The sequence below is a fragment of the Arvicanthis niloticus genome, chromosome 9 (assembly GCF_011762505.2).
Source record: "Arvicanthis niloticus isolate mArvNil1 chromosome 9, mArvNil1.pat.X, whole genome shotgun sequence".
Classification (NCBI taxonomy): domain Eukaryota; kingdom Metazoa; phylum Chordata; class Mammalia; order Rodentia; family Muridae; genus Arvicanthis; species Arvicanthis niloticus.
The window spans coordinates 23072847-23203243 of record NC_047666.1 but is presented as its reverse complement, the minus strand read 5'-3'; the positions used below and the strand labels follow the sequence as shown (position 1 = coordinate 23203243).

The 130397-nt window shown below is 45.8% G+C and overlaps 3 protein-coding genes and 1 long non-coding RNA gene across 13 annotated transcripts; 3 read left to right on the top strand and 1 right to left on the bottom strand.

The window, feature by feature from the left end:
- Nucleotides 1–19734: 19734 nt before the first annotated feature.
- On the bottom strand, nt 19735–34045 carry LOC143443462 (uncharacterized). 4 transcript variants are annotated; one of them, XR_013112468.1, is made up of 6 exons: nt 33947–34042; nt 33606–33869; nt 28454–28532; nt 27995–28072; nt 20334–25394; nt 19735–20252 (listed from the first exon to the last, which is right to left on the bottom strand). It is a non-coding gene; the product is annotated as an uncharacterized LOC143443462 (long non-coding RNA). The 4 variants fall into 4 exon arrangements; XR_013112466.1 differs by having other exon boundaries at nt 19735–25394; nt 33947–34045; XR_013112467.1 differs by having other exon boundaries at nt 19735–25394; nt 33618–33869; nt 33947–34045.
- On the top strand, nt 34045–59258 carry Stambp (STAM binding protein). 4 transcript variants are annotated; one of them, XM_034512524.2, is made up of 10 exons: nt 34045–34178; nt 35948–36164; nt 42273–42348; nt 42659–42754; nt 44380–44746; nt 47355–47479; nt 48531–48668; nt 53076–53188; nt 54925–55024; nt 58459–59258. In XM_034512524.2, exons 2-10 carry the CDS (start codon nt 35962–35964, stop codon nt 58513–58515), a joined length of 1275 nt encoding a protein of 424 aa, XP_034368415.1. In that variant the 5' UTR covers nt 34045–34178; nt 35948–35961; the 3' UTR covers nt 58516–59258. The 4 variants fall into 4 exon arrangements, with proteins under 4 accessions (XP_034368415.1, XP_076796084.1, XP_034368416.1 ...); XM_076939969.1 differs by lacking the exon at nt 34045–34178 and adding an exon at nt 34227–34247; XM_034512525.2 differs by lacking the exon at nt 34045–34178 and adding an exon at nt 34623–34774.
- A 6500-nt stretch (nt 59259–65758) lies between these two features.
- Nucleotides 65759–90010, top strand: Actg2 (actin gamma 2, smooth muscle). Its single transcript, XM_034511199.2, has 9 exons — nt 65759–65900; nt 75298–75459; nt 75886–76014; nt 79693–79803; nt 80085–80169; nt 81770–81931; nt 82718–82909; nt 86003–86184; nt 89791–90010. The coding sequence occupies exons 2-9, from the start codon at nt 75334–75336 to the stop codon at nt 89932–89934; spliced, it is 1131 nt and encodes a 376-aa protein (XP_034367090.1). The 5' UTR covers nt 65759–65900; nt 75298–75333; the 3' UTR covers nt 89935–90010.
- A 7101-nt stretch (nt 90011–97111) lies between these two features.
- On the top strand, nt 97112–125755 carry Dguok (deoxyguanosine kinase). 4 transcript variants are annotated; one of them, XM_034512543.2, is made up of 7 exons: nt 97116–97323; nt 108732–108844; nt 115145–115332; nt 118593–118740; nt 124352–124467; nt 124930–125029; nt 125521–125755. In XM_034512543.2, exons 1-7 carry the CDS (start codon nt 97182–97184, stop codon nt 125545–125547), a joined length of 834 nt encoding a protein of 277 aa, XP_034368434.1. In that variant the 5' UTR covers nt 97116–97181; the 3' UTR covers nt 125548–125755. The 4 variants fall into 4 exon arrangements, with proteins under 4 accessions (XP_076796082.1, XP_076796083.1, XP_034368434.1 ...); XM_076939967.1 differs by lacking the exon at nt 125521–125755 and having other exon boundaries at nt 97112–97323; nt 124930–125502; XM_076939968.1 differs by lacking the exons at nt 124930–125029; nt 125521–125755 and adding an exon at nt 124667–124910 and having other exon boundaries at nt 97112–97323.
- Nucleotides 125756–130397: the final 4642 nt, after the last annotated feature.

Here is a 130397-nt window from a genome sequence, read left to right as displayed (position 1 = left end):
CTCAGCAAGCTCACAGGTCACATCATTCTTTGTCCCGAGCATCAGCATGTCTCACCATCACATCTGGCATCCACCCTGCCTCCTTCAGCTCTGCAGAAAAAAACAACGAACATGCCCTCTTGCCCCAATTTAATACCTGATTGGGATCATGCCTTATATCCAGTAAGTGGATCCTTCCCTTTCACTTATGCTAAGTATGCCTAGTTGTAGAGTGCCATAGACACTCAGCAGAAAGTTTCCTTGGCTCCAACTTTTAAAAAATAAAAATAAGATATAATAAAATTAGTCCCAGCAATAAGAAGACAGTCAGGGGTGTCCCTGAGGTTCATGGCCAGCCAACTGTATGAGTTTTCCAGATCCATTACAGACCACTTTTCAGAAAAATTAGGTAGACCACACTGAAGTGCACACTGAGAATCTTCTGTTCTCCCACTCATTTTCACACACATGCACTTGCACACATACACCCTCCCATACACACACACTAAGTACGAAGGGTCCTGAGAAGACTAAGACTTAGCATGTTACTGAGACAGACACTAGCAACTGAGTAAGAGGGTGGGGCTCCCAGCGCCCCAGGTTTACAAGGGAGCACAGACTCTATGCTGACATGTTGGCCTAACAGAACTACACTTGGTCTTCTCTGTGCTGACTAGGCTTTTCTTCTGGGATTTGAAGTGTTAGCCTAAATCCTTTTTCTCTCTCTATAGAAGAAAAAGATGAGTGTGGCTCAGAGAGCTGCCTTCTTAGGAAGAAGATATAAAAACATTCTATAGAAATCCTTGGAAAGACTTGCAAGGGGCTCTCATCCAGCTGGGCCAGTGGATGGGTGGTGACGAAATTACAGTGGGGAGATGGCCCTGGTGCAGCATGGTCTCTACAAAGCTGAAGCCCTCTTCAGTAGAACACACCTTTCAAGCCACCACTGAGTGTGCCCAGGGAAGCCTCTGAGGACTTAGCCCCCAGCACATCAGCATCAGCCCTCACCGGGAAAGTGTGATGGCAAACAAGTCCGGTAAGTCACCACGACGGATCCTGACTTGAAAAAGACTTGTGTAGAAGGTGCCTCCCCATTGCATCTGGGTCAGCCACACAGAGTGAGACTGGAGCTCACAGGTAAGCTCACTGGTGACCACAGTCCTGGTGGACAGGCATCTGAAGTCGGAGCCCCGAGCACCACAGAGAAGGCCGTGTCCCCTTGTCTATGTCCTCAGTCTCACGTCTGCTTCCATGGTCCCACTTATTCTACTGTAGTACAGAACCTCATATAATGAGTGCTGTCCTTTTGTGTCCCTGCCCCTGACTGTCTTGTAAAATGACCTTTGACTTGAGTCAGTCAAACCTCCTCGGATGAGGACGGTCCTCAAATTAGGGGTGGGCTCTGTCTCAGTAACACAGCGAGACAGTCAGCCTTGCCCCTGTAACCACCAGGCTTCCCGATGCTGAGTCAGCTTCTGCAGCTATGTATCTGTGCAGTCAGCAATCCACACGCTTCCAGATCAGGCGAGAGAGAGAGGCCTTCTCCAGCTGTGGGCCTGTGCAGTCAACAATCTGCACACTTGGAAAAGTGTTAAGGAGCAGGAGTGAACTGTTCAGCTCCTGTTCATCTGAAGAAATAATCGGGAAAGGGGTGACTAGTGGCCAGCTAAGTTGAGGAACCTGCCGCTGTGTCTCTGCTGGGCTCGTAGCTTTCACATTGGAATCTGGAGCTGCAGCTTTTCCAGGCTGCATGTGCACACAGATTTCCCTGCAGTTTCAGAGCCTCAAGGGGCTTCCCTAGCCCTACAGCATTGCTCTACTGGAGACACTCCATGGCTATATGCCTGAGCATCCCCACAGCAGGCGTCTTGAATACTGGTAGTTTGATATACGGTCCATGTCTGAAAGGCTCAGACCAGGAAGCCACTTTTGTGAGTCTCAGTCTAAGAATCCCTAACAGCCCAGTGAAACACAGTTCACTCCTCAGAGTGAGTAGAATTGGATACTTGATGGATGAAGAATCTGATGGACTTAGCTTTGTACAAGAGATAAGAATGGATCGATTTGCATTCTTCTACATGCTGACAAGCACCATTTGTTGAAATGCTGTCCTTTTTCCCACCGTGGTTTTCTAACTCCTTTGTCAAAGATCAAGTGACCATAGGTGTGTGGGTTCATTTCTGGATCTTCAATTCTTTTTTTTTAAATTTTTTTTATTGTTTTAATTTATTTTATTTTTTAAATTTTTAAAATTTATTTTTTTTATTATTATAGATTATGGTGGTTTTGTCGAGAAAGGGTTTCTCTGTGTAGCCTTGGCTGTCCTGGAACTCACTCTGTAGACAGCTGGCCTCGAATCAGAAATCCACCTGCCTTTGCCTCCCAAGTCTTGGATTAAAGGCGTGCACCACCACTGCATGGCTGGATCTTCAATTCTATTCCATTGATCTTCCTGCCTGTCTCTTAAACCAATACCATGCCGTTTTTATATATCACTATTGCTCTGTAGTACAACTTGAGGTCAGGGATGGTGATTCCCAGAAGTTCTTTTATTGTTGGAAGAGTTCTATCCTGGGTTTTTTGTTATTCCAAATGAATTTGCAAATTGCTCTTTCTATCTCTATGAAAATTGAGTTGGAATTTTGATGGGATTGCATGAATCTGTAGTTTGCTTTTATCGAGATGGCCATTTTTACTATAATCAATCCTGCCAATCCATGAGCATGGGAGATCTTTCCATCTTTCTGAGATCTTCAATTTTCTTTCTTCAGAACTTGAAGTTCTGTCATACAGATCTTTCACTTGCTTGGTTAGATTCACACCAAGGTATTTTATATTATTTTGTGGCTATTGTGAAGGGTGTCATTTCCCTAATTTCTTTCTCAGTCTGTTTATCCTTTGAGTAAGGAAGGCTACTGATTGTTTGAGTGATTTTATATCCCCCACTTTGCTAAGTTTGTATCAGATTTAGGAGTTCTCTGGTGGAAGTTTTGGATCACTTAAGTGTACTATCATACCATCTGCAAATAGTGAATTTGAACTTCTTCCTTTCATATTTGTATCCCTTGGACCTTCTTTGGTTGTCTAATCGCTCTGGCTAGGACTTCACTACTTATTGAATAGGTAGGGACTACTCAGCTATTAAAAACAATGAATTCATGAAATTTTTAGGCAAATGGATGGACTGGAAAATATCATCCTGAGTGAGTAACCCAATCACAAAGAACCACACATGGTGTGCACTCACTGATAAGTAATATTAGCCCAAAGCTCATAATACCCAAGATAAACTCACAGACCACATGAAGCTCAAGAATAAGGAAGACCAAAAGTGTGGTCTTCCAAATGTGGTGCTTTGGTCCTTCTTAGAAGGAATAACAAAATACTCACTGGAGCAGTAACAGGGACAAAGTATGGAGCAGAGACTGGAGGAGGAACTGTCTGGAAACTACCCCACCTGGGGATCCATTCCACATGCAGTCACCAAATGCAACTACACTGTTGTGAATGCCAGGGAGTGCATGGTGACAGAGCCTGATATACCTCTCTCGCCGAGAGGCTCTGCTAGAACCTGACATATACAGAGGCAGATGCTCGCTGCTAACCATTGAACTGATCATAGGTCCCCATGGAGGAGTGAGAGAGAAGACTGAAGGAGCTGAAAGGTTTGAAGCACCATGGGGAAAACAACAATACTAATAACCAGAGCTCCCAGGGTCTAAACATCCAGCCTGGGAGCACACATGGAGGGAACCTTGGCTCCAGCTGTACATGTAGTTTGAGGATGGTGGGAGAAGAGGGCCTTGTCCCTGGAAGGTGGTTGCCCCAGTGTGGGGGAATTTGAGGACAGAGAGGCAGGAATGGAGATGGGTGTGGGGGCACACCCTCATAGAAGTAGAAGGAGGGGGATTGGGGAAAGGAGATAACATCTGAAAGATAATAAATAAAAATATCAAAAAGAAAAGAAAATGGAAATGGCACTGCAGTCACGTATTTTTGAGACTTTTGTCACAGTTTATTAATGGATTCCTTATAATCCTCAAAGACAAGGTATTGTGGACGTGCCCATGGAACTTTAAAACAATATCTTCATTAAAAAATGGGGAGGTGTATCCCTGTATACCACAAATTTATTTAATCATGCTTTTTTAATTTTTTAAAAAAAATTTGATGCCAAGGAACTTTCTGCTGAGTGTCTATGACACCCTTCAACTAGGCATAAGGATCTACTTACTGACCATATGGTCATGATACCAACCAGGTATCTAATATGGGGAAAGGCATGTTTGTGTTTTTTTCTGCAGAATGGCTGAAGGACAGGGTGGATGCCAGAGTGATTGTGAGACCATGCTGATGCTGGGACAAGAAAATGATGCTGACTCTGTAGCTTGCTGAGTGCCCTGACAATGGTGACTGGGAAGCTGTTGTTGGACATTGTTCCTGAACAACTTTGCTTTCCTATATCCCAGATGAAACAGCTGCCTTGCCTCAAGTTCTTAGACCTGTGGAAAGAGAAATCAAAAAGAGAAGTTATGATGACTCTTGTATTTTTCTTAAAGATGACCAGTTATTGGGACTCAATCATGTACTGGTCTAGAAATCAATCCAATATTGGAAATAACAGTCTTCATTTGGAGGCTGGATCTGGACATTTTCAGAGACATATATGGAAATTAGCTACAGTTCTCTATGATGTATTATTAGCAAGAGATAAAGTTGGAACAGGTTCTGGATTAAGTGTTAGTGCATGTCAAGTTAAAGTTACTTTTGTCTCTTTTACAGTATTATTGTAAGTTGCATTGATTATATACTTTCTAACTGTGTTTGTGTGTTGAAACCTGGGCATGTCTGTTACCGGGGTCTATCAACCATCTTTTGTCTTACTGCCCTGAGTATCACAGAGCCTTGGTATTCTGAAAAAAAGCTTGCAAGTACTGAAGAGTGAGTCAGGCTTTAAGCAGAAGGAAGAGGTAGGGGCTTGGGTTATTGCTGGTATAACAGATTTAATTACATTAATGCTAGCACCACTGCTTCTGCAATTGCTTTGACATAAAAAGTTAAGACAGCTACTTCTGTTAATCAGTTAGCAAAAATTACTAAGTATTGAGTATACAAGAGATTTAGATAGGCATTTGGAACAATGGATTGATTCTCTTTATCCCATTCAAATTATTGGAAGGAGGTTCAGAGTTTAAGAGTAAGGAGCTATCTCGAGTGTCATGCCAAATCCAATGAATTTGTGTTACTTCTAAAATTTACATGATAGTCGTTACAAAGTATAAAAATTTAAAGACACTTGTAGGTATTGGCATAATTCTAAAAACCTCTCAGGATGTTTTAACTTTGCACAGTAGATTATAAATTTAAAGAATGTACTCTGCGTCAGCTTTGATGCTACAGATAATGCTGATAAAGTTATCCATGGCTTGAGGTCAGTATTTCCATTTTTGGTCAAGCTTCAAGAATGGCATAGATAGCTTAATCATGCTAGTCCTTTTTGTCCTGGGAAACTTACATTCCTGGCCATTGTGTTAAATCTTGTCTTTAACAACATCACTTACTGGCAGCCAGTACATGGCTTGAACCTGAAAATGGATCCCCAGACAGAGTTATTAATTTTAACAGGCTGGCAAGCCAAGGCAGGTAAGATTCTACACAGAGCCTTACCAACCTAAGACAGAAATGCATTGCTTTTGATAATGCATATTCCACAATGGATAAGGAAGATGTTCTTGTCAGACGCCTAAGACAGGCTCAGTCTTGTTTATGCAATAAAAGGGGGGAAGATGTGGAGAGTTTGGGGGCTGCTTGGCAGGAATCTGACATTGGCCAAGACAAGAAATGGCGCAGGCAGGAATCTGACATTAGTTAGAAACACAAGAAGTAATTTCAGCCAGGCTGCTCACCTTAGTCTGGATCCATGAAGCAAATATGACCTCCCTGAGGGTGGCTCCTCTCTCTCTTAGAAGGCACACTGCCAAGTCTTTCTCTCTGCAGAGTCAAGCCATTCCATCTCTTGGTCTCTGAGCACATGTGAGTGTGCATGTTCCAGTGCTGAGGGCTTTAAAAACATTTTCAAACTTGTTATTAAAAGCGATTCTTCAAACTTGCAATTCCTTTTAACTGTGGCTGGTAAGAGTCAGCTGCCATAGGTCATATGTGACATGCTATGCGACCAACCTAAAAGCTGTACATATAAACATTTACATAAGCCAAGGAGGTCATTCTAAAGACTGCAGTTTTTCTCTATGAGCAGACTTGCCTTTGTGCACACCCAAGAGCTCCCACATGCTACTTTCATGTTTGCACATGCCATGAATGCTTCTGATGATCTTCAAGAAACACGTTCCTTCCCTAGACAGTGCTTCTGAATGTTCTTGTTTCAACATCGAAACTCACAAGACAGCTGCTTTCTTGGGATCTCAGGTGTAAGCCACAACCAGAAGCTTATTTCTGGATTTGGAGAGATCCCAGACACTCGACACTCAGGTCTCGGGAAGTGCTGACCTGTGTGGCATTCTCCTGGATTCATTCTTTTCTGTTCAGTTGTGTAAATCATTACTGGGTTGCTTGATGTAACCTGGGGGCCAAATGGGAGATACAGAAAATGAGTGCTGTTCTCAGGAGCAGAAGCAGGACATTGTGTTCTCAGGAGGCAGAGTGCACTGTTTCCCAGGAGGTACAGCAAGGCACTGTGGGGTTCAGTAGGAAGAGGTCACACCTGAGGTGACTTTCGATGACTTATGAAAGAGGAGCCAAAGAGTTTCATGGGAGGGTCAGCGACATGACCCCTCAGAGCCATGCTCTCCTTGTTCCCCTGTGGGCAGAAGAACATGTGGCTTTTGTAGAGGGAGAACTCTGCAGTACCTCAGGCAGAGATGCTGTGACAAAGCCACACTGCAGATGTTTGGAATGTAGGAGCTGCAAGGCTGGGGAGGTGAGGATCAGTGAAGGTTGGGAGCTGCTAATGTGGAAAGATGATGGGAGGGTGATGGGGAGTCTGGGGGATTGCGGGATTTCTGAGAGCCGGAAAGAGGATATAAGTGACAGTCTGAGATAGGACGGTATTGCTGGGATGGCAGTGATCCTCTCAGCAGCATGAGCAGGCATCAGAGGACTGCCTTTGAAATGTGCTTCAGGCCTGGTTGTGGAACTTAAAGCACTTGTACATCTGAGGAGGAGGTCTCCTGAGGGGAGTAGGAACAGAGGGACAGGTGGGGACGAGCAGGGGAGAGAAGAGTACCAAGGCTGCAGAGATCTAGTTGTGAGCCTCACAGAAGGCCACCACAGGGACAGTGGGAAGGAACTCAGATGGGACCCAGGGCCAGGCTCCAGCAGGAAGACCATTCAATCTCTGCTGGAGTTGGGCTCACTGAGGATGTTGCTTTCATGAGTTTAGTCCATGGTTGGCAGAGGCTGCACGTTTAAAGAAGTCATAGGATGCTGGGTGCCTGGCACTCGCCTGGATCCCAGCTCGAGATGGTGAGACTTCTGATGGTGACTTGGTTACCAACCTGTGCTACACGGAAGACCCACCCCTCAAGAGAAAGTCATTGGATGAGAGTTATGGTATGGTGGAGTCTGTCCCAACTGTCATGCTGAGGCTGCAATCTAGAGTTGGTGAGTGACAAGCTGCCATGGACAGAGCTGAGCTAACCGTGCTGACATGTTGGCAACTGTGAATGGTTTGATCTGGCATGAGTTGTTTTCTTTCTTGCTCTTTGTTTTTTCTTTGAATGACTTTAGTTATCCAAAAGCGTACTATTTTTAAATATAGCTTATGTTGAGTGTACACAGGCTAGCAATGTAGTTAGGTGACTGAGCAACCATGTGCATACACCACTTAGGGAGGGAAACAGGCCCCTGCCAGGAACCTGGTCTACCTTTCCCATTTCCTCCTCTGAGACTGATCCCCCCGTGCTCCCAGCATCCCTTCCTCACTTTCTTTTAGAGCTCACTCCCTATGTGCCTCCCGCCAGGATGTACATCAGCACTCTTGGGGCTCACCTTCTTGAAATGCAGTGGTTAGGTATGGTACTTGACAACTGGCTTCCTTGACTTAACCTCTTCAATTTTCTTCCCCACTCAGGCCTGCAGCTGTCTGATGGGTTGTTACACCGTGGGAGCTGGAGGAGGTGGGGAGAAAGGCAAGAGGGGTGAGATATATGACAGCAGTACAGTACCACACCAGAAGGGCAGAGGGGCTTCCTCTTCACATAGGGTAAATCACACATCCCATTGGGTGAGACTGAGGCAGGCAGCTGAGGACCCAGAGAGACTGTGGATCTCATGTTTGAAGTAGCCATGGTAACTCATGGTGGGGATGGAATCAGTCAGCTGTTGGAGGAGGGAAGCAGTGGGCATTAGAGGCTGGAGAACAAAAGCTCGGATGGTCTAGACATCATAAAACATGGAGGAATCCTCAGTGATAGCCCACTAGGAAGAAATCAAGAGAAACTCGGCTTATTTTGACCCCCATAGTCAGGAGGACAAGCAGATTCTCCCTCTCTCTCTCTCCCCTGGCAGACCAGAGTGTTTCCCTGGCTGGTTTGGGGAATCATGTGGGAGCTGGTTCTGAAGCAGCCCTTCTACCTTCCTTGTGGATCAGTCATGGATGGCTGGGCTCACTTGGAATCCTTGCTTCCTTTTCTTCTCAACTCATCCATCCAGACAGCCTTCCTGTCCAGGTTGATTTACACATCCATTTTAGGCATCAAAGGATGATGCTGGAGTCTGTCCCATTGTTGTGCATCCAAATACAAACACGAGTATGTTGGATTCGGGTCTGGCAAGCACAAGAACAATGGTCTATGGTTCGAACTATTTAAAAGCTCAGTAATTTCAGTGTCTTAACTTGCTGCTATAAACAGCCTTCATATAAGTTGCCATAGTCTAACACCAGCTGCTCTGAAAGATGTGGTGACATCACTGCTGATTTTCTAAGCCCCTCAAATCCAACTATTTGTGCAAATGGAGGGACTTTGAGTACCAGAAGTTATAACACCAGACACAGTATGAGTGCCATTTTTCTTTATATTATAATACCAGATGATTCTAGAAGGGCTTTCCAATAGGCCAAGCATTGCAAATATGTGCCAACAGATCTTCCCTCCCCCACTTCCACTTGGCTAGCCACAAAGACCATTCCCTTATTTGGCCACTTCCTTGGCCTAGCTCATTCCCTGAGGCTTATCATCACCAAGGTCCCAGGATCAAAATTTTTATTAGACTGGCTAACATGTCCAGTCAGCACTTACCAACTCACTAGCCCAGACTTCCCCTTTACTCCTTACAACTGTCCTGCAGAGCCACCTGCTGCTTCCTTGTCCAATCCAGAGGCAGCCTCTCCCCTACCTCTTGCTGTCAATAAATCTCCTTTGTGATGAGAAAATTGTGTCTGGGGTGTTTTCTGTACCAACTCCCAGACCTCTAATACTGGTGCTATGACTCAGATGAGGTCTCCAGGATACCTAGCCCCGTTCTCACACTTCACATCGCCCCACACCACTCCTTCCATCCAACAGTGGCTAACAGTGTTTTCCCTGACTGATCATCCTAAACATTTTGCAAGACATCGGGTGATGACAGTTGATCATCATTTTTGTTGTTTTTAACTGTCAGGTGTTTCATCATAAACATGATGGCCTTATTTTCATTTTCACATTCACTAGAGATGCCAATCAGCAGGTGCAAACGCTTACTGTCAGCCATGCCTGGGATACAGGATCTACAGGTCAGCAAAGCTACAGAGTACAACTGAGGATGGTGGATTATCAGGTGCAGTGAAGGTGCGCAAGACTTCAGGAAAGAATAAAGTGCAGGCTGATAGATTTTAGTTCATAAATAGATGAAACTATTCATAGGCTAGTCCAGTTGGGCAGGAAGATACAGGCCAATCCCTGTACTTGATGGCCAGCAGATTACCAATGTGAGTTTTCAATACCAGGAATGACTCTCCCCACCCCCCCCCCACAAAACCAGGTAGACCACAAAATGGAGCCACCACCTAAAGCTACTGTGCACTCCCACTCAAATCATGCACATGCACCCACACCATAAACACATGACATACACCAACACCCAAAAGTGCAGTGAGCCCCCTCTTCATAGGGAAATGGAGACTTCACTGTAATTCATAAGGGTGTGCTGACTGTGCTCCGTGGCTCTTGGGATACACAGGAGAACACGGAGTCTGTGCTGGCAAATCAGACCTAACAAAAGTAACTTTGGACATTTCCATGCTGAGAAGAATTTTTCGAGATATGAAACTATTAACATCTTTATTGTGACCAAGTCCACCTTGGCATTCCTTTCTCTCTGCTCTGCCTTTTGCTGCTCAACCTTTACACCTCTTCTAAGAACGTTCTCTATTTTCCTTCTCCCCGTTTCCATAACCTAAGTCGACACAAGTGGCAGTCTCCACCAATAAACAATGCCTCGAACGGGGATGGACGGAACTTCTGTATCCCTGATAAAACTCAGCCTGGCTTCAAACACTAAGTGACATGCCAGCAAGAAAGCAGAACCTGGATTATATCCGAGGAAGAAAGGGTCTACTAGCTGGAACAGGTACAAGAGATGTAGTACTGTGGCAGAAGAAACTCAATGCTATCTACATTTAAATGTATCATGCACACATATATCTAGATGCGCACACACATACATATGCATGAACACATAAGATGGAGAATTTGGGGGAAAGAAACCGAAGCCTGGGAAAGGAGTTTTTAGGTATTCTTGTGTTTAGACATAAAAGACTTGGATCCTGGGACAGGAGAGTCCAGTCTGGCCACACCAGCTTCAGCGGACTCCTATTGTGGAGATAAAACTACGGACTTTTAAATCTGGGGAACGAGAGCAGACATTGCAAGAAGTAAAGCGGATCACCAACACCTGTAAGCAAATAGCAAATCATCCGGTGCAAGGACAGCAGAAAACCTCAATGACTCCCTCCGCCTCCTGCCTGGAAGTGACAGAACATTTCCAGCTGGTTCTATCGCAGGGGTTCTCAATTTCATACCGTTCACTCCCTCCCTTCAGCCCCAACAACCCTCAGGGACTGTTGGGCTCGAGCCTTTCTAGTGCGCTGTGCGCACTGTCCTGCCCTGAGGATTGAAAAACCGGCGGAAAGCTTCACTTCCCAACTGGAGTTTGTATCTGCCGCCCCTCTGCAGCCCGACGCAGGTAGTGCGGATGTGCTAGTGATGCTCCCACTTCAGAACTTCAATTTCTCTGACCAGGAGCAACAAACAGTTCAATTCTCCTCCCGCCGCTGCCCCATGCATCTGTGTTCTTTATGTACATTTTGTCATTGGTCATAATATTTACTTTCACCACATTATATCTTCATTCTTACTATTCAAAAATAACAAAACACACATGTGCAGCATGTCCCCAAATGATGTGCCATGTATATACACATATGTATATATGCACATATTTCATATTCATTCTTGTTATAAAAGTCTCAGAGAAGTTCACCGATTATAGTCAGTGTAACTAAAAGTGACGCCATTTATTTAACTATCCAATATTGCAGGTATAATCCTGTATGGGAGGTGTTTGTGTTTGGTTCGGTTGGGGTTTCATCTTCTCTTACAGAAAATGACTTGCCTGAGCATCATGAGACGTGAACAGTTAATGTTTTTTAGCAAACCCATCAAATTGCCAAAAATGTATCAAACCACCCTTCTATTAGAGCTAGTTTCACTGTTATTACAGACCAGGTGCCTGATAGCTATGCACTGTAAGGTAAAAAGCCAGGGAAACTTTTCCTGTCACCTCGCCACCAAGCAGAGCTGTTAGATTTGCATTCGGGAAACCTTCCCCACTGGAACAGCTGTAACGCACGCTGTTGCTGTGACTCGATAGAACCTCCTCCTGGTGACTTGCTCCCCCTAGTGGTCAAGCCGCACTGGACCCTACCCGGCATCTCCAGTCCACAACAGACTCACCAGCTCACTTATCGCTCAGCACCCATCCACCAGCTGCAGTCAGGTAAGCTTTCCCTTTATTTGGTGTAACATTTCCCTGAGTCCGACGAATGTACCACTGGGTGTTCTGCACCCCTCTAGTACTCTTGGAGGCAGAGGTTGACCTCCAGCCACGGTCTTTAAGCTGTGGCTGGTCCCCTGCACACTCCGCCATCCCACCAACCTTAGGGGCTCAAAAAAAAGCAATCCCCTTCTTTAGGCCCCACTGGCCTGTTGCACCCCTTCCTGCTCTCTGCTCCCACCCTGACGTCAGAGCTGCGCGTAAATCCCACAGCTCCTCTAGGTCCTCGTGGCTTTTGCGACTCCATTCTCCAGTCTTTTCCCATGGGTGAGACCCCACTACTAGAACTCAGTTTTAGTCCTTGCCTTCTGGCCTCCAAGAAGCCCTGGTACCAGCACTGAGTCTCTCCTCTGGCTTAGGGCAGGCTAAGCTCCTGACCCGTTGAATGTGGTGATGACCCACAGAACGGCTTGGTCCTTTTACTTCTCCCTGAGTCTGGGGACCCCCGAGACCGGCAGACTGCAATGACATTTCCCTCCTCTCTCTCATCCACGGGGATGTTATCTTCCATACTTCTCTTTCATTCCCCCTTGGGTGTCCTCTAGAAAACCTCCAGCCTCTACTCCTGCACCTGACCTGAATTTATTCACTTTTGCAATCGAATTTGACCTTAATATCTCAGATAATCAATCCAAATGCGTGCCTAATGGCACCCTAAATCCTATATTATTCAGGACCTTTACTATACTGTAAGCCCCAGGGAAATGGAACGAGATTCCCATTCCCTATGCCAGCTTCGCCTTATCCCCGTTCTAAAAACCCTTTCTCTCTTGTCTTCTGCACCTAATTCCTCCTGGCTGTGAAGCCAAAACCATTACTTTTTATCCGGCTAGTGAGCTCCACCCTATTGCCTCCACCCACACTCGTGTTCTCCTTGGCCTCTCCTTCTTCCTTCCCAGTGGCAGGCCACCCTTCAAATCAAATCTCCCCCAAAAACTCATTTTCACCCCTAGGTCTCCTCTAGAATCTCATTCCTCTCCACTACAGACTCCCTCTAACACCCCCGATCCCCGCCCAGCCTAACCTTGCCGCAGTTCTACCTTTGTGAAGTGGGGTTGCTGGAGTGGATGGCATGGTCAGGGCACATGTCCTTTCTTATTAAGTGATCTCTCTCAGGTAGAGGAGAGGTTGGGTCTCACATCACTAATCCCTGCACTTTCGTAAAGTCCCAGTGTTATCACCCAACCATAGTTCACCTTCCATGACATCTACACAATTCTCACCAGCAACCCTGCGTCCCCAGAGCACAGACAAGTCAGGACCAGGCTACACACATCAGACAAAATCCACCACCAATAATCTGCCCATCCAGTCTGGACTGACACAGTACTGGACAGGGATTCTGAATGGAACACAAGACTCGGGGGAGGGGGGCATTCTAGCTAGAGACCAACTTATAAATTGCCTCCTGGCCAGTCTCCACAAGGCCACCCTTAAAAAGTGGTAAATAATGAACCAAAAATACCACAGGCCACTCTTAAAAAGTTGTAAATTATAGACCAAAAACACAAAAGAAAACCAAAGTCATCCAGACAAACATGAAAAACCTGTCTCAATTTTTAGGACCACCTTACAAAGGCCCTCTTACAAATATACCTATCTGGATCCTGAACCCCCAGATGGAAACAACTCCTTCTTCCAGAGTTTCTCTGATATTAGGGCCAAACTTAACAGGGGGGGATCTAGAAAGGACATCATCTTTGACCTCACCCATTGTCTTACTAGATTTTCTCTCACTTCATGCTTGTTAATTGCTCTAAGCCAAATATCTCTACCACAACATTCATCAATGACAGGCCACACTGAAATCTCTGTCCCCTTCCCCCACAAAAAACCCTGTAAAAAACCCCTCCTTCTGCTTCAGTCCCCTGCTGTTTACCCCTCCCAATAAATAATTTCTTGTGTGAGGTTTGCTGTGCTGAGACTTTGTGGTTTCCTCGCCTCCATTGCCAGCTGCACCACTTTCACTAGGAAAACCTTCCCCTGCTGGAACAGAGCTGGAACATGTTCGATGGGAAACCTTTCCTTCCTGGAGCAGAGATGTAATGTTTACATTTACAGCATGGTTTTGTTCTAGTAACCCAGAAAAAACAGAACACAAGAGGGACTCGGGCAAGATTCCCACGGCACTGAGAAGAGGATCTTGGTCTCTGAATTTATCTATTTGGTACTAAAGGACAGGACATCTGAAGTCAGAGTATGGACTAAGTCCCAGGGTAAAACTGTAGAAAACCATGGTAACCACTAATAAAGACCTTTCACTTAGTTTGTAATTTCTGAACCACTTGTAATATTCACTGCATAACTGAAAGGAAACGCTAGAATTATTTTTAAAACTAATGAATAATGGGCAGATGGCGTTAGTTAAACTTTGGGTGACAGTCTATTTCAATCCACATGTGTTTATAATCATTAAAATCTTCCCATAATGAAAAACAGATCAATATATATTGCTAATTGGAAAGGTAAAAGCTATAAGTGAACAGAAAAAAAGTTTGTTTACAATTGAAGAGACTGTAAATACAAATTCAGAACATTCCAAATTGACACTAACTTACAAAATAGTTCTTTGGAAAATATAGAAAACAGTACATGGCCCCAAGAAGAAATAGGTGCAGTAATATGCAAATGTGGCCTAAGTCTATCAGTAATGGAAAAACCCAAGCTGATCTTCAAGTCTCCAGAACACACAAAGTCAACTTGAGAACATGCTTGTGCTACACTGACCCAAGAAATGCGTGGCATTTGATGGGCTGATGAGCAAAAATTGATCAGAGAACACTGTCAAATGGATTTGAAGGAAACATCGAAACAGTAATTCCATACGCTGAGGATGGGTTCATTCCAGAGACGCAGTTTCAGTTTACCCAAGTCAACAAACAGAAAACATCAGAGAAATGAGCTCAAGGGCAGAAATCAGAGCCAAAACTTTGGTAAAAGCCAGTGTCCCTTTCTTACGGAGTTTGAGACCACTGGGGAAAACCATAGACTCAGTCCAATTATAACTGAAGGATTATTGATCAGCTGCTAGTCCGACAACAATCTCTGAGCCAAGCTTGAGACTGCTGTGGGAATGGGGTTAGGGGTGAGGGATGAGGGAAGGAAATTTAAAGGTGAAAACCATAAGATGATGTTCAATATCCACACAAGCAAGCAAAAAACAAAAAACAAAAACAAAACAACAAAAACACCCACAACCACAACAAACCTGGTTTGTTCTGCCATGTAAAATGGTCAAGGCAACCCAAAATAATTCTTGGATGTCTGCCTAAGCAAGCCACAGGGGCCAAGAAAAGCAGTTAGTAATATCACAAGTAGATGATCAAGGATGTACTTTTCCAAGTTGTGTGTGTGTGTGTGGGGGGTTACTGAGTGAGGGTTACTGGGAACTTATCTTCCAGCAACTGGAGTCAGAGACAAATGACTAGTGGGGACCAAGATGGGTGCCTAGCATAAAACAAAGTTCCTTTAGCCATTACACCTTCATGATAAAAGCCTGGGAGACGCTTGGAATAGAAGAAACATATCTCAATATGGTAACAGCTTTATACGATAAACCAATAACCAATGTTACACTAACTGGAGAAAATAATCAAACCATCATTATTAAAACTGGAATAAAGTAAGGATGCCGACTTTATCCAGTCCCATCCGGTATTCTACCCGAAGCCTCAGCTAGAGCAATAAGAGAAATGAAGGAAATGAAAAAGAGATACAAATAAGAAAGGAAGAATTCAGTGTTCTTGTTGACCCAGTATGTGCTTCTACCTGTGACAATGAGGACTGTACCAGATGATTCCTAGGATGGTCAACACTTTCAGTACGCACCAGAACACCAGACTGACGTAGACATTAGATGCAGAAGTGCAGCTAGAATTTAGTGCTTGAACTTTGGACTCACATACTTATTGAAGCCGATGGAAGAAGCTGAGGACCAGGGCAGGCTACACAGCATTTGCTTAAACAGAACCAGGCACAGGGACTGGATACTTACACATTGAACATTAAGCTTCCAGACAAAGACCAATCCATATGGAATGCTCACGCAACTCCAGATATTTCAGGTTTAGTCCTCAACTGAGTTCTATTACAAGATGATGGACTGTTTAAGAATGTGCCTAGCTTTTGGGTTCTTGGGGCATGACCTTGAAGGGACCAAGCCTATCTTCTCTGTCCCCTCTCATTCTCTATCCTTAGGCAAGATCTTTGCCACTGACCCTGAGGATGTCTCTGACCCTCTGACCATCCTGCCTCTACTTCCAGAACACTGGGATTATGGGTTGTATCAACACACCAAGTTTAATGAGATGCTGGAGATGGACCCAAAGGCTTTGTGGACACAAGACAAGCACATTGCCACCTGAATTGTGTCCCCCTCTTCTTGTTTGTCCAGGCCACGAAGAACCAAATGGCTCCACTCAGTGTTCCTCAAGTCTGACCCCTCTCTGACAACAAGGCAAAAATCTACAGGATCAAGTGTCTGTAGGCCTTTTCTCTTTATAAGCTAGCTATCTCAGGCGTTTTCATAAAAGAAAACTGACTACCATACCACATTGTGCTCAATGTCATTATAACGCCAACCATTACTGAGAGAACTGTGGATTTTCTTGACTCACATGAGAACAAAGAGAGACTAGTTACTGGTCTGACTTACAGAACTTAGAGAGGAGGAAGAGGTGGCATGTGCCTTTAATGCCAGCATTCAAAATGCAGAGGCAGGTTGATCTGTGTTTGAATCCAGCTTTGTCTACATAGACATTCTGTGGGGTTTGCCTCAGGTGTCTGAAATAGAGAACTTAGCTTTAAAAAAAAAAAGGCCACTTTTGAAATTTTCTATACTGCCAAATCCTCTACAGATAAACACAAAAAGAATTCATGTATCGTTATAAGTCCTGGAAACTTTATTGGTAAGAGGATTAGGAGTCTATTCACGCTATAATTATTTTTAGAAATCCTTCCACATATGTGAAGAATGCAAAATCAAGAATGTCCATGGAACAGCTTGTACAGTTAAGAAGAAAAGAAATAAGTAGAGAGAGTTGTGGGATGACCTGACACGCTCACCTCAAGGAAGATAGGGCTCAGGGGAAGAAATAAGGAAAATCCCGAGGAGGAGGCTTGGACAGCAGACAGCTGCACGCCGGGAACTTAAAGGAGCTCCTCCCACTCCCTCTCTCTCCCACTCTTCCCTCAGTACTTCTTTCTTTGTTTGCAAGTGTTTTCCACGCACCGTGTGCATGCCTGGAGCCTGAAGAAGGTAGAAGTGATATCAGACCCTTTGGAGCCAGAGTTACATGTGGCTGTGGTTAGTCTGGCGTGGTGGACCCTGAGTGGCCTGGAAGAGCAACCAGTGCTCTTACCTGCCTAGCTATCCCCAAAGGAACCTTTTGTAAAAGTATTTTTAAAATTGTTTTCATTGTTTTCTCTTTCATTGAAAATAGATTATTTTCTCATAGAACATATTCTAATTAGTTTCCCCTCCTCCTCCTGGTGTGTGTAGACCCATGTATGTCTCGTGCTGCTGCTTCAGTCCTGTGAGTTCATATGCACCTTGATTAGTTGATTCAGAAGGCCTTGCTCTCCTTGTCTCCCCTAACCCCTCTGGCTTGACATGATTTGTGCCTCCTCTTACACAGTGTTCCCTGAGCTCGGAGGTGAGCAATTTGATGAGGACATCCCATCTAGAGCTGTGTGTTCTCTCTCTGCATAATGTCTGGCTGTGGGTCTCTGCTTCTCTTCCCATTTGCTGCAGGAGGAAGCTTCTCTGAAGATGATTGAGTAAGGCACTGATCTATGAGGATAGCACAGTACCATTAGGAGTCATTTTATTGATACTCTGTTAGACCAGTCATGTTTGATTTTACCTTAGGTCCTGGGCTATCTAGTCTCTGGATCTTGGTCACCCAAGCAGTGGAGTGGGCCTTAAGTCAAACCAGACATTGCTTTACCACTCCCACAAGTTCCGTGCCACTTTTGTCCTAACATGTCTTGCAGGGAGGACAGATTGTAGGTCAAAGATTTTGTAGCTGGGTTGATGTATGTTTCTCTTTTGGTAGTTGTGATGGTTTGTATATGCTCAGCCCAGGGAATGGCACTGTTAGTAGGTGTGGCCTTTTTGGAGTAGGTGTGTCACTGTGGGCTTTAAGACCCTCATCCTAACTGCCTGGAAGCCAGTATTCTTCTAGCAGCCTTCACATGAAGATGTAGAACTCTCAGCTCCCCCTTCACCATGTCTACCTGGATGCTGCCAAATTCCTGCCTTGATGATAATGGGCTGAACCTCTGAACCTGTAAGCCAGCTTCAATTAAATGCTGTTCTTACAGAAGTTGACTTGGTCATGGTGCCTGTTCACAGCAGTAAAACCCTAAGACAGTAGCCTTCAGATTACCTTCCCACACCAAACACATTAGAACACTGGTGAAGGCCCCATGTAGGTGCCTCTATAGCTAACTTTTCTGGGTGTGGATGTTGTTCTCAGCAATGGGTCTCCTGTCAGTTGGCAGAGAGCAACCCATTGCCTTAGCAACAGCCTGGGTTGTTTGTGGATTTTCTGCTCCTTTTACTCTTGCAATCTTAGAATCTGCCACAGAGGAGTGGCTGACTCCTGGAGATTGGAATACTTTAGTGAGAGCAGTTCTTAGCGGTGGTGACCATCTTATTTGGAAATCAGAGTATCATGAGAATTATAAAGAGACAGCTAGGAGAAACATTCAGGCAGGCAATAGTTGGTCCTTTGATGCCTTAGTAGGAGAAGGAGCAGTGGCACCATATTGTGATACTGCATTTTTTAATTCTTTAATGATTTGAACATTAAACCCTGTATGATGTCTCCAAGCAACCCCTTGAGCGTCTCTGGTCTGGGATATAGGGAAAGCCTCAGCCTCCGGCTGATCTGTGACTGAACTAAAGCTAGAGGAGAAGGGCTGCCTTTGGACTCCGGGTTGAGGAATGCGAGGACCTGGGGGATTTTCCTTGCCCTCTCAAGACCTCTTCCCTGTCTTTAATTTTTGTACATGATTAAGTCCTGATACTCTTCCTCTAACTCTATTTGTTGTCTAAGAGGAGAAATTTGTTGTTTAAGGAGAGAACTGTTGTCTTGTAACTCCTGTGATCTACAACCACCATCCCCATAGTGGGAGCATCTGGAGGCGGAGGCGCACAGGGAGGGGGTCTTCAGTAAGAGGACCATTCAGGGTCAGAATATTTGGCTGCCTCTTCCTCTAGGTCAGCACAATCTGGCTCTGACAAATCATCATCAACCTTTGGTCATATTTTGGATTCTAATTTTGGATATATGCATTTTCCTTTTGAACATGAAACACAGCATTCAAGCAATGAAACAAAAGCAGACAAGACGCACATGAACAACAAACAACAAAACAAAAACAGAGCCGAGTTCAGGCTGACTTATTTCTGGCCCCGTTTTCATTACTATGACTTACTGGTCTCGACCTAGCAGGTTCCTGCTGCAATCACCTTTGTTTCACTTCTGAATTTCAGTCGACCCTTCTTCCAGTAACGTCCCTCACTGGGTCTCTCGTTCTCGCTGCCTCACCTTGTGCGACATAGTGACCTGGTCCATGCTGCCCCACATTAGGTGCCAGAGTGATCTGGTCCGTTCAGATCAGTCAACGGGGTCTAGCAAGACAGAGAGTGGGGATAGAGGGGCAAGAGACTTGAAGAATGAAGACAAGACAAAGTCTGATCAAGCCCTGTTTATTGAAAGGAAATCCTGGGTATTTATAGGCACAAGCAAGGGAACACAGCTGAAGACACTTTGCCACATGCCTTGCAGCCGTGGGCACTATACAACAAAACAGGATTTGTGAGAAAAACAAAATGTTTATCAGAGTGTGCTCAGCTATTGTAGGCTGTTGAAAAAAAAGTCTCTTGTCAGGGTATATGGCCTGAGATGGCTGCAAAGATGATAGCCGCTTTCTTCGAGGAGTTGGCTCCCAACAACCAGGGACCCATGTGTCTTCCCAGACACCAGATTGTCACACTGAGTTTCTGGTCATGCCCTACTCTCAAGCAGTTTCTGACACAGTGAGAAGGTCGTCAGTCTTTCTTGGTTCTTGAGCTGACTCGAGGGTTGAAGCTGGTTAGCAGGATCCCTGGGTGCAGCATTCCACAGGCGCCCACAGCACACTTCCTCCCGGCACCGAGCACCCCAGTGTCTCCAGTGATTACCTCATCCTCTCTGAGACGATGTTGCTCCCTGCTGAGAAACAATACACTGAGAAGCTGTACGAGCAAAGATCCACGTTGTTATTGGGAGTGAAAGAGAGGGACCACTCACGGTCTCTATGATCCGCTTTGAAGTTCAGCAGCATGGCCTCATGTTTCCTCAAGGGTCTGAAGGTCCAATAATTCTATCCTTAGCCTTCCCAGTGCTGGGATGACAAGATGCACCACGTCAGCTTAGCCATGCCTCTTGACAGCTGGTGTTTGCTGAATGTGCCCATTGACAGAAGAGTGTGGACCTTCCTCTCTCCAGGCACCAGGATGGAAGGGATGAGCAGTTCAGGCTGTGCCTCTTCTCACTCTGGCATCTCTGGAACCCTGCATGCAGAGACCCCATTTCCCCGGGGGCCTCATTCAGACATTTGGAAACTTTCTGTACATCTCAGTCACTCTGCTCTATTTCCTTAGACTCTGGGAAAACAGACAAAAGGCGGAAAATATGGAAACACTGTTGCCACTGGGACTACAAAGACGGAGGTCCTCACTGTCTCTGTGGCTGACAAAAGCTACAGAGCAGCGCATCACTGCTCAGACAGAGGCTTCAGCTCCTCAGTCCTGGGCGGGACAGGAGCTGGTGCAGCCCCTGCAGAGCAGCAGAGAGGAGTGGGATGGCAGGGCAGGGGTGAGGTCCATGAGACATTGCTGCCTCTCCCAGCCTGTCCTCTTTCTCTCTTTTCTGACATTAGAACTGCTCTAATTTTCCATTTCAGTTTCTATCACAGTCAATGTCATTTTTTTAAGGACTGAGAACCTGAAGAGCCATCTACTATAGAGGACGGGCTATAGGGAACAGACGGTGAAGGTCACAGAGACAAGTAGTATGTGTAAGCAGAGTAGTGTGTGTCGGCTACTCAGTGCTGCCTTCGGACTGTGCTGTGCTGCGCCAATGGACTTGTGACTTTAATGGGCTAGTTCACTTTCGGGGCATAAAGGCCAGTGACTCAATAAAGTCAACCGACAGTGGTGATAAGGAAAATTCTCACTTTAAGATATGTGCCCAAGAGGGTGACTTGAAGACACACATCTGTGAACTTTCTGCCATAGCTACAGCAAGAAACCAGACCACAGCAAGCCTTCTCACCAGAACAAAAGGCGTTTCAGATCACAGGTGTGGGAAGTTTGGATCCTATGCTTTTCCATAAAGCTTTTTGTAGCCACTGATCTTCCCAGTGGTATTCAGTGGTCTTGTTGGGTATCTATAGTTTCAGCTCCTGGAGGTGATCCCAGCACTCTGCAGTGCTCCAGTGTTGGGTAGGAGTGTACACCGGAGACATCTATCACTGCCATGTCTGCTGGACATGGTGCTGGAACACCATGTGCTCGTGTTGATGGTCGGCAGGGGTGAGCTGGTCTCATCCTACCATGTCTAAAGGAACAAGTGAAAGGAGTCTACCACTTGACATTTAGTGTTTTTTACGTGTCACTGAACTCAAGTGATATTCAAGAGCAAAATTGGAATCTTTACTTCCAATTGGAACTCAGCTGAGACCACTGAGATAGCAGGTATAACTGTAGAGCTGGTTTGGTCGATCAGGATACAAAATACACAGATCGACATAAGTACAGAACAGAACTATAAATGGCAGATTACAGGGGACAGACAGTGAAGGTGGACTCGAGATTATAGCAAAGATTAAAATGAAGACTTGAGACCTTCAGTCCTAAAGCGTTTGCAGGGCAAGAATAAGGACCTGAGCCCAGCCCAAGAACCCAAGCATTCATAATGATAATAAAAAATGCATAGGAGGTTATGAATGCCTGCAACCTCAACACTAAGCAGCAGTTACAGGTCAACCCCTGGGTCTCACTGGCAAGACAGCCTGGCCTGACCAACTATGTGAGTTTCTGGACCAATTAAAGACCCTTTCTCATAAAACTAAGGTAGACCATACCTGAAGAGGACATCAAAAATCCATGGCTAACCTCCAATTTCATGCACATACACACATACAAGCAAACATATATACAGATATACACAAACACCACACAAGAGACAGACAAATAGACAGACATGCACATGCATGCACACACACACACACACACATACACACACACACTGAAGTAGGGTCCTGAGAAGATTGAGACTTAGCAACTACTGAAGACAGCCATATAGCCATCGAGTAAGGGGGTAGCACCGTGCTCCATGGCTCCAGGAGTATCCAGGCAAGCATGGATCCTGTGCTAGCAGGTCAGACCTAAACAGAATTACACTTTGAACACTCCATTCTGACAAGGTCTTGTCTTCTGAGATGTGAAATATCAGCCTAAATACATTTCTCATTAATAGAAATAAAAAGAAGAGCAAGTGGTATGGAATGCTGCCTTCTGGCAAAAAAGCAAAAACCTACAAACGCCATCTAAAGAATTTACCAAGGGGGACTCTGGTCCTCCTGAGCCAATTATTGGTGTAGAAAATCAGCTTGGGAGAGGGGCCTGGTACAGCGTGGTCATCTACAAAGGCTGAAGCCTCTTCAGTAGGAACCACACCTTTCAAGCCACCACTGGGGTGTGGCCCAGAGGAAGCCTCTGAGGACTTAGCCCCCAGCACATCAGCATCAGCCACTCAGCCTGGGGAAAGTGTGATGGCAACAAGGCCAGGTAAGTCACCATGGGATCCTGACTTGGAAAAGACTTGTGTAGAAGTGGTCCCCATTGCATCTGGGTCAGCCACACAGGAGTGAGGCTGGAGCTCACGGGTAAGGTGAGGCAGTGCTGACAGGCATCTGAAGGCTGGAGCACCGAGCACCACAGAGAAGGCCGTGTCCCCTTGTCCATGTCCTCAGTCTCGTCTGCTTCCATGGTCCCACTTACTCTGCTGTGGTACAGAGCCTCATGTGATGAGTGCTGTCCTTTTGTGTCCTGCCACCCTGACTGTCTTGTAAAAATGAGCTTTGACTTAGGTTAAGCCAAGTCCATTTCCTCAAAACTTGTTGAAAGTCAGACCCTCGTCTTCTAAGAGCTCTGTGGAAATGTAAAGAATCACATTCAGCACATTAAGGAAACACTGAACCCTCTCCCGTCATAAGGAAGGTGTTGTGCTGTTGTTCTCTGGAAGCCGGACTCTTGGATAATCTTCTGAGGTAACAGAGATGAGAGTCAAGAGAATCCCAGTCAAATAAGACCATGTTTTCAGCACTTGGCAGACCCTCACAGGAAGATCTCACATAGGGCCAGGGAGGTGAAGACCCCGTGGGTAAAGCACTGGCAGCGACCTTGTTAGGAGCTGAGGTGGAACCTCCAGAAAGCACATGAAACCCGGGTGTGGTTGGCCACCTGTACATTCCAAGTTCTGTTACGTGAGACGGGCTGTGGAGACAGGAGAAGCCCCAGCTTCTCACAGCACAGCTGGCTGGGCAGACACAGCAGCACAGAAGAGACTCTGTTGGACCAAAGGGCCAGGGAAGGACAGCAGTCCAGGTGGTGTGCTCCCATCTGCAGGTGTGCTCAAGCACCTGTGTGTCCTTGCTCACACAGGAACACACACATCCTCACGATGCATACAGATCACAGACTTACACAAATACACACTCAGATCTTATGTAAAGGATTTAAAAGAGAAATCCTGCAACTGCGTCTGAAAAAAGAAAGTTCTCAAATATCTCAGTGAATCCGTTTTCCATTGGTTTTCTCTGACTTGGTGAACTTGAGATCCTGCTGTCTCGTGTGCTGTACCGGGCTTTGCTGTTTGAAAGCATCTAGAATACTGACCAATCCTTGTCTTATCTTGCATGAGTCAAGACTTCTCCTTGAATAAGGAAGAGCTGCAAACCAAACGGCAACCCTCTCTCGCAATTAGACACGAGTGAGGCAGTCGGCCTTGCCCAGCTGTGGGCCTGTGCAGTTGGCAATCCACACACTCGCTAATATGATGAAGGAGCAGGGATAGCTGCTCAGTTCCATATTCATCTGGGAGAACTAACCAGGACAGGGATGACAAGTCCCAGCTAAGCTGAGAATCCTGCTACTGTGGCTTTGCTGGGCTCAGTGCACCATCTTCCCCCACAGTTGGAGTCTTGGGTCTGCAGCTTTTCCAGGCTGCGTAAGAACAAGGATCTCCCTGCAGTTCCAGGGCCTCAAGAGAATCCCCCATTCATACGCCATAGCCCTCAGCACTTGGGGATTTATACAGTACCCCATAAAAGCACAGGAAAGCCAACATGTGATACTGTCAGAGGAGGAAGAAGGAATGAAAGTCAGTCACTGTCACTCACTGGGGTGGGGCGGGGGCTTCATTTACTTGTGTTAAGGTTGAGCAGGACTTGGAGCCCTCCAGTGAGTTCTGAGGACTTGTTTTCTCTTGGCCCATGAGACGCGTACCTCATGAAACACGTGATTATCCCCAGGCAGAACAGAGGCCTTGGTTACTGTCACACTAGTGAGAATTGCTAATTTTTTATTCAAATAGAACTGGGGCTGCTCACCGTAGGCTGGATCCATGTAAGCAAATATGGCCTCCCTGAGGGTGGAGCTCCTCTCTCTCTTAGAAGCACACTGGCCAAGTCTTTCTCTCTGCAGAGTCAAGCCATTCCATCTCTTTGGTCTCTGAGCACATGTGAGTGTGCATGTTCCAGTGCTGAGGGCTTTAAAAACATTTGCAAACTTTGATATTAAAAGCGATTCTTCAAACTTGCAATTCCTTTTAACTGTGGCTGGTAAGAGTCAGCTGCCATAGGTCATATGTGAACATGCTATAGCGACCATACCTAAAAGCTGTACATATAAACATTTACATAAGCCAAGGGAGGTCATTCTAATGACTGCAGTTTTCCTCTATGGAGCAGCACTTGCCTTTGTGCACACCCAAGAGCTCCCACATGCGTACTTTCAAGTGTTTGCACATGCCATGAATGCTTCTGATGATCTTCAAGGAAACACAGTTCCTTCCCTAGACAGTGCTTCTGAATGTTCTTGTTTCAAGATCGGAAACTCACAGAGCAAGCTGCTTTTCTTGGGATCTGACAGGTGTAAGCCACAACCAGGAGGCTTATTTCTGGATTTGGAGAGATCCCAGACACTCGAACTCAGGTCTCCGGAAGTGCTGACCTGTGCGGCATTCTCCTGGGATTCATTCTTTTCTGTTCAGTTGTGTAAATCATTACTGGGTTGCTTGATGTACCTGGGGGCACAAATGGGAGATAACAGAAAATGAGTGCCTGTTCTCAGGAGGCAGAAGCAGGACATTGTGTTCTCAGGAGTCAGAGTGCATGGTGTTCTCAGGAGGTAACAGCAGGGCACTGTGGGGTTCAGAGTAAGAGGGTCACACCTGAGGTGACTTTTGATGACTTGTGAAAGAGGAGCAAAGAAGAGTTTCATGGGGAGGGGTCACCGACATGACCCCTCAGAGCCATGCTCTCCCTTGTCTCTGTGGGCAGGAAGAACAGTGGTGCTTTTGAGTAGAGGGAGAACTCTGCAGGTACCTCAGGCAGAGCAGTGCTGTGACCAAAGCCACACTGCAGATGTTGAGATGTAGGAGCTGCAAGGCTGGGGAGGTGGGGAGGTCAGTGAAGGTTTGGGAGCTGCTAATGTGGAAAGATGATGGGAGGGTGATGGGGAGTCTGGGGGATTGTGGGATTTCTGAGAGCCAGGGAAAGAGGATAGAAGGTGACAGGTCTGAGATAGGACTGGACTTCTGGGGATGGCAGTGATCCTCTCAGCAGTGTCTGCGTCCCAGCTGCTCCTCGCCTCACTCCTCTGTGTGCCCCAAGCAGCTGTGTCATCACCGTTTGGAGGTGTGCATTGTTGTGGGCATGGGTGCACGTGTGCCCAGCACGCGGCCGTGGAGGTCAGAGGCACCTTCTGGTTTCCAAGACAAGGTCTCTCAATGGCCAGAAATTTTGCCACATGGGCCAGGTTAGACATAGAGTCTGGCTTTTCTGTGGAACTCAGATCCAGACTCAGGCCTTCAGGCTCCTGAGGCTGAGCACTTTACTGACTGAGCCTTCTCCCCTGCCCCCGATTCCCTTCTGAGCCTCCCCAGAGTCCTGCCTTTCTTGCAGTTTTCCCTCTCAGGTCTTCTGCAGGTCTCAGGTGGCAGTCTAGGTTCTCCTCACGCAGTCTCTATGCACCTTTCATTGCACCTCTGGAAAAGTCACCTGAACAGTCTGCCCCTCAGCCATGGCTCTCCCAGCTCTCAGAGCCTTCTGCTCAGGTGCTCTGGCCATCTTCTGCCCGGGCCCCGGCCATCTGTCTGGACAACAGCACAGCTCCTATATTATCTGCTTCAGAAACAGTCTTTGCTATCAGAGACTCAATTTACCTCATGGGGCTGTGCCAGGCAAGAAGGATGGGTGCAGCTCCACCCTAGTCTCTGTAGCTGGGAGAGCCAGCTTCTCATGTCTGTGTCCTCCTCTGTGGAATGGCAGTAGCTAGAGAAGACCCTCATGGGGCTGCTGTGGGAATTGGAGCCACAGCATAGAACCCGGCCTGGGGTACATGAATGTGATTCCCACTTGGGAGTTGGAGGTAGAAGAATTGGAAGTTCAAAGTCATCCTTCAGGGCAGCAAGTTCAAGGCCAGCCTGGACTACATGAGACTCTCTCTCTCTAAAGACAAGTTACTATACAGGATGGATTTAGAGTCATACTATCCCATAGATCCCACCATGCACCTGTCCTGTGCTCACTGTGTTGAAGATGGCTTTCTGACTCCCTACTCACTCCACAGAGAGTTCTCTCTAGCCTGGCCCTCAGCAGATGGGGAGACGATGCTTCAGAGATTTAGAATGTGCACACAGTTTAGTCCAGGCTTCCCTGGTCCTCGTCCTATGCTGTGTCTCCCAGCCCTGCCTGAGTGACAGCTCCTCTGTGGTCAAAGCACACACAGGGCTATGCACTGGTAAATTCTTGTGACTCGTGGCTCTGAAGGCCCACGTGGAGAACAAGAAGGGTTTGACCTAAGGGTCCTTGTAGGGAAATGATCTCTGGCTGTTTCCTGGGGAGAAAGGACCAGCGCCTGCCTGTCTGTTCCCTTCTCTGTTCCTTCAGAGATGCACTTTTGACCCACTGTGAAGCTGCTGGTGTGACCAAGACAGTCACCCCAGCTTGCATCTGGTGAAGGTGCAGGAAGGGCCGCCAGGGAGAGAAGGTTGACTTTACCGAATGCTCTCCAACTTCCCAAGTGAACAAGCAGCTCCCCTATTTTATCTCATTTTTTAATTTCTTTCCCTACTCCCTAAAGGTGTAGGTCAACCTTCATGTGACTCCAGTACACTAGGGCCTGAGGCAGGAGGATGATTTGAGCCCAGAATTTCAGACGAGGCAGCATAGGATAGAGTCTTAAATAAGGAAAGTGGGATGGTAAGTCAGGAAAAGAAACATTGTAGCAATCTTTGCTGTTATGCTGGCGACTTTGTAGCCTAGTAGTAATGGCTGGGAACAGAAGCCAGGACTTCACCAGTGCTGGACACGTGGTCTATATCTGAGCTACATTTTGTCAGCTTCATTTGCTTCATTTTAAATGTTTACAAAGTGTGTAAATGTGTTTGTGTCTATGTGTGTACAGTTGAATGCATCCAGGGACTCAGACCCCCAAAGTCAGAACTTTGGACACAGATATCTCACTGCATAGGTGAGAAAAGAAAAGAAAAGCTCCCCAGTGAGTCCAGCTTGTGCCCAAGACTTCAAACTTATGCTGTGACCCAGTGTTCACCACCAGCACCTGGCAGCTATTGGAATGCCCACAGAGAAGGCACGGGTTGGTAGCATTGAGGCACAATACCTGCAGCTAGTGGGTCCTCCTGGCCCTTTCCTCCTCCTGGTACCCACAGTCTCAACCTCTGGACTGTCTTTTGCAGACCTAGAAAGCAAGACAAGTATAATGCTCTTTGATCAATAACTTCACAGTGTCCCCCTCTCTACACACGTGGCTCCTTTTGGGGACCTTGGCTAGATCTCCTGAGTGTTGAAGGTAGGTATAAGACCTTGAACCATGGGTTTCCTTGTGTGCCATCCTGAACCTAGATCTCCTTCCTCCCTACAGCATGTCCTGACACCCGGTGAGTCCTGCCCTGGCCTTCTGAGCTCAAGAAGAAAGTAGGAGGGTCTAAGACCCTTTGGCCCTGCCCTGTGACCCTGTCAGCCCGGAGCTCATGAGTGCAGCAGCCCTGCCGTGTCCAGCATGGCAGTCACAGCTCTCCTCCCACCCTCAGCCCTCGCTGTGTGCCTGTCACCTCCTCACCAGAGCGCCTGGAGCGATGCACTCTTGACACAGATGCTCTTGTAGGGCCGGGCACTCAGCTGCCACGTATTCTCTGCACCTTGACAAGATAGGATTATGTATCATGAGGGGATTCTGAGACAGCACTTCACCACACACCCAGGCTGGCCTGCAACTCAGAAACTGTGACACCAAGACTGAATTTAAAAACAAACAAAAAAAAAATGTGGGTTCTAGGAATTGAACTCAAATCCTCGGGAACATATCTCAATGTAATAATGTCTATAATGATAAACCAATAGCCAATAGTATAGTAAATGAGAAAACCTCAAAACCATTTCTGCTAAAATTGGGAACAAGGCAAGTGTGTCCTCTTTCTCCACTCATTCAAAATGTGAGGTCTTAGTCGTATCACCAAGACAAGAGAAAGAAATAATAGGATACAAATAAGAAAAAAAAGTCCACATGTCCTTATTTGCAGAGGATGTGGTTCAATACATGAGATCCAAAGACCCCTCCAGAAAACCGAAAAACATTTTCAGCAGAACTGCAGGATGCAAAATTAACGTCAAAACCGGCAGGTTCTCATGATGCAGAGAGTGCCGCTGGAACTAAGTGCTGAACTGTGGAGAGAAAATCACCATGGGAGCGGAGGTCCAGGGCAGTCCCAGGACTTGCCTAAATGGAGCTGAACACTTTAATGTGTGAAAACAGAATTTCTACAAAAACGATCCCAGAAGCTGTTGTGTTAAATATTTAGTCCTTAGTTTAGTCCCAGTGGAATATGGTGGGACTGGCATAGCACCTAGGTCTTATCGCTGCGTGCAGTGATGTTTGAGCATGATCATGTCTTTTTATGAGATAGGACACTGAACTAAAAAGAAAGCAAGGTCTTGAAAACAGCTCGTGTGTGGAGCCATATTCCAGAGCTCCACGTCTTCCACACATGATCATGGGAAGAATGAACACTTTTGAAAGGACTATATACGCAATATTTCTTCTTAGAGCTCTGTGCTGTGGTCCCGTCTCTTGTAGCCCTTGGAAGCTTACGTCAATTGCTCACCTCTATTGTATTACTTACATTACTTACCTAATATCTTTATGATATAAGAATATAATCTTATATTAACTCACTCATTCACACTAAAGAAGTTCCCACATAGATTTGCCTAGGCAGCCCTAAAAACTGAACAGCCCAACAAAGATTGTATCCATAGATTTCCTACCTCACAGCCAACTCACTCAAGTAAGTCATCAGCACCTCAGCCTTGACTCATCCTATCACTGACACAAGAAGCTAGTGAGACTTGCTCACAAGTTACAGCGGACACACTAATCGGGGGCTTAAAGGCAAAGGGAGTTCATGGCAAGCTGGGCTGCAAATACCTGACCTTGCACTGGAGACAGGGTGTAACATAGTTGCGTTTCTCACGTGCCTTTCTTTATTGCTTCCCATAAAGTCCATCAGGTCAAGCTGGTCTGTGCAGTTATAAAACAGTTCTCATGAGAAAGCACACAGTATGCCTCATGAGAAAGCACGCAGTTTGCCTCACTGTGTTGCTCTCCCTAAAGACAGTGATAGCATATGAATAGAAAACTATGCATGTGGTCAACTACAAGTAGAAACAATCTCTAAAAGCCAAGTACAAGGGTTTTTGAAGTCCTGCAATGACCCTTCGGCAGGCTCATCATGCAATGGCATTACTGGGAAGTGAAGAAACTAGCAAGGGGGCCTTATAAAAGGCAGTGTGCTGCAAGGGGTGTGCTTTGAAGCGTGGATCTTAATCCTGCCCCCTTCTGTCTCTCTATGTTTGTCTCCTTCCCAGACTCCTGCTGATGCTCTGCCTCTGCCTCACCGCTGGTCCACAGTGATGAGGTCAGTGATGCTCTGAAGATCTGCAACTATGGAGTACAGTAAACATCTCTTCCTTTGGCTCTCTCTCTCTCTCTCTCTCTGTCTCTCTGGTACTGTGTCACAATCGTGGGAATGACCAACACAGTACCATCCTTCATGAACAGATTTACCTTGGGCCATGATGGAATCTGGCCTAAGTAGAAGGATAAAGGCAATCCAGGCCTTCGGTGATGCAGAACGCTCCCGTTGCAGCGTTTTGGCCAGCACTATTCAAGACCCAGTACTCAGGAGGCAGAGGCTGGCAAACCTCTAAGATGGAGGCCAGCCTGGCCTACAGAGTGAGTTTCAGGACAGCCAGGGCTACACAGAAAAACTGTCTTAAAAATAACTAAATAAATAAATAAGAAAAAATTTGTTGGGCTAAGAATCACCTCAGTGGTACAGCACTTGCCTAGTGTGTTTGAGGCCCTGGGTTTAACATTTAGCACCTCAAAAATTTAAGGATACAATTAAATGGGTTAGGATAATTAAGTGGATATAGTCAAAATAAAGCAGTATCTTTGTTGTTAATTTTTTTAGGCCACTAAATATGAACTGTGTATAAATGCCTTTGTGAACCATGAAAAGTGACCTACCACCTGCATGCATACTATTGGGAGACATGAGAAAACATGTTTAAGATTCCCTCTTTGGTGTGCAGATTTCATGGCCATTTTGGGGGCTCTCTTGCTATATAAAGAACATCAAATGGCCAGCTCTGAAAATATGAAAGGAGCCAGTTCTCATGGCCATTTCTGGGCTCTCTTGCTATGTAAAGAACATTAAATAGCCAGCTCTAAAAATACGAAAGGAGCCAAGGTGAACTGGTTCATTTCCCAAGTAAAACAAAACAAATGCACACAAATCCCTTTTTTCTGGGCCTGTACTTTACCTGGCCTTCACTAACCTCCTCTTTCTCTAACTCTTCAGTTTTTGCCTGATCCTGTACCCAAGGGTGGTACAGAATGCTGGAGGGTCAAGATTCCATACTGGCAGTTTGCAAGCTGAAGTAAGTCAGTTATAACTGCCATGCCAGCTGCAGCCAGGAGCTGTAGCTGGGCAGGTGGCTCATGCCTGTGATGCTAGCACTTATGAGGCTGATGCAGGAGAATCGCCTATGTGTTTGATGCCTGCTCGAGCTACCTGGTGAGTTCCAAACCACACTGGGCTGCAGCCAATGCAAGATTCTGTGTCAAAGAGGGGAGAAGGAGGAGAAGAAGCATATTTAATGTTTTTCAAGACTGAAAGCTCCAAACGATGGGATGTCCACGTGGCCTAAGGAATGAAGGCATCAGACAGTGTACGGGCAGAATTCAACCCTGGAGGCAGGTTTGCATTAAGCTGCTTCGCTTCTGACTCTCTGCTGTATGTTTCTGGTGAATAGAGTTTTTCAAAGCATCTGGATATGGAGACGAGCCCTGCTTCTGGGAGTTGACAGGAAGTAACATTTATGAGTTTAAGAATGTAAAAGAGGGCTGGGGAGATGGTTCAGAAGTTAAGACCTCTGAGGCTGCTTTTCCAGAGGTCCTGAGTTCAATTCCCAGCAACCACATAGTGGCTTATAACCATCAATAATAGGAACTGATGCCCTCTTCTGGCATTCAGGTGTGTATGCAAATAGAACACTCATACATTAAAAAAAAAATAAACAAAGGTTTTTCCAGCAAACATTTCCCACAATAAAGGAAGGGGGTGGAGAGAGTGGAAGAGAAATAGATGCATGCCCAACCCTTCTAGCTCAGCACAAGGAAGGTAGCTATCATGAAGAAAGCAGAAGATAAGAACATTGGACCACACTGTTCCCTGAGAGGTGCACCCTACTCCTGATATAAAAATATCTTTCATCTCCTTGTTTGGTCCCTGAAAAACGCCAGCAGTTCATCAATCAGACTAATGCACTGTAGCGGTCTACTTTGATATATACTAATGTCATTGGTTAGAATGGGGGGAAGTTGATGCAGGTGATAAACACCTTTATTAATGAACAATTAAAAGAAACATTACAAAGCTCTCCCTAACCTGAGAGCCAGGGAAAGAGGGACTGCCATGTCTGTCTTGCAGGCTTGCACCTGTCTGGCTTAAGCATTTTTTTTTAATAAAAAAAATAAGACAAATGTACACTGAAGATCTTTCCCCTAAGTGTAAGAACTTACGTCCCTAACTAATTTGTTCTTGGTGACAGGAAAGACTTGTCTTCAGGCAAAATGAGACTTAGAACCACAAGCCCATCCCAACGTTGCTATGAGTTTTGTACTTGGAGACTGGAGCCAGTTAATTGAGGTGTGTACTATAGCTGGAGATAAGTATCAGGTATGAAATGTGCCTGCAATAATTGTGCACAAATCTAAAGCCTTGGTGCCTTTTCCTGTGTTTGAACCAGTAAAAAAAAAAAAAAAAAAAAAACAATGTCTTCCCCTCCCCTGAGTGGTGATATCGATCTACCTTTTCATCTTTTTTTCAGTCCCAGTGAGCCCACAGCAAAGAGGTCAATAGTGTGACCAGTTTTCTTTAGAAAGCACCGCACCAACACGCTCCTCCTCAAACTCCCTCACTCCTCAGCGGAGTTTAAGACAAGCTTGTGCCCTGCTGTGGTGCGGGAAGCTCACAGCCCAGCCTGGTGGGTTTCCTTCTGCTGCATCTCACACCTGCAGCCTTTCAGAGCAGAAACTGAGGTTTCCTTCCTCCTCACTGTCTCCCGAGCACCCCTGCAGTATGATAGACACCTGCTAAATTCATGAGTGCACCCCATCTCAATGCCTTCTGCTCCTGGCTCTGATTGCCTCGTAGAGACGATTTGGTCCCAAGAACAAAATGATCAGCCTCTCATCTCCATTTTCACAGTTGATTAGTCCATCCCTGTCATCTTGGGGACCGTAAGACAGGCACCCTTTATCTCAATAACACCTGCACATCCAAGAATATGTGTTGAGTTTGGAGCCACAAGTCATGGTAGGCATTGGGGAGACAGATGTAAGTCAGAAAATCTCCCTTCTTTTGAGAAATCACATTTTAGGAGAATCCTACAAAAGTCCGCACGCGATAAAGATTAATGTAAGTTTAAAAAAACAAAGACAAGATTCACTGACAGAGGGTGGCTACTTAGGTAGTCAGTGACTTTTTGTTTGAAGTGGTGATGTCAGCTCGGCTGTGAATGACAAGCTAGATAGCGATCCCCCCTTGAAATATTAAATTGCTATTATTCCAATGGAGGAGCCATTGGCAGGAAACTCCTGCTTCGGCATGGGACCCTTGGAGACTCTCAGAGACTGAACTACCAACCAAAGAACATACGCAGGCTGGATTAGGCCTCCACACATATGTAGCAGATGTGCAGCTCAAGTCTTCATGTGGGTCCTCCAACAACTGGAGTGGGGGTTGTCTCTAAAGCTGTTCCCTGTCTGTGGATGCCGTTCCCATAATTGGGCTGCCTTCTCCGGCCTCAGTGGGAGACGATGCGCCTAGCCCTACAGAGACTCGCTGTGCCACGGTCAGGGAATATCCAGAGGCAGGAGGGGGAGGAACTGTAGGGGGTGCGGCGTGGACCTGGAAGAGAGAGGAGTGCAACGATATCGGTATGTAAAGAGAATAAAAAAAATAAATTAATGGGGGAAAAAACATACTGGTTTGCGCTGCAGTTCCCTCTTTCATTAGATTCCCTTTTCTTCCTGGTTCGTTTTTTTACCAAAAGGACTGCTGCAGTGCTCGCTCTCATTGGTGGAAGATTTCAGCCCCACCCACCTGTTCTCCATGCCAAGTCCTAAATCCTTGGAGCGTAATTGAAGGAGTGGCGAGAGTGGGCGTGTCATCGGAGGTGACGTTTCCGGAAGCTCCGACTGTCATCCTTCACGAAAGGTGGGAAGGGTCCCGGGAATGCTGCGGGACTGGGGATCCTGGCGCGGTGGGACCCCGCGGGGAGAGGCTGTGAGTGTGGGGTCCGTGTCCCTAGCCCCCGCCGGCCGCGCGCGATCTCTGGGATGGCCCTGTCTTCAGGGCTGGCTGCTGACCAGGCAGGCCCGGTTTCAACACTCCTTGCATTTTCGGAAACCTGACTGAGTGCCTTCTAGATGGGCGCTGCCAGCAGTTACTGCTGGATCCCTCTCCGATGCACACACTCTGCAGGGTTGCTGAACCCCATGTTGTCCCGAGCCACTCGATGGCTTCTGGAGGATGGTCCCTTCTTTACCCACAAGTGCCTCTCTCGAGAGGTGTCCAGCACCCCATTCCAATGAGCTTTTCTGGGCTGTGCCAGTTCAGCAGATAGGGACGTGGGCAGGTTTACACTCTCAAGAGGATGTGTTTTACACTCGCAATGCCCCCACATTCCTAGCAGCCTCCAGCGTTTGCTAGAAAAGGGAGTTTAGTGGGGGAACTTCATGGACGAAATGCCATCCCAAAGTTAAAGCAAGCTAAAGCAGAATTGGCCTAAAGAAAACAATCTCTGAGGACAGGTGAGTAGAACTCAAAAAAGACCAACAGCTGAACAAACGACACTGTAATCTGTGGTTCCCGGGGCAGATGGGAATCCTGACTGAGGACTAAGGAACAAGATGGGAAAACAAGACTACTCAAACCCAAGATGAGTGTATTCTAGAACAGGCTGGCTAGGGTGTGCCATTATCAAGTGCACAACGACAGCCCATTTCACTCCGGATTATGTGCAGTGGTGGTGTCATGGAGCCCAGAAGCAACATCTAGGAGAATGTTTACTCCCTGGGGTTTGGGTACCAATGAGTAGGAACTCCTAGCGTGTCCCACCCCAGCTGAGGTATTGTCCCTTTGCCGTTCAAGCCCTGCTTGGCTTGTGGAGACAAGTATACATTGATGCTTCCAAGCACTACCTGACCCTGAAAGTGGTGGGCTGAATCAAAGCGTGGTTTAGTGAGCAGAGCCAGGAGTATTCGCCCAAGAAAGGAGCCCCCCACTAACATTGTGTTCAAACCTGAGGAAGTGTATCCCGGTACATACATTTAATCTCTGGTGGAATGAAATGGTCCGTGTGAGTTAGCCAGGCAGTCTTCATGAGGGTTCGCTGCGCACACTCTGCCAGGTATTGAGTAAATGGAAGTGGGTCTCTGCTGAGAGAAACAAGAAGGTGCTTTCTTACCACCACAGCCCTCTAGAGGGGCCTCCTACTTCTGGAGAGTAACTTGGGGAGCAGTAGGACCAGTCCCCAGTGCCCTGTTAACAGCTGTATTCCTTGTAGCATCAAATTGCAGGACAAGGTTGATTTTTTTTTTAACCTGTCAACTCCTCAAATCAAGATTTGGGTGTTCTTGAGGCCAGGAGGGATAATCTGTTGATCAGAACCACTGTACGCAGTATTTTACTTTCTCTAATGTTTTTGTTTGTTTGTCCATTTTGTGTTCTGTTTTTGTTTTGAGACAAGGTCTTTCTATGTTGCCTTGGCTATCCCGGAACTTGCTATATAATCTAGACTGGTCTTGAATTTAGAGATCTAACCTGCTTCTGTACCTCAAAGTGATGGGATTAAAGGTGTGCTGAGCCATGCCTGCCTCTTCCTCTAATTTCTTGGGAGGTCTGTGATCTACTTATCCTGTGCTGACCACTGGGAAGCTATGGCATTGGCTTTGATGTTACCTGTTTCCTCTCTTCTGTCCCAGAACTTATTGGTCCAATGTCTGACCATGGGGATGTGAGCCTCCCACCCCAAGACCGGGTGAGGATTCTGTCCCAACTTGGGAGTGCAGTTGAGTTAAATGAAGACATTCCGCCCCGTCGCTACTTTCGTTCCGGTGTTGAGATCATCCGCATGGCGTCCATTTACTCTGAAGAAGGCAACATTGAACACGCCTTCATCCTCTACAACAAGTACATCACGTAAGACAGCTGCCGCTCTCCCTTTTGGTCCTGTGACTTGCGTTCTGCCCCTGTGTTCACCTGTGGTTCTCACAGTTGCTGACAGTGGGGTGCAATGTCAACCGTTGATCGGGTTCCAGACAGCTTCCACATGTGAGTTGTCCTTGCCATTCAAAGGTACAGGGACTGAAGGTGGTGTTGTCTGACTCAAGAGTTTCCTGAAAAGAACACCTGGTTCTCAGGCTGTGACCACATGTCCCAGTGGTTAGACAGAAGAGTTAGCTGTAAGTGGGATGTGTCTGCACTGGAGAGTGTTTTGACTGCCCTTTCTATGCTCAGGCAGGCAGTGACAGGACCACTGCCGGGGTGGGGCAGAGCCCAGATTCCTGTACTCATCATATGCCTTTAGAGTGGCATAGGAAAGGTTTCCTTCTTAATTGCTACTGTAGTCACAGCCTCCAGGTGACTATGGACCACTTGCTGTCCGTGTGACTCAATCACAGTGAGACCTTTCCTAAGCTGCTCATTTATCATAGTTGGTGGGCAGCATAAACACAAGATTTCAAGGCCAACACCGGGAAATGACTCCCAAAGCCCTGGCCACAGGAGCAGTGGGCTGTTGAGGGAGGGGATGGTGTGTAAAGGTCTTGTTTGTTGATTCTAGCCGTAAGTTTAGTCTAACTGGGCCTGAATAGCTGCCAGTGACTCAAAGAAACTTGGGGGCTCAGGAGTGGTTTCCCTGGCATTATTTTGTTGATCTTCACAGGCTGGTGTGTGCCAAGTAGGTGTATCACCCTCCTGTTCTTTTCTGCAGAGGAGCAAACTCGGGCTTAAGGATGAGCTCGGGTTTCAGTTTGCAGTGACACCTTCAAGGTTTTGCAGCTCCTGTTTCAGGTTTCCATCCAGAGCATGGTTTGTTTTTTGTTTGTTTTTTTTCCATTTAGACTTACAGAAGGCATCTCTAGAGACCATAATAAACCTCCCTCCCCATTTCTCTCCCTACAAGAGACACTCTCACCAGCCCCACGTGTGTCCTTCTAGATAGACACATGCACATCAGTCATATCACACGGAGTTTCTTATCAGTACATGAGTCATGACACGCTGAGTTTCTTGTCAGTCTCCTCAAGCACAGGTCTGACACAGTAGGGAATGCTTCTTGGTTCTGTGCCTGGTCCGAGTGTTGAAGGAGGTCAGCATCCCTGGTTTGTGCCCAGTAGGTGCCAGTAGCCCCCCTCCCCTAGCTTTAGCAGACTTCAGTGTCTAGATTTGTTCAAGTTGTTTTTTGTTTGTTTCTTTGTGTACAAGAAGAGATGGCTAGCTGGGTTTGAACCACTAGTTTTACTTTGCCAAACCCTGTTGTAGACAGGTTGGGGTTTGTTTGTTTGTTTGTTTGTTTGGGGTGGGGTCATTGTTTGTTTTAGGGTTTTGTTTTTTGAGTGTTTTGTTTTTGATTTTTGATTTTTTAGGTTTTGGGAGGGTTGTTTTTTGGTTTTTAGGTTTTTTTTTTTTTTTTTGACAGGATCTCTCTACATAGCTATGGCTGTTCTAAAATTCACTATATAGACCAAGCTGGCCTTAAACACACAGATGCTCCTGCCCCTGGCTACTAGGATTAAAGATGTTTACCAGAACGCCCAGCTTAGACAGCTCTTTGTAGAGAAATGAAGTAAAATAATGAGGAAGTCACTGAATGGAGAGAAGAAGTGTGAAAGTGCTGTGTTTTAGGGTGGCAAATTCTAGAGCATGTTTCTCCGTAAAGAGAAGATCTTGTGAAAAAGTGGAGGCTAATGTTCCAATAGAAAGTGTTCACTGCAGCAAGCTCCTAAGAAACAGAACTGAATGTATCAATGCCGTAAGAGTCCACGGAGGGCTGTAGATACAGCTCGGAGATACAGAATCCGTCTAGCATGTGGATAACCCTGGTCCGGTCCCCACCACCACCACCACCAATAACAACCACAATAATAAGACTAATGGATGACTAAGAAATTGGTTCTTACCTTTTTTATTCATGACCTGGCGTTACCCTAAATGACAAATATCAGTGTTAGTGGTGAGACGGAACATGGGGCAGGGTATCTATCCATGTACATGGTGAGGTAGGCCTGGGCCAGAGCTATAGATGGGGCATGCATTTTGTCTGCTTGATTTGTTGGCTTTAGGATTTGATTTGAGACTGTATTGTGTTGACTAAGCCTGAAGCAGGAGATGCAGCTCCCTTCAATTGTTCTGGTACCTCATTCCCAACCCTGATGCTGCGCCTGTGAAATGACAAGTGGGTGGCTGCTGAGGAGTGCTAGCCCAGTGAGGCTCAGACTGGGTGTGTTCCGGCCAGTTTACACCAAGTGGCTCACTTGACCAGTTACTGCTGCTGCAGTGTCGGGGGAGGGGGAATGGAGGTCGGCATCTATGTCACCACCCTCCTGCCTTCCCCACTCTTAAGAATCTTGTTCTGGACCTTTCATGGATGCTTTAGAGTTCAGGATTTAAAAGGCATGTCTGTCCTTCCTCCCAGAGCAGTTCAGGCATCTTAATGACGTCAGGCATATCTCCCCTCTTGGTAGTAGTTTTCTTGCTGAAGGAATGTGTTGCCTTTTGCAGACCCCAGTATAGAAGAAAGATTTCCAGCATGTGGGATTGGTACATACTTTCATGATGAGCACAGACAATAAGGCAGCCGGTGGATTCTTTCGCAGCTTTTTATGGGCATCAGAAGGCTGCACAGAAGGGACTCCGAATATTCAAGCAGCCCTGGTCTGCTGTACTGTGTGAGCCTCCTCCAACACAAATCCTCCTTCTGAAAGTGAACTGTCACCCATATTGAAGGCGTTTTCTGAGACTGGGGTTTATAGACCAAAGAAGGGCTCTCCCGTGCTCAGGCTTACTTCAATGATTAACTTGAGACACCAGAAAAGATGAGATAAGGATCCTTAGTACATCCTTTTGTTGACTGTCCTCGTGACTTTCTGAATGAACTATTTCCATATAGAAATACTTGTTCATGATCATTTTCCCTCAAACATTAGAAGGGAGGAATCCAAGTTAAAAAAAAAATTTTTTTTTAATGTCAGGCTGGTGAGATGTCTTGTGGGTAAAGCCCTTGCCATGCACGTGTGGAATTCAATCCCTGGAACCCACGTGAAGGAAGAAGGACAGAACTGACTCCACACGTTATCCTCTGACCTCCACATGTGTACTGTGGCACGTGCAAGGCCACACGCATGCACACACACACACACAGGAATAATAACAATAATAATGTCCTAACTGGCACATGTAACAACACCTATGGACTTGTTCCAATAAGATAGCATTTATACAAATGCAAGCATCCATGCACCTTTGGCCTTAATACATGAATACACAGTCTGTTTTCTGTTCTAAGCTTGTTCTCTTAGTGATGCTGTATTTCCACATGGGGACACATGGAGCCTTACCAACCTGAACAGTCTCCTGGATCTCTTCAGAGCCAGTTCTCTTCCAGTCCCTGCTCAAATGCCATCTCTTATGCTTCCCTTAGCTATTCCATCTCCAGTCCCATGCCCCAGTCTCCACCTGTCCCCTTTCCTGTTATTAATGACTTTCTTTGCACTGATTCCTTTTTTTCAAATTGTATGTATTTATGTTATGGGAGGGGGAATTTTATCTACATGTATGTTGGCACTACATATATGCCTCATGCCAGAGGAAGCCAGAAGAGGGTGTCATATCCCATGGTACTAGAGTTAGAGATTGTTGTGAACCTCCATGTGAGTGATGGGAATCCATCCTAGGTCCTCTGGAAGATCTGCCAGCACTCTTAACTCTGAGCTGTCTCTCCATCCCCAATAATACTGATATTTTTATATGCTTTTTTAAAATGTCTGTTCTCCATTGTAATGGGTGCTCTGTAATGAGGGGAAAGCTTGAATGGGCCATTTACAATGTATCCCCAGCCTTCAGAGCCCAGCTTGTTACCGTACAGAGACGCTCAGTAAAATGGTTTTGAATGAATGGGTGATAACATTGCTTTACATTTGCATATGTAGTGCAAATTCACTTATCCTGTCTTGATGGATATTGATGCTTCACTGCTTTTTGTAACTCCATATTGAATCTTCTAGTATGTATATTTTGGTATATTCATAGATGTGGTTATGTTGATCTTGAGTTCCTTGAGGCCAGGCTATAGATTTTGTGCATTTGTAAGTTTTGAATAATTGTCTTCCGTCTTTTCCTTCCAATAAGAAAGAATTTAGATCTATTTCCAATCTTGATAACACATGAGAATACACATTTTCTTTCCTACACCTGAGCAGGCACCAACCTACCTTTGCCAATCTGATAGTAAAACTGCTATCTAGCATTTACTTAGAATTTCCTTCATCAGAGAAGCTGAGCGCCATGTAGTCACTGTGTGTCCTTTCCTGCTTGTTTCCTGGTTTTCTCTTTGCTCTGTCAGGTGGTTTCTGTGTTTGCTGATGTATCTTTGTTTTGATGTATTTGCTTTCTCTAGTCTGCAACCAGATATAACCCCAAACCAAAGCATCCATGTGTATCACTGCTGTGCTAGGGTGCACTTAGGGCGTTTCCAGCCCTGGTGTTAGGTCTCCAAGGTGGTTCTCATCCTCGTCTTTTGTTCCTGTGTCTGCTACTGAAGATAATCATATATACTCATGGCAGATGTTGGCTATGTACACAGTCCTTTATTTAACTATCTATTATTGTTCTCATCATTATTACTACTTAGTGGTAGTTGTCGTCATCGCAGTATGGGAGGTATGTGGCTAGCTCGTGGTATGCATGTTCAGAGGTGAAAGGACCTCAAGTGTCACTTCCTGCTTCTGGATGATCAGGCTGGGCTCAGCAGGCTTGCACAGCGTGGGATTTTACTCACAGAGCTCTTGTGTTGCTTGTCAACCTCTAGTGTTAAATAGGTTTATGATTTTGCTTTGAGCTTCCTTCAGAGTTACTTGGGCATCTGCTTGTGGAGCACAGGCAGCATATGCCTGGAAGCGGTACACAGTATTCTTCTCTGAAGGGTTATGAGTCCCGGGAGAAACTTCTAGAGGTCAAGGTCACAACAGCAATAATGGCCGTGGTTTTCTCTTCTCTTAGCCTACTACCCCTGGCTGCGGATGTCCTGGATTTTGATCAGCATTTCTGTTACTGTGATAAGCCACTGACCTAAAGCAACTTGAGAGAAAAGGATTTGTTAAGTTTATAGGAAATCAAGAGTCTCTCTTTGAAGAGAGAATCAACAGAGGAATGGTGCTTACTGGCTTGCTCCCTGGCCCATGCTTAGCTACCTTTTTTATACAGCCCAGGCCCACCTGCCTAGGGATAGCACCACCCACGGTGGACTTGGTCCTCCTTCAACAGTTAGCAATCAACACACTGTCCCACAGACAAGCCTGCAGGCCAGTCTGATGGGGGCAATTCCTGAGGTTTCCTCTCCTCTCCCCAGGTATGTCAAATAGACAATAAGATTTACCATCACAGAATGAAGGATATTTTATGACAGAGGCCCTTTCTGTTATATCACAAGAAAAAAACCTTTCTCTTCAGAGTTACAATTTGGGCATAGGACAGGCTTTTATTTAAATGAAGTTTTGGGGGCTCGTTTCTTCTGTTTTGAGACACTCTCACTATGTAGTTCAATCTACATAGTTTTAAACCCACAATGCCTCCTTGGGGTTGGAATTATAAGCATCAGTGGATTCTATATCCATCTTGGTCAATATTCTTAATTTACATTTATTTTTTGTTGGGGTGAGGGCACCTGCCAATTCGACATTCATGAAGGATGGTAAACTACTTGGATGGATAAGTTCTCTTCTTCCACCATGTGAATACTGAGGGTTAAACTCTGGTACCCAGCCTTGACCACAAGGACCTTCACCTACCGAACCATCTCACTCACCCTTGGCTCTCCTTCTTGACGTAGGAATCTGGCATTTGCTGTTACTCTCTGTTTTAGGAGAGGAGAGCAGGGCTTCCATGCAGGGGTGAAGCTGATAGGAGACAAGCCATGTATGCTGTGTCTGTCTAACTCCCCAGCACCCCAGAAACTCTGTTAGTGGCTGCATTTTCTCAGGGACATGTGACTTTTCTGTGTACCCTAACTGCTCTGGTGTGTTTCCTTAGGCTGTTCATTGAAAAACTTCCAAAACACCGTGACTACAAATCAGCTGTCATTCCTGAGAAGAAAGATGCAGTCAAGGTTCGTCCTTATCCTTACTGGTGTCTGTCTCTAAGCTCCAGAGCAGGGCAGAGCAACTGACATGCAACTGACATACAACTGACATACAACTGACATGCAACTGACATGCAACTGCAGAACATTCATCTGCCCATCAGAGCAGGAAAGACGACCTGGGCTGCCTCTGCAGCACGGGACAGTGGTGGGATGTCAGGGTGGCGGGGTTCGCGTCCTGTGTGAGACACTGCTGTAACTTTTGACTTGTCTTCTTCCTCTCTCCCTTTGCTGACATTGGAATACTCTAATTCTCAGGTTCCGCTTTGTATTTCAGAAATTAAAGAACGTCGCTTTCCCTAAAGCAGAAGAACTGAAGACAGAACTCTTGAAAAGATATACCAAAGAATATGAGCAGTATAAGGAGCGGAAGGTCAGTATGCACAGCCTGTGTGCTGCTTAGCCAGCCCCGGTCAGCGCTGTCGGGGCAAATAGAGTCTGTGAACTTAATGGGCTACTTTGTTTTGGGGGCACAAAGGCCAGTGACTCAAAAGAGCCACCAACCAGTAGGAATGTAAAGGATTCTAACAGATTTGCCCTATGTGTCCAAGAGGGTGACTTGAGGACAGACACCTGTGACCCTTCTGCCGTATCTACAGCAAGAAACCTGCCCACCGTGAAGATTCTCCCCAGAGCATAAAGCATTTCAGATCTCAGGAGTAGGAAGTTTAGGTCATGTGCTTATCCCAAGAGCTTTTTATAGTCATTGATTTCCCCAGTGGTATCAGTGGGTCTTGTTTAGAATAGTTAGTTTCAGCTTGTGGAGAAACACTCAGAGTCCTACACGGTTCGCTTGCAGGGCAGAAATACACACTGGAGCGGTACCTACATGCTAACATGTAGCTGTCTGCTGTGCTCTGTTCTGCACACAGGTGCTGACAACCAGCAGAGGGATTAGTGGCTGTCAGCCATACATTCCTAAGGCATTAAGTGGAAGGGGTTTATTCATTGATACTTTTTAGTTTAAATATCACTGTATTTAAATAAACACCAGAAAGGTTCTGGAGGCTCCAAGATAGAAGGTCTAAGCTTGGATTTTATTTTATAGCCTTGTTTGGGATACCAGGCATTTTATATAGACATATCTGAGATACAGGTATCTGAGACCCAGGTATATCAGATACAGGTACAGGTTATGTGGGATGGACAGCTGAGGTACATCATGATTTAAGGTAAAGAATAAAGGGCAGTAGAGTGCCAGTGCCCTAGTTGCTTCCATGTCACCATGCTAAAGCACTCCTGCAAAAGCAACTTAAAGGAGAAAGCATGGATTTTAACTCACAGTTCAAGGTGCAGCCCACAATAGCAAGAGCTTGAAGCAGTTAACCACATTTCATCCATAGACAAGAACAGGGAGGGGCTGGTAAAATGGCTCAATGGGTTAAAGATGCTTGCCTCCGAGTCTGGCGGCCTGAGTTCAATCCCCTGACCTACATAGTAGAAGCAGAGAGCTGAGTCCCACAAGTTGTCCTCTGGCCTTCATACATGAGCCTTGGCGCATGTCCCCACCCCATTAAACATAAGTAAAGGTAACGTTGAGATTAGAAAACAAGGGAGCAGCATGAAGGCTTGCACTCTGGTGTTCCTCTCCCTCTTGCCATTTCAAACCGGCTGGGATCCCCTCACACAGGGAATGGTCCCATCCATAACTGAGATGGGTCTTCCCAAATGAAGTAATGTAAATAAGATGATCCCCTACAGACAGCTCATCGCTGTGTTTTCGGGATGATTCTAAAGTCTGTCAAGTTGGCAATGAACACTAGCTTTCACACCGATGCACCTTGACGATAGGAACTTCTGCTGTCCTTGAAAATGGGTTACGGTGGCTTGGTCGAAAGGGATGCTGCCTATACTCCTCGCTTTAAGAGGTATTGAATGAAGCATGAATTCTGAATTGGGAAGTGAGACCAGAGCAAAACTATACTTTGGACATCTCTGTTCCGATGCTTTTCTTCTGAGGGATGAAGTGTTAGCCTAGAACCTTTACTTTCTCTGTAGAAAAAGGAAGAAGAGGAACTTTCCCGGAAGATCGCCATCCAGCAAGAGTTGGAAAAAGAGAAGCAGAGAGTCGCCCAGCAGAAGCAGAAGCAGCTAGAGCAGGAGCAGTTCCATGCCTTTGAGGAGATGATCCAGAAACAGGAGCTGGAAAAAGAGCGGCTAAAAGTTGTCCAAGAGTTCGGGAAGGTAGACCCTGGCCCCGGCGGGCCTCTGCTCCCTGATCTGGAAAAGCCTTGTGTAGACATGGCCCCCAGCTCACCTTTCTCGCCCACGCAGACTTCAGACTGTAACACAACCATGAGGCCAGCTAAGCCACCTGTGGTGGACAGGTCCCTGAAACCTGGAGCATTGAGCATCATAGAAAATGGTGAGTCCCCTCACTGATGCCTTCTTCCGTCTCTCTTACCTCCATGGTCCCACTTGAGTCTGTCAACAGAACATTGTGGGATGAGTACTGTCTTTTTCTGACCTGCCACCCTGACTGTCTTGTCTTTCAAAAAGGTCTTGAACTTAAGTTAATCTTAGTCAGTTTTAAAAAAAAAAAAAAAAAAAACTTCCTGGAATTCAGACCCTCAGCTTGTAAAGGTTCTACAGAAATGTGAAGTGTTCAGTGAACTAGAGATCACAGGGGGTCCTTCCTAGAAGCAGTTTTAAAATGTTTAGTGCCACATGAAAAGCAATGGCTGACTTCTTTAAAAGGCCACTGAATCACCCCTGCCTAGACCGTTCCTAGTCGGTAAGGAGCTTGGTCAGTATGAGTATGTGCCTTGCAGATGGTTATGTGGTCATTCATAAAAACTAGTGTCCCATCTTCTAATGCGTGTAAGAAGGAAGGATGGCTGGGCTCTGATGGCTGGCCTTTCAGACCCCCTCCTTTGTTTTCTCTGAAGCCTCCTCCATGTTCTGCTCCTTGCTGCTTATCCTCTGCTCTGGGGAACTCTTTCTAATGTCTGACCCACCACTCTGTTAGCTTCTGTCTAGACTTCTGCCTTTCCTGTTTGCTTGAAGCTTCTCCAGCTCCTCTCTGTTCAGTCAGATTGATGAACCCCACAGAACTCCCAGAGCTCTTCTTAGCCTCAGTGTTTTAAATTATTTCCTTCATAGTGCCATCACTCGCCAGTAGCTAGATTCTAACTTCCTGTACGCAAGGCCTTACGTCTTTCTCCGCTGTGTTTCCTATGGGCTGACATGCCTTCTGAGGGTGGACTGAGTGGTCGCTGGGTTGCTTCTGCTAGACCTTAATCTGTCACCCACACATGCAGTTGTCAGACTGCTGTTGCTCTGTCTGCAGTTTGTGTTGTCCGCTCCTCTCACTTTCTGAGTCTCCCACAGCTTCTCTGAGGAATTCAGGAATAGCTCTTGCTATCTTGGATGGGTTTTACAAGCTGCTTTGGAAATGCCTGTTGAGAACCGCACTAGTCCCACATTCAGGTGCCAAAAAATGTTGGGGCCTAGGCTGCCCCACTTTGGGCAGCCAAAAATGTTGAGGCCCTCTCCACTCTGCGCTTGGCGGCCACTGTATCCCAGCCCAAGCTGCCGCTCTGGTCCGCAGGTCGGGGTTCAGCAAGAGAGAGAGTGAGGACAGACTCGAAGAATGGAGACCAGACAGAGTGTGTTTCAATCCCGTTTATTCTTCAGTCTCTCTTCCTAGTCCAAGTCCCGAGTCTTGAGTTCCTAGTTCCTAGTCCCTAGTTGTACTCCTCCTAGTTCCTAGTTGTACTCAATCTGTTCTCTTCCGAGTGTCTAATGTCTACTCCTACTCTAGAGTCTGAATCTCTGTTACTCCAAATTGTTCTCCAAGTTGTACTCTCTAAAGTGTCTGATTCTCTGATCTCCAAATTGTTCTCAACTCTCCTGTCTGCCTCTCGCCTTTTATATGTCTCACTTCTAAGCCATGCCTTTTTGTCCCGCCTTTAAGTCATGCCCTTAGGGCTTGTCTCTAAATCTGATCTCTAAATCACACTCTTAAGTCCCACACCTTTAATCTCACACACCTTTAATCTCACACACCCAAGGGAAAATCCTGGGTATCTAAAGCAAGATGTTATCAGAGTGTGCTCAGCTGTTGTAGGCTATTGTAATCACATCTCTTATCAGGGTATATGGCTCAAGATGGCTACAAAGCTGATAGCCGCTTTCTGCTAAAAGTTGGCTCCCAACAAATGCCTACTTAGGGGACAAACTGTATCTTCTTGTGGTGCCATTTGGCTTTCTTCTAGTGGTATTCCTTGGCATACCAGGAGGTCAGAGAAAAACCCTGAGTATTGGTCGTCAGCTTCTACCTTGTTTGAAACAGGGTCTCTTTGTTGTCCACAATAAGCTTCTGATGGTCCTTCTGTTCCCGCCTCTCATCTTCCCATAGGCTTGTAGATATGCCCTGCCCTAACTGAATTTATATGGCTTCTGGGGATTTGAACTTAGATCCTCACACTTGTGCAACAGTCTCTGTACTCAATGAGCCATGATCTCCTCAGTCCCTGGGTTTTGGGTTTGTTTTCTCCTGAGTCTCACGATATAGTCTGAACTTGAGATTTCCCCTAGCACAAGATTCTGAGAACTGAGATAACAGTTGTCTACTATCACGCTTCACTTTTCAGAAACACTTAAAAGATAGTAGGTAAGCCTTCTCTTACCTTGAATTGTTAAAAAACATTCTCTTCTTGAAGGATTAGGATCTTAAAACATGAATGCAGAGATCTGTGTCGATCCGATCTAGATGAGGCAGTCAGCCTTCTCCAGCTGTGAGTTTATGTAGTTAGTAATCCACACTTCCAAAACACGCAGTGAGGCTGGAGTAAGATAACACTGTTCCAAAAGGAGAAATAGGCAGGAGAGGGGTGGCTGGTTCCAGCGAAACCCAGAATCCCGTGGCTCAGCTTTGCTGGGCTCAGTCCTCCAGCTGCAGCCATTGCTGGAATCTCAAGCTGTCAGCCCCGGCCCTGTGGCCTCAGACTTTTCCCTCTTGCCCATTTCAGTTCCCACCATTGAAGGCCTGCGGCACATTGTGGTGCCCCGCAATCTGTGCTCAGAATTTCTTCAGCTTGCCAGTGCCAATACCGCCAAAGGCATTGAAACCTGTGGAGTCCTCTGTGGAAAACTGGTAAGGACGTGTAACTTCCATAAACTGGGGCTGCTTCCTCTGTGGCCTCTCCCATGACTGGGAATCTGGAGTCTCTCTATACCAATCCCTCCACAGAGTGTATGGCATGGTCCCAGGGGCAGGGGGAAGGCAGATCCCTGAAGTTTACAAGGCTAGACAGGCAGCCTGTTTGATGAGTCTTGTGGCCAGTAAGAGGCCACATCTCAAAAACAAATTAATTAAATGCATGAAGAAGAACATACACAAAGTTTTTCTCTGACCTACACATGCACAAGTGTACATATACACTGTAATTCTTACTGGTCAGGAATGCTACCTCATGCCTGTAATCCTACCTCTTGGGAATCTGAGAAGGAAGACTTTTCTCGAGTTTGAAGTCAGCTACATAGTGAATTCTGGCCAGTATTGGCTATATAATATGACTTCGTCTTAAGAAAGAAAAGAAGAGAGGGCGGGAAGGAGGCTTGATTCTACATGGAGGAGGACTCAGCTCCCCTTGTGGCCTGTGAATACAAATCATCTATGGCTTTTCTTTGTGTCCACAAAGTGTGCAGCTCTTTGCAGAAAAGGAAGAGAGCCTGGGATAAAGAGTGCTGAGCAGTGTGTTCACCAGGAGATGTAGGACCTGGGAGGAAGGCAAGCCCACTGAAGCTTGAACTCATGCCTTGATGCTCCAGAAAATAGTGACTTAGAATAAATCACACTTGGACCCTAGGTGACAAGGCCCGAGCAAGGAAACTCTTTAGACACATGCAGAAGACACTCTGGAGAGTGTCCCAAGATTCCCGAGCAGAACTGTTTGGCTGTTACAAGAAAGACCCTACGGCTATGTCATTGGCCCAGCCTGTGCTAAGAGGGAGATCTGGGGTTTGTCTCAGCATCTGTGGCTTTATGGGCTACCCAGGCAAAGAACATGAACTCTGAGTGGTGTGAAGCACTGGGCTGAGAGGAGGAATGTGAGCCATGCCCAGCTGCTCCACTTTCCCCCACTCTGAGCGAGTGGGGCTGAGAGCCCCCAGGGAGTTCTAACCTGTTGTTTTCTCCTTTGCAGATGAGAAATGAATTCACAATCACGCATGTTCTCATCCCCAGACAAAATGGTGGGCCTGATTATTGCCACACAGAGAATGAAGAAGAAATTTTCTTTATGCAGGATGATCTTGGACTCCTCACTCTTGGCTGGATCCATGTAAGCGAATGTGACAACCTGGGCTTGGATACCTCCTCTCTGTTAGAGCACACTGTCCACATCATGTTAGAGCATACTGTCCACATCACTGTCTGAGCAAGGACAAACCCTCTCCCAATCATTTGCCTCTGCACACATGACCAGTGCTCTAGCATCAACTCAGAGTACCACCGAGAGCTTTTAGCTTTTTTCTAAATTTTATCTTATCCTAAAAATAGCTCTTCAGTGTTTTGGTGTCTCTGAGCTGGTTGGTGAGGGGAAGCTGGCCTAGAATGTTTGTGGGCATGCTATAGAGACCATGTACCTAAAAGCTGTGTAAGTGAAACTATTTTAAATAAGCCAAGGGAGTTCATTCTAATGGCAGCACTTTGTCCTCTGGAGAAGCACTGCCCTTTGCACACGGTTTTCCAGTGCCTGCAAATACAGTAAACGCTTCTGAGAAAACAATCTTCAAGGCAAGGCTTTAGCTCCTTCCCTAAAGAGTACTCCCAAATGTTTCTGGAATTTATAAGGCCTCGAGCTCACAGAACAAGCTGTTTCTTCTTGGCACGTGACAGGTGTAAGTCACAATCAGGTGTTTTACTTGGAGATTCTGGAGGTCCCACACACGTGTAGTCAGCCCTAGGGCCGTGCTGATGTACAGGGGCAGCCTTCCGCCCTTGTTGCCTTCTCAGTTCAACTGTGTAAGTTCTCACTGGCTTGCCAATGAGATATGAAACGATATCAAGGATATGAAACAGCAGATAGAAAACTTGCCCTGTGATACCTGAGGACAAATAGAAGACCACAGAGAAAACGAGCACCTGCGCCCACAAGGCAGAGTGCACTGTGTTCTTCAGAAGGTCGGCAGAGGACACTGCGGGTTTCAAAGGAAGAGGGGGTCACACCTGAGGTGACTTAGGATGACTTGTAATGAGATGCAAAGGAGAGCTTCATGGGGGAGGGGTTGGCACTAGACAGGTACACCATGCTCCTGCAGCAGTGAGCAGTTCTTTCAGCTGGGATTTGTGGTTTTCATCAGAAGAGATGCAGGGTTAAAGCAAGAGCACTATCTGGGGGGCTTCTGTTGCAAGCTGGTCCTGGCAGCCTCAAAGGTGGGGAGAGTTGACAGCAAGAAAAGTTATTCACTGGCAGCTGGGGAGACGGGCTCCCCAGCATAAAGTGCGGTGCGTGGTGGAAGGGAGCGAGGATGTGGGGGACCAGGAAATGTGTAAAATCACAAAGCAGGGACATGGAAGGGGGAAATTCAGGATGCTCGCCAGCCTTGGGCTCTAGCTTGGAAGAGACTCAGAGTTCCTGCTAGAGTGGGGAGCTCACTGCCAGTATTAATCCAGTGAGACCCACTGTTGCAATGGTGGGGCGGAGGCTGTAAGGCTTTGTAGTCATGGGAAGCTGCAATCCTCACACTCAGCAGGGTGAGATAGGATTATGAGTTGTGGCCAACCTGGGCTACATACATAGCAAGACAAAACAAAGGCAACAAAACAGAGGAAGTCCGGGCACGAATGATAGGGAAGGTAGAGGCTGACGGGGGTGGGGGGTGGAGGGGGTAGATGTGAGGTGCTCTTGGCAGAGCTGGGGGGACAGACTGAGTACCTGCTTGTTAAGTGTGGAATGGCTTGGTCATGGTTTGCTTTGACTTGGCTTTGATGATCCAAAAGCTTTGTGAGTGTTCGTGGACTAAGTGTAATGCACTTAGTCATTAAGCCAACATCTAAGTGCAGCGCTATCCAAATAAGGAAACAGGACCCGCAGGAGCCTGCTCTGCCCCTCCCACTTTCTGTCTCCTGGAATGAGCCTCCTCTTGCTCCCACCACCCCTTCTCCCTTCCTGTGGAGTTCACCTCCTAAGTACGGCTCCCTTCCTTCTGTACTTCAGCTCTGCTTGGGTCTCACTTTCTTGAAATGCAGTTATAAGATTTGTAATTTTTTTCATATGCAGCTGCCTGGTGTGGTGTTTTTACACCTGGAGAGCAGTGTGGAAGGAGAGAAAAGGCGGGTGTGGCAAGATAATGTAGCTTAGGACAGCATCACATCAGAAGGGCACAGGGGGCTTGTCTTTGTATAAAGAGAAAGCACACAGCCCTCTGAGTCAGGGCTCAAGTCAGAGAGCTGCAGACGCAGAGAGACTGAACTGACATTGGAAGGAGTCACAGAACCTCTTCAGTGAGGCTGGGTGAGGCTCTGCTGCTGAGCAATGGGGAGGCAGAAGGGCCTGGGGGTGGGGGTGGGGGTGGAGGTGGAGGTGGAGAGGCGGCTCAGTGGTTAAGAGCTCTTCTTGCTCTCCTAAAAGGATCTAAGTTTGGTTTCTAAAACAGCCTCCCGTAACTCCTGCACCAAGGGATCCGACACCCACTTCTGGCCTACCCATGACACCTGCACATGTGTGGCATGTATTCACATGACACCTGCACATGTGTGGCATGTATTCACATGACACCTGCACATGTGTGGCATGTATTCACATGACACCTGCACATGTGTGGCATGTATTCACACAGGCATGTACTAATGGAAACATAAGTAAGACAACTTCTGTTTAAATAAATCTTTTTTAAAAAGAAAAAAGAAACTAAAGGAGAGGCTGGCTCCAAAACAATTCATGTTTAGACTCCAAACGTAGTTACGGTTTAGACTTCAGGAAGAACGAAGCATGGAAGGGGTCTAGTTCTCCATGAGGGTCCAGCTAGGGACACGAGGAGAGAACGACAAAAGAGGACTGGCCAGCTGGTTCCGTATGTAAAAGCATCGCTGCCCAGCCTCTCGCCTGTGGCCCACCTGGTGGCAGCAGAAAACTGACTCTCACAAGTTGTTCTCTGACCTGCACATGCACCCATGACCTGGACAGGCAAACACGCGTACACACACACACACACACACACACACACACACACACACAAATGTAATGTTTTAAATGAAAACAGTAGGCTATAGGTCTTCTCCTATTTTTAAAATTTTAAATTTCACGAGAAAATACAAAGATCAGTTCTTCCTCTCTTTCAGTGCACCGTCTATTTCCTACCTGACAGCCGTGACCTCAGACATCTCAAACCTCGCCGTCTTCCTCTTATTTCTCAGAGCTTTTAAAAGCTGACTTTATGCCATGTTTTCAAGGTATAAAGTTGACAAAAATCTTACAAATCTACATGTGATGTATAGCATGCTTTGAGACAGGCAGACATTGTGAATACTGAGTTGACCATGCTCTTTGTATGAAAAGAATACATAAACATCTGCTTACTCCAGGCCTGGCAGCTCATAGCTGTATCACACGACTTAGGAGGCTGGGGCAGGAGGTGAGTTTGAGACCAGCCAGGGTTACATAGTGAGTTCCAGGGCAGCCTGGGCTATAGAGTTAGATCTTGTTTCCAAATAAATAAAATTCATCTCAGTCATTTGTGGTTCCATGCTCTGCCTCGCTGCTGTGGTGTGAACACAGTTCAGGCAGATGAAACACAGAGGTGCTAGGTTATGAGCATAGCCTAAGATGGGGGACCTAGCCCAGGTGAAAAAAACGAGACAGGCTGGGACTGAAGCTGGGGTTTTCAAACTCCTGGACACCCAGACATTGCTGGGAACCCCAAGGAGTTGGGAAAGGGGTCACAGGTCAGCGATGAGCCTGGGGCTGGGGGAGGGGGAATCGGGCTTAACTCAGGGGTGAGTGTCTGGAGCACAGAGGGGCCTTCTGTGGGAGACTTAGGCAGCGCAGTTCTGTATGACGAAGGCTTCCCCCCACAGTGATTCTTGATGAGTTACAGTCCTTACTTTTCAAAACTGTTCATTGGTAGTGAAAAATAGATGCATACGACCTACTCAGGGTGGACCAGAGGTTAAATACTTTTTGCAGGAAGGAATGTCTGGGAGGGGAAGCTTATTGGCTAAACCCTCGGGGCCAACCAGATACCTCAGTAGCATGGAGAACTCTGTGTTCTGTGCTATGTGACCATTTGTCATGATCCTCATCTGGTGTGTCGTCATCACTTGCTCCAGGACAAAAACCAGGTACGGAGTAGATGAAATACCTAGTAATTCTCAGATACGAGAATTACTAGGGTTTCTGAATCTGCTCGACCTTCCCAGTTTTTGTCTGGCTACGCGGTTCCACTTGCCCCACAGTCATTTTCTAGTATAAAGTGCACAGTGTCGTACTCTGATTGCTATGTTACAAATCTCTTGATCTTTCAAGGACCTTTAGAGTCCCCACACACTGGTGTTAGACTCCTCCTGTTTACAGTGCTGGGAAGAAACTCACTATAAGGGTCAAGTGTATTCCTCCTGGTTGCATATAGCTCTCTACTTGACGATGAGGTCAGGGCCAGCTGTTGGGGGATCCTCCGACCTGCCTGCCTCAGCGGGTCAGCATGGCAGCTGGATCACTGGAAATTCTCTGATCTCTTTCATCTTTCAGACGCATCCCACCCAAACGGCCTTCCTGTCCAGTGTGGACCTGCACACTCACTGCTCCTACCAGATGATGTTACCAGAGTCCATAGCGATTGTCTGCTCCCCAAAGTTCCAGGAGTGAGTACCGAAGAGGTGGTTCTGGGTCTTACAAAGCAAAAATTCTCTTATTAGTGAAAGCAACTGTGTGTGAGTTTGTGTTTGCTTATGTGTGCACATGAGCGAGTGTAGGAGGGTGCCTGTACATACATGTGGTGGCCAGAGGCTGACTTGAGATATCTTTCTCTTGCTTTTCCACCTTATTGTTTTGGACACAGGGCCTCTTGCTGAACCTGGAGACCACTGATTCGGCTGGAGACCTCCACTCTCTGCCTCCCTAGCTGGGGGATTTTAAATGCCTCCTATCATGTCAGGCTGTTTCTGTAGATACTGGAGACACCATCATGGGTTCTCATGTTTGTACATCAAGGATTTTGCCAACTGAGCCATCTTCCAGGCCCCAAGACCTTTTTAAAAATGAAATCCATAAACAGTCTTAATTGTCTGCTCTAGAAGGCTTCCTTGAAGCTCCATGTTCTGGTAAACATGACTTACTCTTTAAAAGATATGTTCATAATGTTGATTTTCTAAGAAAAACCTTCAAGAAATTTGAACTGTTTAAAGTTACAAGATCTCAAGAGCCTAAGGTTAAAGGTTAAACTTCCCACATGGTTCACTCTCGCCAAGAGTTGCCTCTTTTCACTGCAGATGTCCTGTTTACTCTGGATTCTCCAGCAGAGCTAATACGGGGAGAGTGTTGAGCTAGCCTTTGTATTTTTCATTTTTTCGAGTTTCACTTTTGTGCACCTTAGCATTATGCCACAGGTTCAGCAACTCCGTTCCCTCTCTCTTCCTCAGACTGAAGAATCTTAATTAAACCTAACTAATTAATTGTTCATCAGTCCTTGTTTTGCTCCTGCTTAAAACTGTTGCTGATTTGCTCAAAGGAAGTTTTTCACTTTAGTTTTGACTTTCAATTAGAGATTTCCTCTTTGGAGGCTAGAGAGATGGCTCAGCAGTTCACAGCACTTGTTGCTTTTGCGGAGGACCTGGGTTCAATTCCCAGAACCTACAGAGCGGCTCTTGCTTTCCTGTCACTCCAGTTCCAAGACTTCTGACCCCTTCTCTTGGCTGCACTGTGTCCCAGGCATGTAAGCAAAGCACTCATAGAATGAGTAAGTCTCTAAAACGAAGAATTCTTGTTTGATTCTTCTTTATAATCACCAGATAAATTATTCTTTAACTGTGACCTCATCTCCAGAGAAGAGAGCTATAAGCTGGCATCCTGTGAAAGCTATCTCAAACTTACCTCAGCCTGCAGAATCAGTGTGCTTGCCTGGAATGTGTGTGTGTGATAGAAAGAAGCTGTCTTAGTTAGAGTTTCGATTGCTGTGAAGAGACACCACGACCACAGCAACTCTTATAAAGGACAACATTAATTGGGGCTGGCTGACAGTTCAGAGGTTCAGTCCATTATCACCATGGGTAATGGCAGGGATGCAGGAAGACATGGTGCTGGAGAAGGAGCTGAGAGTTCTGCATCTTGATCCACAGGCAGCAGCAGGAGACTGTGTGCCACACTAGGCATAGCTTGAGTATATAAGACCTCAAAGCCCGCCTCCATGGTGATACACTTCCTTTAACAAGGCCACATCTCCTAATAGTGCCCACTCTCTATGGCCAAACATTCAAGCACAAGTCTGTAGGGGCCATTCCTAGTCAAACCACCCCAGGAAGAAAAACAGACAAGATGGGTGTTAGGATTGAGGGGGATGGACTTCTTTGCTTGACTCCGAGCCTTCCCTTTCTTATTTCAGAACTGGATTCTTTAAGTTAACTGATTATGGCCTTCAAGAGATTTCAACCTGCCGGCAGAAAGGCTTTCACCCCCATGGCAGAGACCCACCGCTGTTCTGTGTACGTATCTATGTAGAATCGGGCAAGTACATGGAGCTCACGAGGTCCTTTCTAACCCGCATTCAGCCCTGTCACTCACCGTCCCCGAGTTCCATAATCCGCATGGATGCAGGAAGCAGTGGGCATTGGAAGCAGGCTTGGCTCTCAGCTCTGTCACCCAGTGACTTCGTGTCTGTGAGGCTGCTGACTCTTCCTGGGTCTTTCCTGCTCTGGGGGATAATAAGAATACTTACTTTACAGGGTCGATGAAAGGATGAAATAAGTAGGATGCTGGTGTAGCCCAGTGGCAGGATGCGTGCTCAGCATGCCTGAGGCCCTGGGTTCGATCCCCAGCATCACTGGAAAAGGAAGTAATAACAGAAAGTACCTGATAAATTGTCTGTTTATCAAATGTTACTTTGTTATTTGTCAGTTACTAAGTTTCAGTCAGCAGTCTGAGGGCAAAGGGAAAAGCCATATCATATAGGTAAATTAAAAATGAAACAATTCTAGAATTTTGCCTACAAAGTAGGGTTCTCCCCTCCCTAGGAAGTGGTTTCTTCACCCAGATTGTGTCCGTGATAGCAAGATTAGCTGATCAGATGTCAGCAGTCGGATGAGCCTCGGGTCAATGAGATTCTGGCGCTCTCTTCCACACCATTGGGGAGGGGGGTCAGGGATCCAGAGAAAAGCAAACAATAAAAAGGTACCAGAGCCATGCCCCATAAAATATGCAAGATCTGGGGATAGGTAGAGGTGAGACCCATGGGAAATTAAGATCATGGGATCTGGGAGCTGATTTTGTATGCTAGAACAGATATATACACACACACACAGCCTTCCCCGGGGACGGTGTGATTCAGACCATGAGTAGAGCTTGGTGGGAATGATGATTCCAAGACCCGTTACTGTAACTGCTACTGACATCATGGTCCAGCTTCCAGACCAGGAACCACTGACTTTGAGCCAGCATTTTATTTATTTAATTAGTTTTCAGAACATCACAAGAGTACTGCTTCTATATCACTCCCACCCCTGCCTTCCCCTCCAGGCTCTCCCACGCCCCCTCTTCTCCCTCCCAAACTCATGATTTCTTTTTTAATTATTATTATACACACACGCACGCACACGCACGCGCACGCACGCGCACGCACACACACATACACACGCACACACATACACATGCACACACACAAACATACACACACACAAACATACACACACACACACGCACACCACACACACACACATGCGCGTGCGCACTCACGCATGCATACCCGTGCACACATGTGCACACACACATACAAACACACATACACACACATGCATACACACGTGCACAAGCACACACGCATGCACACACACATGCACACGCATACACACGCACACACATACACACACACACATATATATATAGCCTACTGAGTCCATTTAGTTTTGCTCTCACGTCCCTGTGTCCTGGGCTGACCACTTGAGATTGGACAATGGATGTATTCAGGAGCTCATCCCTGGAGAAAACTCGCTCTCCCTCTCTCAGCAGACAATGCCCTCCTGTAGCCTTTCATCTAGGGAGGGTGTGAAATTTCTCCCATTCCATGTCATGTCAGACTGATACTGTCAGTATGCTTGTCTTGTTCATGCAACCGTATTGTTGATATTTCATGGATGCATTTTCCCTGTGACGCCTAGGGCTCACTGTGTAACAGCAGGCATCCTGAGCCTCTGGCCCCTCATCTGAGATTGTCCCTGAGCCTTGGGTTTCCTGGGTGCATTGTAGCGATGTCACTTGTTTTCTGTGTTTGGATCAACTGTAGCTCTCTGTGATAGTCTCCATCTGCTGCAAAAGGAAGCTTTGTTGATGAAGGGTGAGAGCTACCCTTATCTGTGTGTAAAAGGATGTTTAGAACAGTCAGAAACTATATTGGTTTAGGAGCACAGCAGTAGTGGGATCTTCTCTCAGGTCTGTGACCTCTCCAGCTGTGGCTAGATTTACAATACCAAGTGCAAATTCTCTCCCACCCAGAAGGCCTTAAGTTCCATTAGGCAGCTGTTAGTCACTCCCAAGATAAAAGTGCCCCTATTGTGCCAGTGTGGATGTCTCGCCTGTCGGGTCGTTGCTGTGGCTCGTAGGCTTTATCACTGGGTAGGACATCCAAGTGGCTCTCTTCCTTAGCAGCTGCATAGTACCTCTCAATACTGTTAAGAGCCAGTCCTTAGCAAAGAGGCTGTCCAGGTCAGTTCCAGCTCAGATCCTCCAAGTACTGTGTCTAAAAGAGCATGGTATCTTCAGCAATAGCGTCTTACCTTCAAGTTCTGGAAGGTGACCAAGGCCAATGACAATAGCTCCTATTGTTTTAGGAGACTTGTATTCTACAACCAACAACTCAGAGAAGTTTCCCATGCCTAGAAATGGGGTCTCGTTAGATAGTAAATGGCTTTTGGGGAAAGCACCATCACCCCATGTGGTGTGTGTATTATTTATATATGTGTGTGTGTGTTATATAGTTACATAGTTATATGTATATATGTATGTATACATATATATATACTCCCTGTATACATATATATGTATATAATTATGTGTATATGTTAAAACCATGTAACTATATAACTATGTATTTGCACATGCATATATTACACATATACAAATATAATATGCATATCCTTATATATATTAGGTGGAAACAGGATCTCAACATGTAACCTGGTGAGCCTAGTATTCACTATGTAGACCAGATAGCCTTGAATTCACAGAGCTCCACCTGCCCCCTGCCTTCTGCCTCCTACGTGCTGGAATTAAGCATGTATGCCATCATAGCTAGCATATTTTATATATATTTAAAGTAAACTTATAACATGGCATGCTTCTCTGGTTTTAAGCACCCTTAGTGCTATTTATCTCATCTTCGCTCTCTCCCTATATTTGCCTTCCTCCCCATTCCCAGCTAAGTCCCCCCATAACTCTCTTAAACCCCTCTGAGGCACTTGACTCCTCCTGCACCCCCCCCCCCCGAGCTCCTGACCCATCTCCCTGCTGTGGCCCCCTTCTACTCTCCTGGCTTCTTCTCATTCATCGGGGACATACTCAAATGTAAAGATTCAGTGCTAAAATCGACAAATAAAGAGAATATTTGGCATTTGTCTTTCTGGATCTGGGTTACCTTGAGTGGTCATTTTAAATGAGATGTTTGAGACTAGAGATGTAGCTCAGCTGGTGGAAGGATTTCCTCACAAGCCCCAGACCCTGGCTCCAATCCCCAATGCTAACGAACAGAGCACAGTAGTACATACTTACAATACCAACACTCAGAGGTAGCACCAGAAAGATCTAGGCCAGCCTGGGCTACCTAGGGAATTTGAAGCCAGTCATATTACCAAGGCGCAAATAAATAAATATTTTTTTAAATGACTCTAAAGGATTTTCCACAACTTCATTGTTTCTTTTTCCCTTTCAGGACTGCAGCCATGTCACTGTCAAGGACAGAATTGTGACGATCACAGACCTTCGGTAAATCTCAATCATGAACCAGGAAGATGGCTCACTGGGTAAAAGCACTTGCCACCAAGCCCAAAAGCCCAAGTTCAATTCCTGGTACCCACATGGTAGAAGGAGAATACCAACTTTCCCTAAGTTGTCCTCTGACCTCCATTTGTGTATTGTGGTATGTGCACACACACACACACACACACACACACACACACACACACACTATTAATTTAAAAAATGAATAAATGTGAATTACAAAAGGAGTCCTACCCTCCTCTCAAGCTACACATCCTGTGCAGTTTACTAGCCCCCTGTGGAGTTAAGTAAGCTTTTAAGACAGAGTAAGAAAGGGTCAACACTGGGGGAGACTGTTGTTTTTTTTTTTTTATTTGAAATCATCTCAGTTTTTAAGACAAATATGAAAATGACCAAATCACACCAAGCAACTAACTCAAAAATTAGGATGGGAGAGAAACACCTCTCTAGATCCAACCACTGGCCTTCTGTCTGTCTTGAAATGTGTCTGCCAACTTGTTCCTTTCTGCCTTTGGACTAAATAGGGGCATCCGTGCAAAACTGTGAAAGCCATTTTGAAGGATCTGGCTTTTTATCATCTGTGGCGTCACTGAGGGAGCTTATCATTCTGGTGGGATGTGCATGAGGCGCTCACAGGCCCCCAAACATTGATTTGTTTAAAAAGTATATTATTTAAAAGGTTACGGCGCTATTTTCTTCTGTAATAAAACGGCTCACTTGTGTTGTGCTCTAGAGTGATTTGTCTGACTGAGCATCACCTAAACACTTAAGTCTGATTGCGGGCAAGTGGGATGGTGTGTGCTGCGCTGAACTGTGTTCCACTTCTAGCCAGTCAGTGTGCCTGCCTGGCTGTTCCCTCCTCCACAGCGGGAAGTCATCTCAAAGTGGGTCTTCCCACTTTCTCCCTAAGCCTGACAGCCTTCAGCCCAGGCTCTGGAGCACTTCAGAGTTCTGGTTACACCCAAGTCAACGGCGTGGTTGCCTAGCCACCTACCCTGCTAAGTCCACTGTGCTGGCTTCTTGAGAAATGCTTAGGATGGTGTGGGGGACTTGTTTTCATGACGAGTGGCAAACTAAAGGTAGCCTAGAAATCTGTGGCACTAACATGACAGAAGAGTGAATATGTTAAATAGTAGAATGAGGTTTTTCAGCATGCATGCGTGTTGTATGTGCACTGTGTGCATACAGGTGCCTGCAAAGCCAAAAAAAAAAAAAAAAAAAAAAAAAAAAAAAAAAAAAAAAAAAGGGCTTTGGTTTCTCTAGAACTGGAGTTACAGGCAGTTGTGAGATGCCATGAAGGATGCTGGGAACAGAACCAAGGTCCTCTACAGAAGCAGAAAGTGTTCTTAATTGCTAAGCTATCTCTCTAGCCTCCCAAATTGATACTCTCAACCATAACAACAGTGCAGCCTTCCTAAAACATATGTGGACACGTGCATTCAGAAAAGGATGAATTCATATCCAAGGGTAGACTTATGAAATTTTATTCCCCCTCTGATTTAAATTTTTCTCAACTAGAGAGAACATATACTGCATTGTAACTGGACAAAAAGGACAGTCCCTCTTATCCAGAAACCAAAACTCCACTGCCCCCTCAATGTGGGAACCCAGCCAAGACCTGCTTCCTGGACAGGCTCAGTGAGGGGGCCTTGGTAACGCTCTTGGGCAAAGCAGCAGACACATGTCATATATGGAAAGCTTCCATAAGGCTGACCTCACTGCTGGAACTTGTTCAACATAAACCTTGCTTTCAAGAGCTAGCAGAAATCTTTGGACAAAGCCTAGTGGATGGAGAGCTGAGAACAGCCTAAGAAATGAGTCGCTGTTGCTATGCCTGAAGTCCTGAGCACAGTTCTGGGCCCTTCAGACTGCTCAGCCCCCTGTGAAGGACTTCTCTTTACAAAGTCACCCTCCTCCAAAGAAGAGCTGCTGCAATGGCCTTCTGTTGTTTCTGCCTTCTGAGCTTGGAAAACACAGGGCAGAGTTGCTTAAAGTGAACACCACAATGGTAACTGGTGGGTGGCAGAAGTGGAACCATCTCTTACACAAAAGGAAGCAAAGCCATTCTTAGATACTCCTCTGCCTGTTCCCTGCCATTATAGTTCTGCAACCCCCGGCGTCCCTATTTTCACCTCATTTTGCCTTTTAAAAATGTTAATGGTTCTGGGCACGATGATACATGCCTGTAATCCCCACGCTGTGGAGGCTGAGGCAGGAGGCTCAGCCTGAACTACTCAGTGAAACCTTTTTAAGAAATGTTAATGGCATTGCACCAAAGCAAAAGTTAATCCCAATGCGCATCCATGTCACCTAAGCACTGGCCATGCTGCCACCTTAAACAGCCCTTAGCCCCCGTGTCCAGAGCATCTCAGACCCAGTACAGTGTTTACCTCTTTCCCAAGACTTGGAAGCTTTTAATTATTCTTTGATTCATGGCAAGCCCAGGATATGGTCACACAGTATTTTCATTCCCAATGGTACCATGGCTTTGAAAGCACACAATAAAATAAAAAATAAAAATAACCAAATTTAATCAAAAAATAAAAGAAAGGACACCATCTCTAATAACTATGACACTTGAGGCTTTAGCTGATCAGAGAGAAAGGAAATTTATATTAGTTCAAATTATTTTCATTGCACTGACAGAAAATCCAATTGGTGTTCAGACACAGCTAGATCCAGTGTTCACCATTCCCTTGGTTCCAGATTGGTCATTTGAGTTATTCCATTGAAGTAACGTAGACAGCTATAGTTTAGTAGACTATTGTCCTGAGAACTCTGTCTGAAAATGATTTCTGGGTTTCAGCACAACTCCTGGAATTGAGTTGTTGGTTCATGACTTTGGCCACAACTCATCCTGGAACCAATCACTGTGGGCCAGAAGGATGGAAGGTTCTGATTGGTCAGGCCTGGGTTGAAAGCCTATCTCCCACCCAACCTGCATGCTTTAAGATCAGGGAGCATTCTTTTCTAAACAATACCCTGGTAGCATTAGAAGCAGAAGTGAATGTTGATCTGGGGGAGGCAGCAGATGTCTGCAACAGATGCCACGGATGAGAACCTAAGGCCTCGGGCAGTAGTCCCAGTAGTGAGTAGTGAGTTAAGTAGATTTAATCGTAACATCCAGTGCTGTGGAACATAGGTAACAGCGGCTGGACTAGGGGGTACTGACATGCTCCCCAAAACATGAGTTATACGTCCACACCATGACTCATTCATTTAAGGGTGCCTACTATGTGCAGAACACTGAAATAGGGAAGGGGAAAAAATACTACAACCTCTGACCTCCAGAAGCAGATGTGGATAAAGGAGCTACATTCCTGTGACAACACAAGACCAATTTCATCACAATGACAAATGTACACAGGATAGTGACTGAGAGACCCAAAAGAGAGAGAGATGTTCACTGTAGTTATTTATATTCCTCTTTCCATTCATTCAGCAAATTTTACCATGCACATAGTAAAAACCAAGTCCTGGTTTTGAGGAGGCCAGGAAAGGATCCTCTTTTACTGACCCAGGTCCTCTGGAGCTGGAATCTGCCTGCCGTGCGTGCCAGGAAGTGGATTTTGGTCCTCTGTAAGAGCAGCAAGGGTTTTAACTGCTGAGCCATCTCTCCAGCCCTGACTCCTACTTTTCTTACACTTGGATAAAGAAGAACTCTTAGGCAAAATAACCTTTAAAAAGTCAAATGAGAAAGCCGTGAGAGAGAAAAGGCTACAGGGGATCTCCTAAAAGCCAAAGCTTGCAGTGCATTCTCCACTGGCTGAAAAATACTTCTGAGGCAGCTGCTGCAGAGCGTCCTTCAGGCAGCTCCACAGAGCCTGTCTGCTTCTGTCTGTCTGAGCTCTCGGAACAGCTAACTTTTCCTTCTGTCTCTCTCTCTCTCTGTGTGTGTGTCTCTGTCTCTCTCTGTGTCTCTGTCTCTCTCTGTGTGTCTCTGTCTCTCTGCCTCTCTCTCTCTCTCTCTCTCTCTCTCTCTCTCTCTCTCTCTCTCTCTCTCTCACTGTCCAAACCTTGAACATCATGTCTACTGGATGATGCTGGGTTTATGTTACTATACAGATGATTATGACATACCTCATATAGCTTATCCACTACTGTGGGAACGTGACTATGGTTCACACTTAAATATGTGTATGAGTGTTTGCCTATGTGTGTGTCTGTGTACCACATGACCACATGTATACTTGGTGTCTGCAGAAGCAACAAGAGGGTGCTGGACCCCCTAGAACTGGAGTTGTTGGTTATAAGCTGTCATGTTGGTGCTGGGTCCAACCAGGGTCCCCTACAAGAGCAGTAAGTGCTCTTAATCACTGAGCCATCTCTCCAGCCCATGGTTTATTATGCTTCAAAAAAAATTACTGAATCCATTTGTCTGTGTGCTTGGTTTCTCCATCTCTTTCCCTCCACATTCAACTAAATTATTCTTTTTTTTTTTAAGATTTATTTATTTATTTCATGTATGTGAGTATACTGTCACTGTCTTCAGACACACCAGAAGAGGGCATCAGATCCCTGTTATAAATGGTTGTGAGCCACCATGTGGTTGCTGGGAATTGAACTCAGAACCTTTGGAAGAGCAATCCGTGCTCTTAACCACTGAGCCATCTCTCCAGCCCAACTAAATTATTCTTTGATTTATATATCCCAGATCTGTCTGAAATTGTCTCTGGAAGTTCTCTAGAGCCTGCCTCTAGAGAAAGGCAGAGAGAGAGAGAGAGAGAGAGAGAGAGAGAGAGAGAGAGAGAGAGAAATAGAAGCCAGCCATGAGCTCTCTCTCTCTCTCTCTCTCTCTCTCTTTCTTTCTCTCTCTCTCTCTCTGCCTTTCTCTGTCTCTACTCCCTCAGCTCCCTTCCCCATGCCCTAAATAAAGTGTGGCTGGTCCCTCAGGGGGAAAGAATGCCTCAACATGGGGCCTGCAGAGGCACCCCCTTCCCCCACACCATACCCTGCCTCCACCAAACATAAGCTTCTCTTTTATAGAGATAGATGATTGATAGATAGATAGATAGATAGATAGATAGATAGATAGATCACAACACAAAGATCTTGAGGCTTAGAACACCTGAAAAGTAGGAGCATCGTCTGTTTCTAGCTCTTCTAGAGCAGGGAATGGTGGGGAAACATGTCTTTTCACCTAGCTGATTGGCATGTTTGAAATGTTTCACTTTGGACCTCTAACTTTCCTCTTAGTACTGAGGTCCAAGTGATAGCTCTGCCAGCGTCCACATGGGCAATTCTTAGAAGTGCTGGCTACATAGTTCTTTGATAGAGAAGTCAGTCTAGCCCAAAGCTTTCATCTGCTCGTCGCTGACCCTACCCGGGGAACCCACTGGAAGCCTTTTACTGAAGGAGTCCTAGGTGGACTGGATGACCCCTGGAGTTGGGGATGACAAGAAGGCCCAAACCCAACCACCTGTCCTGTGCCCATTTGACAAACCTAGTAGCTAGGCTGGCATCCACATTGTCTTCTCTCTACTCGGGTGAGCAGAGAGCACATCCGTGTAGCTGGGCCTGAGCAGGCACCCAAACTAGAATAAAGTATTATGGCTGTTCTGAATCTCCCAAACTACCCTCTTGGGGCTTCCTTAATCCTTAATCCCTTTCCCACAGGGCAAAGGGAGAGAGAGAGAGAGAGAGAGAGAGAGAGAGAGAGAGAGAGAGAGAGAGAGAGATGCCCTTTGTTCACACATACTGTTCTCATAAGCTCAAGAACCTCTCTGCATCTGTCTCCACGGCCTGGTGGAGAGCAGGAAGCTGTACCTGGGACAGAAGGGAGTTCTAAGTGTGTTTATGGGGGTACAGGTAACCTGAGACAGAGGAGGAGTTCTGTTCAGGGTTATTTCCCAGAGCCTGTTATTTACAGTTGGGGGGAGCATAGTGAGAATTTCCCATCTGCCATTGTGTTCCATAAGTAAGATTTGATCCTGTTTTTAAGCCTTCTGTAGCCTTTCTTGTTTCTCCCCTCCCTTGTTCTCTCCATTACTGAAAAGGTTATTAAAGCTCTGTAAATATGAAGGAGGGTGTGCGGATACTCATGTAATCCCAGTACTCAGAAGACCATCTGAGGCCACAAGGCAAGGCCTTGTCTTTCTTTGACACTTGTTTGTGTGCTCATGTGTGAGTTCATATTTCTTTAATTAAAATATAATTACCTCATTTCCTCCCTCTCTTTCTTCTCTCCAATCCTTACCTTGTACCCTTCTGACACTTTTTATAAATTGTCTCTACCTTTATAGCTGCTTCTTACCTTAAAATTGTTGTGTGTAGGTTGGTCATGGAACTGTGCCAAGGTGCCTGAGGCTAGAGAGAGAGACACTTCTAGACTGCCTGGCTTTCTTGAAGGACAGAGGGAAAGGAAAGACTCTGAGGGATGGAACCAGGGGATGTTTCAGTTTGAGGGATAGGGAGGTAGGTTTTGGACAGCTGAGCTTGAAGAACCCATACTCACTTGGACGCAGCTCTCCAATCTGCAATTGATCACTTTGGACTGGATCAAGTGTGAAGGATGAAGTTGAAACTATCAGCCACAGAGCTAGTGGTGGACATTGTGGGACATGGAACAGCTGCCCAGGGAGACAATGAATTACACAAAATAGCCAGAAGCACCGGACTCTGCAAACTCTGCTCATGGGCCTTGCTTAGTGTGCTCCGTCTCAAGGCAAGACCCTCCTTCTGCATTTCCCAGCACTGGGGGACTGGCAGAGCAACCCCAGGAAGGAGATCTGGAGAGTGTTGTTGTCTAGAGGGAGCTGAAGGTGACTAGAGACCCCAGAGCATCAGGACAGTTGGGGCACATGAGATTTTTTTGCCAAATGCAGACAGAATTTCCCGTCAGCCTTCTACTGCCCTGCATTTGGTTCTCTGTGTACAGCAGGAGTGTCTCAGACAGACACTGAGGCAGCAGGCAGAGGACCTAAGCAAGGAGGCGGGACAGACGAGGCCACTGCCATTCTTGGTATGGCTCTCTCTCCCAGAGCACACCCCTGTCAGGCCTCACTCTGGACAGCTTATAAGGCCTGGTGGAATTTTTGTTTATACAAGTATGGCCTAAAAGGAACAAATCCATGGTCCAGAGTCTGTTACCACCGAATCCTTCTGCATACATTTTTCAAATGATAATTCACTCTACCCAACCTCCATCCACGCCCTGCAAGGCTGGTTTATTTAAAAAAAAAAAAAAAAAAAAAAAAAAAAAAAAAAAAAAAAAAAAAAAACCTTATATGGTAATATTGCTACCACACCGTCAGCTGGCCTTTTTAGGGACTCTGTTTAAAGAAGATCCGCCTTGGGGGGTTTATATTGCTCTGGTATTTCTGCCAAAGACACTGCGGCCCTCAGTCTCTCGGAGAAGGACTCCTCACACCCTTGGTGAGTACTGCCTTGCTTCTGCAGTCTCTTCCTTCTGGGGACAGCCAGGCCTCCTGTATGCCTGTAGAACTATAGATTCGCTCGGTTTCTATGACACCTGGAACACACTGCTGCCTGCTGGGAAAAGGCATTTCTGACCAGAGGGCAGCCTGGGGACAGGGCAGTCTGGGGACCCCCAAGGTATGGCTCCTCTAGTCTACACCTGTCCTGTTCTTGTCATAGGCCAGCATGTCAGGGAGCCTGTCTTAGGGAACATGCAGAAAAGCACCTTCCTCGTGGGTATTTGGGCCATAGCAACAGTGGCCCTGGTATCCATGAGCTACCTATTCAGGAATAGGAAGGGACATTCTTCACTTGGCTTTGGTTGCTCTCTCTCTCTCTCTCTCTCTCTCTCTCTCTCTCTCTCTCCTCCAATTTGGGCTTAGCTGAGGTGAATGGAGAATTTCACAGTTATCAGAAAGCTGTAAGGTCATTGTGGAATGAGAAAAGTCAGACATGAGGGAAGAACAAAAGTCCTGTGACTTTGTGACATTTTAGGGCTACCAGGCAGCTGACTTGTTCCCCTCTGATGAGGTCACTGAGGTCCAGGACAAGTTTTCCAAAAGATGGGCGCACTTGCAGATCATGGCGGCTCACGCTTGTATTCTGAGTATTTGGGAGCCTGGAGCAGGTGAATTGCCCAAAGCTCAAAGCCAGCTTGGGTTACTTAGTGAGTTCCTGAACAACGTGGGCCTCAGTGTGAGACTCTGTGTCATACCAACTGTGAAGTAATATGTCAAGACTACCATCCCTGCAACACACATGCACCCGCACACATGTGTGCACATGCACAGGTCCCCAACAATTGTGTGATCTGTATCCAAGTGGGGCAGGCTGGGGTCAGGCTGCTCTTGGAAACCAGCAGACTAGTACCCAGTGTTACCAAGTGACCTCCATTTGCTCACCCAATAGGATGGGAACCCAGAATATCTCCCTAGTGAGGAGTAAATGTGTGTAGTATAGCACTCAGCCCAATGTGGCTACGGTCTAGCCTTGCGTTCTCAAGTTTAAGTATCACCATGGAGAGTGTGATGGTGCACACCTATGTTCCTAGCTCTTGAGAGGCAAAGGCTAGAGGATCAGCTCAAGGGCATCTTTGTCTACATAGTAAGTTTAAGGCTAGCCCATGCTTTATGAAACACTGAATCAAAATAAAATATGGGTAAAATAGAATCACAATGGAATATCTAAGTGTAGGAAAGGGTGAAGGCCAGGAGAAGCTCCTCATTTAAGCTGTACGCAGGAAAGAAAGGCTTCCTTGGGGAGTCAGGCCTGAACTGAGCCCCAGAGAAAGATGGGGCAGTGAGAGAGTCAACTCCACTCCATTTAGATTTCATGGCCTAGGAACTTTAGAAGGATGGGTAGGTCAGTCCTTGGGTAGTTAGATGCTAATCTAAAGGATGGAGCAGTGGGATAGCATGGAAGGGGTTAAAGAAAACAGCTAGAGTTTACCCTGTGGAGGGACTCCTCTGGAGGCTGAGAGAACTGGCATCTATGTGGGTCATGTGGAGGAGGGATCACAAAGGGCTGTGATCAGTTAGGAGTGAGGTGTGAGAGCACAAGGGGCTGGCTTTGGGTTCTGCTGTGGGTGGCATGCCTCTCTGAGGATAGCTCCAGCTAGAAGCTGAGCTGGTCAGCCATCCTGGCAGAATGGCTTAGATACCATGAGTTACATACCCCTCATTCAGCTGGCTCAGCAGATCTGGAGGTCAAAAGAAGGATCTAGCCAAGAGCTGAACCGAGACGCTGGTTGGGAGGCTAGATAAGGAGCAGAAGAGTAGGTGTAACCACCTTACATGTAATTACACAATCCTGTAATCTCAGCACTGGAGGTAGGGTGGGGGTGGGGAGGAAGGAGGATCAAGAGGTAGGGTAATCATAGCTATATAATGAGTTCAAGGTCAACCTGGGCTACATGAGACCCTTCCACAAAAACACAAAAAGGAAAACAGAAAGCTAACCAATCAGTCCATCCATCAATCAATCAATAAGAAGTATTTCCAGAAGTCATATTTTTCTTCTGAGACAGGGTCTCACTAGGTAGCCCTTGCTGGCTGAAACTCCCTATGTAGACCAGGCTGGCCTCAACTCACAGAGATCCACCTTTGCCTCCTAAATACTAGGATTAAACTAGGCACCACCATGAGCTATGAGCCTGGTAAAGAAGCCCTGAACTCAGAGTGTCGCCTCCCACTGTGACAGTACTTTCCAAGAAATGATCCCTCTCTGCTAGCCTTTCTGGTCATGTGTGTGTCAGGGACCTTTCTATCAATATAGTGAATCACTTGAGATAGATTAAGTTATAAACCAAAGAAGGTTTATTTTAGCTGCCAGTTTTGAAGGTTCTAGTCTGTGATCAAATTGACCTCATTGCTTTGGCCTGTAAGTCCTGATGGCAATGTAGGTCAGAGCAAAACTGCTCACTTCACAGGCAAGGGAGACAAGAGTGAGGGAAAGTCACGTTCTACAGCCTCCTTCAGGGGAATACCCCCAGTGACTCAACAACCTTCTACTAAGCCCCACCTTCTAAAGATGCCACCCTAGGAATAAAGCTTTAACACATGGGTTTTGGGGCACACCCAACTATAGCAACACGTTTCTGTCAGTCAAGGGCAAATTGGCAGGAGCCTATATGAAGCCCTCACTCCAACTACATACTCAAGGGTCATTTGAAATCCTACCACCCAGAGCCTCCTTTTCAGGGATGAAATGGTCTGCTAAAATGGAAAATCTTAGGGAACTGGCACAAATTTGTTTTTCAGTAGCCATTGGTTTCTGAAATAGAGGGGGAATTCTTTCAGTGGGATAAGCCCCATCCCAAGTGTTAGTGTTGATAGTGAAGACTGGGAGACTAATAAAAAGTTTTATACTTGTGACGCCTGATGAAAGGGTTTGGCAGGACTTTCTAAAGATGCTCAGACAGCACGTTTTTTAGGCTCTGGAGACTGAAGGTCTGTCACCACCACCCTCAGCCCACAAAAGGAATCACAGGCCGTGTGGGCATAGACTGGTGTGCCTGAGTCCCAGGAAAACAATTTGCAGAGGACAGGTAGGATTTCACTCCTGTGATTTCAGCACTGGAGGCAGAGGCAAGAGGAGCAAGGATTTAAACCCAGCTACAGAGTGGCCTCAGGGCCAGCCTGGCTAAGGGATAAATTAAATACTCGAAGACTCAAACCCTGAATCTTACAGAACTTTCGCAGGTGAAGTATTAGTCTTCTATTTCTTTTCCTACAACCATTTTTAAAAGAAAATGTGCTTCTTTTTATTTTTAACTTTTTATTCTTATTTGCATGTGTGTATGTGTTAGTGTGTGTGTTAGTGTATGTGTTTGTGTGTGTGCATGTGTGTGTGTGTGTGTGTGTTATGCATGTGTGTGCAGGCTTATATGCATGTGTCCTTGTGCTGGCACATGTGTGCCTGTGGTGGCCATCGATTGGTGGACATTTAGTGTCCTCTATCACTTTCGATTTTATTTTTGAGGCTGGATCTCTCACTTAACCTGGAGCCGACTCAGCTAGCTTGACAGACTGGCCACTAAGCTTACTCTGGGGGTTCTCCTATCTCCATCTGCCCAGCACTGAGGAGCTGGCAGCAACTCTGGACTTTATGTGGAACAGGGGTTGTGAACTAAGGTCCGCATACAGGCACGGCATGCACTTTGCCCACTGAGCTCTCTACCAAGCCTAGCTTCCAACCATTCAAAAAGTATAAAAAGCATTTTAACTTTCAATTTGCCAGGCGGTGGTGGCGCACGCCTTTAATCCCAGCACTTGGGAGGCAGAGGCAGGTGGATTTCTGAGTTTGAGGCCAGCCTGGTCTACAGAGTGAGTTCTACACAGAGAAACCCTGTCTCGAAAAAAAAAAAAAAAAAAAAAAAAAAAAAAAAAAAAAAAAAAAAAGAAAGAAAGAAAGAAAGAAAGAAAGAAAAGAAAGAAAGAAAGAAAGAAAAGAAAAAGAAAGTAGGCCAGTGTTTGCATCTCCTGGGTTAAAATCTGTACAGCTCTTTAACATCCGTATGTCTGTTTAACCCATCTTCTTGTTTTCAAAGTATTTTTTACATTTTTTAAGGATGTATTTGTTTTGTCTTATGTATAGAATGCTTTGCCTGCGTTCACGTATGTATGCCTGGTGCCCTCGGAGGTCAGAAGGGGGCATAGGAGCCTCTGAAACTGGAATTACAGATGGTGTGAGCCACTGTGTGGGTGACTGGAACTGAACTCAGGTCTTCTGCAAGAACAACAAGCACTCTTTACCATGGCACCTTCTTTCCATCCCCTAATCCTTTTCCTGTAAGACAGGTGTTCTCTTTTCCATTTTGTACTGAAAGAAACTGGAGGCCAAGGAGGGAAATGGAGCAGGGCTGTGGGAACAGAGTCCCAGGGAGAATAAGGGTAGATAAGGAGAGGTGAGACGCCAGGGCCAAACCTGTCCCTTTGTAGTGGCAGGGATGTTCTCTCACCTCTGTCCTCCTCCTGAGTTGAGGTCCACAGGGAGATCAGCGAGGAAGCCAGTTATCTGCACTCATTCTGTCTGGTTCAGAGCTGCCGGGGGTTGGGGGGGGGGTGGTGTAGAGAAGGGCAGGGATAAAACTCAAAAGCTGTTTTCTAACTGTGTGAGAATCTCTCAATGAAGTACGAATGGGGTACATCCTGAAATGGCTACAAAGATTTGTACAGCTTTCCATGAATGCAAAGCCATTGTGACCCCTGAAAACCACAGCTACTTTGGCTCTGAATCAGCCACAAGTGACCAGAAGGGTCAAGAATTCCCATGACAGATACATGGCAGGGAATGGCCCTCCTCCCTTCTGGGCCTCTAACTCTCTTGTCTGCTTTCAGCACCCTATGTCATCGCTACCTCTGCCACAGAAAAAAAGGTTCTGGGGTTGGAGACATTTGATGTTCTGGCAGAAGATCTAGGTTGGGTTCCCATCAGTTACCTGGTAGCTCACAGCCACGTGTGTAACTCCAGTTCCAGGGGTTCTGGCCTCAGCAGGCACTGTACACACATGATACACATACATACAAGCAAAATACTCATACACATAAACATAAAGAAATCTGAAAACCATTTTTAAGTCGTTTATTGCAGGGATGGGTGCTGACCATTTGAAGTTGCTCTGTGGTTGCCTTGGTGACCATACAGCCTAGGAAACAAAGCCCAGGCCCGTGATTCTTTGAGGGACTGGGTTGGGTGGGGCAGGGTTTGGAAGCAGGGAGGAGATGAAAGATGACTGAAAAGCCAAATGGGAGTCAGATGGGGATGTAGTTCAGTTGGTAGAGAACTTACCCATGTATGAACAAAGTCCTGGGGTTCCATCCCCAGAGTTGCATAAACTGAGTATAGCACTGCACACCTTTAATCCAATACTGGCTGGCAGGGAGATCAGAAGTTCAAAGTAACCCTGACCACACTGGGAGTTCAAGACCAGTCTTGGGTACATGAGATCTGTCAAAAGAAGGGGAGGGTTGGGAGAGGCACCAAAGAGAAATTAGGCTTGTGGCAAAACACCTATAATCCCAGCATTTGGGAAACTAAGACAGGAGGATTGCTGAGAGTGGAAAGAAGCTACCTGTAATAGAGAACTCTGACTCAAAAAACTAAAAGTTTAAATGGAACAAAAGCCAGAGGCACCCGAAGTATAAAGAAACCACAGGGAGCGACAGTGCTGAGGGCCCTAGAGGAGACAGCCACAGAGGTGTGGCCTTGCCTCCTGGCCTCCTTCTGCCTTTTAAGGCTGAATTTCAGGAGGATGCTTACTAGATCAGAGCGGCTGACGACTAGCTTGGGGAGAGGTAGCCACGTGCTTGAGTATCCCAGGCACAGAGCAGACAGGTCTGGAAGGAGGCCCACTTTGTCAACATTTATTGTGCACCTTCTGTGTACCAGACACCAAATTATCTGTCAGAGTAAACTTGGCCCTGCTGCAGAAAGAGCTCAGAGGAAGAAGAAACAGAGGCCCCTTTGGCCACAGCTGCCAAAAGCTCCTGAGAAGGAGACAAAAGGAGAATGCCATACAAGGAGAAGTTATGTCGTTTTCAATGCCACGGCGAAGACTGCACAGCAGAGGCTCGGCCTCCACACCTGTCCTGGATCAACGGCAGGCCTGTGTGCTCACTTTTTTTCTGGCTAGGAGGTCTCTGACTGAATTCTTTAACTTTTCTGAGTCTTGACTTTCAAGTCAACAGAATGGGATTTAAAAACATATTGTCCCAGGGCTATTTTTGAGGTTTAAGTAGATAATACTAAAATTGTAAAATTGAGGTTCTTTACCTCAATTTTTATTTCATGTGTACGTGTGTTTTGCCTGCATGCATGTCTCTATACCATGTACATTCAGTGCCCAAGGGTATTAGATCCCCTGGAACTAGAGTTATGGGCGGTTATAGGTGCAGAGAACTGAACCTGGGTCTTTTGTAAGAACAGCAAGTGCTCTTAACCAGTGAGCTATCTCTCCAGCCCCAAAATCTTTTTTTTTTCCCCCTGTTTTTTTCGAGACAGGGTTTCTCTGTCCTGGCTGTCCTGGAACTCCCTCTGTAGACCAGGTTGGCCTCGAACTCAGAAATCCGCCTGCCTCTGCCTCCCAAGTGCTGGGATTAAAGGTGTGCACCACCACTGCCCGGCTCCAAAACCTTTTTTTTTAAATTAAAAATACCTTTTGTCAGATGAGGTGTCTCATATCTGTAATCTCAGCACTTGGGGAGCAGAGGCAGGAGAATCGCCCTAAGCATGGGCTACATAGAGTTATTCTGCTTCAAAAAAAAAAAAAAAGCATATATTTCCTCACTTTCTCCTCTGGGTGGTTGGGTGGACTCTTCCAGCAGTTCGCAGCCAACTAACTTGTTCAATAACGTCTTCTCCTCACTAAGATGGTTCTCAATTCTGACTGTTTTAAACAAGGCTAAGCTCACAGAATGGCTCTCCGGGTAAAACATTTGCTGCCCAAGTCTGATGGCCTGAGTTCAATCCTCAGAGCCCACATAAAAGTGGAAGGAGAGAACCAACGCCACAGTTTCCTCTGAGCCCCACCTCATGCCAAAGAGCATGCGCCCTCACTACTCCCCCTCATTGTGCACATGTATAATAATGTATTTTCTAGTTGTTTGATTTTATTTCATGCGGATGGGTGTTCTGCCTGTCTGCTTATCTGTCTGTGTAGCATGTTCTTATCCGATTCCCAGGAGGCCTAAAGAGGGCATCAGTTCCCCTGGAATTGGAGTTAACAGATGATGCAAGCACCCATGTGGGTGTTGGGAATCAAACCCAGGTCCTCCGTAAGAGCAGCCAGTGTTCTTAACCTCCAAGCCAGCCTTCCAGCCCCCAAATTAAATTGCTCTGATCCTGTCCAACCTTCTTGACCTTCTGAACAAAATCCCAAGAGATAATCTTTTCTTCACTGTCTGGCTTCAGGATAAGGCTGTTTGGGGTCAGTCAGTTGTCTGTAGAACTTCTCTCCTTCCATCCATAATGGGGACAGTAGAGACATTTGGATCCTTCATGCTCAGTGGTCAGGCAGCCTAGTCTATTTGGAGAGCTTCAGGCCAAGAGACTGTATCTCAAAAAAACAAAAACCTACACCTGAGAAATAACACTTGATGTTTTCTCCTGACCCACACACATGTACATACATGGGCACATATCTACAGAGAGAGAGAGAGAGAGAGAGACACACACACACACACACACACACACACACACACACACACACACACGCACGCACGCTAGGTAAAGGATGATTTTACTTGATTGGCCAGGGAGGCTGGAAGCCTTTGGTCTTTGGCTAGAGGGAATTTACCTTCCTTCTTTGCCAACTGTCTTCTCAGTCTTTCTTTTTCTTTGGGGCTTTCTACTTATTGGTTTGTAAGAGTTCTTCCTTCTTATAAGTGCTAATCCTGACTTAAGTGTATTGTAAAGCTTCTCAACTTGTTTAATAACTGCTAAGTATTCTCACAATTCTCTCCACTGACTGAAAATTTTGTGGCTATTTCATCTTTAAAATCAAGTGCAATAAGCTGGGCATTACAGTGAACATTTAATCCCAGCATTCAAGAGGTAGAGGCAGGGCAATTTCTGTGAGTTTGAGGCCATCTCGGACTACATAGAGAGTTCCAGACCAATCAAGGCTGTGTAGTGAGACCCTGCGAATGGAGAGATGGCTCAGAGGACGTGCATTTTTGCAGAGGACCCAAGTTCAGTTCCCAGAACCCACATGGCAGCTCAAAACCATTCTGAACTCCAGTTCTAGGGGATCCAAAACCCTCCGCTGGCCTACACACACACACACACACACACACACACACACACACACACACACGGTACACATAGTGAGACCCTTTTTCAAAAACTAAAATTAAATAAAAATAAATTTTGTTACTTAGTTAACTGTCATAACACAAGCCACAGATGATGAGGGCCTTTAAGGATAGAAACTTGTTTTCTAACAATCCTGAACACTAGCAGTTTGAGGGTCAAGAGGTCATCAGGATCGGCTCTTCCTCGGGACCCTCCCCTGGCTTATAGATGTCTGTCTTCTAGCCATGTCTTCACACAGTCCACACTCCCCAAACATCTGTATTCTAATTTCCTTTTCTTACATAGAGTAGCCATATTGTATTTATGATGATCTTCTAAACCCTTCTGTAAAGACCTGTCTCTAAATCCAGTCATATTTGGGTTATGGAAATACTGATGTACATCCCATATGACTTTAGGGTGACATAATTCAGTGCTTAGCAGCTGAATGGAGGTATGAGACAACTTCCAGAGACAATGAAGCCAAATTTATGTGTCCCCTAGAACAGAGCTCCAGTCGTAGTGACACTTTTGAGAATTCTGAAAAACTTTCGTTTCTTTTAAAAAAACACAGAAATATTGTAGGTACTTTTATTTTAACCCCAGGTGTAGGGATGTGAAGCTGATTCAGACTGACCACAGCAGCTGACCATGACTTGCCTTGGGCTCTAGCAGAAGTGTGTTTTTGCCAGCTGCAGATAATTTCTGCAATTGTGTGATATTTTTGGAACTCCAGGAACTTTTTTCAGAGGGTACATAATGCTAGAGTGCCCAGAGGTGGGGGGAGGGGTTGGTGGTCGGTTAGGGAGGTTGATGGTTTGTTAGTATCCCGGGTCAAAGAAGAAACAAAAGGAAAGAAATTAGATTCAAGGTTCTCTCTCCCCTCTATCCTTGTTTCTTTCTTATCTAGTGTTAGTGAGTGAAGTGAGGGGGATAGAGGGTGGGGAAAAGAAGAGTCCACAAAATAGCAAAGACCAGATACACCCAGTTGCTCCAACCCCAGAGCCACAAAGACCATCTCCTGTCTTACTTGACAATTGATCTTTTCTCTTCCAACCCAAAGGTGCTCCAGCCCCCAGCTCACTCCACCTCTCCCACCATGTGTGAAGAAGAGACCACCGCCCTTGTGTGTGACAATGGCTCTGGCCTGTGCAAGGCAGGCTTTGCGGGAGATGATGCCCCCAGGGCTGTTTTTCCTTCCATTGTGGGCCGCCCTCGACATCAGGTGTGTTGTCTCTGGATCCAAGACTGTGAGCCACTAGGAGTGAGACGTATAGGACCTGCACTGCAAGAACTATACTAAGCTCTCTCTGTGTGTGTCTCTGTCTGTCTGTCTGTCTCTCTCTCTCTCTCTCTCTCTCTCTCTCTCTCTCTTTCTCCCTCTCTCTCCCCTCTCTGCAGAGAGTATAAAATAAGGAAGTAAATATATCTATAGGCTTTGTTCTCCCTCAGAAAGCCACATAGTCTTCTGTAAGAGAAAAGGATCAGCCCATGAGGAGCCTCCACACTCTCTTCCTGTCTCTACTCACCTTCATCTCCTACTTCCTTTCCTCATCTCTTTCCTTCTTTTGGGACATTTTCCAGTGACTAAATCTCTATGTGTGGACCCCTCAGACAATTCACTTGTCTCTCCTTTTCTTTCTCCTCACAGGGTGTGATGGTGGGGATGGGCCAGAAAGACAGCTATGTGGGGGACGAGGCTCAGAGCAAGCGTGGGATCCTAACTCTCAAATACCCCATTGAACACGGCATCATCACCAACTGGGATGACATGGAGAAGGTATCTGAAGCTTCCAGCATGTTTGTTTTAATAGTGATATCTTATCTTGACGTTCCTATCCCACACCTCTCTCCGCCCATCAGTCTTCCTCAGGAATGCTTCCTGTAGCCTTCCTCCTTCCCTTCCCATTCCCTGTATCATTTCCTGCCTGGGCCCTCACCCTCTCTCCTTGGACCACGGCAATGGCTTCCCACAGGTTCCTTTGTCCTTTGCCCTATTTATCCACATAATTCTCTCTGTCCCTAACCCTTTGTAGCAGCCTCTGGGGATCTGGTCATAACTAATTTCCAGCCTCTGCCTCTCCTGCATCACTCCGTGTGGCCGGGCTTAGGCCCTTGTTTAAAATGTTAAGCATCTCAGCTGGGGCTAAGAGATGTTAAAGACACTTATTGCTCTTGTAAAGGACTCAAGTTTGGTTCCTATACCTACATTAGGCAGCTCAAAACTATCCGTAATTCCAGCTCTCTCCTGTTTGCCCTGCCATGAGATCAGGTGAGGGAATTGCTGATATAGTGTTCTGATTCTCCAGTGAAATATTAAGTAATATGCTAGGAGTTCTGAAAGTTTTTCATTTGTGTTTTTAGTTTGGTGGTTTTTGTTTGTTTTTGTTTTGACTTGTTTTTATGAGACAATGCAGGAGGCAGGACAATGATGACATCACTAGTGGAATGTCACCAGCACCTTTCTAGTGTTCTTCTTATCTGTAATCTACTGACAGCTCCTCTGTATCTTCAAGGACAAGCTGGTCTGTATTGTGACAGCTCTCTCACCACAGAGAAGCAGGCAAAGAAATGTGTGCACAAACCACACCCTCAGCCTTAGTGTCTTCATTTTTGAGCTGGAAATTTTAAAACAAGCAACTTTCTTTTGAGGTGCAGGGGGTTTATGCCTATAGTCCCAGAGCTTGGGAGGCTGAGGCAGGAGGATTAGCACTTTGCTGTGAATTCAAAGCCAGCCTGGGTCACAAAATGAGACCTCCATCTCAGATCAAAGAGCCTCAGTTTCCACTAAAGTGCTTTAAAGATGGGATTAGACGTTGATTCAGTGTGATCCCAGCACGTGGATCAGAGCCTCGGAAATGACACTCATTATTTATACACATTTCCCAATCCTTAATTTAGAAACATAATAAACAAAATATTTTCCCACAGGAAGGACAGTGTATATCTGGTGCATCTTAAAAGAAAAGCTGAGTAGGAACTGGATGGGTTGTTCTGAGGTAGTCACTTAGTTATTTGCACTTGCAGAACCTTGCCTCATACCACCTCTCCAACATGTATCAATTGAATCTAAAAATTAAATATAAAAATTCAAAGACACAGATACAGTGAGGTAGGTGTAAACATTTAATCCAGCTGGTGAGAGTCATCAAAGAAGAAAAAAATACAAGAATTGACTTCCTAAAAAAAACCATAACTTCTAGTGTATGTGCCCAAAAATAAACTCTGGAAGTCAAACAACATATCATAAAAATATTACAAGAGATGTATTGAAAGAATGATAAGCAGGTAGTATAGATTTATCATTGAAAATACACAGTACTGGAGCTGGAGAGATGGCTCGGCAGGTGAGAGCACAGGCTGCTCTCGAGGAGGACCTGAGTTTGATCCAGCACCCATGTCAGGTGCCCACAGCCACCTATAACTCCAGCACCAGGGAATCCAATGCCATCTTCTGGACTCTAGAGACACCTACACTTGTGTGTGTGACACACAGATATATGCACACACGCGCGCGCACACACGCACACACACATACTTTTTAAAAATCCACCTTTTAAGAAAAGGAAATTACTCTCTTCAAAAAAAAATCCACACTTTAAAATAAAATAAAAGCAACCAAGTGTAAGTGATGCATGCCTGTAGTTCCAGCACTAGGGAGGCAGAGACGGGCAGGTTTCTGAGAGTTTGAGGCCAGCCTAGTCTACATAGCAAGTTCCAGGCAAGCCAGGGCTACATAGAAAAACCTCCAAGTTAATTAATTAATTTTAGTTAATTAATTAATTTTAATTAATTAAAAATCTCCAAGTTAATTAATTAATTAATTAAAACAAAATATGATAGTAATAATACTAATGAATATGAAGTGAATAAGTGATAAAAAATTACAAGTAACATAAAGACAAGAGACACAAAGGAAAGATTTCAAAATGTTACCTAGTAACAGAAACAGATGGGGTATAAGATTTTCCAAATATTTTGACTTGGCAACTTTTCTAACTTTTGAGGTACAGTGCCTTGGAAAAATAAAATGAAGTGTAGTGCTTGGACCAACTCTTAATGCTTGGCAGGTCTTGGGTAGAGCTAAGCCAGCTATACCTACATTCACAGTTCCAGGCGAAGCTGAGGTAGGCTCACTTCACTTCACTGAGGCCAGCTGCTGTCCCCTGTGAAACTCCGAAGCCCAAGGCCTGTGCTCCTGTCACTCCCTGTGTCTCAGAGGCCCTTGAATCCTCTGGGGACCTTCTTTGCTTTCCAGTCCATCCCAGTCTCCCAGATAATGATCGCTTCGCCTCTCCCTTTGATTTAGCTGCATCTTCGCATTTTTGTCTTTCAGACCTTCTCTCCTCCAGACTTTGAAACTAAGAAGCAGACACTAAGTCCAGTCTATAAACAGCCCCTATTGTCATAGTTACTAACAGCCCAGCAAAGCCCATAAACATAGTGGTCTGATTTAGCCCTGTTGCTAAAGAAGCCAAAACCCCAAGTTCCCTGACACTTTGCCAAACACCTCCGAAGTAAAAACCCTTGTGTAGTCATCTTGGAACACTAAAGAAGGACCTATGTGGACCTATGTGGGTGAGGAAACTTTCTCTAAGGCAGGGATAGGTTTACACAAACACACACACACACACACACACACACACACACACACACAGCACAACTAGTATCCAATGGGTGGAGACTAAGGATGCCATTAAGCCTTCCACGGTGCACAGGTCCGTCCACCACAACACTGGCTGAGTCAATATAACATCTTATATGTTATATAAGTGCTGATGTGGAGAAACCCTGCTCAAACACTGGCCTGGTCACCAGTAAACACTGAGAACTGGGCCCACATATATGTGCCAGGATCACAGCAGAAGACAGCATACACTTCTGATGAGGCTAACTGAAGAATACTTACAGGGGTGTGAGCAGGATTAAGGCAACCAGAGCAGGATGAGTACTAGTTACCTTAGGAGCTCTCGTGTTTCCAAGTGCCCCCTGCAGGGACTTGGAATGTAGGCAGTGTCCTTGGAACCCAGTGAGGTAACTGGAGGTCTGTTTACTGGGCCACAGCACAACTAAGAGACACGCCCTGGCTTTTCTCTCCTCCCACTGTCTAACCCCCTGCTGATGCCGTCCATCAGCCAAACACAACCAGAAGCCTGGAAGCAATAAGCACTGAATGCAAGCCTGCCTCCTTGACAGCACCAAATGACAGGAAAACGTGGGAAGAGGGATGAAGGGTAAATGGTCAAATCAGCACACACACTTGCTCTGTGTCTGGCATGCCTGGAGAGAAGGAATAGACTCCATGTCCACCAGAGATTCCCCAGGGCTGACCACGCTCTCCAGATTTACCCCGTCCAGGGTAGTATTTGGCTACCCTCCTCCAGTATTGACATGCCAGTCAGATATTTTCAGCCCCCTGGGAAGTCTGCTGGGCTTACCTGGCTCTTGTCTCAACTAGATCTGGCACCACTCCTTCTACAACGAGCTGCGAGTAGCACCAGAAGAGCACCCAACCCTGCTCACAGAGGCCCCCCTAAACCCCAAAGCAAACAGGGAGAAGATGACCCAGGTAAGAGCACTGTGCACGGGAAAGCAGCTTGGCCAGATACGTCTTCCCCATTGTGTAGCACTGTAAGCAAAATGTCCTTACAGCCTGCTGTGGTTGGAGGCGGCGGGGAGGGGGCTCGAGGGAGGGGCACCAAGATAGGTCCTGTGGGAAACGAACATAGGACAAGGAAGGACCGCTGCTTGGCATAGTTCTTGCCCTTAATAAAATTACAGAGCATTCTGCAGGCCAGGAGATGCTGTGGCGTTTTTCAGACAGTCCTGTCCTCCTTGCTGTCTTTCCAGATCATGTTTGAAACCTTCAATGTCCCTGCCATGTACGTTGCCATTCAAGCCGTGCTCTCGCTCTACGCATCCGGCCGCACCACAGGTCAGTAGAGTTGAAACTCATTCCTTTTCTGGCTCCAGGTTTTTCTTCACAGTCCTGAATATAATCTGTGGTGACCAGATAAAATATAGCTTCTGTTTTGAAAGGCAGAGTCTGTGGCAAGTTTATAGCAAACCAAAGAAAAAAAGAACAAATAGCCAGAGATAGATTGATAGATAGCAAAGCATGGTCAGGTTGGATACTCAAAACACCCAGTAGAAATCAGCTGGGGAAGCCCCACTGAGGCAGTCAGCTGGCGTTCCCAATAGAGAGTCCAGGGCAGGACAGAGTGTCCCCTCCAAGTAAAAGAACAAGTGGCAGCAGATACGTGACATCATCAAACTGGGAGCTTACAAACATCCAATAGAAACTGACTGGGGAAGTTGAGGCAGTCAGCTGAGGTTTCTGATTGAGTTTATCGCCATAGCTGACCTTCCCTTCCCTTCCCCACTACGGCACTTTTTTTACTGTGGGATAAACAGTAGGAACCTTCGTTGGAAATGGTTTCGTTTCTAGCTGTCCACAAGGACATGGTGACTCTCCTCTTCCGTTCTCTTCCCTTCCTGCACAGTCAGGAGCCATCTGCAGACAAGGCCTTGGCAGGCACTTTGAGACAAACACGCTTGAAGCTGAAATGGAGGAAAGGAACTCCATTTCCAGAGCCAGTTTTTTCAGTGAGCTCAAACACCACGTGACACTAGATCAATAGAGTGTTCACTACAGCAGGGGAGGTAGGGTCAAGTTGGGCTCCTACAGAGGTTCATGCTTAGATCAAAAGGAATGCAAGTGACCAGGGAAAGAACAAATGAGAGTGCCCATGGAGCAGGCTGGGTGTGAGCCAGCTTATGTAGTTGGAAAGAATCTCTATAAACAAGCCATAATTGATAGGTACAGCAAGCGCTGTCTCCTTTCATGGTCATGCCAGCCTGCTTATCCACACACTCTCATCACAAGGCCTTTGCCTAAGAACAGCAGAACCTACGATGGTGGGTGCATAAGCATGTGGCCTCCGTGTAGAAGGATGGCCAGCAGTCAAGAGGAACTGTGGTCCTCGATGGGCGATGGGCGCTTGAGCACTGTAACAAAAGCCATTTAAATGAATTCTTTCATATGTTCACTGCTTTCCTGAGCGTTTATCCTTCCAGCATTTTCCACAAAGTCTGTATCAGACAATAGCCACACTCAGCTGGAGAGATGGCTCAGCAGTTAAGAGCTACACTGCTTTTGCGGAGGACCTGAGTTCAGTTCCTGGCACTCACGTTAGGCAGCTCCGACTCTAGGGGCTCTGACATCCTCAGAGAAGGATGTAGTCTAAGTGTAAAACACAATAGAATGTGCAGTCTGGATGTAAGGTAAATTGACAAGTATCCATTACCATGTCTGCATTTCGAGGAATCCAAGACACTGAGACAGTTCTTGCCTTCTAGAAACCAATCTTCTCATTTAGGAGAAGAAAACACACACACACATACACACTAACTGAGAATTCTCGTGGGGGGTAAATTTTTTTAACTACTAAAGGAAAACATGCAATGTAAAATCATTTGGTAACAGACCCCAGAAACAGACAGATGAAAATGAAGTGTGTCTTTTCTGTCCACAGGCATTGTCCTGGATTCAGGGGATGGCGTCACCCACAACGTCCCCATCTATGAGGGCTATGCACTGCCCCATGCCATCATGCGTCTTGACCTGGCTGGACGGGATCTCACAGACTACCTCATGAAGATTCTCACAGAAAGAGGCTATTCCTTTGTGACCACAGGTACCTGCCCCTTTCCTCATTCAGAGCTGAGATCAAAATCCTACCTCATCTAGGACCAGAAGTTCTCGGGATTGATGAGAATTCTGTGGCTCTGTCCTCAGGCTGTCTTTGGGTGGACTGGGAAGCCCTGCAGCATTAAAAACAGCCTAGTTGGAGGATGAAGATTCCCTGTGGAGATGCTCTGGGGAGGAGGACAAGCTTAGAGCTAGCTTCCTTCTACTGTGCTCTGCCAGACCACCTTTAGAACCTTCCAGGCAGTCTCTTCCCCCAGCACCCACAGCCTGTGTTCATGTTGTTGCTGGCCCAGGGGTTTCAGCAATGTTTAGCTGTACTGGAGACCTGGGGACATATTTTTCTCCTTGGAGCTGTCTGTGGTATCTGAAAACAAATGATATAAAATTATCTAAAAGGAGAGAGGTCATGAAGCCCGCCTAGGTTAAGTAGAGATTCTTGGTAGTGATTTTTTTTAGATACTGTCAGGTCACCAGGGGTAAGTCCAAGTCTGTTCCATAATGTGCCCTGTAAGGACCCCAGGAGCACCTGTGGCATTGTCAACACAGAATGATAGAAATGAAAAGAAAATTCCTTGGCTTCTTTCTTGAGAATCAAGCCTTTTTGAGGAATAGGACATTAGCCCAGCATGGAGGAAAGCCTGACTCTCTTTGGGGCAGTTCTATCCTCTTCCTAAGGTTGGACTCAAAGTAGACTAAGAGTTTCCTGGAGAACACACGATACAGCCGAGCTTGCAGAACCCAGGAACAACTTTGCCATTTCTGTACTTTCCAGCTGAGAGAGAAATTGTACGAGACATCAAGGAGAAGCTGTGCTATGTAGCCCTGGATTTTGAGAACGAGATGGCCACGGCAGCTTCATCTTCCTCCCTGGAGAAGAGCTACGAGCTGCCTGATGGGCAAGTCATCACTATTGGCAATGAGCGCTTCCGCTGCCCGGAGACTCTCTTCCAGCCTTCCTTCATTGGTGAGGTGCTGCCTGCAGACTCCGCTCTTCACTTGGAGGCAGGGCACAGGGGTCCAGGGTAGAGCGGTACAAGCGGGGAAATACAGGATAGGGAATGCAGGGTGAGGGTTGCAGGACAGAGGTGCAGAGGAGAGGGAACAGTGATTCACTTCCACAATAAAAGATGAAAAGAATCTTCCTCTTTAGTAGTTTAGACAAAAAGCAGGCCCAAATTTGAATTCTCCCTGTATCTTCCATCTGTCTGGTGTCTGTAGCCTGCGTTCAGTCTGTCATCTGTCTGTTGTGAGTGTGTGGTGCCTCTCTGGTGCCAGTGCCTAGAAAAGGCTTTGCTCTGTATTTACGGAACAGCACAGAACTCATAGTATGGAAAGGGAATGTGGAATTCTTTGCAGAAATCCTTAACAGAGTTTTACAAGGGAAAGAAGTTATTTTACTGACCCCAAATAACCCAGACTAACATTCAGAACCACATGCAGATATTGTCTTAGTTAAAGTTTCCATTGCTGTGAACAGACACCATGACCAAGGCAACTCTTATAGAGGATAGTATTTAATTGGGGTAGCTTACAGTCTCAGAGGTTCAGCCAATACCATCATGGTGGGAAGCATGGCAGCATCCAGACAGGCATGGTGGAAGAGGAGCTGAGAGCGCTACATCTTCTTCCAAAGGCAAACAGGAGAAGACTAACTCCTCAAGCAGCTAGGAGGAGGGTCTCAAAGCCCAACCCTAGAGTGACACACTTCCTCCAAAAGGCCACACCTACTCCAACAAGGCCATACCTTCTAATTTGTGTCATTCTCTGTGGGCCAAGCATAAACACATAAGTCTATGGGGGCCATTCCTACTCAAGCCACCACAGATACTATCAACCCATATCTTCATATTGCTTTAGAAAATGGTTACCACATCACACACACACACACAATTCTGTATCATGGGCATGAAAGCATACATAGTTTAAGACTAAAGCTAGACATTTAGCTTAGGTTGTAAAAGGAGACTACCTGAAAAGTCCCTAAATAGTAAGGTTTGTGACATTGTTTTCTTAAAGGCAATTTAAACAGGCTGAGTACACTTCACCACAGCAGATCCAGTATATAGTTTTAAATCATCTCAAGACACATTATTAACATGTTTGCAAGGTCTGGTAAAAGCTCAGTTTTTAAGGGTGAGAGATAGTTTCAGAAAAAGCTGTCCCAACAATACAGGGTGGACAGTCAAGGCAGAGAGTTATAAGATGGAAGAGTTATAAGATGGATACAGGGCAGAGGGTGCAGGATGGAGGGGACAGAGTGGAAGGGTGCAGGAAAGAGAAGGATTTGGAAAGAGAAACATTTGGATTCACAGGCACTTTGTTACTTTTATCTGCCTTAAATTTTCCCAAGAAGGGACAGTGTTACATAAATGATTAGATAAAAACATAATTTTGAAGAGTAAATAAATCAAATAAAGAAAAAAACAGGATGGGACTAGCAGTGATGATGGCTCAACCCTTTAATCCCAGCTGGATTAATATCTCCAGTTGGGAGATAGATGCAGCTGAATCTCTGTGAGCTAAGTCCAGCCTAGTCTACAGAGTAAGTTGCAGAAGAGCCAAAGATATAGAGAAAATAAATAAATAAGTAAATAAATAAATAAATAATGGAAAGAAGGAAGGGAGGAGGGAAAAGAAAGAAAAGAGAAAAATAATGAGAAAGGAAAAAAGAGATAAAGAAAAAGAAAAAACAGAGTTGGAGATACCTTAGTGGTTAAGAGCATTCACTACTCCTGCAGATGGCCCAAGTTCAGTCCCCAGCACCCACATGGTTCACAACTGATTAACTCCAATTCCTGGGAACCCAACGCCCTCTTCATGGGCATTTGCATAAACCTAATGCACATTAACTCATGTGAGGACACACGTATACAATTATATATTTTTAAAAGGAAAAACAGGACTGGTAATATAGTGTGGAACTAAAAGGTCAGTCCAGACCACTTCTGTATGACTTTGCATTTATGTCACAGAGACCTGTATCTGGACAGTGGTACAGGTGAATCTGGGGTCAGAGTTTCAATGTGGATCCTGTACCTCTACCTCCAGGCACTATCACACTGACATGCCACCTTCTTCAAGCTGTGGCTTTGTCTCTTCTATAAAAATGGAAATAATGGGAGTGGGGTGTGTTCTGGAGAGATGGCTCACCATTTATAAGCACTAACTGATTCCTTCCAGAGAGCCCAGGTTCAATTCTCAGAAGCCTCATGGCAGCTCCTAACAGCCTGTAGCACTTGTTCCCAGAAATCTGATACCCTTTTCCAACCTCCATGGGCATTTATTCACATGCACAAACCCATATTCAGACCCACAAATAAAATAATGAGACCAATAATAAATGCTTTAAATATGGAAATTGTGATCTGTACCCACCAGCTAGTACTAAGACAAGGACTAAAAGACAAGACTTATCAAAGAAAACCGCTTTCTCAAGGAGTGTTTAAGTGGGAAATGGGGAAGGGCTGCTCATAGCCTCGGAGCTTTTTTCTGGAGCCATTGAAGTGTTCTAGAGCTGGGTGTGGTGGGACACTGTGTAATCCCAGTGCCTGGGCTGTGGGAATGGGAAGATCAGGAATTTAAGGTCATCCTCAGCTGCCAGTAAATTCAAGACCATCTTGTCTTTAAAAAATGAAATCATGCTGACACTTGCCCAACTCTGTAAGCTATTCTAACAACTACTGAACTATATACTTTAAAGGAGCTAACTTTATAGCATATGAATTACATCTCCTTGAAGCTATGGAAAGAAGTATGATACTTCAGGAAAATGCCTTGGGCGACCATGAGAAAGGTCAGCTGAGGCATGAGGAAACTGAGGGCGGGGCCATGACCAGTAAAGGCTTCTGAGCTTGTGATCCAGTTGAGAGTTGATCGGCTGCAATGCAGAAAGATCCTAAGGGTTGGAGCTATACTTCTGCTGGTGGTTTTGTCTGTTTTAGAAACAGGGTCTCACTCTGTGACTCAAACTAGCCTCCTGCCTCAGCCTCCCATGTGCCTGTTATGAGCTACATTTCTGAAGGCATGGGTATTGACTAAACTCTGTAACCTCCCCTAGGCATGGAGTCAGCTGGAATTCATGAGACAACATACAATTCAATCATGAAGTGTGACATTGACATCCGCAAGGATTTGTATGCTAACAATGTCCTCTCTGGGGGCACTACCATGTACCCTGGCATTGCAGACAGGATGCAGAAGGAGATTACAGCCTTGGCTCCCAGCACCATGAAGATTAAGGTAGGTTGGGCTTCACCAACTTTCCCTTTTGCTGCTCTATAAACAAAGACCTGCCTTCAAGGGAGATGTTGCTGGGCCTTGGAAATTGGTGGTCTCCTGGTCATCTTTAGCCTCCTGGTCTGATGTTCCTTGGAGCAACGATAGAATGAAGACATACTTAGCCTGGCTAAGCTCATAACATGGATATCATATGAGAAGACATTGAAAGATTTGAGGTGACCCTATTGAGGGAGTTGAAAGAGAAAGTAGGATGAAAGAAATAGGAAAAAAAGAAAAGAAAGTGATTGGGGTCAGAGGGATGACTCTGCCATTAAGAACACTTACTGCTGGGTCAGGCATGGTGGTATACACTTTTTGTCCCAGGACATGTGAAACAGAGGAAGGTAGATCTCTGTGAGTTCCAGGATAGCCTAGTCTACCTATATACTGAGTTCCAGATCACACAGGGATACAGGGATACACAGTGACTCTCTCTCTCTCTCTCTCTCTCTCTCTCTCTCTCTCTCTCTCTCTGTCTCACACACACACACACACACACACACACACACACACCCACACACACACACAAAGAATGCTTGGTGCTCTTCCAGAAAACCCAAGTTTGGTAGCAAGCACTTAAAATTTATAGCTTATAAGATCTGATACTTTTCTAGCCTCCATGAATGCTTACATGTACCACCAACACAGAGACACATACACATATAGTTTTCTTTTATTTCTTCTTTCTCTTTCTTTTAATTAGCCTCTCTCGCTCGCTCGCTCGCTCGCTCTCTTTCTGACAGAGTCTCACTATTTAGCTCTAGCTGGGTGGATGGATGAATGGATGGATGGATGGATGGATGGATAAATGGATGGTCTGGAGTTCACTGTGTAAACCAAACTGGCCTTGAACTCATAAAGACCCGCCTGCCTCTGCCACCCGAGTGCTAGAATTAAAGGATCGTGCTACTATTCCCAGTTCATATTTTAAAAAATTAAGACAAGAAAGTGGCAATGCTAAAGTGTCATTAAATTTTAAAGATGGTTTGAAGAGGGATTGGGAAATGGCTCTGTCAGCAGGGTTCTTGCTGAGAGCCTGAGTCCCTGGCACCCACATACAAAAGTAGATGGAGCACAAATATGGTCCCAGCACTAGGGAGGAGGAAACAGGCAGACCCCTAGAGCTTGAAGGCTGACCAACCTAGCTGAATTAGTGAGCTCTGTGTTTAGTGAGAAATCTTGTATCTCAGAAAATAAGGTGAAGAGAAAGTGAGGAAGATACCAGATATTTACTTCTGTCATTTACACACATACAAGCATACATGTGAACGAACACACATTCATGTATACAATACACACACACACACACACACACACATACACGACCAGGAAAAAAAAAAGATGGAAATTTCCAGAGAGGGAATGTGTGGCCATGGGGCTGGCTGTTACTTCAAACTCCCAGGAACATTCTCTAGACCTTGGCTAGGTAACGCTGATCTATTGACCATTGTGATTGCAGCACCCCGCATGATGCTGCTTATGATGACAATCAATCTCAGGAGCTTCATGGAAAGGGATCCCATTTGTCTGGTGACACCCTGGGCTTCTGCTCTACAAATACTCATAGAGATCTCTCAAGGATTTCTGGGGTCTTTACTGTTAGTAGTTTGGGTTTTGTTGTTGTTGGGGTTTTTTGTTTGTTTGTTTGTTTTTGGTTTTTGTTTTTTGTTTTTAAGAATTGAGGGCTTAAAAACTTAAAAAAAAAAAAAAAAGGCAATTAGGCATAGCGGCACAGCCCTTTAGCCTTTAGTCCCAGCACTTGGGAGGCAGAGGTAGGCAGATTCCTGAGTTCGAAGCCAGTCTGTCACCACAGTGATTTCCAGGATAGCCAAAGACATAGTAAGACCTTGTTTTGAGAACTTTTTAAAAAGTGCCTGCCAACCAAGCCTGAGTTCACTCCCCAGGACCTGCATGAAAGGAGAGAACTGACCCCAGTGGGTTGTCCTCAGACTTTAACAGATGTATCCCAGCCTGTATATACCTACACCCACACTCCACAGCGCCCACAGTCAGTCAGTCAGTCAGCCAATCAGTCAATCAGTCAATCAATCGAGTTAGGGGTAGATTGGTAGTACACCTTTAATCTCAACACTAGAAAAGCAGACGCTGCAGGATCAGGAATTCAAAGTCATCTTGGCTACACAAGCAATTCAAAGCCAGCTAAGGGTATGTGAGACCCTATCTCAAAAAAAAAAAAAAAAAAAAAAAAAAAAAAAAAAAAAAAAAAAAAAAAAAACCCTAAGCACTTCAAATATTAGAAAATGAGGGGGCTGGAGAGATGGCTTGGTAGTTAACAGCACTGATTGCCCTTCCAGAGGTCCTGAGTTCAATTCCCAGCAACCACATGGTGGCTCACAACCATCTGTCACGGGATCCAATGACCTCTTCTGATGTGTCTGAAGAGAGTAGCAGTGTACTCACATATATAAAATATATTTTTAAAGATAATAAAAAATTAGAAAATGAGTTGAAATTTGGAGCTGGCAAAAATGTGGAAAGGATGAAGAATGCATGCATAAAATGAGAGCTTCCTGAATATAAGTGGTCAGTGCCAAATGAAGCTCAAAAGGAGGTTTAAGCAGACTGGCACAAAGTTGAGAGTGGAACCAGCTCAGCCCAAAGTATCCATGCATCCAAACACCAGGCAAGGGCCAGACAAGGCGCTCTCTATCGATTTTGGTATTGGTCAGCTATTACTGAGTAACAAACACCCACAAAATCTCAGTGGCACATAACAATAACCATAGTTGCTTATGCAGCTGTGGGTCAGCAGAAAGTTAGCTAGTCTAGGTCAGCTTTGGCCAGACAGCTCCACATGTCTGCTCAGCTCAGGTCAAACCCGCATCTCAGATCTCAAGGCTGGAGGTGGACTAGCAGCTCCTCCAGAGCAGCTCTTCTCAGAGAGGGAAGAGGTACAGAGAGTGTGACTGCCTACGCAAAGGACATTTCCACTCCTGCTTGTGTCATAGTTGCTAGCTTCCCATTGGATAAGGCAACACATGGCCCAGCCAAAAGTCCCAGGACAGAGGAACCCTCTCTCTTTATGGAGGAAATGAGATGTGGCAAGGTAGAGAACATTTTGAGTGATAATCTAATCATCTTCCAATGTTATCTTATTGACTTATTTTTATATTTATTCATTTTGCGTGTGTATTTGCCTACATGACGTGTACCACATGGAGGTTTCAGATCCCCTGGAACTGGGGGTTACGTATGGTTGTGAGCTGACTTGTGGGAACAGAATCCAGGTCTTTTGCAAGAGCAACAAGTGCTCTTAAGCACCAAGCCAGCTCTCCAGTCCCTATCCTTCATCCCTGACCACAAAGGCTATGCCTTCCAGGAGTGGGCGAAGATTTCTGGTTTCTGATCCTCCTTGCTCATTTTAATTTTTTGTTTGTTTTTTGAGATGGAATCTTGTGTTGATCTGGATGGTTTAGAACTCTTCTCTCATGTAAGCAGCTAGTTTTGAAGCTCCCCGGTATCTGAGACCATAGTGTGCAAAACTGTACCCCACTTCTTACACGCTGTCTTGGGGGATGGTCATGATTTGCCACATTTTCTCTGCAGATCATTGCTCCCCCTGAGCGGAAGTACTCAGTCTGGATTGGAGGCTCCATCCTGGCCTCTCTCTCCACCTTCCAGCAGATGTGGATCAGCAAGCCGGAGTATGATGAAGCGGGGCCCTCCATTGTCCACAGAAAATGCTTCTAAAGTCAGAGGGCCTTCTCTGGGGATCCCTGCAAGAGTGCTGTCACCAGCCACAGATCATTAAAACCTTCAAGCCTTATTTCTCTGTGTGAGGCTCTTTTGTTCCTGGACGCTCCTACATGTGTGTCTCACAGACAATGCTAAGGGGTTTTCAGGCATTATTTTTATTTCTCCTCATCCTCCTCCTTTTTGTTAGCTATATTTTTGTGTATGGGAGTTTTGCCTGTATTTCTGTGTGCAGTACCCAGGAAGGACAGAAGAGGGCATTGCATCCCCTGGGACCTGAGTTACAGATGGTTGTGAGCTGCCATGCAGATGGTAGGAATTGATTCTGGGTTTTCTGTAATAGCAACCAGTGCTCTTAACCACTGAGCCATCTCTCTGGTCTGTCGTCATCGTCGTCGTCGTTGTTGTTGCAATTATGTGTTTGTGTGGGTATATGTACATATGAGTGCAGGTGCCTACAATGACCATAGGACCACATGGAGCAGAAGTTACAGTTACTGTGAGCCACCCAACAAAGATGCTCTGTGCTAAGCACCGAATTCAGGTGTTCTATAAGAGCAGCAAGTGAGACATCATTACCCACTGAGCCATCTCTTGAGTCTCTTGTGAGACATTTCTAATCCCCACACTGCTCCTGGGAAGTAGGTGCTGTAATTATCCCCACATCACTGATAAAGACTCATATTTCTGAAAGCCTGAGTTTCTTATTTCCACCATATGAAAAGAAAATGGCACAGTAGACTAGCTTTGGTGTCAAATATACTTGAGTTTCCTTGGTTCTAGGAAGTCTTCCCCAAGACCTCAACTCCTCTGAGCATTTATGGAATGTCCCTTGTCACAGCTAGCTTACTAGTGACTATGCCATCATGCTAGTTAGTATTGAAAGTATGCCCTCATTTCTGCTAGATGTCCTTTTCTTCATCTGCCTAGCCTAGGCCTGGCCTCCATGCTCCAGAAAATGCAGCCTGGTCCCCAGTCATTGCAAACATGCACACTTAAAGGTAGTGGGGCCAGTGGCCAAGAGGAGAGACCTCAAATTCTTGGACAGTAGCTCACACTTGAGTTCTGTGAATGGGTGGGATAGAGAACGTGTTTCAAAGACTCCTTGGAGGAATACAATCCTGGGATCTATTTCCCAGAAGCAGATCCTGAAATCAGGATTTGTGTGAGTCCCTACAGACATCTCTGGGGAGGCCCCCAGTAAGCATCTTGGAAGAGGCAGAACAGGAAGAGGAAATGGGGGAACCTTGGTCAGCAAAGATCCTTTGAGGGGTTGCTTGCTTCTAATTCATACACATATCTCTAGAATCTAAGCCAAGCCAGAAGTAGAAAGCTAGCATCCAAATCCCAGCCTGCCAGAGGCTGGTGAGAGTACACACCGGGAGCACAAAAGCTCTTTGACCTATGTGTGCTTCCTCAGGGACTTCTCCAAGGGACTGGCTACTGAAAGGCGAAGCTCAGCATACATACAACACACACAATGTACACATTGTACTACTGTACATACACAACATACACAGTGCATTCACTACATATATAACACAACAATCCACAACACACAGAGAGAGAGAGAGAGAGAGAGAGAGAGAGAGAGAGAGAGAGAGAGAGAGAGAGAGAGAGAGAGAGATCTGGAACCTCCACCTGTCCACCTCGGATGACAGTGGGCAGACTGACTAGTCTCATCCTCCTCACCCTGCATCCCCGCCCAATTTCCTGTATCTCCCCTTAACCCCATCCTACTATTTCTCCACTTGAAAAAAAAATCACAAAAATGCCATCCTAGGTCCTTCAAACTTTGAATTTATTGATAGAAGATAGATAGATAGATAGATAGATAGATAGATAGATAGATAGATAGATAGATAGATAGATAGACAGATAGATAGACAGAGATAGGTCTATATGAATATGTGCATATGTGGGTTGTGGGTGTGCTTGTGCACAGAGGGTAGAGAAGGCATCCATCCAGTGTCCTCCTCTGCCATTTTCTGCCTATTCTTTGAAGCAGGGCCTCTCCCTGAACCTGGGGCTTGTGCTTTCTCAGCTAGCTGGAGACTAGGAGGCCCCAGCAATCCTCGTGTCTTCACCGACCTTGGAAATATGGTTTCAGATTATGGGAATGCCTACAAATTGAGCAAGCAACATAGGTCCTAGGATCTGAACTCCGATCATCATGAAGATGGAGCAAGTGATCTCAATAGCTGCATCATCTCTCTAGTCTCCTGTCCTAGATTCTTTAGCTGATGTCATGTTATCTGCTGATAAAGAAAGGTCCTGTGATTTGAAAGTAAGAAGAAAATATCCAAAAGGAGGCTAGAGAGATGGCTCAATGGGAAAAGCACTTGCTGTACATGTCCAGGGACCTTAGCTGAAATCCTCAGAACACACAAGAGACTGGATGCAGTGGCACCAAGCTGCAATCCCAGTGTTCCTGCAACTAGATGGGAGCAGAGACAGGTGGATGCTCGGAAGCTCATGGGCCAGAGAGCCTGGAATGCACAGCAGTAAACAAGAGACCCTGTCTCCAACAATGTAGAAGGCAAAACCCCACACCTGAGATTGTCCTCCAACCTCCATATGTGCCCTGTGCTATGTGTACTCACACATATACAAGCATATATAAACACATAAATACACACATACACCACACATTAACTAAACAGATGTCCAGAAGAAAGCCACTTTTTTGAACATTTGTCTCACAATTTTTAGTGATGGCATGGCCTTTAACGTGTTGTGAGCCAGTTTTACTTATGACCACTGCATTTATAAGCACTTAAAAAATAATTGTAGAAGTGGCCAACCAATGGCTGGTCCAACTTGAAACCCATGACACAAGAGGGAGCCCATGCCTAACATTGTCTGGCAGGACAGGAACCAGAGGCTGGATAGCCCAGAAGCCTAGGATAGAACCAAACATGACCGGCTGCTTAATTAATTAATTAAAAATTAAAAAGTTAATGATTCCTAATGATATCTGCTATACTTGTTATAGCCCTGAGGCTAGCATAATCATGTCAGAGAGGCTTCATCTAGCAGCTGTTGGGAGCAGATTCAGAGATCCACAGCCATTAGGTACTCTGATCATGCGGGCTGGAAGAACGATTGTAGGAGCCAGAGTGGTCAAGGACACAAGAAAACAGCCCACACAATCACCTAACCAGGGCTCATAGGTGCCCACAGAGATTAAGCCGACAGTCAGGGAGCCTGTGTGGGTCTAACTTAGGTTCTCTGCATATATGTTATGGTTGTATAGCTTGGTTGTCTTATGGGACCGCTAACAGTGGGAACTGGGGGCGGGGTTCTCTTTGACTCTTTTGCCTGTTTGGGAGACCGGTTTCCTCCTAATGGGTTGCCTCATCCAACTTTAACATAAGGGGATGTGCCTAGTCTTATTGCAACATGCCATGTTTGGTTGATATCCCTGGGAGGCCTGCTCTTTTCTGAAGAGAAATGAGGGTGGGGTGGGGATTAGATCTGGGGGGAGAGCAGAGGTGGGGAGGAGGACTGGGAGGAGAAGAGGGAGGAGAAACTGTGGTAGAGATGTAATATATGAGAGAAAAATAAAATTTAAAAAAAAGAAAGAAAAACAATCCATCCTTCAGAGCTGCACTGGGAGAGCAGCAGGGAACCTGACAAAGAGGAGGGGCTTAGCAAATGTGAGATGAGTGGGGGGAAACTGCCTGAGTGGTGTCTGGCAGGGCAGTCCATTTGCATCAGCAGAAAGTGCCTCATTCCCCAAGAGTGAAGCCTATTACACAGCACACCAAGACTTTCCTCTGGCCAGCTCCTGAGCTTAGACTCTGTTGACACCAGTCAGTGGGAACTACTCACTTAAAGATGCATTTGACTGCCCTTCCTCAGGCATAGGATGGTGCCCTGATTCTGGAATAGAAAATGTTGCTCTCAGGCTAGGGTTTTAAATCTGTCCCCAGCCTAGGACACGATTGTGAAGACCTTTAGGAGGTGAGCCCTGTCTGGAGGAATAGGTCTGTCTGTCTCTACGGTGGGCTTTAGTCTGTTGTCCTAGACTGAAATCCTTCAAAAACTAAGAGCCAACAAACCTTTCCTCTCGCACCTTGCCTCTGTCAGGTATCGTGCTACAGCAACAAGAAAAGTAACTAAACCAGTTCTCATGTTTGCTCCACAAGACCCTAGCTACTGGACAAGGTTCTTTCTCTTAGGAATTTAGATTTAGGACCAAAGAGATACTGAAAAAAAAAATAGATCAGGTCTTCTGTAGCCCAGGCTTGACCTCAAATTCCTATGTAGCTGAAAATAACCTGAACTGTTGATTTCTCTGCTTTAATCTCCAAGGATACAACGATTGTTACTATTACCATACTCAGCCTGATTGATTTTTATGAATGGCATAGAATATAATAAACATAAAAAAGGATTAAAAGATCATTATTAATAGTGGCATCAGGGTAACTGGTGGGCAACTAGGTAAAAATGGTTTGGCTCATTAATTCACACTATATATCCAAAATAGATAGGCATGAGGACATGCCTGCACTGAGAAGGCTGAGGAAAAAGTTCAAAGACAGCCTGAAAAGCCATCTCTCTCTCTCTCTCTCTCTCTCTCTCTACACACACACACACACACACACACACACACACACACACTATAGTTTTTTTCAGACATACCAGAAAACGACATTGGATCCCATTACAGATGGTTGTGAGCCACCATGTGGTTGCTGGGAATTGAACTCAGGACCTATGGAAGAGCAGTCAGTGCTGATAACCACTGAACAGTCTCTCCAGCTTAATTCATCTTAATAACCCTATATTTTTTTTAAGGTAAGGCCTCACACTGTAGCCCAGGCTGACCTGGAGGGCTTGAATTGGCAACACTACTCCTGACTCAGCCTCTCAGTTATCGGGATCACAGACGTAGGCTACCATACCTGGCTTTCCTTAGTATATTTTTATAAGTTTGTGGAGAAAAAAAAAAAAAAAAGACAGTCGGCAGTGGTGGCGCACGCCTTTAATTCCAGCACTTGGGAGGCAGAGGCAGGCAGATTTCTGAGTTCGTAGGCCAGCCTGGTCTACAGAGTGAGTTCCAGGACAGCCAGGGCTACACAGAGAAACCCTGTCTCAAAAAAATAAAAAATTAAAAAATTAAAAATTAAACCTCTTAGACACTCTGCTTTTTTTTTTTTTTTTTTAGTTTAGTTGCCTATATTTACCTGTATCTGCAGATAACTTCCTCACTGAACTACACAATGATCCTGAGGACAGAGAAACTCTCAGACTTTGGTGGGGGGTGGGGGGAGAAGGCAGTTAAGTATTTCCCAGCTCTGATTTTATATAAGCAAAGAAATATAATTGGTATTTCTAAGCAGAGATGGCTACTGGTGTGTGGCCGTGGCAATGGATAGAATTTAGCAGCTCCGACACCCACCAGCATCCTGTCTAGATTCTCCAAAACTCTTTCATGTATTTTAAGTTTTAAATAATGAATATTTACTTCATTTGTATTTGTTTAGAGGGGAAGATACACATGCCAAGGCATGAATGTAGAGGTCACAGGGCACCTTTCAGGTGCTGGTTCTTTCATTTTACCATGTGGGACCATGCTACACTGAGGTGAACAGGCTTAGTAGCAAGTGTCTTTAGCCAAATTGCACACCCCCTCCTCCTTTTTGAGCTAGTCTTGTATATCCCAAGATGGCCTCAAATGCACTACATAGCCAAGGATGACTTTGAACTTCTGATCCTCCTGCCTCCACGTCTCAAGTTCTAGGAATTCAGGCTTCTGGCATCATATTGGGTTTTCCTACTGGAGAGCCAACCCACATCTTTGTGCATGCGAGGTCACAACTTTCCAACAGCAGCAGGCCTGTAGGTTTTATATCCCAGAAAGTCTCTCCCACGCCTCCTCTCCCTTCCTCACTGCATATCTCACTCTGAGTTCTGTGCATGTCTCCTCTCCAGGATTCATTCCCATAGAGCCAACCCCATGCTTGATCCAATCCGTTATCCTGATGAGATTCTTCCAAGTGAACATTTACCTATTTAAAAGTCAAAATAAAATGGGGTGTAATAAAATAATGGCCCAACACTGTGCTTGCAGTTACACAGAATGAGAAACATTACTTGTGTAAGTTATTAGACTGTGTTCCCTTCCTGCTTAAAATAGTCCAGTTTCTTCCTGTAGGCAATAAAGTCCTAAAGTATGGAGGAAAAAGCCATTTATCTTAGGGCCAGTGAGATGGCTCGGCAGGTAAAACACTAGCTGCCAAGACTGACAGCCTGAGTTTGAGCAGACTCATATAAGTCGTCCTGATCTCTACATGTGCACCACCAACAAGTAAATAAAATAATATATAGCAGACATGTTGGCTCACCACTTGGGAGGGGGAGGCAGGAGGACCAAATTGCACTATATGAGACCTCGTCTCAAAATATCAAAATAAACAAGTAAAACAAGATTTTTGTTGTTGTTCTGTTTTTTGAGACAGGGTTTCTTTGTGTAGCCCTGGCTGTCCTAGAACTCACTCTGTAGACCAGGCTGGCCTGAAACTCACAGAGATCTGCCTGCCTCTCCTTCCCAAGTACTGGGATTAGAAGCACGTGCCACCACCACCCAGCAGTTTAAGATTTTTAATTACAATTTTTATGGTGTGGAGATCCAACCCAGGGCCTTGTGCGTGCTAGACAATCATTTTACAATTAAGCTGTATCTCCAATCTTCCATTTATTTTTATTTGTCTCTAAAAATGAAAAGGTTAGCACACCCAAAGCCATAGTTTCTAAAGGCATTTGCAACCAAGCCTGACAACCTGAGTTTGATCCCAGGAACCCACATAGTAAAACAGGAACCATTCCTGCAAATTGTCTTCTGAACTACAAATATATATATTATATATTTATGCATATATAATATATATACACATATATACATACACATACAATTATATATTCATATATTAAAACAACAAAAGGGCTATACATATATGTGTGTATACATACATGCATGCATACATACATACGTACGTACGTACGTACGTACATATTAATTAAAACAACGAAAGGACTATGAACGACTGAACTCTACCTCAGCCTCCCTCCTACACCACAACCCCGAGACACCCCCACAGCTTCCCGGCAAACGTCGCGAGAACAGAGCCATTTCCTGACTGCAGGTCCTCTGACGTCAGAGGCGCGCTGGAGTCGCTTTACCGCGGGCGGACGTGCTCTCGGCGGAAGTGCCCGCCTTGCTAAGCTTGGGTAGGATGGCTGCAGGTCGGTTCCTTCTGCGTCGACTCCGAGCGTCTTTCCGTTCCCTGCGTCTGAACACGCTCGTGGACGCGCCAAGCGCCAGGAGCATGCACGACGGGGGCGGCCCCCGAAGGCTCTGCATTGAAGGCAACATCGGTAAGGGCCAGAAAGTGGCTGTCGAGCCTTGGCCTCCGCCGAGTAGGTGACTGAGAGGCTGGGAAAAGAAGCTGGCCTCAGATCCTGTCCCGCCCTGCCCACCTGACCCCCTTCTGCTGCCACTGCCTGACCTGCCGGTTCTGCTTGTCGGGCCTTTTCCCCACAGTGCACCATGGGGTTTGATTTGGGAGACATTGGGCCTCAGTACCCGCCCACCTACTCACCCACGGGGACGTAAAAGCCTGACGCAGGCTTTAGATAGCCCCAGAATTATACTGGTTTATTGGCATGTTTCATTCGCTAGAAATAGACGCGACAGTGTGCCGTTTGTTCTCCTAAAATAGCATCAGCAGATTTAGCAAGAATAAAAATAAACGTCCAGTTTACATAGAATTTAAGATAATTTTGGTGTGTCACATTCAGTATTTGGGACATACACTTAAAAATGAGCCATTGTTTATTTAGACTCAAAAAAAAAAAAAAAACATTTTTTCCCCCTGAGACATGGTTTCTCTGTGTAGCCTTGGCTGTCCTGGAACTCGCTCTATAGACCAGGCTGGCCTGGAACTCAAAAGAGATCCGCCTTCCTCTGCCCCCCTTGTGCAGGGATTAAGGGGATCTGCCACCACCGCCGGGCTTAGATCAATTTTTTTTTTGGGGGGGGAAGGGGGTTGAGACAGGGTTTCTCTGTCCTGGCTGTCCTGGAACTCCCTCTGTAGACCAGGCTGGCCTCGAACTCAGAAATCCGCCTGCCTCTCCCAAGTGCTAGGATTAGAGGCGTGCGCCACCACCGCCCTGCTAGATCGATTCTTAACATCCTATTTTTACTATTTTGCTGTACCCCCATGTTAATTGCACTATAAACTATTACAGTGATGTCTTTTGTTTTGAAACAGTCACTGTGTAGCCCTAGCTGGCTTGGACCTTGCTATTTAAACCAAGCTGAGCCCAAACTCACAGAAAGTTGCCTGCCTCATTAGGAAAGATCTCATTTTTTTAAACTTAGAAATAAGTAACCCAGTATCTTAAATAGAAAACAAAAAAAGCAGCATGAAAGCAAAATGGTTCAACTCAATGTTGCTGAATTCTGAGGGCACTTAGCTCTGCACAGAGGCTGATTCATAATGAGTTCAGATATGGGGTGCTCAAGACATAGTGGCAGCAAATAGTTTCTCATTTTATTCATTCAACAAGTCACCCTTTGAGTATCTTTCCTGTGTTGGCACTGTTCTTGGCCATGGGCAGATCAAATGAAAACTCTCCACTTGTGGAATTTCAATAGGGAGTGATATATAATAAAACTACAGAAATTAAGCAGAGTAAATAAACAGTATATTAGATACTGATGAATAAGATGAGAGGTTGAGGATGATTGTCTATCTTCCAAATACAGTAATCAGCAAATAACTCGCTGGCGAAGGAATGCCGGATCAATAACCTGAATAATGTGAGAGAGTGAACCATATGAGTAGATGACCAACATTCCAGGCAGAGCAAATTGGAAAGCCTGGGGATAGAATGGTGTGTTCAGTGAGCAGGAGGAAGCCATTTCAGCTGAAGTAGATCACCAAGGAGGGCAGTGAAGGGAGATGATCAGGTGGACGAAGGAGGACAGGGTTGTATAGATCCCAAGACCATCGTGGGTTGTTTGTTTATCTTAAAATTTAGTCTCCTATATTACATCCCAACCTCAGTTTCCCTCCCTCCTCTCCTTCCAGTCCCTGCCTCCAGCACCCCCCATCTACTCATTCAGAAAAGGGCAGGCCTCCCATGGATAGCAGCCAACACCATCCTGGGTTTTTAACCTGAGCTAGGAAGCCATTCAATGGTTTGAGGTATTGAGAGACACAGTCATCACCTGCCCAGTGCATTGGAAGTGGAAGGTGTCAGTTAGAAAGCCACTGCAGTAATGACAGAGTAAGCTGGGCTCAGGTGGAGGTAGAGTTTAAGGCAGGCCAGCAGGACCTGGTGATAGATGAGGTGTATAGGCCTAGAGGAGCCAGTGCTGACCTCAGTCGTCTTTACTTGAACAGCTTGGAAGACTTAGTTTGGATTGTTTTCTTACGCGCATTTGTTTGCTTAGATATTTTATCATGGGATCTTGTGCACACTAGCCAAGTGTTCTGCACTCAAGTCGGTCCCCAGTCCTTTTTTTTTTTTTTTTTTTTTTTTTTTTTTTTTTTTAATTTTAAGTTATATGTCTGTGTATGAGAATGTGTATGTGAGGGCAGGAAGAGTTACAGGTGTTTGTGAGCCACTGACACGGGCACTAGCAGGAAGCACTCGTACCGGCTAAGCCGTCTCCAGCCCAGACCATGCGCTTTGCTTTTGTTCCCTTCCCACATCAAAATCCTGCTTACGAAGTTTACGCTGGCCTCGAACTCCCTATGTAGCTGTAAACTGATCTTGAACGTACATCCACTGCCTCCACCTCTGCAGCTCTGGGATTACAGTTGGGCACTAACACACTCAGCTTAGATTGTCTTAAATGGAGAAGTCTGGGAAGAACAGATTGTGTTAATGGTTTCAAGAGTTGGTTTTAAGCATGTTGGGTTTCGATGTGGCTATTGGATGGCCAAGTAGAAGTGCTGACTATGCTCTTGAGTGTGTGAGTGGAGGATACTGAGCTGGACGTATATAGAGATGGTATTTAAAGCCAGAAGACTGTATTGAAGGAAAAGACTGAGGACCTTGATGTTTAAGGTTATTTTTCTTTCTGTGAAAGATTGACACACATTAGTAACTTGTTTTTGAAAAATGGTCTAGTAAAGAGGGAAAATTAGCTGGGTAGTAGTGGTACAAGACATTAATCCCAGCACTCAGGAAGCAGAGACAGGCAGATCTCTGAGTTTGAGGCCAGCCTGGTCTACAGAGTAAGTTCCAGGATAGCTATGGCTACAGAGAGAAGCCCTGTTTTGAAAAACAGTTGGGGGAGAGGTGGTGACTCAGGAGACAGTTACTGGAATACCTCTTTACATTTTTTATTATATTTATTGACTGTGTGTGCCATGGCTTCTCTACGGAGAGTACCAGCATTCATCCCTCCCCACTTCCTTCTTGGGATGCAAAGCTGCCTTACCCTCCTGGTGCTGGGAGTTTCCCACCATGATGGGCTCAAGACTGTGAACCAAAAGAAACTCTCCCTTTAGTTGTTTTCGTCTTTGTGACAAGAAAACTAAGGTAGTAGCAGAAGTCTACTGTTGGAGGTTTGCAGAGGAGGACTAGCCAGATGCTGGTGAGCCTGTGAATCCAGGTTCATCCTGTTGGCAGCAGGTGGCTGCCTGAGCTACTAGAGAGTTGAAGTCAGTGTGTGCCATAACCAGATTTGTTTCTGGAAAGTCACAGGCTGCAGTTAAGTGTATAAACAAGCGCTTTGTAAAGTGGACACTTTCTATGTCACATTTGTTGCAGTACCCATAATACTTTGTATCTAGCCTGTCCAATACACAAGTACTAAAAAACTAGTTTCCAAAGCTGTTGAAGTTGAAGGAGGAAAGATGGATGACACAGGCTTGAATGGAGGGAGAAAGAAGGGACATTTGAACAGGTGATCAGGAAGTGAGATTGCCAGGACTTAGTGACTGCTTGGATGTCGGTAGAGGAGGAGGAGGAGGAGAATGCTCAGGTTTACAGCCTGCATTCTGACTCAGTAGGCAGAGGATGAAATAAAGGAAGAGATGTTCTGGGAAGGTAAGAGCAATGTATTTTGTCTGAGGAATCTTCGAGAGACACAGAAGAGATCCAGAGCTGACTTGACTGGGTACCCAAGTGCAGAGAGACTTAAGATGGGACCGAGTCCAGGCATGGAGCTGGTGACAGGTGGGGGTAGGTAAAGCCTTGGAGGTGCTGTAGAGTGATCTGGGAGACTGCATCTGCTGGCTCTAGTCCCCAGTTGCTTCCCTCCCCACACACTGAGATGGCAGCTCCCACACTGAGTTCCTCATCCTGTGTGGGCTGGCAGAGCTTCCTAGCCACGACTGTGTGCGCTTGAGCGCTGCTGAGCTTGCTGACAATTCGGTACCTTCCTTGGGTCAGAGCCACCAGTGCCCTGCCTTTGTGCTCATGTGGTGGCTGCCAGGGTCCTGTGCTGGCACATTTATGTGGAAGTTAGTCATTGGCACACAGGAAAGGGAATGGCTTCCGGTGTGATGCTGAGACCAGGCACAGTGTATAACTGCAGTTCAAAGCTTGGCACCCACAGCTGAAAATCCAAACAATAAAATACCTAGCAGCTCTTTGAGTTCTGTTCATCACTAAGGTGTGTCCCTCACTGCTTCCTGAAGCCCATTATTTTGTGACTACAAACCCCAGTTGAAGTGCTGGTTGCCATATGAGATAGCCATCAGCAGGTCATCTGAGCCCATTCCAGTATTTCACTTTGACGGACCTATTGTAAGAACAGGAGACAATAAATTTCTCCCATTCTGGAGACTTGAGTGTAAGGCAGCACAGGGCTTTGCATATTGCTCCTGCATTCAGAAATAGGTGTCTTATGCACAGTCATGTCTTTTCCTTGTATCAAGCTTTAAAAAATGAGCAAAGAATCCTGGTGGGGAACAACCTGTTTCTAATACTGGATCTTGGATTCTCTTGTTTCTGCAAGTCACCTCATTTGTATCCCCCCAGTTCTATTCTTAGTACCTGGCTAGGCACCCAGCATAGGAAAGGAGAAAGGTACAGTCTGTCTTCATAGAGTGAGCTCCCAGCCTGCTGGTGAGAGAGGAGGAGTGAGCAAATGATTACAGTCGGATACTTTGGTAAACTAGAGCAGGGAGTAATTAACTCTGCCTAGGAATGAAGTGGATCTGGACAGAGTGCAAGGAGGCTTCAGAGAGTGACAGTGGTCAGATGAATCAGGACAACCACCATGGGGGAGGGGAGCTTCGGCAGGCAGGCAGGCAAGCCGGCCCACTCTTGCAGAAAGGCTGAGTTTACATCATGCTCTGAGCTGTGAGGAACATTTTTTTTGCTTGTAAATAGTTTCCCATGAAAAGAAAATAGGAAGGAAGGAACTAAACAAACTGTTTTAAGTTTCTTTCACTCTTCTGACTGATTTTCCAAGTTTTCCCAGAAATGGTTGTAGGAGTAGAACCTTTATGATCCTGGGCTGAGTCTCAAGGTTGGAGAAGAAGGTCCTTGAGGGCAGCACTCAGCCTGCCTGGCTGCTTTAGCTACAGAGCCACTTAGGTTGAGAGTATCTGACTGGCCGGGCGGTGGTGGCGCACGCCTTTAATCCCAGTACTTGGGAGGCAGAGGCAGGCGGATTTCTGAGTTCTAGGCCAGCCTGGTCTACAGAGTGAGTTCCAGGACAGCCAGGGCTACACAGAGAAACCCTGTCTCGAAAAAAAACAAAAACAAAAGACTCAATTTTCTTGGGAAGATTTTTTTTTAATATGTCAGATTTATATTTACTACCATTAATTGACTTCAGTAAAGACTTTTCACATTGAACCTTTTCCCCTAATGTTTTCCATCTTACTGAGAAAAAGAAAAATGCTAGGCATTTTAATTCCAACACTCAGGAGGTAGAGGCAGGCAGATTTCTAAGTTCAAAGCCAGCTTGGTCTACAGAGATAGTTCCAAGACAGCAGGGCTACACAGAGAAACCACACACACCCCAAAAGGAAAGACAATAGAAAATGCCCAGAGGAAATAGTATATTTTAAAATTCCCATAAGATGCCGGTATGTTACATTTAGAATAAGAGAAACTATGATATATCACTACCACATTGTAGCATAGTTAGCTATAACAAGCATGCAGTCTATAGAGAAGTTTGTGCAAAGAAAAAGCCGTGACTTAAATGGTAAACAGTCACAACAGGACTCCATCTAGCTTGTGGAATGACTGTCCTAACGTTAAAAAAAAAAACCTCACATGTTCCAATAATAATATACTCTGAGAAAAGTTCTTTCCATATAACCAAACTAGAGCACACCAGCTAAGGCTCTGAAGGAAGACTTGATGCACCTTGAGACGTGGGACCCCCCCAAGAAAGACAACAGAGCTAATGACAGGAAGATCTAAGTTATGCTAAGTCTAAGATTTAGAGAAAAAATTATCTGAAGGGAGGCTGGCTGTAGTAATGTGTGTTCTTGTCATTAGCAAGCCTCTGTGGCAATGGAGAACCAAACCCCACTGTGAAACCTCTGAGAACACTTTAAGATTTTTGTCTTTAAAGATTTTATTTTTATTTATATATGTGCAGGGGTGTCTGTGTAGGGCTATGTGCACCTGCATGCAATACCTGTTGAGACCAGGAGAGGGCGTCGGATCCCCTGGAACTGGAGTTACAGACTATTGTGAGCTGTCCAGTGTGGGTGCTAAGAACTGAACTCAGGTCCTCTGGAAGAAAGTAGCTATCACAACTCTGGAAAGTTACACCATTTCTGGGTTTTATTTAAATATATAACCTTGCATTATTGAAGTGATTGTTCCACATGTGTGGGTGGTTGCCAGTTACAGCTCAGTTCTAATAGCATTTACTCACCTCTGTGTGGGTGAGCATTCATCCAGGAAATGCTACTCTATAGTGAATTACCCAGGCTATTCCAACCCTAGTAATATGCACAGCACAGCACAGCTCTCAGAATCTTCCATCACTGTTTACTGTCTTTCTGTGCTGATGTTGGGTTCTGGTTATTAAGCTTGCTTTCTAGAAACCTTGGGATTGGTGGGAGCTGTGCACAGGGTGCCCTGGACATCAGAAATGACTGTTCCAGTAATTGGAACTGTAAGTTCCTGTTGTATTTGTTAGCATTTCAGGTTGAGTGTGTAACTGGCACGACTCGAATGCTCAGAGTTCTGGTGCCCTGAGATGGACTGATAGTACCTGGTCTGATGCTCCTAACCTGCAGACTCTCCTGCTTTCACTTTGAAAGATGCAGACAGGCCTAATGGTCATTTACCTCTAATCAGCAGACCAACTGCCTTTTAGTCTTTTTATTTATTTACTGTTTGTTTGAAACAGTCTCATTTGCAGATGGGCTATCTTGGAGCACGCTCTGTAGCCCAGGCTGTTGTCTAGCTCCCCGTAGTTCTGCTTTTCTCCTAACCTCCCAGTTGCAAAGCTTGTAGGCACGAGCCACAATGCCTTGCCTTTTCAAGTACTTGAAATAGTTTTTAGGAGCTGGCAAGATGGCTCAGAGGGTAAAGGCACTTGCTGCCAAACCCAAAGACATGAGTTCAGGCCTCAGAGACTCAGATGGTGTAAAGAGGGGCACCACTTCTGCAAGCTGTCCTCTGTGCCCTGTGTGCTGGAGGACTTTTTTTTTTTTTTTGGTTTTTGGTTTTTGGTTTTTTGAGACAGGCTTTCTCTGTGTAGCCTTGGCTGTCCTGGAACTCACTCTGTAGACCAGGCTGGCCTCGAGCTCAGAAATCTGCCTGCCTCTGCCTCCCAAGTGCTGGGATTAAAGGCGTGCGCCACCACTGCCAGGCCAGAGGAAATGAATATTATTTTAGTTGCTTAAATAACTTTTTACCCTAAACACAAGAACTGTCTTTCAGACTTGAACAACTTGTACTCTAGGGTTAGCTACCCAGGCCATATATTTTAAGCTGGGGCCTACTCAGCACAGGCAAGTTTGAAAAATCTGTGCCTCAACCAATTGGTAATTCACCAATGTCATAGGAATTGGGAACTAGCTAGAGAAGTCACTGAAACTTAAGGTGAGATGTTGGATTTGGGAAAGGAAGGATTAAGCCACTGGCCTGGAGCTTCGTGGGAAGGGAAGACATTTTCTCTCCTCTGTGTGGGAAGTGCAGAGTCAGAGCAAGATGAACAAGCACAAAGTTGGGTGGAGGTGGGACAGAAAAGCGTGACTGTGCAAAACTGTGCTCCTGTGCTCTGAGAGGAGTGGGGTGCTGTGTGATGAGGGACAGATTGATGTGTGGGCTCCTGGCTGGGACGTGGGGCTCCTGGGCACTCTGTTCCAGAGGGTAGAACTGGCTCGAGAAGGACCACTTCTGATGAAGAAGATGAAGCTTTAGAGCTCCTCTGCAGGCTTTTTCTTTCTCTCTTTGAAAGAGAGAGTCTTAGTGCATAGCCTTGGCTGGCCCAGAACTCAGTAGCCCAGGGAACCTCAAACTCAGAGATACGCTTGACTCTGCCTTTGCCTCCCAGGTGCTGGGATCAGAGGCACGAACCACCACATTCAGACTGGAACTGAATTAATGTTTTGTTTGTTGAGATAGAATGTGAGGCTGAGTTTGGTTTTCTGTCCTAGCAAAGCCTCATCCTCCAACTAAAGAAACAGTTGCCATTGCAGTAACGGAGCTGTCTCTAGAACATCAAGGGATTAGCCAGCCCGTAGAGGCACCAGTGCAGCAACAGCTTCACACAAGAGGGCCATGTGAGCAAACCCTGAAAGGTTGAGTTAGGAGTTGACCCGCTGCGGAGAGAGCGTGCTCTAGCAAATGGGGAAACAGTGCAGTCATACTCTGAGGAGAGATCTGATGACTGCAAGTGTAAGGAACTAGGGCCAGTAGCAAAGTTGAGTTGTGAGAGGGTATATATGGGGCTGGACCTTACTCTATATTTATATGTCATATCCAGACTGTACTTAGAGGCTTGAATTTGAGGGGAGGGCAGTTCAAGACAGGGTTTCTCTGTGCATTCCTAGCCGTCCTGGAACTCACTCTGAGATCCACCTGCCTCTGCTTCTCGAGTGAGTGCTGGGATCAAAGGCATCCACCACCACTACTGCCCCCGCTGTTGGCTTAAATTTTATCTCAGGGCACCTCCTGCCAATGCCGACCACCTGCGTGCAATTCTCAGCACCCACATGAAAGGTGAGAAGTAACTCACAATTGGCTTCTGACCTCCACATGCCCACCAATTTGCAAACAAATAAATAAATGTAATTTCACAATTCAAGGCTGTTGAGATGGCTTAGGAAATAAAGGAGCCTGCTATCAAGCCTGATGACCTACGTGAATTTGATCCCCAGGACCCACATAAAGAGATCCAATTCCTACAAGTTGTCCTCTGATCACTGCATGCATACCATGGCATGCTACCTCACTCCCATGTGATGAAAGGATATGGAGATATATATATATATATATATATATATATATATATACATACATACATACTTTTTTGTTGTTGATGAAAGCAAAAGGATTTCGGTTTTGAAATCCTTTTGTCTGTCTTAGGGTTTTACTGGTGTGGACAGACACTGTGAGCAAGGCAACTCTTATAAAGACAACATTTAATTGGGGCTGGCTTACAGGTTCAGAGGTATAGTTCATTATCATCAAAGCAGGAACATGGCAGTGACCAGGCTGGCATGGTGCAGGAAGGGCTGAGAGTTCTACATCTTCATCTGCAGGCCTCTAAGAAAAGACTGGCTTCCAGGCAGCTAGGACAAGGGTATTAAAGCCCACACCCACAGTGACACACCTACTCCATCAAGGCCACACCTCCTAATAGTGCCACTCCCTGGCGCAAGCACATACAAACCATCACAGTGTTTTATTATGTATCCAAGATGGCCTCATGTTCACTTTCTAGCCACCACTGGCCTCAAATTCATGAACAACTTCTCCAGCATTCCTGAGTGCTGGGATTACAGAAGTGTAACAGACCTGACAGGATTGATTTTTTTTTTTTTTTTTTTTTTTTTTTTTTTTTTTGAGACAGGGTTTCTCTGTGTAGTCCTGGCTGTCCTGGAACTCACTCTGTAGACCAGGCTGACCTTGAACTCAGAAATCTGCCTGCCTCTGCCTCCCAAGTGCTGGGATTAAAGGTGTGTGCCGCCACCGCCTGGCTCCTAACAGGATTCTAAGCTGTGCTTCACATACAATGCAGGTGCAGTGTGAAGGTTCAGTTGCAGAGAACACAGTTGGAGTCAAAGAGGTCAGGGATGCAGAGGATCTGGTCCTGAGTATGGAAGTGAAGCAGAAAAAGGACAAACAAGGAACAGTTAGAAATACAGGCAAAAGGCCTTGAGGCCTCTGAAGGTCTGGCAGAGGACGTTCTGATAGCAGGGATATTACCATACTCTAGGTCTAGAGATGGAGACGCCCCGCCTGGTGGATTGGTTAGCGTTTATTTGGGGAATACACTGACTTTGAGCTGTGCATGGGATATCCAGAAGCTTCTGCCCACCAGGAACTCAGGACAGATGGACCAGATGGAAGTGTAAATGGAAATAGATAATCTTAGCACTGTGGAACTAGGTTGATTCCACCTCCTTGCTATCACCCCAATCAAGCCACAAATAACTTACTACTTACTGTTCTGCTGACTTTCAGTTTGGCTCATTCTTACATAGCTCTTAGCATAGTCTTTAAAAGCTGAGGAGCCAGAGGAATGGGTCCAATTCCTGGGTTCAACTCCTAGCACCCCCATGTCTACTCACAGTCGTCCAGAACTCCAGTGCCAGGGGATCTGACTCTGTCTTCTGATCTCTGTGAGTACAAGGCACACAGGTGGTGCACAGGTCACATGCACACAGACAAAGACACTCCTACACAGAGTAAAAATAAATAAAAAGCTGAGAAGGAATCTTGTCATTTCTCTGCTGAAACTCATGGCTTCTGGTGTACCTCGCTCTGCCCAGAGAGGTAAAATCTGTGAGGCCCTGTGGAGCTGCACTTCACTGCCTGTCTGCCTGGCCACCCCAGTATTAACCACTCTTCTCCTATACTCGGTACTACATCCCTGACAGCTGCTTCTGGGGCTGCAGCCATCTCTTGCTTGCCTCTCCCTGGCCTAGGTTCATGTTGCTCACACATATGGGTTATCCTTCCCCCACCCTCAGCCTAACTGACTACACAGGGCTTCCTCTGGGGCTTCCTCAGACAACGTTTCTTCAAAGGAGCCTTTCCCAACCCCCCTGAGCTGCATCTGAAGCATCCTGCATTTTCCTTTCTCAGCACAGCATGATTTATTGGTAGCCTCCTGTGTGTTTGGTTAATGCCCTTCACCCAGTCCTCTGAGGATAAAACTCATCCAGTGTTTTATTACCCTCGTATTTCAGGGCTTGACAATCCCAGACACAAGTTATCCCTCCATGGGTGTTGGTTAGGTTTGTTGAATGAGTGAGGCTCCATAATGGTTTTTTCTTCAACTTAAAATTCCTACAGTCACAGCCCAAGCTTTCTAGCCACCTGTTGCCTACTTTTGAAAGTTCTGTTATATTCTCAACAGTTACTAAATACTCTGCCTCTGGGAGGTTGGCTCATTAAAACTGCAGCCTAAATCCTAAGGTCATGTCTGCTCCCTGTTGCCCATGTGCACTGTGGTAACTGGTTAGCTGCCCAGGCTGTCACCAAGCTGACAGAGAGTTGTACAGCTGCCAAGTTTTGAGGCTGGAGAAGCTGGCCCTTGCTCCCATGAGATGGGTGGCTGCCTCCTTCACCTGGATTTGAGAAGCATCCAACTTGTGCCATTTGCATTGCAGCTGTGGGCAAATCCACCTTTGTGAAGTTACTCATGAAAACTCACCCAGAATGGCAGGTGGCTACAGAACCTATAGCAACATGGCAGAATATCCAGGCTGCTGGCACCCAAAAAGTAAGTTTTCAGCAGGGGGTGGCGGGGGGAGTTGGCAGACATGCAAGCAGTCTAATTGGAGTAATTTAATTTACTCCGAGGACATGAAATAGCCCAGCTTGTCTCCCTTTTAAAATAGCTTCATTCTAGAAAGCAGGCCACAGAGGATATGACTTGTTTGAATATGTTTAGTTTTGATTTTTTTTGTGGCTTCTGTATGTCTGTGCAAGCGCCTGCCTCCTGTCTTTGTGGTTTCCCAAGCATGCCCAACCATCCAGGCTTTGAAAATGAATGTTGTCATTCCTACCCTTAAGTATTTATATTGTTATTATTGAAACTAGCTGGCAGGACTAATAGATGTGGGAAGGGACCTTACTGAGCATCTGGTCACCCTTTGAGTCAACGCAGAGACAACAGCTCACATTTCAGAGGCACATGCTCAGTGCCAGGCCTCTTCCAAGCTGGAGCAACCCTACATGTCTCACTCAACCTCACAGCTCAGCCCCAGTCAGGTCTGCTGCTTCTGCCAAGGCCGTAGGCTTGGCTTCAAGCCTGACCACGTAAGTGTGAGTGGGGAAGGCTCAGTTGGACAAAAAGCTTAGAGTACCTGAAGGAGTGGCAGCGTGTGCTGCTGGCCTCGTGAACTGCAGATACCTGGAGCATGTGTCGAGTGGCTCAAGTCCTTTGTTAGCCACTGATTATTGGTCAGTTCTTCCATGTGTTGAGCCACATTGGACCTTATGACTCAGACTCACTGGTTCAGGCTCTTCTGCCTTTTTAAGCCTTAGCATTTTTGTGCTACGGCAGCACCTGTGAACAGCTGAGGTTAAGAGCGCTTTCTCTCTTCAGATCTAATTCCTCGGGATCCCTCAAGGTTTCCTCTGGGCTGTTTTCCATCTTGAAGCCACTTTGTGAGTGATGTGCTGCTCAGTGCATTCTTTTCCACTCGGTTTACCAAGAGCCAGCCAGGCTCTCCCCGTGCTGTGCGGGAGAGCACCTTAGAGTGTGATCGCCTGTGTGACCACATGCCGTGCTCATTGGAGTTATGTTTTTCCAGTCATTTGTTCATATACTTGTATGTATGCAGTTGTGTATTTGTAAAATTTTCCATTAAAAACAAATTATAATATCTTTTTCTGAGTATACCAGAGGCAAGTGGTGACATTTTAAAATATGCCCACAGAATCTTTGCAACTGCACTGTAGGAGTTACGGAGCTGAGTTCTCCAAACCTGGAGTACTGTTAATCACTGAACCGCTTTCCAGTTTTATATTTATTTGTTTTCTAGAGACAGGGTCTTTTGTAGCCTAGGCTACCTTGAGCTCTTGGTCTTCCTGCTTTCACTTCCCAAGCACCAGAATTGTGGCATGAGCCACTACACCCTGCACCACACGTGGTGTCTTTATGTGGGTTCTAGGAATCGACTCAAGTCCTCACCCTTAGAAAGCAAACGTTTTACCAATTGAGCCATTTCCTTGACCTTCCTTTTGTTTTTCTTTTCTTTGTTTCTTTTTGTTAAGGGGAAGGGGTGAAAGTATGGGGGTAGATAAATATGCCATATACATACATATATACATATACATATACATATACATATACATATACATATATATATATATATATGCGCGCACACACACACACATACTTTAGGTAAATCTCAAGGGTTAAGAGATCAGAGGACAACTGTCTGGAGTCAGTTCTCTCCTTCCAACATACAGGTCCTTGGGATTAAATCAGCCAAGGTTGGCAGGCTTGACTGCAGGCTCCTTCACCTGTTGAGCCGTCCTGGAGGCCCTGGGTTTATGCCTCCAATAGCTCAAGATTTTAAAAACATCCTATATTTCTTTCTGCTGCATGTGAATTTTAAAAGTTGTAAGACTCTAACGTGTGTGTGTGTGTGTGTGTGTGTGTGTGTGTGTGTATGTTTGTGTGAGAGTGTGTGTGTGCATGTGTGTGTGTTGTGTGTGTGTGTGCATGCATGTGTTGTGCTTGCTTGTGCACTTGGATCAGGACGTCATCAGGTGTCCTACTCTTTGACTCTCCACCTTACTCTCCTGAGACAGATCCTCTCAGTGAGATGGAGCTAGGCTAGAGGCCATCACTCCACAGTGCTGAGGTACTAGCTTGCTTGCATGCAGCCTTGCCCAACTGTTTGCCTGGGTGATGAGGGTCTGAACTCAGGTTCTCATGTTTGCCCATCAAACAGTTTGACCCACTAATCCATCTCCATGGCCTCTATATTTTTTAATTTATTTTTGTTTTCTTTTATATGTTTGAGTATTTTGTCTAAATGTATGTCTGCATACTATATTCATACCTTGTGCCCACAGAGGCCAGAGGAGAGCATTAGATCCTCTAGCACTGAAGTTACGGATGGTCGTGAGCTGCTATGGGGATGCTTGGAATAAAACCTGGGTCTACTAGAAGAGCAACAAGTGCTGTTCACTGCCGAGCCATTCTCTGTTAAACTGTCGGTTATCTGACTGTCCCAGGGGTGCTCTTAGTTATCTCACTCCTGAGTAGATACTTACTGCATTATTATTGATGCCTATCCTCATCTTTTCAAACTCCTATTACTGTTTTGATAAAGCAGTTGATTGTATTTGACTAGTATGACTCAATTTTTATATGGAATCCTTTGCTCAGATTTTTAGACAATACCTGGAATCAATTAGAAGAGTTTTCCAGTTTCTATGATTCATCTCTATCCTCCTGCTTGCTTTGGGTAGAGCTTGTAGGAGGGTAGCCACTGTTCTCTTCTACCCTTGGTGACACTCCCCAATGTTAGCACACAGTCTTCTGTTACTCCTTGTCTAGAGCCTGGAAGGATGTCCCCTTCTAGTGCCCACTTTTTATCAACAGCAAATGTTCAGTGTTCTTCATAAATCTTAGCACCCTTTTACCATGAGGTTATCATGGCTGATGCTGCATTTCTTCTTAACAGCAGGGGCTCATTGTGTAGACCAGGTTGGTCTGGAATTTGGTAAACCTGGCTGGCCTCAAACTCACATGGCTCCTTCTGCTTCAGTCTTCCATGTGTAGGATTAAAGGTGTGTACCAGCACTCCTGGCTTTGTCAACTTTTTAGAAAAATATAGGTAACATTTGAGGTGATTCATCAGTGTATGATGCTGCTGTTAGCAGGACTTGTAAGGAAAATAGGAATGTCTTAGGTTTGGTTTAGCAATCATTGAGGATGTAGCCCAGGTTCAAATACATGGGAGACAGGGGAGAATGGGGCTGGAGAGATAGTGGCTCAGTGGTTAAGCACATGGCCTGCTCTTCCAGAGGACTCCAATTCAGTTTCCAGCACCCATATGGCAGTTCACAACTGTCTCCATCTCCAGTTCCAGAGGGGCCAGCACCTCACACAGGCATACATGCAGGCAAAATGCCAATGCACATAAAAAATTAATAAATAAAAAAGATACATGGGAAAATTCGTTCCCTCTGAATTCTCATTTGGGGGGTCTATTAACTGAAGATGAATATTAACATGTGTGATTTTTTTCTATTCCATATGTCTTTCTTTATAACTTCCCTTGCATTTTAATTGCTATTGCTGTACATTTATAGATTTCAATACTGCTTTATTTCCCGTTTTGAGTCTTAGTAGAGTCTTCATTAATTTATTGGAATTAAAGGGGGAAAGACTTGTATTTAATCATTCTTTTCTTGATACAGTAAAATCATGGCTGTTCTTCCTTTTTTCTTCCTTCCTTTATTTTAAAGATGTACTTTATTCATGTAAATTATGTGCATGTGTGGGGGTATGTGTACAAGTGAATGCATTCACACAAACATAGCCACACATATACGCTGTTGGGGCCCAAGCTCGAGTCCCTGTTCAGGCGCCAAAATAATGTTGGGGTCCACACTAGCCCCACGTTGGGCGCCAAAATAATGTTGGGGACCGCACTAGCCCCACGTTGGGCGCCAAAATAATGTTGGGGCCCAAGCTCGAGTCCCTGTTTGGGCGCCAAAATAATGTTGGGGGTCCACACTAGCCCCACGTTGGGCGCCAAAATAATGTTGGGGACCGCACTAGTCCCACGTTGGGGTGGCCAAAAAATGTCTCGGCCTGAGCAAAATGTTGAGGCCCAGGCCGACCCACGTTTGGGCGGCCACTGTATCCAGGTTCAAGCTGCTGCTCCGATCTGCAGGTCAGCAAGAGCGAGGGTGAGGCCAGATTTTACCTAATGTCTGATGTGTATGAATCTCTCTCTCTAGTCTGATGTCTGGTTCTGTCTTCTATAGTCTCCCTAATATCTTCTCTCTGCTGTGTCTCCCTAATGTCTTCTCTCTGCTGTGTCTCCCAAATGTCTGAATCCTACTGTCTGCCTCTGCATTTTATATGTCTTACTTCTAAGCCACGCCTCTAAGTTACACCTTTAATCATGCCCTTAGGTCTTGTCTCTAACTCTGATCTCTATACTTCTAAGTATACTATTAAGTCACACACCTTTAATCTCACACACCTTTAATCTCAAGGTATCTAAACCAAGATTATCGGAGTGTTCTCAGCTGTTGTAGGCTATTGTAATCCAAGGTTCATGTCAGGGTATATGGCTCAAGATGGCTGCAAAGCTGGTAGCCGCTTTCTGCTAAAAGTCGGCCCCCAACAATATGCACCCAATTTTTTAAAATATATTTGTGTATACTGTAAAACTATATATAATAAAATCATATATATACATATATATACATACACACATATGTATGTATGTATGTATGTATATCAACTGAAAATGAACAAAAGTCAGTATCTATGAGAGAACTATGACACATAATAGGAAAACAGAAAACAAAAGCATAAATATCTCAAGATATTGCCTCACTGATAAAATAAGAACAGGCTGTCAAAAACAAAAGATGAGAGGACAACCTTGGGTGTAGGCCCTCACCTCATCTTGTTGAAGACAGGCTTGTTCACCACTGCAGTGGACACCAGGCTAGCTGGCCCAGGCTTCCAAGGAGTCTCCTGTCTCTGCCTCCCACCTTGCTATAGGAATACTGAGATATTATGCCAACTGTACCCAGATTTATGTGGGCTCTGGGGATTTGAACTAGCTCTTCACATTCAGATGACACTCACTTTAGCCTCTGCGTCGTCTGCCCAGCCATTATATTTGATAGCCACTTACTATCTCTTCATTGACACATTTGAACAGTGTTTGCATTCTCTGTGAAGATTCTGTTCATCCAATGATACTCTTTGCTAGAAACTTCTTTCAGTTCTTTACAGCATAAATGACTGAACATTTGCCACGTGCTTGGCCTTATATTCCACTCTTAGTCATCCTCACTGTGAACTCCTTGAACACATCCTGCATCTTCATCATTATAGGAGAGTCATTAGAACAGAGAGGTGAAAGGAAGCCCCATTGAGCCCCATTCTCTGTTTACTCCCCAGGGAACCTTAAACATGTAAGTTACTCAGCCTCTCAGTGGAGTTCTCCTTCTGTGAGTGGTGTTAATAGTGCTCACCTCACGAAGCTGTTTGGACGTTTAAATGAAATAGCAGCACAGTAAAGTCTGAAGTAGACTTTTCTTTTTCTCTACTCCTTACAGCACCCAGCCCATGGAGTGCTTCACACACACAGCACTTATGTCAGCAACAATTGAATTAATGAGTGAGTGAATGAATGAATGAAGATACAAAATGCTTTGCTTAATTGTTTCTTTTGCACTGACTTTGCCTAGAAAATAAACCTGGGCCCATGAGTGTCCACTACTTGTTTTCACCCTTACATTCAGAATCGATGAGACTTCAAGTTGCATTTCATGGTTCCTAGAGTAAAGAAGGAACTGAGCTTTGTTTGAACAAAGTATGACCCTTCCGTAAAACACAGAAGTCTGTTTAATTCATTGGTTATTTAGATTCTCAAATAAGCAGTTGTTTTCTTTTTTATCTTCCTTGAAGTTTGAGAAGTAACCACAAACAGAATTCAACATTGGTGTTGAAGTAGGATTGGATTCAGAGGAGAATTATAGGTGACTGCCTACAAACAGACCCACAGGCCCAGTACTCTGTGTGTGTAAATTCTGATGTGAGTTTTGCTTTGCTCTTTCCTGTTCCAGTGAATGTGGTGTGTCATCTCCCTCTGTCAGATTCTTATCATACAAGGACGGACAGTCTTCTTCCTCCTTACATTGTTTAAACTGAGCTGGGGAGTCATATCTCTCTTTATATTTTCAGTGGAAGGAAGTGTCTCTGGTTATTTTTCACATCAAGAATTGAACTTTGTTGAGGAAGGGCAGAGGGTGGGGTATATTGTGAAATAATACATGTACAAAATTCTCCTGTCTGCACTCCCCATAGGATGGCACTTCTAAACATCTCGGTAACTTGCTTCAAATGATGTACCAGGAACCAGCACGATGGTCCTACACATTCCAGACCCTCTCCTTCATGAGCCGTCTGAAACTGCAGCTGGAGCCCGTCCCAGGGAGACTCCCGCAGGCAGAGAAGTCTGTGCGAGTCTTTGAGAGGTCTGTGTACAGTGACAGGTAAGACACCAAACACGGCCAACCATAGACACCATGCTCACAGTGGTGTGGTTTTTCTTTGCACAGTCATTGTAAAATGTCTGTGTGGCCAGCTTGTGAGCATCCTCTCAGAGCAAAATAGACATGCTTTGTTAGTTATAGGTGCTGTACTGCTTGCTTAAAACAGGTTTTCAGCTGTAGCCCTGGCTGTCCTGGAACTCAGTGTCAACCAGGCTGGCCTTGTTCTCATGGTTGATCCTCCTACCTCTGCCTGCTGGGAATTGGGATTGCCATATGTGCCACTATGCCTGTTGTTAAAACTACACAGGTCAAGCAGGGCAGTAGTGGCTCATGCCTTTAACCCTCTGTGAGTTCGAGGCCAGCCTGCTCTATGGAGCAAGTTTCAGGACAGCCAAATCTACACAGAGAAACTCTGTCTCCAAAAATCATTTTTAAAAAAAAGGAACAACTCCCTGGGTCTTGACATTTCCTTATAAAGAAGTGGGCAGTTTGGTCATACTTTGTGCCATTTCCCCATCGAAGCTGCTTTCATTAAAGGATAACCTGGTACAAATTCTAATCCCAAGAACATTTATATTCCTTTAAAAATGTTCTCCAGGAGCTGGGAGTATGAATCAGTGGTGCTTTTTGTGCCCAGGGCATGAGTTGAAGCCCCAGTACAAAGGGAGAAAGTATCAATCCTTTATTTGTTTGATCAGTTTAGGTTTACTGACTCTCATGCACTCAAGCACCAGGCTCAGCCCCAGGGCAGCACCAGAGAACACAACCACACAACCTTAGTCCCTGTTCCATGAGAATACTACTTCAGCAAGGACTACCTTCATGCACACAAGTATGGTGTGTGTTCCAGAGGACAGTAATTTCAGGGAAGAAGAAAGAAGTTTTCTGATTGAACTAACAAAACATCAGTGTGGCTTTAGAATGGAGCTCTGGATTCGGCCATGTCCTACCTGCAGCTCCCCATCCCCCTCTCCTTACCCCCTCCCCCTTCTGCCCATCACCACCAGCTATGGAGAAACAGGGGAAGTGCCTACCTCAGAAGAGGCAAAGGCCCCTTTTATAGGCTTAGTCATTTTTATTTGCAAGATGTAACTTTCTTCTAGTTGTTTGTGGAGAAGCTGGCAGAACTTTTCAATTCTTGTCACCTTCGGTGAGCTTTAGCTAAAACATTCTAGTCTGGGCAAGTTCAGTTTTGAAGTTTGCAAATTGGCTTCTTTATGGTCTAGAAAAACAGTTCAGATGGCTTAGAGCTGCCGGCTACTGAGTGCCAATCACCGTCCTGAGCACTTCACACATGTGATCTGCAGTCATCTCTGCCATTCGTTGAGAGGCAGGCACCTTCCCAAGGCAACATGGGCTGTGGAAGCTGCAACTGGGATCAGACTCTGCAGAGTCATTTTAAAAGCCACTCTCTTAAAAGTGACACAGCTTTGCAGTTTGCGCTTCCCTGAGCCAGTCACACAGGAATACGGTTTTCGTTTTCTCAGAAGTGGCCGGTTGCTGACCATTGCCTTAGAAACTGGAGTTCAGTTGGAGTTCTGTTGTTACAGATGTAAATTGTGTTTTGTATCAAGCTTTAAAAGCAGAATTGACCCTTTTGAAGCCCTGGCTTATACATCTCTGATTTCTCAATGTACCAGATCCTCCTTTCTTGTGGAAGTAAGCAAAGAGGGAAGTTACTTTGGTATTCAGCACTAGCCCTGTTTGATCTGATTGGAAGCTCAGCAGAGGAGGCTAAGTTCCTTTGTGCTCTGGAGGGGAGGTTGCGCTCTTGCTCGTACTAAACTCAACTCCAGAGTTGACACCACAGGAAGATCACTCCCTTGCTTCTCAGCTACAAAGCAGGATGGCTCAACAGCTGAAGACTCAGCAGCCCTCACTCTGAAATGCCGTTTGGAAGGGTGGCTTTACCCTGCATTCACTTGGGTTTTGTTTGGAGTCTTGCTATAGTAATGAGGAAATCTCAAAGGCTCAGGTTTCCATGCACTTGACATGTGTCTTGGCCAGTTTCCCTTTCCAGAGCCCCTTTCCTTGCAGTGGGTTACCCCATGTGTAGGCTGTAGCATGGCCTGTATAGGTGGTATTTGTCATTACAGGGCTGAGCAGGATGGGAGCTGTAGACTGAAAATTCAGATTTCCAGGGCTGGGAAGACAGCCCAGCAGTTAAGGGCATTTGCTTCTCTTCTAGAGGATCCAAAGATAATTCCCAAAGCCCATATCAAATGGTTCACAGCTGCCTATAAGTCTAGCCCAGAGAATCCAATGCCCTCTTCTGACCTCCACAAGCATCCACATGTACTTACACAAACCCACATGTAAACACACACACACAAATAATAAAAATAAACTTTATAAACTTTTTATTGATCGTGAGTTTCACATCAGGCACTCCAAGCCCGCTCATCTCCCCATCCTGTTGTATCTGCCCTCCACCCTTGCAACCTCTCCTCCTAAAAGAAAATAAACACACAAACAAAAAATAAACAAAACAAAGCATAGAAAATATCATAGAAGCTGTAGTATGTCCCCCAGTGTACCTCTCTGTCCACACATCTTCACTTGTAAATGTTCATCGCAATGAGTCATTGGTCTGGTTTGAGGTCTCTGGCTTCTATCACACCATCAATATTGGATCCTCAGGGACCCCTCCTGGTTCTCCTGTGCTGCCCTGTGTCATGGCAACCCTGTAGCCTTGGATTGGTAGGAGCGGCCCTTTCATGCACTCCAACAGATAATGGGGTGGGCCAACTCAAATCTCAGGATCTAGGCATAGGTGGTAGCTGAGCAGGTCAGCCTGCTGGGTCTCCCACATCTGCACCTCCAGGGTGAACTCTCCAGCCCTGCTCAGGCTAGGCCACCATCAGCCTGAGGCAGGGTCAGCTCTCCTACTGTCATGCCCTCACCCCACGCCTCCAGAGCCAGCTCCACTGTGCTGCCCAGTTTAGCTCGGGGCCCACTCTCCCAAGTACTGCAGCTGGTGAGGGGCTGGGCCAGCTGTCCAGCTCACACCCATCAGGGCCAGCTCCACTGTGTTGCTCAGGCAAGGTGCAGGGCCAGCTCTCCCAACTACTACAGGTAGCAAGGGGCAAGGGGGCATAAAATCAGATTATGTTTAAGTGCCGATAGGAGCTAGAATGGTTAAGTAGTTTGGATAAGCAGGAAACCTGTTACTGATCTTTCTACTTTTCTCCTGCTCCTGACTTTCTTCCCGCTTCCCATTCTTCCTCCACTCCAACCTCCCACTCAACAATTCCAACCAGGTATATCTTTGCAAAGAATCTATTTGAAAATGGCTCCCTCAGTGACGTCGAGTGGCACATCTATCAGGACTGGCACTCCTTTCTCCTGCAGGAGTTTGCAGACCGGCTTTTGTTACATGGCTTCATCTATCTCCAGGCCTCTCCCCAGGTAACTCTGAGCCTCAACCTTAGGTTTCACTATGTGAAACTAGGAAAGCCGAGAGGTGATGGTGGCTCATGCCTTAATCCCAGCATGAGGCAGGCGGGTCTTGGTGAGTTAGGGGCCAGCGCTACCCAGAGAAACGCTCTCTCAAAAAAATAAAAATAAATAAAAAATTTTAAAAATCCACACTTAGTGTCTATATTGTTTGGGGTTTTGTTTTGTTTTAAGAACTTCAGGAGCCGGGTGGTGGTGGCGGCGGCGCACGCCTTTAATCCCAGCACTTGGGAGGCAGAGGCAGGTGGATTTCTGAGTTCGAGGCCAGCCTGATCTACAGAGTGAGTTCCAGGACAGCCAGGGCTACACAGAGAAACCCTGTCTCGAAAAACAAACAAACAAATAAACAAACAAAGAACTTCAGGAAACATAAGAGATGACATCTTGCAAGCTTCTGGTTTCTTCGTTGGAGAAGTTAGTTTCCAGCCGTCCCCCAGCACAGAGAGTACTGGTCCACACCAGTACTCCAGTATTGACTACCCATCTTCCAGGGGTCTTCTGTAGCTGTAGCTATGTCAGTATGCTCACACAGTTGCCTGTGTATAGAAGTAACCCTGTGGTGAAGGAATGAGCTAGAACAAACTGCATTGTTTTTACAGTTCCAGGTCTACGGGTCAGACACTCAGATCTGCAGCCACCTGACTTATGCAGTTTCCTTCCTGTGCGGGTCAGCTGAGGCTTCAGTGGTACCTTTGGTTTTCTGACTAGGATATGAGGAAAGAAGGAATGTTTCCTCCCTTATCCTAAATTGTTGCCCAGTTTGGTCCTTGAGAAGTCCCTCAGGCAGGCAAACTGTAGAAGTGCCCTCTGGCTCTGAGTTTGTAACTTGAACTTGGATGATGTCATGACAGGAGACCTCTGGAGACAGCATTGGCCCTTGGCTCCTACTGACTGGTAGTGACCTTGGCTAGACCCTGGAAAGCTCTCCACTGGTGGGGTCTTTGTAAAGTAGATCACTTGAAAGACTTGCAGGGTAGGATTCCCAACCAAGGCAAAGCAGGTTTTGAGAGATACTGCTGTCAACTTTTGAGAGACACTTTGCAGATATGATCAGATGCCAAGTACACCCATTGTTACAGAAAGCAAGCCAGCTGTCTTCAGGCTGGGGCTGAGCTTGTGGACAGAAGGGAGCCTGAGGGCACACTGAGCAGAGTCAGAGAACAAGTAAGAAAGTTCCTGTCATGTCACATTGCATGGCCCCCATATAGAGGACCATAAGGAAGGGGCAGTCAGGAGAGGGACTTCTGAGTGCAGCTGTAACTGGATTTGTGTGTTCTTGCCTTTTTGACCTTTTTTTAAGGTTGTGTTTGTTTTTTTTTTGTTTTTGTTTTTTTTTTTGAGACATGGTCTCAGAATGTAGCTCTGGCTGTTCTGGAACTTACTATGTAGACAGGACTGGCCTCAGATGCACAGACTCACAGACTCTGCCTGCCTCTGCCTCCTTGGTGCTAGGGTTAAGGGTGTGCCCCACCACACCTGGCTGCATTTATTTATTTATTTATTTATTTATTTATCTCTTCTTTTTAGATTTATTTATTTTATGTATATAAGTACCCTGTACCCAGAAGAGGATGATCAGATCCCTCTTAGAAGATCTTTCTCTAACTCAGCCTACATCTCCACTCTGTCCTATTCCACAGCACCTCACAGCTGGAGAGACCTCCTCTCCCCTAGAAACCTGCCTCAGCCACATCCTGCCATCCTCTGTGGGAGCAGGCTCCTCTGTTCCACTCAGGGACTATTTTTCACCTGTAAAGTCACCAGCCTTCATAATGTGATCCACCATGTGGTTGCCAGGATTTGAACTCAGGACCTCTGAAAGCAATTGGTGCTCTTATCCACTGAGCCATCTCTCCAACCCCACGTTTCTTTTCTTTTTCTAATTTACTCCTCCTCTTCTAACAATTCCTCTTCATCTTTGTGTGTGTGTGTGTGTGTGTGTGTGTGTGTGTGTGTGTGAGAGAGAGAGAGAGAGAGAGAGAGAGAGAGAGAGAGAGAGAGAGAGAACCAATCCTTCTTTGCTCGTAAGGGTTACCTGCTGAGCCATCTTGCCAACTCCATCAGGACTTTATGATACAGGGAGTACTTGGATTATAATGCAAAAGTTAGATGACAGCAGGGAGTAAGAGAGTCTAGATGAAGTTTCAGGTCCAAATAAAACTGAACTAGATATTCAAAAGAGTTAGGGCCGAGAAGAGTCTTCTGTGACCTGCATGGTTTGGCAGCTGAGGCACACTGACTGACTGCTTTCAGTGGTCTTTCTTGCTAAAGAGCAATAGAGGCACATTATGAAGGCTGGTGACTTTACAGGTGGAAAATAGTCCCTGAGTGGAACAGAGGAGCCTGCTCCCACAGAGGATGGCAGGATGTGGCTGAGGCAGGTTTCTAGGGGAGAGGAGGTCTCTCAGCTGTGAGGTGCTGTGGAATAGGACAGAGTGGAGATGTAGGCTGAGTTAGAGAAAGCATTAGGTTTCCCTTGGGATTCATAAGGTGGCTGGACTTAGAGTAGTAGGGGTTTGAAGGTGTGGCTGGGAGAAGGAAGAGTTTTGACCTAATCTATTCTAAGAGATACAGAACAGGGTGGGTTTTCTCAGGGCCAGGCCAACATTGCTGGGAGAAGCAAAGGAGCCAGTGGGCTGAGTCCTTCCTGGAGTAAAATAGAGCTGCTTCGTTTTTTGATTCTGTGGTATGGAGGTTGGACACAGACCCTGGGCCCTTACCTTTCTTCTTAATGTCCATTGAGGGTCCTGTATGAAGTGGCAGGGTGGTGGTGGTAATAGTGATTGTCATTGGGGGCTGCTTTGTCCCTTAGAAAAGACCAGTTGAAGTATTTCATCTCATAATGAGACTTTTTGGGACTAGTTTCAGATTTTAGTGCTGTTTGGATGGTATTAGATAAAGGAACCCAGGAATGCCAGAGGATGAACAGGACACGAATGTAAGCCAGCACCTAGCACAACACAGACTCCTGCCAGACATGGGCTTTAGAATCTGTGAAATGGGCTCCAGGCCCATCTACCTATCCTTCCCTTAAATTCAAGGAAGCTGGCAATCACAATAGTGATAATTGGAGGAGAAATAGCTGGGCTTGTGTTCCCCTACCCCTTGGAGTCTAGAAGTGAGAGTGTGACTGGCCACGAGCCATAGGATGCTCATCCCTGTCTGCCACAGTGACTGAGACAGAGAGCTCAGGGGCTGCATGGGAACAAGTGTCACCTGAGCTTGAGGCTAGAGGGCGTAGTGAGCAGAGCCTTCGACAGTCACAGCCTGGCAGGTCAGGAAGCTTGACCACAGGGTCCCTGCCACTTCAGTCTGGTGTGTGCTCCCATGGGCACTGGAAATGATGTGGGGCCGGGATAAATCATGTCAGTAAAGTAAGAATTATGTCAGAACTTTGCCTAGACTTTAGAGGGAAGAAACGTTTGTTTAGCAAATTAATAATAAAAAGGGAAATGCTAACTGATTTTAATAGATCCAGGCTGGTGTCAATGGTTGTCTGTAGTCAATGGGTGATGATTATAAATAGCTTTTGCAAGAATTGTTCTGTCCTTGTGTGTATTTGAAAACATGGTTGTATTATTTTTTTAAATATTTATTTATTCCAATCCAGAAGATATTTTTCTCTCAGAGGAAAAGTTAAGTAACTTAGCTGATGCTGCCTGCTTGTGGGAATGTAGCCTCTGAGGAGGCAGTTGGGCTGTTCTAGTAGGAAGAGCTCATGCCTTTTGCCCTGCTAATCCTGGTGCTTAGAGTTGAGTCCATAGATACGCTGGCATACAGACACACTGTTTGTAGCAGCCAAGCATTGGAGATGACCTGAGTGCTTGTTAGAGGAGCCTGGCTGAGTATACTATACTGTAAAATAGAGTGCCGTACTGGTTGGTTTTCTTTGTTGCTGTCTTTTTGTGACAAGGTCTCATCACTTCATAGCCTAGCTGGCCTGGAACTTACTAAAAGTATTCAGGTTTCAGCCACCCAGTGCTAGAGTGTGAGCCACGCATGCTAAGTGAGAACAGTGAACCACTTTTAAGTGAGAATCAAACCCTAAGTACAGAATATGCTATGGAATATTGTCTCCAGTTCTCAGAAGATGGAGGCAAGAATGCATATGTGCATAAACTGCGGCTGAGAGCACAGTCCCAGTGCTTTGAGTGAGAGGAACTGAGTAGCAGAAGTCAGGAGGATAGGGAACACATGGGCTACAGAGCTCCAGGTCAGCCGGGAGCACACCTAGAACTACCTCAAAAAATAAAGTCAAAGAAGATAGAACTCGGCAAGCAGGCTGGGGAAGGAGGATGCTAAAGAGAATTGTTTGCATAGTTTCATTTCCTTAAGGGAAAGATGGGACTTGGGGACCGGGGGAGTCCTAAGTCAGCGGATTAATCTGCCCACACTCTGAGGACAGTTGACATTGAATAACGAAGTATTTGACCAGGCAGAAAGAGGAACAAGGGCAATTCAGGCAAAACAAACATTTGGAGCGGAGGTTCTGAAGTGTGAAGGAGCTTGGCTTGTCCCACAGGAAGGAGGCCAAATCTGGCTGAAGCTTGGGAGCAAGGGCGGGTCTAAGGAAGCTGAGGACAAGTGCTGTGGCCTTCTGTGCTGTCGGAAGGAGTCTCAGTTCTCAGAAGCAGAGGCCTTCAGACCTGCAGGTGGAGACAGATCTGAGCTCTGCAAAGGGACAAGGAGAGAGGCTTTAGTGTCAAGACTCAGATTTCATTTCATTTTGTGTTACCTTTGACGTATGCAGATGTTTCGTCTACTCTAGTGCGTGATCTAGGGATGTTTCAAAATGCTTACCACTTTATAAGTAGAGTGGCACTAACAAGCCAGGCACACTGATGCATGCCTATAACCCTACCACCTGGAAAGCGGAGGCAGAAGGATGGCAAGTTCATAACTTCGTGAAGTCTTTGGTTATAGATGTAGCTGGTAAAGACCCTGTGGAGCCAAGTATTTTAAGCAGGGGCACAAGAACTATGGAAGACTGGAGCGAGGGGCAAACTGGAAGGGCACAATGGCTTTTGGCAATCCTAACTAATGTGCCTTATCTCAGAGCAGACTCAGCTACCTGTGGTGGGTGGAGGATGGAGAAGAGGGAGCTCACCAAAACTGCTTGCCACAAACATGGTAGCTGACTGACTCTAAGGCCCCTGCTCTCTCCATGCACTTCTTCACCTCCAGGAGACAGGAAGCAGCAGGCTCTTCAAGTGTCCAGATGACAGGCATGAGCATGGAGGCAGAGGTGAGAGAACAAGGCCAGCTAGAGAGAGTGGGATCTCCCGGCTTCTTGATGTGCTCGGGAGGAAGAGAAAGAAGGGTAGTTTCAGGCTCCCAGTGTGGCTGGCTGGGTGGATGGTGTTTGCTTCTAACCAGCTGAAGCTACTCCAAGGAAGAGCAGTCTGAGGCAGAAGTGGACAACATGGTAGCTGTGCTCTGAGCAAGAGAACAAGGCAGCAGATGCAGAGTCATGGGCTGTGGTACCAAAGAGGACATGCAGACATTTTGTGGGTTGTTTGGCCCTGTAAGACTGTAATGTAACTGCAGGGGCATTGTCTTTTAGGTTTGTATGGAGAGACTGTACCAGAGGGGCAGAGAAGAAGAGAAAGGCATTGAGCTGGCCTATATTAAACAGCTACATGGTCAGCACGAAGACTGGTTTATTAACAAGACTACCAAGTAAGTATGTAACAGACAGACCAGAGCCTCTGCCACCGTACTGAGCATAGCCTTAGCTCCTGGTGGAACTGCTGGGATGCCGGACGTGCCCAGCATCTCTCAGCCAGATGGCATATGGAGTAGAATCCATTGGTCCCAAGGGACATCTGTTGGACTCTCTCTCCCTCCATTCCTTCCTTCCTTCCTTTCTTTTTTCTAGATTGTACCTTGTGCTGAATGCTTGTCATAATCGTCTCAGGATGGAGGACTGAAGAAAGTGCCCATTTGGTTGACATTTTTAGTGTCCTCTGTCCGGCTTGGGTTGCTCAGGTCAATGCTTTGAATGCTGACTTCAGCAACTGTCTGAAGACTAGAGAGCCATCTCAGCCTTCCACTCTGCAGGCAGCTTTGGTCCTGAGACTCCAGATGGGTCTCGAGAAAGGTGAGTGACGTGACCCTGGCGTTTCTCCCTTGCTGCTCCAGGCTCCACTTGGAAGCTCTGCAGCGTGTGCCGGTGCTGGTGCTGAATGTCAGTGAAGATTTCTCTGAAGATGCCGCCAAGCAGGAAGAGCTTGTGGGGCAGGTGAGCAGAGCTCTCCCCGGCCTCTGCCTCAGACTCTGCTGCTTTGTGCTTCAAATTGCATTTCACACTTCAAAACCCTGAGATCATAGGCAAATAAAACCCCCAGCTCTAAAGTACACTGGATTAGGAAGTATCAGTCAGTTAGGTGACTTCCTCTTGTGTTCTAAAGTGGGGGACAGGAGACCCGTGGGTTCTGTTCCCAGCTACCACTTCCTGCTATCTGACCCTGGGTAGCTCACATTTCTTCACCTCATAAATGCTCATGGCACTGGAAACACACACACTGAGGGAAGTACTGAGGATGGCACTGGAAACACACACACTGAGGGAAGTACTGAGGATGGCACTGGAAACACACACACTGAGGGAAGTACTGAGGATGGCACTGGAAACACACACACTGAGGGAAGTACTGAGGATGGCACTGGAAACACACACACTGAGGGCAGTACTGAGGCTGCAGAGTAACATTTGCTCTTCTTTTCCTGCAGGTCAACACCTTTATGAGGAACCTGTAAGCAATGAGTAGACATCTTGCCTGTGGTCTGGGCTCTGACTTTCTCAGATGTCGACCTGCCATCCATCCCGTTATGCACATCCCTTTGCCCCTTGACTCCTCACGCACTCCCACACTTGGGTGTGTGCTGTCTTCTTACTGCCGGTGTCTTTTTTCTTTTTTTAATCTCAAGCACTTTGAAAATAAAGCTGACTTTGCTATTTTTCTAATCCAGTTGATATTTATTTCAGGATTATTATGCCTGTTCTCTATGCATAGTAGATACCATTTTTCTTTTCTTTTATTTTCTTTTCTTTTTTTTTTTTTTTCTTTTTTCTTTTTTATTTTTTTTTTTTTTTTTTTTTTTTTTCTTTTTTTAGTTTTTTGAGACAGGGTTTCTCTGTTAGCCTTGGCTGTCCTGGAACTCACTCTGTAGACCAGGCTGGCCTCAAACTCAGAAATCCGCCTGCCTCTGCCTCCCAAGTGGTGGGATTAAAGGCGTGCGCCATCACTGCCTGGCTACCAGTTTTCACTTAAGAAAAATCTTAGCCTTTCTTCACTAGTGCTCCTGTGTGATCAAGTATCCTTTTGATAATCCAGGGCAGGACTATCCCAGCGCTACCAGCCAGCCAAGCCCTGCCTTGCATGGTTTGTGTACCCCAGAATAGAGAAACGAGTGCACACACCAAGCTGCTTCTTTCGCTCTTCGTATCCACTGCTCCTGATGCTGAGAAGGGATGAGGGACTTATCCCAGTCCTGCAGCTAAAGAGATTGCCCAGAATATGGAGAGAGAAGCCTCTGACATTTAAGGTTGGCTGTCCTGGTCTTCTGCTTACCTCAGAACCTTAACAGTGAGATTCAGGCAGCAGGAGAGATGCTCTCAGCAGGGAAAACCAAGTGGCTTGGTGCAGCTAAAGTGCTCCATAGCAAGAAACCCAAGTCAAGACTCCAGGAGACCTCAGCCCTCTATAGTCCTACAGGCACACAAGACAGTAAGGAGCCAGGACTTACCATCCTTTATGCTTTGAGAAAGTGTTGGATACCTTACTAACAAATACATGAGATTTTCAACAACACACTTAACAGTTTTTTTTATCACATTAAAAAAAAAATGTTTCTTTTTGTTGCTGGAGTTAACACCATGACCAAAAACAACTTTGAGGAGGTTCATTTTAGCTTACTGGTTATAGCCTACCATGGGAGGAATGCTGCTTACTGGCTTGCTTGGGGGCTCATGGTCAATTAGCTTTCTTACACAGCACAGACCCACAGTGAGCTGGGTCAACCCACATCAATCAGGAATCAAGAAGCTTCATATACGTGCCCATAGGTCAGTCTGATGAAGGCAATTGCTTAGTTGAGATTCGCTCTTCAAGGTTTCTCTAGGTTTGTGTCAAGTTGACAGTGAAAGCTAACTATGTCATACGGCAAACTATTTCATCCAATTAAACGCACAAGTCAGAATTTTCTCTGTAATCATAAGGTTGTATAACCACACCAAATTCCAGAACATTCCTTCAGAAGAAAGCCTATACCCTGTTTTCTCCTAATTGTCCCTGCCTACAACCCTAGAGCCTACAGCCTACAGCATCTACTGTCTATAGAGTGATGGTGAGTCTCTGTGACTAGATTCTCCATGTGTAGTCTCTGTGACTCACCTCTGTTACTCAGCATCATATTCAGAGGTTCAACCAGATCGCAGCATGCGTGCACGCTTCCTTCTTATGACTAAGCAATAGTTTATTTCATTGCAGTGACACACTTTGTTTATCCATTCAAGGGAATCTGCCACTGTCACTGTTGCCAGCCTCATGCCCATAGAGTGCTGCCTCACTGTGCCTGTGACAGCATGCCATCACTGTGCCTGTGACAGCATGCCTTAGAAGGCCGATGATGCCAGATATCCTTTGTAGTTCATGGCCATCTGAGTCTCCACTTAAGAAAGTGCCAATTCACACAGTTTGCCTTCTTACTTGAATGATTTAGCCCTTAATGACTTATGAGAGTTCTTTTGGTAGTTGGGATATATGTTTCTCATCAGAGAAATGCATGACTTAAAATTAGTTCTCATTCTGTTGCCTTTTAAGATATTTTTATTTTTAATGATGTATATGTATTCGTGTGTCTGGGATTAGGGTATGTGTACAGGTACCCGTTGATGTCAATAGAGGGCATCAGAACTCTGGAGCTGGGGTTAGAGGTGGTTGTAAGTCACCTGACATGGTGCTGGGACCCAGACTCCAGTACTCTGTAAGAGCAGCAAGAGCTCTTAAGTGCTAAGCCATTTTTCCAGCTCCCCTACCCACCCCCCCTTTTGAGACAGGTTCTCAGGGGGTCTAGGCTGGCCGTGAACTCTGTGTAGCAGGGGATAGCCTTGAACTTTTGATCCTTCTGCCTTAGCCTCCTGAGCCGTGGCATTGCAGTTTTTTGGTCATGTCTACGGAGACACACAAGCTTTGGCACTGATGTACCCCACTTTTTATTTTTGTCACTTAGGCTTTTGTGGTTATAGCCAAACAGCCGAGTAGCTCTCAGAGTTAAATAGCAGATTAGCTTGTAAAAATAGCAGCGCTTTGCAGATTGTGATGTGGTGAAGCACAGGCCTAGAACCTGTCTTTCTAATGTGGATCAAGGTTGTGAAAGTTCTCAGAAAGGGAAAAGGAAATAGCTTCGGGGAAGGGAGGCTGTTCTATGCAAATGCCACAGTCCCTGGGAAAACAAGCAGGAAATAGCCTGCCTGGGGTAAGGACTGCCCTGCCCCTTCAGCTCACTTTCCTTTTGGGCCTTCATCTTTGCTGGGATTCTCCCACCACTCAGCGGTCCTCACTTTCTGCCTGCCGGCCTGACTCACTTTTGATCCCTCAGTTGATGAAGTATTTGTGTCCCTTGGTCTGTCAGTGGCTCACTTGTCTGAGTGATCCTGTATTTGTTTTTTATTGTTGCCATAAACTCACATTGACACATAGACATGAATATTTTAAAATACATACTTACTTTAAAGTGTTGCCTCCTACAAAATGACCACCAGGCTCCTCACCCATGAAGAAGCCTCTGCTGTGGTTTACTGACTGTACCTACTGTCCTGTTAACAAAATGTGTACTTTCCTCATTTCCTGCATGTACCTCGGCCACTGAAGAATTGCCCAGTGTCCTTTACTGCAAACAGAAGCAACTTACTATAAAGTTTAAGTTTCAGAGTTCAGTGCTCACGAGGACGCAGAATATCTGCTAAGAGAATGGTCTCCTGTCTAGTGAGACTTTGGGAGAAAGACTTCGATCAAGGAGAGTCTGTTCCCCACAAACAGGAAGGGGGTTCATCCACTGCTTCTCCACAGGAATGGCAAATAGGTTTACAGGGGGATGAGCTGAAGTGACTCTGTGTGTGTGTGTGTGTGTGTGTGTGTGTGTGTGTGTGTGTGTTGAGACAAGAGCTTACTACATAGCCCAGGCAGGCTCCAAACATGAGATCCAGCTACCCTAGCTTCCAAAGGTGCTTCCTTCACAGGTATGTGTCACAGAGGATCTCACCCTAAATGATGCCCACGATGTAGCCAAGCCTGACTTTGAGAAATCGCTACCTCATTTCTTCCAAGTGCTAGGACTATATGTATGAACCACCGTGCCCTGGCCTTGGGTGACATTTGTACATTTGGTTGCTTTGACCTAGTTAGGGCTATATACAGATTGTTCCTGTGTGATTCACGAGGGCTAAAATGAATTGGTCTCATGTGCATACCCTGCATAGCCACTGTAAGGAAAGACAGCACGGGCGTGTCTACTCCCAAGCTGGGATTTGTCTACAAGCAAGAGAGTGCTAGGTGGCTGAGAACAGCTTGCATACACTGGTGTCAGCTGTCAATCATCCCTCTGGCCATTCCAGCTGGGAAACTTGGAGCCTCTGCCCCTCCTCTCACTCACCCCACCATCCAGGCAATCATCTGCCACTTCTCACTTTCCTGTTTCTCGTATCGATCTGCTCTCCTGAACCAATATTCCCACCTAGACCTTCCCCTTCTGTGATGTTCAAACCCCAATTTCATAGGGCAAACTGCACAGATCTCAAATGCATCTGACCTTTTCAGGACCACCAGAACATGTCCCTGGGCTGAGGGTGTCTGAGCAGATTCACAGTCATCAACATCTTCCTGTCCTCCTGTGTGCCTGCTGCTTGGGTTGCAGTGGCAGCTGTCACTCACTCCCCTGGGATCCCCTGTCACCTCCAAGCCCACCCTCACCTCGGAGCCTTGGTCCCTCCCACCACAGCTGGCTCAGGTGCTCCTCTTTGTGTTCCCTTCAGATATATTTATCTTACCATTGCAGTAAAACCTCTTTGATCACACCTTTATATACAATGTATCACAGACATTCATCTTTTATTTAATTCTGTGTGTACAGGTGTTTTTGCCTGCATGAATATATCTGTGCACCGAGTACATGCAGTGAGTGCCCTTGCAGGCCAGAAGAGGGTTAGACCCCCACCTAGGACTAGAGTCAGACAGCTCTGAGCTCTGTGTAGCTGCCAGGTTTGGAATTTTGATCCTCTTGAAGACTAGCACCTGCCCTTAGCCATCTCTCCAGCCCCCAGAAGACTTGTTTTTGTTGTTGGTTTGTTTGTTTTTTGGATTATATTAAAGGCAGGTTTATCAGGAAGCTTCTCTGAGGTAGGCAAGTTCTACCCAAGGACAGAGGCCAGGTAAGTTGCCATGGGAAAAGGGGGGGAGGGGAAAGAGAGAGAGAGAAAAAGGAGAGGCAAAAGCACTGAGTACCAAGAAAGCTGAGAGAGGAGAGGAAAAGAGAGCTTTTGTTTTGTTTTGTTTTGTTTTGTTTTTTGTTTTCTTGTTTTTATTTTGGAGACCTGGCTGGCCTTGAAC

Bases quoted from the DNA above. Each gene is read 5' to 3' on its own strand.
- Stambp (XM_034512524.2), top strand. From the start codon at position 35,962: ATGTCTGACCATGGGGATGTGAGCCTCCCACCCCAAGACCGGGTGAGG. The intron at 42,755-44,379 runs GTCAGTATGCAC...CTTTCTCTGTAG, and splicing joins AGCAGTATAAGGAGCGGAAG to AAAAAGGAAGAAGAGGAACT. The intron at 47,480-48,530 runs GTAAGGACGTGT...TCTCCTTTGCAG, and splicing joins GAGTCCTCTGTGGAAAACTG to ATGAGAAATGAATTCACAAT.
- Dguok (XM_076939967.1), top strand. From the start codon at position 97,182: ATGGCTGCAGGTCGGTTCCTTCTGCGTCGACTCCGAGCGTCTTTCCGT. The intron at 97,324-108,731 runs GTAAGGGCCAGA...TTTGCATTGCAG, and splicing joins CTGCATTGAAGGCAACATCG to CTGTGGGCAAATCCACCTTT. The intron at 108,845-115,144 runs GTAAGTTTTCAG...CACTCCCCATAG, and splicing joins AGGCTGCTGGCACCCAAAAA to GATGGCACTTCTAAACATCT.
- Actg2 (XM_034511199.2), top strand. From the start codon at position 75,334: ATGTGTGAAGAAGAGACCACCGCCCTTGTGTGTGACAATGGCTCTGGC. The intron at 79,804-80,084 runs GTAAGAGCACTG...CTGTCTTTCCAG, and splicing joins ACAGGGAGAAGATGACCCAG to ATCATGTTTGAAACCTTCAA. The intron at 81,932-82,717 runs GTACCTGCCCCT...TGTACTTTCCAG, and splicing joins CTATTCCTTTGTGACCACAG to CTGAGAGAGAAATTGTACGA.